Raw genomic sequence first — 144,179 nt, 5'->3', positions numbered from 1 at the left:
CACTCACACAAAGAAGTTTCCCTGTGCTCCGAGTGGTGATTAAATTAACTGCTATTCCAGCTGCCCGTCGCCACCAGCCTAATAGAATATTCATGGAGGCGGCCGACGGAATGGCCGATCTCCATTAACTTCATCATGCTCACTTAATTACAGGCTTGTTATTGTATTTACACCTAGTTAGAGCGTGCAGAGCCCCGATCTACTCGCGCCCGCCACTGCCAGAGTGTGCAGGAGTGTGTGACAACACCTAGTTAGGGCAGAGATAACCCCTGGTACACTCAGCGTGCACGTGCCCGTGTGCACGTGTCTGTGTGTACCAGCATGGAGACGGGCACGTTCACATTGCCACCTGAAATTACCTGAATCTGTTTTTATTTATTCGGTTTTGTGGGGGTTTTTTTGTTTTGTTTTTTCATCAGGATGTTTTATCTTTGCGTTTGTGAGTTTTGTGTACAGTCAGGTCGTATCTGTCAGACCGGTTTTATTGAAGAGTTCCACACCTGAATTATATCAGGGACCATATATGGAATTATTATTTGTTTGTTTGTTTGTTTTTAAATCAGTAGATGTGGTTTGATCTGTCTTTTCCTGTCGGCCAGTCAGTCAGATTTCAATGCCATCCAGAACTACATTGGTTGTGGGTCAAGTCCAATCCAGGAGAAATTGGACTTGGCATCTTCACACTGCTGAGAAGATAATGAGCACTATCCATTCTGACTGAAGAGTCACTTTGCCACAGACCAGATCTGAGTCAGGTTTAGGACCATGTGTGGATGTTGTCCTGACTGTGATACCAAAAAAAAATCTCCATCAATTACAAGGAAAGAAATCCATTTCAGGTCACTTTAACTGGAAATGTGAATGCAGCCTGTGATGACGTGACAGATTTCTGTCTCATGTTTTTGAGAGCTTAATGCCCGATGTGCCAGAGTCGGTAGGTGTTCTTTTTTTCTCGTGCCGTTTTTCATCTCTTTCACGCATTTAATTCGTCTCACATTCCGATTTGGTTTTTTTGTATCCGAGCCCAGAATGTTGGATCCTCTCCTTTGGCTCCTCCTGACCAACGCTCCTCTTTAAACGAGGCTATTTATTTGAACTACACTCCCCACTGGGCTCCGACTTGTGGCAGCGAGGTCTTCTCTCTCTCTCGCGCGCTCTCTCTCGCTCTGGCTCCCTCTCTCCCTCCCTCCTCTTAAATCATTCTTTTATCTGCTCACCACACAGTGATTGAGGTGGAACACAGAAAGGGGTGAGGAAAGGGGGGAGTCTTATTTTCTCTTACCTTTCAGAAATGATGACATGATTGCTGTCGGTTGATCATGCATCATCACCCCCTTCTATTCCTCAGATAAATAGACTAGTTTCTCTCGTCCATCCCTGCCCGCACAAACGCGGGGTTTATCTTGTAATAGTTGCCGCTGGCGTTCGAGCCAACCGCACGATCTTGTGTTTGTCACATGGATGCTTGTTAGTCGCCATGACTGTGGCCGTGTTTGTGCACTATTTAAGTGTTTAACTACCATCAGTCGTCCCTGTGTGTCTTCCTTTAGTGTCAACCCGCCTCACTGTTGATCTCCTGTGTATCTAACCTTTGTTCCCTTGGGCAATCACTGAGCTGGTATTTATCCAGCAGCCACTAATGCAGCAGGCAGGAAGGATCAGACAGGAGATACGGACGGTGTGGACGCGACCGCCATATGGACCAGTTGTGTATTTTGTTATGTTGTTATAAAAACTGTTCCTCTGCTCGGGCTTTTACATTTTATTGTTTTGCGACATCAAAATTATTTTTCTGTAAAAAATTTTTAAATTGTGCTTTTTAATTTCAAAGTGAAAACAAATTTCAATAACAAGTTTGAGTAATTGAAGAAAGAAATTGAAAAAGTATTAATTAAGACAACAGGGGTTTGGTAATAACATTTGTCGGATTATCGAGGACGAGCAGGAAAGCTGTCAAGTCTATGGCTGGTTCCAGTGCTTTCTGAATCGGACATGTGAAAATTTGTAATATGAAGTGGTCAAATTCTTTATTTTCTACACTTTAACATGGAGCTCGGCTATGCAGACGCAGACATGACTTGCTACATTGCGACTTCTTGTTCAGTTTTCTTCTGGAATCTTTGTGACACTCCTCTGTGGGGCAAAGGCAAAAAAACAAATGCTCACTCACTCTCATTCATCTTCAACCTCATATCTGGGATCACATCACGGGGGAAACCGCTCCAGCGGGGGACCCCAAACCTTTCCCGGGCCACATTAAGCACCTCTGTCTGGGGGATCCATAGGCTTTCCCAGGCCAGTGTGGCGACATAATGTCTCCACCTAGTCCTGGGTCTTCCCTGCAGTCACTTCCCAGATGGATGTGCCTGGAACACCACTCTAGGGAAGCACCCAGGGGGTATCCTTACCAGATGCCCGAACTCACTCAGCTGGCTCCTTTCAACATGAAGGAGCAGCAGCTCTACTCTGAGCTCACACCAGCCACCCTCCTAAGGAAGCCCATTTCGGACACTTGTACCTGCAGTCTAGTTCTTTTGGTCAAGACCCAACTGTCATGACCATAGGAACGAAGACTGACCAGTCGATCGAGAGCTTCGCCTTTTGGCTCAGCTCCCTTTTCGTCACAACAGTACGGTAGAGCGAATGCAACACTGCCCCTGCTGCACCGATTCTTCTGCCAGTCTCACGCTCCATTGTCCCTTCACTCGTGAACAAGACCCCAAGGTACTTGAACTCCTTCACTTGGGGTAAGAGCATATTCCCTACCTGGAGTAGACAATCCATTGGTTTCTTGCTGAGAACTATGGCCTCAGATTTAGAGGTGCTGATCCTCATCCCAGCCGCTTCACAATCGGCTGTAAACTGATCCACTGAGTGTTGGAGGTCACAGGCCGATGAAGCCAACACGACCGCATCATCTGCAAAAAGCAGTGATGAGACCCTGAGCCCACCAAACCGGAAACCCTCCTCCTCCTGACTAACCCTTGATATCCTGTCCGTGAATATCACAAACAGTACTGGTGACGAGGCGGAACCCTGGCGAAGGCCAACCTCCACCGGAAACGAGTCCGATTTACTGCAGAGCACCCCAAAAAAAAAACAACCAACCAACCAACCAAAAAAAAAAAAGCACATGCAACTGCTTAATGTAACCGCTGGGCTTTGCGCTTGAAGCATATCGCAGAAGATGGAATTTGGTGCAAATATTTGATGTTCATGAACATTACACAACTCTGCCAGATGAAGTTTTACCAGAAGCATCATTACTTGAAGCCTCACCAGTAAGCACATTGAGACTGCCAACATCTGCTGGTCAAATCACGTATAGCACACTTACTGGAGGACATACAACGCGCTTTTTGTCGACATCCAACAGAAAGTAATATTAATGAGATACATAGAAAAAAATGTATGTATTGCCGTCGACGGGTTCCATTTATTGTGGACAAGTTTTGCATGTAAACTGAGAATTTGATTATTTTAAATAAAGATCTGTGTTGACGTCCATCACACCCTTATTGGTTGTTTGCTTACCCACAGTCCTTTTCTATATTTAATGTGATGTAATGTGTGTAGCTGATGAGGATTTGCTGTTTTTTATCGGGATACAACAAAGTCGGTGGCTCTCAAACTGTTTCGACAGGGCTCCCCTTTTTGTTAAGAATATTTTTTAAATATATTTAAGTCAGACGGCAACAAACCGTGCCCCATTCATTTGCCTTGCTCCAACTCCCACCCACACACACCTCTGTGCCCTGACTTTGAATGATAATCTCTGAATGTTTTATGTGTCATGGCAAAACCGATCAGATGAAACTAAAAGACACTCCAGATGAAAAGGTGACTGAAAAGCATAAATGGTTGCTGATCATCCTTGGAATGATGTCACAGCAGTCATTAAGAAAGGTAACGAGTGTCTCGTAGCTCAGTCAGTCCTCATTAAAGCCCTGACTGTGTGTAAAGGACACTGAGGGAAGCCACCAAGACAACTCACACTGCATTCAGTGTGTTATCGTTAAGCATGGCTTGAGATTTATTGATTGTTGGACGTTTCCTTTTCTTCGTTAGTTATTCCGTAGAGTAACTCTGCGTCTCAATGGTGGAGCGCACCTGGTGGAGGCAGGTTGATGCTGTGGTGATGCTTCTCTGCAGCAGGCCCCCGGAGGCTTGTTGAAACATAAAATAAACGATGATCTTGGAGAAAATGCAACAAATCTTAGAAGATTTTCAAACAACACACTGGAGAGGGCGAAAAAAGCATCGAGGCAAATATTTCTTCACCATGAATGACGTCATCGCTTTGAGTGTGAAAGGTGCTGTTTCTGTTTTTCATTGTGGAGGTTCATTTTAATTTGACACAGGCGTGGACGAGGTCGCCTCCCAGACTGACTGCACGTGCTGTTTTGTGATCATTGGACACGAACACAACACTGAAGTTTTTGATGTCTGCGCTAGGCAAAGCTGAATCTCCGTATGAATCTCCCCTAGAATTAAATGACAGAGGCCTCTGGGCTTCGTTTCACAGTCACTTCTATCGTACATCTCACCACTTTTGTTTTTCTGTCAGTCGCTCTGATAAACTCGCTGTTGAACCCTCACAGTCAGGAAGGTGAATGCTTGAGTTGTGTGTGTGTGTGTGTGTGTGTGTGTGTGTGTGTGTGTGTGTGTGTGTGTGTGTGTGTGTGTGTGTGTGTGTGTGTGTGTGTGTGTGTGTGTGTGTGTGTGTGTGTGTGTGTGTGTGTTTGTTGGAAATCCTCACCTGTAAATTCCTCTTCTTATTTATCATTTGGCAGTCGAGCTGTATTTGCATCATGAAGGTGACATACCAGGTATGCAACCGAGCAAAATATCCCCAATGGAAGGGCCATGTACATTGGCTTTAGTCTTGTTCATATTTCTTTTTCTGCCTCTCATCCGGGTCCGGGTTTAGGTGGCAACAGACTAAACTCATCCCACACTTCCTTATCCTCAGCCAAGTCCTCAAACTCTTTGTCAGGGATCCTTTGCCATTCTCAAGCCATCTGGAAAGTATCCTGGGTCTTCACCAGGACCTCCTCCTAGTTGAACATGACTGAAAGACCTTCCTAGAGGGCATCCTCACCAGATGCCCGAACCAGCTCAGCTGGCTGCTTCCGATGTGTAGAAGCAGCAGCTCTACTCAGAGTCCCTCCTGCATCTTCGAGCTTCTCACCCTGTCCCGGAGTGAAAGGTCTGATAATCGGCAGAGGAATCTAATTTCTGCTGCTTTTATCTGTGAAGTTCTTCTTTCAGTCATTCCCCATAGATCACAACCATAGCTGGGGATCGGACCGTAAATCGACTGGTAAATGGAGAGCTGCCTTCTAGCAGCCGATGGTCCGGTCGAGCGTCTGACACCGACCCAAGGCGTCACACAACCATTCAATCAAACAACTGTAAAGACTCAATTTACCACATTCTGTTTTTCTCCTATATACTTTGGTGCACGCTGCTTCAATGCATCACTTTGATTAAAAAAAATGCACTGTGCTGATACTTTAGAGCACTACTAATGTGAAATACCAGCAGGTAATCCAAACAAGTAATGTGATGAAACTCTGCATCTCCTCCTGAGTGGAGATGGCCAGTCAGTGCACTTTTTTGTCACGTGAGACTTTTGAACCAATGAAAGTAAAAATACCATTGATGTCTATAAAATAATTTATATAAATAATTTGTGATGTTGAAAAGATTTCATAGTTATGAATATTTTGCTGTCTGTAGCGGATGTTGTGGGTCTGTGGCTTACAGTTTGTAATGTTTAAGAATAAATTTCCATCATTAGAATCATCACAAAGATAAAAACGAGATATCGGATTTTGCGGAATATAAGTTGCACTTCTTACAAAAATACCTCTTGAAGAGGAAAAACCTATCCAGAAGTCACACCGAAGTATACAAAGTCGCACATTTTTTCTGTATTATCAGCTCTTTAATTTGGGATTTTGGTGCACTGTTGTTTTGTACTTATTCTTTAATTACTAGTGTTTATTTTGTTTAGGCTGTTATTCATGGGGAAGTCCTTTATCAATAGGCATTATAACTATTATTGTTAATAACGATTGGGATTTTTCAGTATATAAGTTTTGCTGGGGTATAAGTCGCAGGACCTCACAAACTAGTAATTCTTTCTTTTATAATCAGTGGAGTGACTGCATATTTAATTTCATTAGTTTGTTGTGGATTTGTTTGAAAAATCCAGTTTTTGTTATTTAAGATAAAGTATAATTTACTTTGTATTTTTAAGAGGAGCACACCGGCTGTTTTGCATAGTTAAGGAATATTTTGTCGTAATTTGTCTGCAGGTAATTCTCTTTAAAAAAAACATAAATAAATTGTTAGAACATCGAATCATGTATTGAATCATGAGTTGAATGTATTGTTGCATCCTGATCAATGCCTCCCCCCATACACGCACACACAATTAAAATCGAAACTTCCAGGTTTAGCTGCTGTTGTTTCCAGAAAGACAACCGCAGTTTAGCATTTTAGTTTACTGCAGGAGAGTCCCCTGCTGGACTGGAGGATGAAGACCACTTAATGTTTAGGGCACATCTACACAGATTTCCAAGGCTGAACTGGAACCAGTTGGAGACTAGGGGTCTCCAATTGGTTCAGAATGCTGCAGCCAGATTTTTGACATGAAGCAGAAAGTACAACCACATTACAGCCATTTTGGCGTCTCTTCACTGGCTTCCTGTCGCAGTGAGATCAGATTTTAAGGTTCTGCTACTAACCTAAATTATTCATGGACTGACCTTATGTACCGGCCTGGGCTTTACGTTCTCAGGGTGCAGGACTACTTTGTATCCCTAAGGTGAATAAGAAGTCTGCGGGTCACAGAGCGTTCTCTTATCGTGCCCGTTCTGTGGAATGATCTCCCTGCGTCAATAAAACAGTCAGATTCTGTAGAGATTTTCAAGTCCAGACTTAAGACACACTTATTTTCCCTTTCATATGGCTAGCATACTGGTGCAGTTTTGTTTTACACTTTTTACTCTTTTAATTCATTTATTAGTAATTGGAGCGGGCTGCGGCCTCAACTTGACCTAAATTCTGGGTCTTTTAGTGAAGCTTAGGGCTAGTGGCCGGCGATCACCTTAGTATTTCTTCTGTTTTTCTTGTTGTTTAATGCTGACAAATTATACTGTATTTTTTGTCTTTCTGATGCCTGATTCTGTTTTTTCTCTCTGTTTAAGGTGCAGCTCCATCCAGAGATGGGAGTTATATTTGTGTTGGCGATCCTCCTGTCCTGTGCGCCAATAGCATTTCTTGTTTATTCATTCTGTGAATTGTTCTGTAATTTGTGTTTTGTATCATGGCCCAAGCAGAGGGTCACCCCTTTGAGTCTGGTCTGCTTGAGGTTTCTTCCTCAGAGGGAGTTTTTCCTTACCACTGTTGCTGTGGGGGTTGGTAAGGTTAGACCTTACCTGTGTGAAGCACCTTGAGCAACTTGTGATTTGGCGCTATATAAATGAAAATAAATTGAACATTGAAATTGAACTGAGGATTTTAACCGTATACATTAAGCTGTGAATCAGTAGTTTAACTGTGGTGTTTTCTTCCCCCCTTCAGATCGTGTCAAAAACTGGACCGCATTTAAGGAGGTTTATCAGCGGTTGAAGGAGGTGCCCGACAAAGCTCTGGCCCTCAGCGGCTACTCTGAGATCAACCTGGCCAAACTCTTCCAGACTTTCACCTCCCTCAAGTAAAACAACACACACACACCCACAAAGATCGGCAAGATCCAACCCAAACCTGGAGAGTCCAGTCAGGCCGCACACCTCCGCGTGTTCACCCACATCTCTGGTTCCTCTTCTGATCTCTGGCAGTAATTATTTAAGATGACTTCACCGGTACACTTTGACTTCACGACACCCCCACCCCCCCAAAATCACCCTGAGGTTTCCACCTTGAGATCGAGTCACACCCGACCTTCAGTTTCTTTAAGCAGACGTTCTGTTGATGCACTGACGGTGATGGAACCAGATCTGTTGCCTCCTGTGATTCCAACAGCTCTGAAGCTGGAGAAACGGTGCAGTAATGTCAAATTCCCAGAACATGAACTCAGATCTTCTCCAGCTTCTGACTTTTATGTCTCATTGTGGAACCTCAAAGTTGTTCTGGATCTGTCTGGTGCCATATTACAGGGAACACATTGTATCGCCAAGTACCAGTCTAAGATGTTAGCACCTGATTTGTGAGGAAGCAGGTGTTTGAAAGTTCCAGATGGGTCAGGGACTGATTACTGTGTGGAGCACTAAAGAATGAAGTACTCTTTGTTCAAATAAATAAATAAATACATTTTAATGGTCCCGGTCTGTGCCACTCCAACATCGCCATTTTTCCAACCTGTTGGAGTAGGAAAGCAGAACCTAATGTTGTAGCTGGGTGTAGTTCCTCAGAGTTTAAGTGATTTGTTACTGGAGATCTCATCCCTGCTGTGTATCATTTTTTGCAAGCACCTGAGCACCAGTTATGTGCACGCCTGTGTTTCCTGGAATACGGTGTCTTGTTTGTCATTGTTATGGTTTCCAGACCAGTACCATTTCTAGGGGTTAGCAGCGGGCACTTTTTTCTTTTTCCATCTGAGCACCGACATTTCTGCACCTGAAGCTCTGCCGACTGTTCAGTTGCGCTCAGGCGTAGAGCGGCTGTGCATGTCACTGATGGCTTGACCTTGTCACCAGGAGCAGAAATTGTACCTAAATGATGCTCCATTGTGCATCAGGAGGCTAACTGCGCCCAGAAGTGAGCTTAAAAATGATGCTATATTCCAAAGCCCGCTAATTAGCCAATGATAGTAACCGCGGCCGCTAGCACCACTGGACGCCTGCTGCGATCGGACACTTGTTCTGATTACCACCATTCATCCCGATTGTGCTCGCACTTTTCTGGAGAATGCAGGATGGAAGAGCAGAGTGCGGAGGACGCGGGAGTTATGGCGCGAGGGAGGCCACACTCGCTGCTCCCGCGCTCTTTTGTCTTCATATCGAACAGCTTATCTTCTCCTCCGCTGCCTCACTCAAACGAATGTTGTTTCATCTTCTTTTCATTTCCTCTGTGCCAATTTGTTTTAATCTCTGTAATTTTCTATACATCAGATTTGTGTAGTTCAAGAGAGTTTTGAAGTGAATTATTATTATGTTTATGTGTAGATTATGTCATGTTGGCGGTTTTAATGCTGTCTTTTTGATACTCTGTCAATAAAAAGTTGAATGTGGAAAATGTCCTTTTTTTTAGATGCAGGGTAACTGAAATAAATGAGTGAATAGAAGATATGTGGTCAGCACTCAGAATTCCCAGCATTCATGAATGCATGTGCACCCTGTGGGACTGTTAGCTTAACCATGTGGTACTACGCTAAGACTTTGCAGGCTTGTTTTACCACAATGTTTGATTTTATTCTTGTGATTCTTCACAGACACTGAAAACTGCCAATTGCGTGACTCTTTTCTACAGCTAATAACATATCAAAGCAGTTGCATTACAAATGCAAAGCGAGCCTTATCCCATGGTTGCTGTGGGACCTCATATCTTGACTAAGTGCTAACAGCATTAACTTGATATATGTGTAGATAATATTCAGGGTTTTATCACAGGAGCCCCCTCGAGCATGCACATAGGCAACAGTGGTCAGGAAAACTTCGTCTGGTGTTTTTTGAGGAAGAAACCTCAAGCAGACCAGACTCTGAGGGGTGACCAAACAATCCACAACAAAGAATTATCAAACATGCAAAACAAACTAAAGCTCAAAATAAAGTACAAAAATGCAGTTGTATGTTGTTCTAAAGAGTATTGGGTATGTGTGCATCTGGGCCTTCAGCAAAGGAATCCAGCAGGTGGCGCTATACTTGATGCCTCAGTTGTAGCGGCAGCACCTCAAACAGAGAGAAAGCGGGCAGCACTGCTCATATTAACAACTCCCGTCAGTGCAACTTTATGTTCGGCTTTCTTCAGGAATCCTTGGGATGCTCCTCCAGCAAACATCGGTAACAAATGCACAGTCACACATAATCCCAAAACCGCTGGTAGAGCGCGCACTGGCCGTGTGTCTCGAACCAATAGATTTTTGCCCCAGTATTTCATAATAACCAGTCCCTCCAGAAAGTGGCGATGCCAGGATTTCAACGAATAATTCGAGCGATATACATGCTCATATGTAGACAGATAAGATGGATGTAGAGAGATATAGAGAGATATATTGGTTGATTTCTTTGTTTAATTAATTGTTGTCCATTGGCTGAGGGGGATCCGTGGCCATAAAATGTCCCCTAAATTTTTCTTCATATCTTTAAACTAGATCATTAGACATATCAAAAACAGCTGGTTAGACGTTTGCTACCCTGGCAGCAAGGGAGAAAATTACGTAATCAGCCACGCCCACTTTTGGCTTCTGTAGCTGTATTATTCAGGGGTAGGGGAAACATAAATTGGAATATCTTGAGATTTACAAATCACATAACAACCAAATGTACCGCGGAATGTTTGTATTTGAGTCCTCTTATAATTGAGCATGTTTATTATGCAAATTTATAGGCAAATTAGGTCACCTGGGATCAAAAGGTCACAAGAAACTGGCACAATCTAAGTACCGGTAGTAATACAACGGGAAAAGTGTTGCTTTACTCCATATACTTGGAGAAGTTACCTCCTAACTGTTTATGTTTGATTTTAGAAAAATCGTGTTAAAAGCTTTTAGGCTCATTTGTGTTATATAACACAAAGTGAACAATAATCCAAACGTTGACACACCCAAGGTGTAATCCATAAATAGTTACATGATTTTATGCTTGTTTCTTCTGCATATTTTTTTAATTAATTCAAGAATGTAACCTGTTGCACTTGTTCATCTAAGTTGTCAGTTTAACAAGAGATGAACAGATTTAAGTTGTCAGTCTTACATCCGCTCATGAACATTAACCCTTTAACCCCTTGCACCTCTTTCCATGTTGCCAACAATCAAAAGCAGACATGTAGTAATGTTTAATAGATTTCTCCTGATTGATGATCATGTTTCATGAATGGCATTATGCTTGATATCGAGCAAGTGTAGACAAGAACGTGGTAAAGCTCAGCAATAGACCCGAGCTTTTCATCAAATTGTACCAGAGGGGTTTCGACATTGCTCAGGTTCATCAACCGGCTGGACACTTTGGCATTTCCAGAAGCCGAAAGTGGGCGTGGCTGATTACGTAATTTTCTCGTTTTCTGCCGGGGTAGCAAAAGTCTAACCAGCCATTTTTGATATGTCTAATGGTCTAGTTTAAAGATATGAAGAAAAATTTAGGGAACATTTTATGGCCACGGGATCCCCCTCAGCCAGTGGACTATTGTTGAAATTTGGAATAAATAGACATAGGCCACAACATGAGTCGGATCAGATTTTGTTTTTTCTTCCTCTCCTTCCCGTTATCCAATCCAGTCGTTTTAGTTTGTTGTGCACTCGTCCTCGTGCACGTGTTTCTTTGAGGACTATACAGTGTTTCCTGTGCTGCGGTTTATGTTCTTTCTCTAACAGTCGAGAAGCATTTTGACATTTTTCTCACTGTTCTCCTTTTGTGTTAATGCAGTCTTCCTTCTTTTTTTTTAACTTCATTTCCATAAACACTGCACGCCTCACAAATCACTTCACTGTGTCCTGCAAAAGCAACCTTAAGTGGGCTGAACACTTAAACTGTGATTTCCTTTGCAGTGGCGAGAACATGCTGCGTGACAGCAAAAGCAGATTTCCCACAACTTTACATATTTATTAAAGCGTATTAGCTCCTATTTGCCTTCATTTTAGCACATTTCCATCAACCTGTGCACATGCACTGTTCCCACTAGCGAGCTGCATGGTGGGTTTTGAAGTGAGGGCCCCTGTTTTGTTCTACGGGTTTTGGCGTAAACCCGGTCAAATTGAGTCTCTGCATTAATTCGACCCCGCTAAGCTAATAAGGTCGAACAAGTCTCTTTGTATTGTCATGCTAAGCTTTATTGCTTGTCATTTTGACCAGCGACGGACAAGGTAGGCTTTGATGAGGGAATTAGTCGTCTATTCTGTTCCTGTTATTCATAGCGCGGGGGAACATACAAGCACCAGAGAGGGTGTCAAAAGGAGAGCGGCTCCTATTGCAAAGTGTCTCCCTTGTTGGAGCTGAAAGGCCGGTTATGAGACGATAAACCGCTTAATACACTGAGCTAATTGGATGAGGGCAAGAGAGACGGGGAATTAAGGGGCGAGCCGAGAGGGGAGCGGAGCGCCACGGCCACGCTATTCAGGTCTTTCATTGGCCGGTCCATGCCTGGAGGGAGGAGGTGGCGGGGAGCATTCATCAAAGCAGCTTTTAGAGCTCCTCTCCCGGGGACTGAGTGACGACTGAGCCGACTGAGGTGCCGGTGATTGGGCCTATTCTCTCAGGCAGGAACGCTGTGGGAGAGTTGAGGGCCGGGAGAATCCAAATCACAGGCCAAATCAGTCCCGATGATGAAAATGGGCTTGACAGTGGGAAGACTTTTTTCTGGATGCGTTTGAACCCGTTATGACCCAGATCACAGACACGATTCACCAAATCAAGTCAGGTTTTCTGTCAGTTTCTATGAAAACCCATGATGATGATTGACATTTATTATAATGTAATAAAATATCAAGTGTTCAAGTGTTTTGATGAGAGATTTGGTTATGTTTGCAGTTAATTGTGTAGCTTTTAAATTGTAACTACATGTTAAAATCCAGTGGCCAATACAGTTTGTAACAAACCAAGAAATTATTTAGGCTGAACAACAGTCTGGACTGGAACAAAATACTATTAATATTTACAATTTATTGATAGTTGGTTTAGTTGGAATCATGTTAATCAAAACAGATGGCACCAGGGTGACATTTTCAAGTCTAAAAACTCAAAATAGTAAGTTTACGGTTAAAATGGCAAAACCAAAGTGAGAAATACTCACATTTAAACACCTGGACAAAAGGATATGTAGCATTTTAAACCTTGATGATTAACTCAACAGTAATTGTTACAATATGTGACTATTATTTTTTGTCAACCACATAAAGCATTCAGCGTATTTGTATAAAACCCACTTAAAGTGCATCCTAAAATACATTTAATCCAGTCTAACATTGGTAGAGAACAATTTACATCAGATTTTTAAATCTAGTTTCATTCTAAGAGCAAGTCAAACCCCAACACTTGCTTTAGTCCCTCTTCAAAGTGTTTTAAACCATTTTAGTCTTGATTTACAGTAGTTTAAAACGAGATAATCCCTAATTTAGACAGTTAAAAGCAACTATTTTGCCTTTTGCTTAATGAATTTTTAAAGCCAGATCAAATGATAATATGCAGTGGATTAAAACCAACTGACTTAATTGTTATTAAAGCATTTTAATCTTATTCAGTTCTTCATGTGGGACACAACCAATTCAAACAGTGTTCCCTCAGTTAAACCACTTTAGAAAATGTGTTCAGACAGGTTTAAAACCAGCGCAAAAATTATCGTCTGGTTTGAAATCCCTCAAAGCCTTTTAAACCATTTTACTGTTGCTTATTTCAAACCAAAGAATTTGTAATTTAGCTGCATTAAAACCAATTTATTACAGGTTACCATTGGTTTAGAGGTTTTTAAAACTAGCTCAAATAATACTGGGTTTTAAACCTTCTTAAGGATTTTAAAACATTTTAAGTTATTGCATTGTTGGTAATGAGATGGCTAGAACCAGATAAAACTGGATTACCTTGTAGTGAACTGGATTAAAACGGGTCAAGATTGGATTGTTTTTTCTTTTTAACCAGTTCCAAATCTAATATCTGTTTTGTAATTCACTGAAAGACTTAAATGTTTTTTTATTAGTCTAGGACAGTTTAAAACCATTTAAAACCAGATTATCTGTAATTTGTTTGTTTATAATCCTGTTTAAAACCTCATTATCTCACATTTATTTTTAACCCACTTTAAAAGCAGTTTCCAGTTTGTTTAGACATGTCTAAAAAGCTCATCTGAATTAAAACCAACTTAAGTGTGGAACAGTAAAAATAAAACATAAAATTATTTTTCTGTGTTGATCGATTCATTGATTCATTCTTTCAGCTCCAGTCACGCTGGGCTCTACGTGTCTTGAATGAAAGAGCACCAACAAGTGTGACTTTCTGAATCCATTCATTGCTGTGCCACAGCATTTCCATTTTCTCGCTTTTCTGCAGAGAAAGTTGAAGCCTTGTTGCTCGCAGCGGGTCTCCCGCCTCCCAGCATTCCCCACATATTAGGGACGAATTGGTTTGCCATTCATTAGTTATATTCACAATAAGATGAAAAGGCCGCCGGGCCATGCAGGAAGAAACATGGACGCTCCGCTGGGCTTCAGCCGAGAGAAAAACATTCAGCCGCACATCGCGGAAAATTGATTTTTATCTTCTTCTTTTTTTTTTCCCTTTTTTTTCTTTTTTTTTTTTTTGCTCCACAGAGCAGCTGCACGGGCGACTATCTTACAGTTGGCACATCTGTCTCCATGTTTCAGCACCAATGCTTTGTTGTTTGCAGCAAAGTGGGTGATTAACAGACTCAGAGACATAAAACAAGGCGGGCGAAGGAAGACGAAGGCAAAAAAAAAAAAAAAAGAGGGACAAAAATAATCCGAAGGGTAATTTCACGCGATTTGCTCGGGCACCATAGGTGGGTCAAACCCGGCAGAATGCCCATTGATGGCTGTAATGCTGTGGCCTTGTTTTGGGAAGGAGAGGGGTGGATTTGGGGGGATTTAACTGCACAAGGTGCGAGGAGAGAAAGACTTCTGATGAAGTGGTTTGTTACTTCATTAATGACAAAGGAGGCTTGCTTCCATCGACGCGGCATTACACACGTTAAGACCAATTTAGCGCCTTTAAAGGATGTTAAAGGAAGTTTGGTGGTGCCCCCCTCCCCGTGAATAAAGTGGACGAGCTAATTGAAAAGGCGTCGCCTTTGTGGTTAGTTTCACATGTTGGGGATTAAGCTCATGAATATATGGTCTGTATTTTGTCAACTGCACCAACGAGGACAGACACACGCACTGTGGGACCAGATCTGTTTTCACGCCTCTCTGCAGGCATTTCAAACAACGTGCTTTTCTCAGCACCTATTTATGAGCTGCTCAGTGAAACCGCCTCATTCAGAAGTTCAAATAAATTAAATCTTATCCAGGATGTAAGACAGAAAGCAGGACTTCTTGATAACACCTTTTATTAATAGTTCTATAATATTCTATTTCACATTATCTTCCTGGTTTCCATATGAGTACTAAAAGAATTTGAAATAATAATAATAAAAATAACTAATTTTACCAATGTGATTTATTCAAATTACCATATTTAAGCCAGGAAATGTACAGTCACTGCAAAAGAAACAAACAAAAAGTCCTTCACTCAGTTCCTTTTTGACATAAATAATCATCTAAAAGCCTAATAATTCATAAACACAGGTAAAATCCTACACATTCATTAAAACACTACATTGAGTGCAAATGTTCAAAACACGGTCTGCAGAAATGGACATGACCCTGTTTTGAAAATCCTCCTTTTTTTTTGTTTTTTTTGTTGTTTTTTTTTAAACATCATATGTACAGTTTTCTTTCACACAGTCAGGCCTTTAGAGACAAATCTCAATTGCGCTCACATGTTCTGTCGTCAGTCGGCGTTTCCACCACTGCCCGTCTGAAATGACGGGAAGCTAGCTGCTAAACCTGCAGCCTCGCGGGTTGTTTGTATTTTTGTTTTGTTTTTCCCCACGTAGAGAAGCAGCAACGATGCCGACTGTGGGACAGACAAGAGGTGGAGACAGGCTCATGTGGAAGGTCTACGGACAGTTTTCCTTTGGTTCTGGGTTCGGGGGGGGGACGTACTCCAACTCACCTTTAGATGCTGACCTGTTCAGTCTGCATTGCGTACGGATCCAGCAGAGTTCCGTTGAGCACTGGCAGCATCCATGTTTGAAAAGTAGTACTAATCTTTTTATAAAAATCTGTTTTGTTTTGTTTTTTTTACCTCCAATGATGAGTGTCGGTAGGTTGGATTGTTAGCTTGATTACACTAAATCCAACTTGTGCTGAGAAGGTTGATTCAAACTTTAAAAAATGTTCAAATGTGGGCGGAGCCAGCAAAAGCAGAGGTTTTTAACTGTAAGATTTGAAAGATTTGCTTAATGGAACAAATTGTCGAGATACTCAATGGAGAAGTTGAGCTTATTCTCAAATAGATTTAAGCAAATTTGATGGTGAAGGCACAAGACCAGGAGGTTTTGAAATACTTAAAAAAAAAAAAAAAATTTTAACTACAACCTGTTTACACAAATCTTAAAGCACGAAAATCTGACAGAATTTCAAAGTAAGGGTCTAAAATGGGTGTAGATACATTAAGAGGTGGATCAAAGTGGTTCATGTTCATTTTAACAATAAATTTTTAAAACATTGGGAAATAAACCGAAAAACACCTTGACAAAATTATTTGAAATCTGGAATTGATGAGATAACACTTTGGGCTCAATTCAGCGAATGAGACGGAGCCTAAAAAATTAACATTGATAGGATTTTTACTTATGAGTTGATTTTCACAAAACCAAGCAAAGTGTTTGAAGTTTTGGGCGAGTCTGATTTCTTTAACAGGCGCACTCTAAAACACGCGCACATTTCATTTACCTGCATCAGGGGTTTCTTTGTTTGTTTGTTTGTTTGTTTTTTCCAACATCTTCCGTTGGATTTTAGATTAGGATTTTGTTTTGGATGAAACTTATGTGTACAAATCCAGATGAGCAAGAATTTTATAAATATTTGTTCTAATTTGCTACCGAATGAGCGACTGGTTTCAAATCGGGCCGCTAACTGGCGGTGTCTATGCTAATGAACGGTTTTGATAAAATTGTTTGTTCGATCTTTTTCTGACTGCTGACTTTGACCTCGTATGTTGTTGTTGTTATTATTCTTAAGTTTTGTGGAATTAATCAGCAGGACCAAATGTTCATCCTGATTGTGGTGCCTTTCAAGAACACTCTCCTTAGTGGGCGCAGGCGGGCGTGCACGTGATGTCAAATGGCAATAATTATGCATCTACTTTGACATGCACGCTCTTGGATGTTCGCCGGTACTCTGCTGAATTTGGTCATGCTGTTTCATTGGGCAGACATGAGGTAATGGCGATGGCGGTGGAACGAGCGGGGTTTGGGGTCAGGATGTGCTACCTGCTCCGGCCTCCAGAGGTATGAACAAAGGGGTCACGGATGTTCATGGAATGGGGCGTGAGCCCAGGACAGGGGGAGGACTGTGGGGTGTCGAGTGTTCAGCACACCTCCTTCCCTGCGGCTCCGGTGGGTAGGATGTTCAGCTGGGTCAGCTGGGCCGAGTGTTCCTTGGCTTTAAGGCGCAGCGCGGCGATACTGGAGGCCCTGCGGTCCGCTGCAGCCGAGGAAGTGGAGGAAGAAGATGGGTCGGGAAGGACGGGGCCCGTGTGGGAGGGGTTCTCGACAGGAGGTGCAGGCTGACGGAGGAGCGCCGCGGCGGTGGAAGCACTGCTCAGTGGACCCATACTGGAGAAGAGCCTAAAAGATACGACGAGCGTGAAACATGCAGTCTGTTAACACTCCAACACTGTGGAAACGTGTTCAGAATCTAATCCTGGACTTTGTTCCTCATGTAACATCACTGTTAATTTATCACAGAGTGAAAAAGACAAATCCAGAATCCTCACTTTGTGATTGTAATAATCCGCTTTCTTTGTTGGTTTAAGATCAGATCAAGATAAACTGGTTTAAAATGTTTAAAACCACATAAATCATGTTTCCCCTATTTTAAACAAGATATCTGGTTTTGAACTCTAAACCAGATGGTAAAACTGTAAAATCTTTCTCTTTTAAACAAGTTTTTTAGCAATGACAAAAAAAGAAAAGTTTGAATATGGTTTTAACTGTCAAACAAGTTTTACACCAAATACAGATAATTTATAATAAACTTTAAACATGTTTCAAACTACGTATCATCTGCTAACGCCAAATGAAAACGTTTTATTTACATTTAAACGTATCAAATGTTCTGAAAACCATTTTGGTACAGTTGCTAGGTGATTATCTTTTGGATTTAGGACAATGTGAAAATTATGGAGTTATTTTCTGAAACAAGTTATTCAATTTATTTTTCAAAGTTCTTTTCATGGTTTGAGTGCAGTCTTAAAGTTCTTTGAAACCTTTCTGTCCTCTTTTGCATGCAGGCAGGTGTCAGCACACTGACGTATCAATTGCTTCTTTGGAACTGAACCGCATAGAGCTGAAAAAATTTTAAAATAATTTTTTTATATATATATATATTTGTGTATGTACAGACTTAGTCCTGTGCCTTTTAGCAATTCTGTGCCTCACTATACCACTGAAATCCAACTTGTTGTTTTACATTTATTTATTTGTGGCTTTGAAAAACATAGTCATCAGCAAAAGGTGAGACATGATGCATGGACTCTGGTTTTTAAAGAATCGATGTTTTCGTCCATCTTTGGACTGAAAAGTTGCATTTTATTGAGATTAGAGGATACAGTGAGACATAGAAAGTATTATGGGTGTCTTGGGGAGACATCGCTTTCCATCATTGGTGGAACATACATCCTGATTCTGATCAGGATCTAGTGGTGGATTCTGTATAATGGTTTTAAGTTCTTTAATATAACTTTTTTTTTTTTTTTTTTTTACACATTTCAATAAAGTTCTCAAAAACTGAATTCTGTTTATTTGTTGATGTCAGTTATGTGAACTGGGAAAAGGATCTGGATCTGGTACCCAGAAACATAGACAGTCCAAGTTGCCGTGACGTAAGACTCAGGGTACAAACATGACTTTTCTTTCTTCATTCCAAAGCTAAATTTCCGGCATTCCTCATCCTTGGATGCTGTGAGTGCTTTTCTTTTTACTCCATGTAAAATATCAAGATTCAAGTCCTGCAGTTGTAAGGATGATTTGGTTTAACCTACAAAACATGGATTTACCTGCCAAAAGTGGGTCCAATGAAAGCCGGGTGTCGAAACATGGCAGCTGTGCCCAGGAATGTGCCCAGGCCAAGGGAAGTGGCCAGTGGTGGGGCGGAGCCGTTGTGGGGTGATGGGGCCAGACCCGGAAAAGCTGCGGCTGCGGCAGCAGCTGCCGTCCAGGCGGACTCGAGGGCGGGGTGTGGGTGGGAGGGGAATGGCCCTCCCTCCAGGTAGTGGCTGAGAGGATGACCTGCTGCCAGAGGACCAGGAAACGGCAGACCTGACGGGTGGGCCTGCACCCCGGCCTTCTCACGCTTCCTCCACTTGGCCCTACGGTTTTGGAACCACACCTGGACACAACAGATACCACATGATCAATGGTAGCGGGTAACTAATCCTAAATGATGATGATGATAAACTTTTTTAAACTTCTAAGTTCTTGAGTTGGCCTCCAGCTGAAAGAGGAGACTGGAGGCAATGTCATCAGTCAGATTTCAACCCAATAATGTTCCGAACAGGTTCTTGGTTCAGTGAGGAGCTGATTAACTTCATCACTGAGGTAGAAGTTTTTTTCCCCATTTCATTTGAGTATGAGCCTTATGACATCATAAAGCTCTGTAGACACACTGCTAGGTGGAGGACTTTAAAGACATCAGCCGTTATTACTCATTTGGGGTCCTGCTGGTTGGATGCTCTGCTCCAAATTAAAAATAATCTGTCTTTGGGTGGATTTAAACAGCTTCAGCTGGGACAGTTTTTGATGTGTTTATAAAATGAGTTTTAAGAGATTCAGGCTGTTTGAACTTTAAATTGACTAATTGAGAAAACTGGTTATATTAAACTAATTTTGACTGGATTAATGTGCTAAATTGTTTTGAGACACTAAATTGGTGTCACACTGGATATTTGTGACTTTTGAACTGCTGTCGTGTAAACGGGTGAAAACTGCTTTAAACTGGATGTAAAGTTTGATTAGAAGGTGCTATAATTCTTTTAAACCAGATATTAGGTGTGTGGGAGTTTCTCTTTGGTTTAAACTGCTTTGAAATGACTGAAACAATGTGAACTGGTTTTATTCACAGACTGGTTTAAAGTGATTTTGAAGATACAAAATGGTGTTTTAATCTGTTTAAATCTGAATATTTCAAACTTAGAAATTCATCCATCATAAAAGTACCATTCCTGCCTTAATAACTATATTTTGATTGACTCAAAGCTGCCAAACATCCTGTAAGCCGTTGATGTTTGCAGCCAGCGGGATGTCTCACATAGACATAAACTGATGCTCGTAATCTTGGAGGCGTGGCTTTGGCCTGAGGAAGAGTCCATTTAAATTTTGAGATGGATGCAGATCAGCAGTCATTTTGTGATTGGAAAAATATGGAATGGGATCTGTGGATTTCCAAGTTTCCACCAGATGGGCGTCCTGCCGACTGATGGGACGGTCTCAGATGAAGTCACGGTCAACCGCTGGCTGAAATGGCCATCAAACGTCCACTGTAACATTACTGAAACATGGCTATTTGATATTATGTCACAGTCGACGATTGGCTGAAGTGTAACTATAAAAATGCACCTTGTCCAGCACCAGTCACTGTGGCTGCAGCTGGACGTCCATCTCATTATAAGGTTGGACATCTGCATCACACTTAAAAATGATATTTTAATCAAAGAATCCTGTGCTCAGGCTGCCCAAAATTTTACTTTGACTGAACTTGAAAAGACAAGTTGATCACTATAAATTAACATTTATAGTGATGAAAATTTTCAAGTTCATTCAACTTAAAATTTGAAATAATCTGGACACTTTTTTTTGTTTTAGATTCAAAATATCTTCACTGGCACTTCAATATAAAACAATATTGTTGGGTCTTGGTGGAGGAATGAACGTCCTCTAGTTTTTATGGAGTGGTCTTTAAATAAATAAAGCTTTTGTTTTAACTGAGAAATAATTGTCTGGGCTCCCTTAAATTTTTTAATTGAACTTTACAAAACAAGCTGGGTTTTTTTTTTTGTTTGTTTTTTTTAATCAAATCTTTTTTCTTAAGTGGAGTCAACTTAAAGTTTGAGGGCAGTCTGAGCGTCTCTTTTTATTTATTTTTTTTTTTTTATTGGTAGTTGAGATAGAAAATAACCCCTCCCAGGCTAGTTATATTTTGCTGAAACAGCGCCCCCACTGACACTTCAACACAAACAGGATTGTTAGACGTTGGCAGAGCTGTGATTTTTTTTTTTTTTTTCTTCTTTCTTTCTCGAGTAGCCTTTAAAAAAAGGTGTGTGTGTGTGTGTGTGTGTATATATATATATAATATATAGACTTTAGAAAATAATTGTTTGGGCTCCCTAAGTTACCTCAATTTATCTTTTCAAGTTCTACTAACTTAAAACATGAAGGCAGTCTGGACAGTAGATTCTTAATTTAAAGCATTTGTACAGTGTCCTTTGACCAATCTTAAGAAATTGCTTGGTAACACACAAATGAGCCAAATTAACTTAATGTTGATACTGCTTTGTTAATTTGGACAAACTTAATTAATTTACATTATCAATTGAAGATTTTTTCTTTTTTAAGGTTCTTTTTTTCCTCCCCTCTGGTGAGGGCTGGTGTGAGCGTCATTAGGTTAAAATAGCGCCCTCTCCTGTCTGGATGTCAGCTTGTCACGGCTGAGGGGTTCGGCTCGCACCACATGCTGCTGCACGGTGCAGGTTTGAAGTGTCCCCGGGTCTGGAGTCCAGTTTCCTGTCTCTCCTTCACTGTCCTTAAAATAATCACAGTAATAAAGACAGAAAAGCTGCAGCATGCATATATATATATATATATATATATATATATATATATATATATATATATATATATATATATATATATATATATATATATATATAAATAAATTGTGCAGGTGTAGTTCCGCTGTTGGCCAGCAGGTGTGAAGTGTGCGCTAAAGCGTCAGAGTGCTGTGGGACTAATTAGTCGGTGCAGCCTGCAGGCTTCAGGGCGGGAGCAGATAATTAACAAAAGAGCCACTGCTGAACGGGCTCCAATAACAATTAATGCGCTTTAAATTAAATTCTCAAGACTCCATCCAAGAGACTATTTAACTTTCCCACGCACGGAGTGGAAAATGTCAACATTTATTCCCAGAGGCCTGTTTAGCAAGGCACAGCCCCGCGGGAATTTATGAGTTTTTATCACCTCCTGATGGCGCCAGTTAAGTGATTTGTTCACTTAAAGAGACATCTGTTGTTCCGCCGTGTTTGGACGGTCTGTCCGGTTCGGGGCGCGCGCGGCGCGCACGCGGAGCGCAGCGCAGCAAACACCTTTAATGGTCCATCAAAAAAAAAAAAGCATCGGATCAATGCGGCTCTATTGCGATCACATAATGGGAAATCAAACAGCATTATAGGCCTCCTCCTCCTCACACCTCCTCCTCTTGTGCGCACTGTTTGCTCCTGCACTAAGCGAGCTTTTTAGGAAGCACCGGAGTCGCTTAATTGCCGTTAAAACGTCCTCCGCGTGCTCATAATGACGTTCAATAACAGGAAAGAGCCGTCATTTAACACATTTCTACCGCAATAAATTACTGCCGCAAATTGGCCCCTAATCGTCAATCAGTGACGCGCAGCAGCATCAGACCCGAGAAAATGGACCTGATTCTCACCTGGGACCGGTTTCTAGGGCCACAGGCTGGAATCAGAATATTGATTAAGTGCTGTTTCATTATAATAAAACTTTATGCTGCAGATGCTCGTTGTTCAGGGGCGGCTGCAGCTGAACCACAGGAAGTCTGCACCTCTTAACAATAAAAGATTTTTTGTTTTGTCAGATGGTCCTTGGCTCACAGTGATCCAACCCCCTTCCTTTAACTCTGCAGTACAGTTTTGCCTTTAACTCTTTAACCTTCTGACATCACAAAGATGGTGGGGGGGGGCTTTTTTTTCTACTGTCCTCTTCTGCTGGATTATGGCCAGTGGTATTATTGTTGTACGGCTGAGATGTGCACTTTATCAGTAATTCCCAGATAAACTAAACTATAAAATAGAGCCATATTACAGTTTCTACTTTGGTGGAGTGATCCCTATAATATTTTTGTAAAGTCTCATACTGGAACACCCCATACAGGATACCGCAGCCCATGACCTGCTTTAAGAATTAAAGAAAAAGTTGAAACCCAAGTTACATTTTGTAAAAACTAAAAACCCAAAAGTTTCTTTTCTTCCTTGTGAAAATGTCCTTACATTGTCTTTCTGTCTTCCTTTAGTTTTGATGGCCTCAGTCATCATGTTTGTTGTTCCAGTGTGAATTAGATACATTATTATTTTATTTATTTATTTATTTTTGCAGGCTGCTTGCTGTGTTTTTGTGTTTTCCATGGGGAGACCCATCCAGTCTGTCATTTGTGTGCTGTATTGGGAGGAACTACAAGTTGTTCAATTTTGACAATATGGAAATATTTTAATTTTTAATTTCAATCGTAGTGACTGAAAAACATTTCAGACTTTTCTAGTATTATTTTGGATGGGGGGGGGGGACAGACTACAGCACCAAGGGAGCTCTGGTTACACCCCTGGTTTCTGATGCCTGAACTCTTGCTTTACTGATTCAGTGCGTTTTTAAATAATTGCACTTTGCAGTCTGTGAACTTTAATGGTGCATTAACATGAGGCAGCTTGTGACCACAATTCTTTACTAGTTTATTTTATTTACATTCACCAAGAGTGTTATTTTGGTTATTAGCAAAAATATTAAAAAACATGTTATTCAAAAATTGGGAGACTATTTGAAAACTAATATTTAGTCCAAAAAAACCTGTAAACTAGAAAAATGGAAGACTGTAATATCCAGTTAATGTCAAAAATTTGATTTGTTTAAGCTGACATTTTTATGTATTTATTTTTCTTTTTTAAATGCATTTATTTTATTATTAGTGTAATTGTTTTTGAGTGCTTTCATATTGTAGGACACTTTCACCTACATATACATTCTAAATGTATAAAACTAATATATATATATATATATATATATTTATACATACATAGTTTTATATGTTTAGAAAACATAAAGCCTTTAGTGTGACTATTTTACAATTATACATCCATGTGAAATGAAACAAAAGGTCATTAAATGGCATTATGTTTGTAAAATATTGGTATTGTTCAGTCTTGAAGAACTTCGTTTTTATCAATTAACATCTTATTTTTATTGTATATAAGGGCAGAAAAGAGTGAAAAATGTGCATTAGAATCCATGACATCTTCGAATGTTTGTGATGAGCAAACTAAATAAAAATACCATCAAACACACAGAATAACTTAGTTCATTATCAGCAAATTGAATTAGCACATCAGCACTTATAAACTAAAAAGAACAAACATATTAAAATTATCATTTTTACAATATCGTTATCAGCATTTTAGCCAGTAAATTAATTTTATGTTATTAATAATGTCAAACAATAAATTATTACTTTTTAAATAAATGTAATTTAGCAGTGTGGATTGCAAAACAAACAAAGAAAAAGTTGAATTTGATCGGTAATCTGCACATTCTTTGAATCTGGCCAACAATATCAGCACCGATACCAACCTGGTATCACGCTGATTTTTTTTTTTTTTTTTTTGATTGACAGGCAGGGGGGTTCTTACTTGGACTCGGGCCTCGGTGAGATCCAGGCGCATTGCGAGTTCTTCTCTGAAAAGAATCAAAACATTCAGAGGTTACTGGAGCAGGGAAGAAAAAAAAATTAAATTGTTTTGTTTCCTGCCGTTTTTCACCGGACAAACAGCAGACAAACAAAATGTTTTTAATTTTTTTCCCCTCGTTGTAACCATATTCTATTTTCTCTGTCAGTGATGTGCACAAATGGCTGCAGTGATTGTTAGATTTTCCTCCAGGCAGACCTGTCACTGTGTAACAACATAATAGCTGCAATAATCAAACAACAAGCAGCCCGCCACGCGCACACCTGCAGGGAAATAAAATACAGAAATAAAAATCAAAATCTAGTCCATTGTCTTCCAGCCATATAAAAAAAAATGCAGTCAGAAAATGTACCCCACACACACACACACACACACACATAGCAAGCATAGACAGATATACACGCACAATAAATCCTGCAAAAAATGTCTATTTTTAACATGCATTTTTCATGCAAATTGATGCTAAATTGCCAACACATACTGCGCTATTCTTATCACTTATCTTTCTGCTTTATGCGCTGCAATTTTTTTAATTCGATATGATCTTTATACTGCGAACTTATCCATGTGTAAAATTTTAAGCCGTCCAATTTTAATGGGAAACACGGGTTTTGGTTGGTTATACTCCAGCCTGCGAGGTTTGTGCGCACGATTCTCCTATTTTAAAATAATATAGTAATGTGGATTAAATTCTGTATTTAGTATCTTTTTGTTTTCGATGTAAAGTTACATTTTATAGAGCAGTACAACTTTTCTAGGTGGATATAAATCATGAGGATAGGCTACATAATTTATACCTAATAATATTTGTTAAATTATATGTAAAATTAGCAAAGCGTCAAAATAAAAAATGTTACTAAATCTAATAGTTGATATTTCAACGAATTTAAATTTGACATTATTTTAAAAACATTTGCAGAGAGGTTTTGAAAATATTTTTTTTTTTCTATCGATGTGATTTGTTGGTAAAAGCTGGTTCCGACCTGGTGAAGACGTCCGGGTAGTGGGTCTTCTGGAAGGCCCGCTCCAGCTCCTCCAGCTGGTAGCTGGTGAACGTGGTTCGATACCTCCGCTGTTTGCGCTTCAGCATGCCCTCCTCCGAGTCGCTGCCCGCCGACAGACACACGCTGTCCTCTCCGTCCCCGGCCGTCACGCTCTCCTCGTCCTTCGGGGACAGAGCCACCGCCTCCCCGCAACTCTCCTCCTCCTTCCCTGCGCCCTCCTCGAACTTCAGCGGGCCGAGCTCCACCAAGAGGCCGCCGTCCTCGGAGCCCTGGTCGGGGCTGCGCTCGCCGTCCGCCCGGCTCAGGGACGCGTTCTCCCGGTACGACTTGCTTCGGCTGATGCTCACCTGCGGAGCCTGGCTGATCTTCAGGCTGTCGGCGGTCTGGTCCAGCAGGAGCCGGTCCCGGTCCAGTTTGTCCGCCTGGTTCTGGAGGTATTTCCCACCGGCTCCGTACAGCCGGCGGAGCTTCGGGGGCAGGTGCATGTCCGTGGCCAGGACCAGGGCGTCTTTGTTCGGGCCTGGAACAGACAAACGATCCGCCCGTTTACAGGTGCAAGGTTCGAGCCGGGAGGGCGCAGCGCAAACCGCTGCTCCACCCGGACACCGGCAAGAAACCGTACAACACGCCTGCAGGCCCATAAATGATTTCTTTACTGTCAGATGTGGGAAAATTACCGTTTTTATCTGGAATAATTAAAGATGTATACATTCTACACTGATGATAAACCAATTTAAATCAGATATTAAATCGTTAAACACTTTTTATTTATTTAAGTGGTTCAAATTATGTTGAATCTGGATTCACTTTCCTACAATTTGGATCTTACTCGGTTTTAACTTAATGGTTCGAACTGCCGTTTAAATTTCTAGACTTTTTTTTCAGATCTCTGGAACAGTTTTTTTGTTGTTTTTTTGTTTTTTTTGCACTTTTCTGACCAATCGATTAAGCTTTAATGTCCTAATATTAAGAGCCCTGTGTGTGTGTGTGTGTGTGTGTGTGTGTGTGTGTGTGTGTGTGTGTGTGTGTGTGTGTGTGTGTGTGTGTGTGTGTGTGTGTGTCGGTCTTACCGTCGGGGTTGTGGTCCGGATCTCCTCTGGCGGACAAACTTTGCGCTCCGATGATCCGGACCCGACAGGGGCTCCGGCGGCCCAGAATGCTGTCTATGCAGTAGGAGGAGAGCAGAGTCGGGGACTTGGAGCTCTTCCGGTCGGTCCGGTCGTGGATGTCTTCGTCAAAGTGTCCGCTCATGTCGACGCTTCGGTTCGTCTCGTTTGCGCACGAAGCAGCAGTGACGCCTGTCAGCCTCCCTCTCTCCTCCTCTTCCTCCTCCTCTCCTGTGCTCTCTTTTTCTTTTTCCTCTTCAGGTCTCTCCCCCCCCCCCCCCCCCCCCCCCCCCCGTCTCTTTCTCTCTGATTGGCTCGTGTCTGCTTTGATCTCTTTGATCTGTTTTCTATATATTTTATGATTAAAATTAATTTGAGGGAAAAGCAACAAAAACATGACATGGAGTGTTTATGTGGAGTGAACTCAAATAACTCCATGAGGTTATGGAGAGGATCACTTAAAATCATTTCATAATCAGTTGTGACATTTTTATTGTTTCCTCTTTGCCAGAGGTGGCTTCTTGATTTCAGAGGCCTCAGTCACAAAGGTACCAGTGGGCCCCCAACATAAGAACTACACGACACAGGGAGGCAGTCCCACTCCCTGTGGCCTTTGTGAGGTCATAAGGTAAAGGCCCCCCGCTTTACAGGCTGGTTCTGACGCAAAATGCTGTGACCGTAAATCCCATGAAGTTATAACATCACCTTCCTGTAAAAAAGATTGCAAAAACACTTAAAACACTGAATTATTTTGGTACCATGTTATAAGTTTCCTGAATTGTTGTTTAAATGATTGCATGTATGACATTTTGCTTTCAGGTTTTTTCCTCTTTACAATTTTTAAAATTCAGTTCTTGCATTTGGAGTGTGAGAAATTACTTTTATTTTCAGATTCTTGCCAAACTGTTCACCATCATGCAGAAATTTTCCAAGTAGCTAAAACAAAAGTCTGTAAAGTGAACAGTGCTGCAGTTATAAATTACTTTTAAAAAAGTATGATTTTTGTGTGTGTGTGTGTGTGTGTGTGTGTGTGTGTGTGTGTGTGTGTGTGTGTGTGTGTGTGTGTGTGTGTGTGTGTGTGTGTGTGTGTGTGTGTGTGTGTGTGTGTGTGTGTGCGCAGCAGGAAATGAGTTATCAGCTATGAAGCTACCAGCTGGTCCATATGTGATGTCATATCCAGTCAGACAGCCAGACATCTTTTTTCCTTTGAAGAAATGCTGCTGAAGTTCAGTTTTAGTTTTGGATCATTCTGAGAACATAGTGCAGACTTTGATTTTATTAAGAGGTTTAAACTTTATTTCTGCAGGAGCAGTTTGTTCGCTTGTTTAATTCATCAGTTCTCTGCACACTCAGTTTTACACGCTCATAAAATCTCCTGTAAATCAGTGAAAACTGCTTTTGGCATGAAGTGTGCTGTTTTATTTCTACTTTGTAATTTAAAATGCAATCTTGGTTTTCAACTAAAGTGAAAGACTGAGTGCCACTGCACTAACATTTATAAACCAGTAACTTATTATAATGCACATATTTAATAATAACAATGAACATCATTTGATGCTGTGTATATTTTCTATCGTATTGATTATTAGTGTTACTGATTGCATTTTTTCGTGTTAATTCTATTTTCAAACACTATAACATTGTTGTCTCACTTTATTGAAGTAATTATAATAATAATATAATAATAATATGGTATTCCATCGTTGAGATATTGCTGATAATAATAATCATGCAAAATATGAAACATTTCCATGCTAATGTGCTTTTGCTTCTTTTTATTTTTTATTTTTACACATGCATAATAATTATTTTGTCAGACTAACCAATAAAAACACTGTATTCAATCTGGATTCTTATAAGGATACAATCTGGTTCAGATTTTAGTTTTAGCTTCAGACAGAATCCTCTTATTACCAATAGTCAGATTTTAAATGGACCTTTCAGACGTTTCAAGTTGCAGTTTTTGCGCAATATTATCATTTTAATTTAAAATTAGCCCTTTTTTGTATGTGGTTTTCAAGCTGATGATGTCTAAATGATGGAGAGGCCTCGCACGGACTCCGGGTACTTGAGGCTCCTCAGAGGAGGTGTGGATGGAGGGATGGAATTGTAAATGAAAGTCTATTTAACCCGCTGTGATGGTGTGACCCCTCTCCTCGCCTCCGAGCCCATCACTGCTAAAAGGATCATTTTCAGAATTCAATCCAAAAAAAAACTTCACTCAGCTGCAGTTTGTCTCCCCCTCCCCACCCCCACCCCCTCCCGCGAGGCGAAAAATAACAATAAAATGTATGTGCAGAAAATTGCACAAGTTCTTCTTTTTATGACCTTTTGGTGATTGGAGCTGGAATAAGAGCACAGTTTAGTTAAAATCAACTGCCTGACCACAAATAAACGGCTCTGTGCGCGCGGGGGTTACACGCAAACGAGCACAATGTGGCGCGTGCGTGCGCGCGTTTAGCGGCTCTGTCGTTTTTTGGGCCGCAATTGAATTAATTTGGCGCACACACCTGTCAATGATCGTGCACCGGGTCATGCGCGTGCATTACGCGCCAACATTTTGGCTGCACGGTGGACGCGTTTGGCGCGCAGGCCAGGACACCTGTTTTATTAAATTAAAGGGCGTTTGGTCAAACTCCAGTCAAGTGAACCTAATCAAAGTCCATCCACACAGGTCAGTAAACTGGCGCCATCTGCTGGACGGAATAACATGCTGCTGTTAACATTTACAATTTGGCATCAAAATTAAAAAAAATGAAGACAAACGATGTCTTTCTGTGATGAGGGGCGTGGCCAGTGGGCGATACCGGTGGTAGACCTACTTATGGTCTCTTGAAATGTTCCTTTTTTAATACTGATTGTTGCCCTTTGACCTTGATGGGTAAACCTTAACCTTGATATTGAATTTTGGCCCTAATTGCTGAACCTTGGTCTTGATCCTGAACTTTGCTCCCAATTGCTGAATTTTGATCCTGATCACTCATCTTTGATCCATATTCCGGAAAGGAGACCCTGATTGCTGAAAACATATAACCTCTGTCCGTGACAGAGGTTATATGTTTTTGTTGCCGTTTGTTTGTCAACAGAATATTTCAAAGGACTTTTGACTGTGGTCCTGACTACAGGATCAAAAGCCAAAACATAAAGATCAATAATCAAAAGCAAGATCCACTGATTAGTATTTATTCATCTTTAATCTTGTTTATCCTGACCTTTGATCCATAACACATTTTTTTGTCCATAACTTTGCTCCTGTTTCCTGATCTTTGATATGCAACACTCACTTTTGATTGTAAACTTTGATCCTGTTAACTGGATTTAGATCCTGTTTACTGATCTTTGATTTTCATCACTCCTCAGCTTGGGACTCCGACGAGGGCGGTCGCATACACACCCCATCCCTGCCACTGCTCACGCCACCCCTTTCCCCTCCAGGAGCTGCGCGGTTTTTAGCTGCGGCAGTACCCCATTCCCCCCAAGCCAGCGGCAGCGCGACTCCAGTTGCAGCGGCCTTCACCCACTTTTCCTCAATTCAGATGACGGGCTGCCTCAAGTTTAGTGCACATAAACAATGTCAAATCTATATGTGTTGTCTTTAATTTTGATGTGTGCCATTATTACGGTAAACAAGTAATAATTGTGGATTAATTGCTTTATTCTGAGGTAATTGGAGTGTAAACATAATTGCCCTTATTTGGGATCAATAAAGTTGTCTGAAGTCTCCTCTTTGAACCTGCACTTTGATCCTGTGTGTTGAAATTAGGTCCTTGACAGAGGTTTTGCTTTCAACATCTGTTTGTTTTGGCAGCAGGATAGGAATCAAGATCATATCAAAAATTCAGAAAAGCAAAATACACTCCTGGAAAACCAACACTATGTTTCTTTATGTTTTGGTTGGATGAAGTCATTCGAGCTTCCTCAGCTTTGTAGACTTTGAAAGAGCCATGTTTAGGATTTTGTTGCTGCTTTGCCACCTCATGGATCTGCGTTGGTGGGTCCTGACTGGAAAATATCCAGATTAATATCCATCATTAGCTTCCAAATGTAGCCACTTGACTGCTGTAGCCAAGTGATAGTGGGTGTGTCCTCAACTTGGTTCAAACATGTATCCCCAAACAAAAAATAAAATTGTGGGTATATATATATATATATATATATATATAAATATTTTGAGATAAAGTTGTGGTTACCTTTTTCTCAATTTGAATAATTAGCGTGAACTTTAACTAACTATCTTATATCAGCTCATATTAGCTTCTTTTAATTTAAGATAATGTTGATCACCTTTTTTAACTTATGCAACTTTTTTAGTGTTGTCTGCCTTTATTTGACTTTCATTTGTCTGACTTTAGGCAGCTTATATGGCTTTTATTAAACCATTTAACTTTTGTTAGCTTCTTCTAACTTTAGCTAGCTTTGTTAATTTCAGTAATTTAAGATTAGTTTTTGTTAGCTTTGTTTAAATTAAGATAACTTTGGTCAGCTTACTTTGACTTTTTGTAATTTTCAGATTTAGCTATGTGACTAGCTTTCTATCAAATAATGTTTGATTAGCTTTCTCTTCAGAAAGCTTCTTTCTTTGATGTAAGCTAAAGTTTAAGTGCTTTATTTACACTATGGTAACTCTGGCTAATTTTATTTGTTTTGTTTTTTTCCCCCACCCTTTTAGCTTTGTCTATCTTGAACTTTAATTTGTATTTTCTGTCTTTTGCGTGCTGATATTACATCATCTTCGACATTAGCTAGCTTTGTTAGATCTCTGTAACTTAAGCTAGCTTTTGTTATCTTGTGTTACTTTTGTTACCTAACATTTGATTTGTTCCTAACTTTTTTAAACCCTTTTTTTGACATTAGGTAGCTTCTATTAGCTTTCTTTAACATAGACAGACTTCTGTTAGCTCTGAGTTTACGGTAGAAAATGCTCAATTTAGCAAACTAAAGTCAAAGAAACCTAATGGAAGCTGCTAAAATGTGCAAGCAGGCTAACAGAAGCTACCATGGCGGCAGCAGAAACTTTTTCAGCAAGGCAGCATAACTCATTGGTATTCACGCATTTGCTCCAGGGAATGTAATTGTCAAATTTAAAGCAAAATTGAAGATAGAGTAATAGTTATATAATCATTGTTTTCAGGATTAGACGCTGGGACAGGCTGAGCATGTGTATTAATCGTGTGACATGGTGGATTTACTCTGAATAACGATTCTCTTCATTATCACAGAGGATTGATCGATTCTGTTCTGTTCTCGCTGTTTCATTGGTGTTTTTAGGTTTGTGCACTGACATAATGGGCAACTTGCTCCTCGCGAGGCAGCGCGGGAAAAGGAGGGAGGGCTGAGAGTGCGCGTGAGGGGGGAGGGGGAAGCTTTTAAGTTGCATCAGCAAAGTTAATTAGCGGTTATTAACAGGCCGCATAATGAGAGCGAGCGGGAGTCAATTTAATGACTTTGTTAGCACCAGTTCAGAGCGACAGCCAATGATCAGAACAACAAAGGCGAGCGCGTGCGCAGCCATCAGCCGTAATTTGCGGCAGTAATGCGGTCTGATCAGAAACAAAAGGTTCTAATTTCGCTCAACCGACTCGATAATTTGTCCTTATGTAAGGAAAATAATTAACGACTTAATGCTTCAGCACAACGAGCTTTCTTTGGAGGGTTCAGGGCCTCGTTTTCTGGAAAAGGTCGTAAGGAAATCAATTTTCTGCTCTGTTTTTAGTGACGTCACCGATTTAAAAGATGGACTTAGTGTCTCTGCTCACTCGTGTCAAAACCTACTCCAAAACAAATAGGGACGCCTAAAGGGAACAAAGAATAAGTCAGTCATAATGTGAGCGAGATCATATAGCAGGTGTGGACCAGTGGAGGCCCACATGCTGGATACAGCCACAGCTTTACGCGCAGCCCTCAGGTACAGCGATTAAGAACTAAATCTATAAAATGGTTTGTTAGCTTCACGTCAGCAGCAGGCCCTTATTTGTCACAGGCACTGCATTTGGCGGCGTGACTTCCTGTCAGCCATCATACATGCGGTTCTATAATGTGTAGATTTTGTTGTATGCCTGCACAGTAAAATCACCAGTGTAAAACTAACTAAAGTGTTAAATTAACACTGCTGAGTTTACTGTGTGGTGTCTGGTCAGGTCAGTGACAGAAAAGGAGTTGGTTTTGGGGGATGGGGATTAAAGTAGACACACACGTGTGTCATTGGCATGATGCTTTCAATTTCAATTTTCAATTTATTTTCATTTATATAGCACCAAATCACAAGAGAGTTGCCTCAAGGCGCTTCACACAGGTAAGATGTGACGTGCCTTACCTGTGTGAACCTTACCAACCCCCAGAACAACAGTGGTAAGGAAAAACTCCCTCTGAGGAAGAAACCTCAAGCAGACCAGACTCAAGGGGGTGACCCTCTGCTTGGGCCATAATACCAACATAAATTACAGAACAATTCACAGACAAATATACAAGAGATGCTGTTGGTGCACAGGACAGGAGGGTCTCCAACACAAATACAACTCCCATCTCTGGATGGAGCTGCACCTTAAGAGAAAAAACAGAATCAGGCATCAGAAAGACAAAAACTACAGTATAATTTGTCAGCATTAAACAACAAGAAATACTAAGGTGATCGCTGGCCACTAGCCCTAAGCTTCACTAAAAGACCCAGAATTTAGGTAAAGTTGAGGCCGCAACATGCTCTGTTTACTAATAAAATGAATTAAAAGAGTAAAAAGCGTAAAACAAAACTATACCAGTATGCTAGCTATATGAAAGGGAAAATAAGTGCATCTTAAGTTTGGACTTGAAAGTCTCCACAGAATCTGATTGTTTTATTGACGCAGGGAGATCATTCCACAGAACAGGGGCACAATAAGAGAAAGCTCTGTGACCCGCAGACTTCTTATTCACCTTAGGGACACAAAGTAGTTCTGCACCCTGAGAACGTAAAGCCCGGGCTGGTACGTAAGGTTTAATTAGGTCAACTAGGTAGGGAGGTGCCAGTCCATGAATAATTTTATAGGTTAGTAGCAGAACCTTAAAATCTGATCTCACTGGGACAGGAAGCCAGTGAAGAGACGCTAAAATGGGTGTAATGTGGTTGTACTTTCTGCTTCATGTCAAAAATCTGGCTGCAGCATTTTGAACCAATTGGAGACCCCTAATGCTAGACTGCGGTAAACCAGAAAATAGAACATGACAGTAGTCCAATCTAGAAGAGATAAACACATGGATCAGGGTCTCAGGGTCTGATGATTGGTCACCCGTGTGAAATGCTGATCTGGTTTTAAGGATCCACATGAGTTTTAACACCTTTCAAGAAATTTAAAAGGCTTTTAAACCAGATATCAGCTGGTTTTAAACAGTTCAAAAGTTAAAACTGGTTTTGACTGATTAGAAAACACTATTACTATGTTTGTACTTTTGGCTGTTTTTAAGGAAAAGGCAGTTCTGAGACATTGTAATTGCCTCCGCCAACAAAGATGGAGATTTGCCAGGTTTGTTTGTCTGTTTGTGAACAGCCTGGAACCCACAATTTTTCATTCATCATTATGACATTTTTACAGAGGATTCCTATACAGGGATGGTGGCCAAGTGGTTAATGCGCTTGGTTTCAGTTCAGAAGGTTCCGGGTTCAAATCCCACCCCTGCCACATTTCTCCATGTAATGTGGAGTTGCGTCAGGAAGGGCATCCGGCGTAAAACTTGTGCCAATTCAACATGCAGATCCACCTTGGATTTGCTGTGGTGACCCCAAGTGCAAACAAGGGAGCAGCCGAAGGGACTTACTTTACAGAGGATTCCTATCCTGTTAGGCAAGAACTGATTGTTTTCAAGGTCAAAGTCAGGATAAATCTTGATAAATTGGAAAAATCCCTGTCCTTTAACATTGAACAAATTTTCAAAAAATCATAACTGTCAAAAAAGATAGAACTTCTTTCATATTTGAGAGCGTTATGTAGGATGGTATCCTTTATCGACGGACAACGTTTGATCCTGATCTGATCTGGATTGTGGATTTTGTGGACATTTGAATTTAATATTGAAAAGCCCATTTGGTGTGCATTTTGCATTTTATCTCAAACAAAAGTGCCTCAATCACTCTCACTTGTAACATTGAGGTGCAAACTGACACTCTCAATGAACAGACTAAGTTTGATCCACATCTGATCTGTATTGTGGATTTAGCTGATATTTGATTTTAACACTGAAAAGCCCATTTCATCTATAGTTTGTATTATAGTTTAGCTTTGAAAAGGCACTTCTACCAGGACTTTGACCTTGAATTTTTTTTCCAAGGTAAAAATTTGTGGAATTGGAAATTAGTGGTGGCAGAGGATTGCGCTCTATGAGTGCGGTACTCTAGTTGTTTTTATTTCATAAGCTGACAGCCCCCTGGTGGACTGTGCAGGTGCTGCAAGTTGCCAGTGAGAGGTCATTAAAAATAAATAAATCAAGTATTTATGTAGCACCGATTCACAACAAAGCTGCCTCAAGGTGCTTCACCTGGGTAAGGTGAAGTCTTTGATTGTCAATGTTGTAATAACGTATTACCCATATATATATATATATATAATTTTTTATAATTTATTTTTTCAAATCGATCATAATAAAACAAAACCATGTGATTTATGTTGTATGTTATTCTTCATTTATCAGACCAACTTTAATATAATATATACATGGAAATATGTCATGTCAGTCTCATGTATTGATCAAAATGGTAATTAAAAGTTTGTGTAGGTTGCAGAATATTTTCATTGGCTGGGATGATCAGAAAAACATAGATTAATTAATCAGTAATCAAAACTGCAAGGGCACTCTGACAGCATATACCTCTGCAGGTGTAATATTAGAGAGCTGGGATTCCGGCAGAGTGCAGTCATAAAGTGATGTGATGTCATAAAGCAAGTCCCTTAAAGATGAAAGGAAGCATTCCAGTTCAACTCTTTCCCAACCTAAGAACCACCTGAAATGTTGAAATGTGCCCATGACATTTCAGGACATCTTGCCTGCAAACAGGCAGGCGATCACATGACCTTCACCCCTCCTGGGACGGTTGGTGGGGGGTGGGAATTGTCCGTTTTAATGGCAGTGTTCCTCTTGTTCCTCTTCAGGCAGCTATCATGTTTACGAACCTGGCGCTGACACGTGCGTTTATATTTGATAATCAATTTTCTGCTGAAATCCATGAAATCAGGATTCGGTAACAGCATCTCTTCTTACCGTTCAGCCGCCTGTATCTTTTCCGGAGAATTCACAGACTTATTGTGGCAACTGCCTTGCAGAATTACCTGAGACGTGCGCACATTTACGCATGAATTCACCATTCCACAGATGGTTTGAGTCTGAGGAAAGTGTCAACGCCATTATCGATTGCGGGGGATCCTGAGCCGCACGCAGAGCCGCTCCTGGATTCGTGGCGGGTGGAGAGGTCACCCGCGTGAGAGCAGCTATTTCACAGCCCCCATTGTCCGTGCTGATTACTGCTTTGAGACACCCCTAAAAAGTGGTGGAGAGACCATCACCGCCACCGTAACTGTTGTCATAACTACCACCGCATCAGCATCCTCCTCATCCTCATCACCGGTTGACCACGCGAGCCCGGGGCGCCGTGTGTTTTCACAGCCGCGTTGCCCTTTTATTGATTGCGTGCCTTAATTTTAATTCGATTGCGCGAGTGTCAAAAATCCCGCAAGAATCATCCTAGTAATGAGATAATCAACGTAATATATGCAAATCAGTTATGTTACCAGCTTATCAAAAGCGGAGTGCCCCCCTTGAGTCTGAAGAAGTCCATTTATTCAGTTAGCGCTAATACATAGCGCAAAGGCTTCCATGCAAATGACAGTTGATTACACTAAATTAAGAACCTCGTTTCACTCTGACCTTGTCTGAGTTTTATGTAAATTATTTTTTTTTTCTTGCTTTAATGTGACAAAAATGCATTTTATACCTCAGCCTTTATAAACACAGCCGAGGTGCCTCCTTTTCTTCACCAGCAAGGTGCCAAAAAAGCTCATCAAGCAACTTTTATCGACCTCAGCAACAACTGCTTCCTGAACCGGAACTGAAAGAGAGAGTGTGGAACTCCGCTGTGGGCCAGCAGCTTTCTGCTAAAGGCTACTACAACCCCTGGCAAAAATTATGGAATCACCGGCCTCGGAGGATGTTCATTCAGTTGTTTAATTTTGTAGAAAAAAAGCAGATCACAGACATGACACAAAACTAAAGTCATTTCAAATGGCAACTTTCTGGCTTTAAGAAACACTGTAAGAAATCAAGAAAAAAAATTGTGGCAGTCAGTAACGGTTACTTTTTTAGACCAAGGAGAGGGAAAAAAAAAATATGGACTCACTCAATTCTGAGGAATAAATTATGGAATCACCCTGTAAATTTTCATCCCCAAAACAACACCTGCATCAAATCAGATCTGCTCATTAGTCTGCATCTAAAAAGGAGTGATCACACCTTGGAGAGCTGTTGCACCAAGTGGACTGACATGAATCATGGTTCCAACACGAGAGATGTCAATTGAAACAAAGGAGAGGATTATCAAACTCTTAAAAGGGGGTAAATCATCACGCAATGTTGCAAAAGATGTTGGTTGTTCACAGTCAGCTGTGTCTAAACTCTGGACCAAATACAAACAACATGAGAAGGTTGTTAAAGGCAAACATACTGGTAGACCAAGGAAGACATCAAAGGGTCAAGACAGAAAACTTAAGCAATATGTCTCTGTTTAGGTGTTAATGATGGCTTTCGTTTAGCTTTTCTGTATGTAAATCTAGAGGGGGGGTTGAAGGGGTTGTAAACGTCCCATCCCCTCCCAGCCAATGACGAAAGGTTTGAATCAAATGTTGTAAAGGTCTTGCATGGGCAAAAACTGAATGATGAATGCTGATGCATGCAGAATTAGAAGGATTTAAAGTGTTTAAAATAAAGTGTGTTATAAACAATAACTAGAGTCAGTTTTTAACTTCCCGGATTATCTTAGAATGCAGGGAAAAAAACTAAGATTTTAAAAATTTATTTGGTGGGGTGGGGGGGTTAGGGCTAGGTATAAACAATTTTTCGATACCAGTACCAATTTCAGTACCTTCACTTCGATGCAGGTTCCTGAACAATACTTTTTTCGATACCAATTTTATGAGATCAATTCTAACAAAAAGATAATTTCATTACACATAGTACAAATCTTGAGTTTTATTTTTCAGCTTTGGTAATTTTCCACTCCAAGCAGTTTTCTTACAATAAAAATAAAATAAGCAACAAATAATTTCCAATGCAAAAGAACCTTTGAAAAACCTCTGTAGTTTTTGTCAAAAGCATTTCCTTTCAGACATTTTGGCATAAATGTCTCTCCATAGTTCTGAGCTGAGCTCAGCCGGCTACTGCACGTCAGCGCAGAATGTCTCATTTTGGAAGGAAAAAAAAACGTTTGATTGCAGTTTATTGTTTGTATTACAGCGTTTGGAAAGAGGTGTCATTTGATTTAAACGGTGATTCACTTTGAAGTTATTAATTACGACTGGACTCCGTCTTTCTAACGTGACTCGCTCGGCAGAGAGCGGCTCAGCGTTTGGAGCTGTTTGAACGGAACGTTTCTTTCACGCAAGAAGACAGGAGTCCCAGTTAGTGACTTTAATCTGCACAAAAGTGATGACTGGCATATTTTAATGGCTCTGAGAGGGGTTAAGAAGCAGATTTTCCACTTCTGAAAGGCAGCGAGGCAAAGAACTGAAGCAGCAGGTTGGAACAGTGCTTCATTGCTTCAAGCTTCAAAATGATGCACGTATTAAGATGCAGTTGAAGCGCAGTCCAGTGGTGGAGATTCTGAATCAGGCTGCTCGTGCTCTGTAACGTCCACAGGTGGACTTGAATACTGAGAGGAGGATGACCGCTCTTCTTGCATGTGATTAACCTCTGGGTACTGAAAATTGGCACCGAAAGATGCATGTTTTAATACTTGATACTACCGAAGCATTTCGGTCAGTGCCACAAAAGAACCGAATTTCGGTACCCAGGCCTAGGGGCGGGGTCATTATACGTGCACACACCCCTTCACCTGAAGCTAGAGCCACCCCTGAAAGCACATTAAAATCTGCCCGGTACTTTTTCAGCTCTCAAAACAATCTGCACATGTTGAGTGTAAAAGAGCTGCTACTAGCCACGCCTCTTTTCTTTAGGGGGAGGAGTCATCTCTCAGTTTCTCCTCCACAGGCTGTGTGGGCGTGTCACACAAAGCGCAGCTCAACCCAGTGGGCGTGGCTTACAGAACAAGCAGGAATCAAGATCAAATCTGAACTCCTCTTAAAAATCTGTGCACCGCTTTTGTCAATGCAAATCTTTACCACCCCAGAACTGGTGGGGGCGCTATAGTTTATTAGGCATTCCAACCAATGCTAAATGTTGTTAGCCATAAAATTAGCTTGAAGACTGCAGTTATTTTGGACTTGAAGCTGGTTTTAGAACAAACTGAGCACTGACTTCAGAAAGCGAACACTTCTCCACACGTGGCTGTTTTCTGCTTTGGAAACTCACTTGTTGTGAAAGTCCTGAGATGAATGTTATTAACGTTAGCCTGGTAGTTGTGCCTTGACTGGTCATGCAAACGAACTTCAACACCTTCTTTAAATTCAATCTGTCAACGTCATGCACGACTGCTGCAAATCGCTGCGTGAACAGTAATGTTGGAGACGCGTGGGAAGTCCGTTTTAGCACAATAATGTGGAAGAAGGGGCGTGGCTAACAGCAGCTTATCTCCATTTAAAGCTGCAGTAATCGGTTGTCTCTTAAAGATGTGCCGAAGTTGTTTTGTTGATTGTTTTTGGCTACACACTTTAATATTGACCTGTATTCAATGTCTGAGAAGGTTCGCACAGTGTCGTCTTCACCTGAAGCTTCTTGTTGCTTCATTCTTCAGGTTTCCTGACAGCGGCGGAGTAACACACTGTGCAGGTAACCTGGAGACTTTCTCTGCTACTCGTCTCTTCTGTTTGCAGTCTGTCTCTCAAATTTCAGCACACGTTGACCCGGTGCAGCTCCCACGGCGACACAAAGTGTGCTGTTAGGACCTCCTTGCTGTGGGGGAGTGCTCCCTGAAGATAGACCAGGTCTGAGTCCACGTGCATGCTTGCACGATTATGTGTAGTCGTGTGTGCGCTGTAACATGTTGTCTTAGGGAGCAGACGGAGTGCAGCTGAGACTTCCTCTCCGTGGGGTGTGTGGGCCCCGTAGATAGGAACGGAATAAATCCAATATAGATTGCAGGGCTGCGCCGCCTCCCGCTGGGGACCCTCAGACTTGCAGGCCGGGATCGAAGTGCTTTTCTCCCCTTAAATTGGCCTGAGAGGCCGCAGATACACCCCCAATGCCGGGACAGCCTACGACCTAATGATGGTGCCGAGGACAGACACAAATACATGTGCACGCAGAAACTCACACACAATCATTCCCAGATTGATATAACTTTAGTCACACACTTGGAGCAGAAAACCAGATACAAACACGCCCTCATCATTCTGTGCTGTTGAACACCTTCTTTGTCCACAGACCATTCGCCTCAAGTTTCCCTCTTCATATCTCAGACCTCCCCTCAAAAGCTACCTACAGATTTAGAGGAGGCATCCTGGCACTCCAGAAGGAAGGAGGAATCACATAACCGGCTCCACGCTAAGTGTCTGGACCGGTGCGCGGTCCTGCCCCTCGGTTCCCCTGTGAGGAAAACACCACCAGTGCGCCGACGCCATTATGCCTACTGCCAAAAATCCAGCCACTGTCATTCTGCCTCTCACTAAGAAGCTAATTCTATTTGTGATGAGAGCATCATCGGCGGCTCCAGCGGGTGGCCAGTGCCCAATGGTGGTTTAAGCCCATTTCACTTTGTGAAGCCAGGGTGGGTTATGGATTCTGTCAGAGTGGCAGACACACAGAGTTGGATACAGCGAAGCTAGAGGGCGGAGTCACACCTGGCATGTGCTGCCATTACCAAAGTGGGCAAAAATTAATTAAATTATTCTAACTTAATTGATGATATTATAATTAAAAAGCGAACCAAAAGCAGGTAGGTACAGCGTTTACGGTCCATGTGAGCCCTCGGTACTTCAACACTCACACTGTATTGCATATCTGGGTACTTTTTGCCCTCTTTGGTAATGGCTGCCGTGTCCCCATGTAGGCAGAGCGGCGTTACGTTAGCTGTATAGTGAGTGCACACTCTGGCTTTGCGATATCCACCTCTATGGGCAGACATGACTGTTCCTCATACAAATGTCAACTTCATAGGCGGTAAAGAGTGACTGAACAGTCTTACACATAAACACGCCCTCTTCATGCTTCATAAAAACATTTAAAGAACAGACAAAAAGAACAAGAAGTGGTCAATTCTATGAATATATATGTACATATTTCCAGGTGTGGAAGTATATATGCCGCTAATTCCATGTGTCAGTGCAGCCACCAAACCTATGGAACTTCACCAGCGACCACCCAGGCAGACAAGTGGCCCACTGCCGCCGCCTGAAAGTCGCCCTCTGTCTGTCACAGCCAGCCAACATGTTTGCGTGTTCTTAGCTTTTTACAGTTGCTCCTCAACACTGAGACATGTTCCGAGAAGGGTGTCACATGAACAAAATGTCACCTTTGTTGTGATTGGGCGCTATAAAAATAAATTAAAATGAAAATGATGTACATAAAAAATAGTGATTACCGTATTTTCTTGAGTACGTCGCATTTGTCAAAAAATGCCTCTTGAACAGGAAAAAAACATAAGTCGCACCTTTTTCTGTGTTATGAGCTCTTTAATTTGGGATTTTTGCACATTGTTGTAGTGGGGGTTTTTATTGCTGGCTTTTATTCTTTTGTTATTGGAGTTTATTTTGTTTAGGGTTTTGATTCAAAATCAAATCAAATTTATTAATTTATATAGCGCCAATTCACGACAAAATTGTCTCAAGGCGCTTCACAACATAAAAAACAATTAAAAATTTAAAACACAATAAAAACAACCATAAAAGAAAAACAGCAGTAAAAGAATACAAGATTAAAAACACATCATAACACTAATGATAAAACAGGGAAAATAAATGAGTCTTTAAACGTGATTTAAAGGTCTCCACAGTGTCCGACTGCTGAATGTGTGCCGGCAGATCGTTCCACAGAGCTGGGGCACGATAGGAAAAAGCTCTGTGACCGGCAGACTTTTTATTCACCCTGGGAACACACAGAAGTCCTGCACCCTGAGAACGCAGGGCCTGAGCTGGTACATAGGGGCTTATCAAGTCAGCCAGATAGGGAGGTGCAAGTCCATGAACAATTTTATAAACTAAAATCAGTACTTTAAAATCCGATCTTGCAGAAACAGGAAGCCAGCGCAGGGATGCCAAGATTGGCGTAATGTGGTCAAACTTTCTGCTCCGTGTCAAAAGTCTGGCAGCAGCATTCTGAACCAATTGAAGACCCCTGATCCTGGACTGCGGTAAGCCAGAGAATAGAGCATTACAATAGTCCAATCTAGAAGAGACAAACGCATGAATCAAAGTCTCAGCATCAGCCATAGACAGAATAGGACGAATCCTCGCTATATTTCGCAAATGGAAGAAGGCAGTCCTTGTAATGTCTCTAATGTGGAGATCAAAGGACAACGCAGGATCAAAAATTACTCCAAGGTTCCTCACTTTATCCGTATGATGTATAACACACGGACCTAAGCTAAATGCTAGCTGATCAAATTGATGCCGATATCTCGCTGGACCAAAAACCATAACTTCAGTCTTATCAGAATTTAAAAGTAGGAAGTTACTAGACATCCAACTTCTTACTGATGCAAGACAATCTTCCAAGGATTTTATGTGAGTAAGATTACCAGCAGTTATTGGCATATACAATTAAGTGTCATCAGCATAGCAATGAAAGGGAATCCCAAAACGCCACAATATATTCCTGAGGGGTGCTACATAAAGAGAAAAAAGCAAGGGGCCCAAAACGGATCCCTGAGGAACCCCAAACTTCATGTCTCTATGATCGGAGGAGGTTCCATTACACAATATACAGTAGGAACGACTGGACAGGTACGACGTCAACCATGCAAGAGCAGTTCCAGTAATCCCAAAGTGATTCTCCAGCCTATTGAGTAGAATATGGTAATCCACAGTATCAAATGCAGCACTAAGATCCAGCAGCACCAGGACCGTAGTGATATCCGAGTCCATTGCTCGCAAAAGGTCATTCACTACTTTAGTAAGTGCTGTCTCTGTGGAGTGAAATTTTCTAAAAGCAGACTGCAGTGGCTCAAAAAGATTATTCACAGTGAGGTAGTCCACGAGCTGTCGCGAGACCACTTTTTCCAGGATTTTAGAACAAAATGACAGATTTGATATCGGCCTATAATTCTTCAATACACTAGGGTCGAGATTAGATTTTTTAAGTAATGGTTTGATCACTGCAGACTTAAAACACTTAGGAACAGATCCAGAAGTTAATGAGAGATTTATAATTTCCAGCACAGTTGGTCCAAGAATGGGCCACAGGTCCTTAAACAGTTTTGTTGGTATAGGATCAATTAAACAGGTTGTGCTTTTAGTAGACGTCATGAGCTTCGTCAGTGCGCCTAGTGAGATACCATCAAAATCTGTAAATCTGGATACCACCTCAGTGGGCGCATCCACCTCCACAGCAGTATGCAGTGGTTGGGCCAAAGCCTGCTGAGATATACTCAACCTAATATCCTCAATTTTCTTCTTGAAGTAATCCAAGAAGTCCTGTGCTGAGAAAGGACAGTGAATAACAGGTGGCTGTCCATGAATAAGAAGTGGTACAGTTTAAAAAAAAACCTTCGAATTATGCTTATTTTTATTAATCAAATCAGAATAATAGGCACGCTTTGTAGCCAGTAGTGCCTGCTTATAATCCAAGACAGCATCTCGCCATGCAAGATGGAACACCTCTAGACTAACTTAGAACTACGCCATTTCCGTTCAAAACCTCGAGCCTTCTACCTAAGGTCACACAGGTAACCATTAAACCAAGGTGAGTATGCCTTGGGAAGGCGTGGCCTTAAGAGAGGAGGCGCAACCTTGTCCAGTGTGGCCTTGAGCGCTGAGTTCAAGCCATCCGCAAGACTATCCACTGATTGAATATTCTCTAACCCCGAGGCCAAAATTTCAGGCAGTCTGGCTTTGAGTTCTATCATAATTGAAGGAGTAATGCGTCGCCGCAAAGAAAGACAAGGCTTTCGATCCACTAGGCGCGGCAACATAAATGCACACCTAACAAATGAGTGGTCAGAGATCACCGAGGCAAGAGGCAAAATGTCAATGTTTGTGACAGCAAGGCCACGTGTGAGTACCAGATCAAGGGTATTTCCACTAGTATGCGTTGAATCCTGAATGCATTGCTGGAATCCCAGCGCATCCACAAGTTCCATAAATGACTTGCAAAGGGGATCAGAGGGCTTATTTATGTGAATATTAAAATCACCAATAATCAAAATGTTGTCCACACTAGCTGACAGGCTAGAGATGAATGCACCAAATTCATCTAAAAATTCAGAATATGGGCCAGGAGGCCTATAACAGTGACAACATGGCATGACTGATTTCCATACTTCTGACCCTGACAATATGTAGCATCATGGGCAGAGCGGAGAGTCAGATGCTCAAACGAATTCTATTTATGCCCCCCGACAGTCAAGAAGGTAAACTTGGATTTATAGATAAAAGCAACACCCCCGCCTTGCTTCGCACAACGAGACATGTGACTGAATGTGTACCCTGGTGGGCAGGCCTCATTCAGAGGAAGAACAGCTGTGGGTTTGAGCCAGGTTTCACATAACCCAATCATGTCCAAATGATGATCCATAATTAGATCGTTAATCAACAGGGATTTTGAGGACAAAGATCTGATGTTAATAAGACCCAAACTGAAGACTTCTGTCGGTTTGACAGACTGACATCTTTGAATAGGCCTGCGTATCTTAAAATCCATTCCACGTTTTCCATCCAGCGCCCGGAGAGTGTCAGGAACCGCTGTCGTCACATCAGGACTACAATTCCCAGAAGCTGCAGCGCTCTGATGACGTGGGCTCCGAGCGCCGATGCGCTCAGCTGACCACATGACCGGCACAGACGACTCAGTTCGATGGAACACAAACTTTCTCCGGGAGCCTCTGTGGACACAGCGACGTCGGCGGAACAAGCCAAGCTCTCTGACAGCGAGAATGTCCCGAGGGACATTGTTGTTCAAGCTTCGTAGCTCAGCTACAGAGTAGCTTAGCATCACGCCAGCCGATGGAGTGAAATGCGGCGTCGTACAGCGCAAAACAGGCAATAAACAATCAAAGATAACTAAAAATGCACACTGAAGGACCAAAAACCACGTTAAGTACATATAAAAAAAAAAAAAATTACACTGAAGCCACTAAAAACCGAATTACACACGAGAAAACTGGAGAAAATCAGACGAGCGGCGAACACACAACGCCAGCAATACTCTTTTGATATTGATATATATTGATTCTTGGGCAATTTATGTATAAATAGTCATTATAATTACTATTGTTAATAACACACTTGTGAATTGTTTGGTATATAAGTTGCACCGGACCGGTGTATAAGTTGCAGGGCTCCCCAAACTAGCAAAAAAAACCAACTAAACAAAACACAACTTACACTATGGAAAATATGGTAATTGAATAATTGTTTAATCATTGCCGCTAAGATATACCATAAAATATGTATAATTATGATGTGGAAAAAAATGCATTTGTAGGATTATGACTAACTGGAAACTGTATTGATGCATAATTTTGTAGCACAAAATTGTAATAATAATACATTTTATTTATAATGCACTTTTCATCAATACGAATCTCAACATGCTACATGAAAAAATAAATAAAACCAAGGATAAACAAGACATTAAAAACTGAAAATACTGAGATAAAAACAGTCAGTAGAATGAGACCTGTGATGGGCCTGTCTAAACAGGTTTGACTTGAGCCTTTTTTAAAGCTTCAACAGTTTGTGGAGTCCTCAGATGGTCAGGGAGGGAGTTCCAGATATGAGGGGCAGCTGAACAGAAGGTCCTGTCTCCCATGGTGTGAAGTTTGGTGCGAGTGGGACGGAGGAGATTAGTGTTATATGAATGGAGGGGCAGGGGGCATCCAGGGGGCATGCGAGCGGATGCCGCCTGGAAGCCTCGCTGGAGAGGTGTTCCGGGCACATCCCATTGGGAGGAGGCCCCGGGGAAGACCCAGGACACGCTGGAGGGACTACATCTCTCGGCTGGCTTGGGAACGCCTTGGGGTTCCCCCGGAGGAGCTGGGGGAGGTGTGTGTGGATCGGGAGGTCTGGGCGGCTTTGGTTGAGCTGCTGCCCCCGCGACCCAACTCCGGATAAAGCGGAAGAAAATGGATGGATGGATGGATGAACGGAGGGAATGGGAGGATGTGTAGGGAGTGAGGTATGCAGGGGAAGCACTGCCATGGATGCATTGTACTACATGATGATGCTAGCTCATGTAATAGCCCATCCCCCATTTTGGACAGCATTTACTTTCTGAACACTCTTGAACTTCAAAATTAATTATTTGCTTGCAAACAAACAGACCACCTTTTTTGTTAGCTGTGGACTAAATATTCAAGCTAGCATGGCGGGCTGTTGTAGTGACTGGGCTAGACTAGCTTGTGTGGCCAATAAACACAGGAAAATGCAAGAATTACAAGAAAGAAATGTGTATATACAACCCCTTGCAAAAATTATGGAATCACCGGCCTCGGAGGATGTTCATTCAGTTGTTTAATTTTGTAGAAAAAAAGCAGATCACAGACATGACACAAAACTAAAGTCATTTCAAATGGCAACTTTCTGGCTTTAAGAAACACTATAAGAAATCAGGAAAAAAAATTGTGGCAGTCAGTAACGGTTACTTTTTTAGACCAAGCAGAGGAAAAAAATATGGAATCACTCAATTCTGAGGAAAAAATTATGGAATCACCCTGTAAATTTTCATCCCCAAACTAACACCTGCATCATATCAGATCTGCTCGTTAGTCTGCATCTAAAAAGGAGTGAACACACCTTGGAGAGCTGTTGCACCAAGTGGACTGACATGAATCATGGCTCCAACACGAGAGATGTCAATTGAAACAAAGGAGAGGATTATCAAACTCTTAAAAGAGAGTAAATCATCACGCAATGTTGCAAAAGATGTTGGTTGTTCACAGTCAGCTGTGTCTAAACTCTGGACCAAATACAAACAACATGGGAAGGTTGTTAAAGGCAAACATACTGGTAGACCAAGGAAGACAAAGCGTCAAGACAGAAAACTCAAAGCAATATGTCTCAAAAATCAAAAAATGTACAACAAAACAAATGAGTAACGAATGGGAGGAAACTGGAGTCAACGTCTGTGACCGAACTGTAAGAAACCGCCTAAAGGAAATGGGATTTACATACAGAAAAGCTAAACGAAAGGCATCATTAACACCTAAACAGAAAAAAACAAGGTTACAATGGGCTAATTGAAAAGCAATTGTGGACTGTGGATGACTGGATGAAAGTCATATTCAGTGATGAATCTCAAATCTGCATTGGGCAAGGTGATGATGCTGGAACTTTTGTTTGGTGCCTTTCCAATGAGATTTATAAAGATGACTGCCTGAAGAGAACATGTAAATTTCCACAGTCATTGATGATATGGGGCTGCATGTCAGGTAAAGGCACTGGGGAGATGGCTGTCATTACATCATCAATAAATGCACAAGTTTATGTTGATATTTTGACAATTGAAAGGATGTTTGGGGATGATGAAATCATTTTTCAAGATGATAATGCATCTTGCCATAGAGCAAAAACTGCAAAAACATTCCTTGCAAAAAGACACATAGGGTCAGTGTCAATGAGCTTCCTACGGCTTGTTGGTTGGGGCCAATCTCTCACCGCCGCAACCTTGGCCGGATCAGGGGCGACGGAGTTGGAGGAGATGATGAACCCCAGGAAGGACAAAGAGGTGCGGTGGAACTCACACTTCTCGCCCTTCACAAACAGCCGGTTCTCCAACAACTGCTGCAGGACCTGACGTACATACTGGACATGAGTCTCAGGGTCCGGGGAAGGATGAGTATGTCATCCAGATATACGAAGACGAATCAGTGCAGGAAGTCCCGCAAGACGTCGTTTACTAATGCTTGGAACGTCGCGGGGGCATTAGTGAGGCCGAAACGGCATGACCAGGTACTCAAAATGACCTAATGGGGTGTTGAATGCCGTCTTCCATTCGTCTCCCTTCCGGATCCGAACCAGGTGGTACGCATTCCTAAGGTCCAGTTTGGTGAAAATTTGGGCTCCATGCAGGGGTGTGAACACTGAATCCAACAGGGGTAAAGGGTATCGATTACGAACCGTTATGTCATTCAGCCCCCTGTAATCAATGCATGGACGGAGTCCGCCATCTTTCTTGCCCACAAAAAAGAAACCTGCACCCATTGGGGAGGTGGAATTCCGGATCAACCCGGCAGCTAATGAGTCCCGGATGTAGGTCTCCATTGATTCGCGCTCGGGACGTGAGAGATTGTACAGCCTGCTGGACGGGAACTCAACGCCCGGGACCAAATCAATGGCACAATCGTACGGACGGTGCAGGGGAAGGGTGAGCGCCAGATCTTTGCTGAAGACGTCAGCAAGATCGTGGTACTCAACCGGCACCGCCATCAGATTGGGAGGGACTTTAACCTCCTCCTTAGCGTTTACACCGGGAGGAACCGAGGATCCTAAACAATTCCGGTGGCAGGTTTCGCTCCACTGAGCCACAACCCCAGACGGCCAATCAATCCGGGGATTGTGTTTAATCATCCATGGGAAGCCCAAAATCACGCGGGAGGTAGAAGGAGTTACAAAAAACTCAATCTCCTCCCGGTGATTCCCAGACACTACCAGGGTTACAGGTAGTGTCTTGTGTGTGATAAAAGGGAGAAGAGTGCCATCTAGTGCTCGCACCTTCACTGGGGAAGAAAGCGCCACTAGAGGGAGCCCTACCTCCCTTGCCCATCTGCTATCCAGCAGATTCCCTTCTGACCCCGTGTCCACCAGTGTTGGGGCTTGAAGGGTTAAATCCCCGCTCAGGATTGTAACTGGGAGTCGTGTTGAAAAATGAGTATGACCCACGTGAATGTTTTGACCCCCTCTCAGCCCAGTCTCTAAGGGCGGGCGTTTGTGTTTTGACCATTTGGGGCAGTCTCTCTGCTGAATGTGGCCCTGCTCGTGTCCCTAGCATCGTCAGCAGGGGGAGCTGTAGCCACACGGAACGCTGTGGCTGTGGAGCGTGGGGAAGACGGCTCCCTTTCGGACCCGGGAGGAAGAGGGATGGCTTGTGCCTGACCGCGCCCTTCGCCTCGCTCCCGTCGGCATTCTTCTAACCGATTGTCCAACCGTATAACCAAATCGATAAGCTCAGCCAAATCCTGCGGTTCCTCCTTAGCCACCAGGTGCTCCTTCAGGACCGACGACAGTCCGTTTATGAAGGCGGCGCGTAGCGCAGTCATATTCCAGCCGGATCTCGCAGCCATGATGCGGAAGTCGACTGCATATGCGGCTGCACTCCGGCGCCCCTGTCTCATTGACAGCAGCACGGTAGACGCGGTTTGGCCTTTGTTAGGGTGATCAAAAACAGTTCTGAGCTCCCTCACAAACCCAGTATAAGAGGCAAGGAGCCGTGAACTTTGTTCCCAAATCGCTGTAGCCCAAGTGCGTGCCTCACCTCGAAGCAAATTAATCACGTAAGCCACCTTGCTGGCATCAGACGCGTACATCACGGGACGCTGTGCAAAGACGAGCGAACACTGCATAAGAAAGTCCGCGCACGTCTCCACACAACCTCCGTATGGCTCTGGGGGGCTTATGTATGCTTCAGGGGATGGTGGGGGGGGGGGGTCATTGAATGACCAGTGGAATGTCTGTATTCGGCAGGAGGAGGAGCTGCAGCAGCGCCTTGAGCGCACGCTTCCACATGTGCGGTGAGAGCCTCCATCCTGCGATTAAGGATGATGTGTTGCTCGGTCATCAGGTCCATCCGAGCGGTAAAGGCGGTGAGGATGTGCTGCAACTCACCAATCACACCTCCAGCCGACGCCTGTGCACCCTGCTCTTCCATTGGCTGTCCAACAGATGGTTGACGCCCCTCGGGATCCGTCACGGTGGCCGAGATATCCTGTTGGGGAAAGTGTAGTGACACAGACCCACAACAGGGGGCGCAAATCAATGGTCAATAGATGAGCCAAAAGGTAACAATTTAATGTTGTGAATGTGCACAACAAATATACAGACAATCTCAGAATCTGATAGCAGTCAATCCACAAAAGTGACGTGTGGGCAGGCTCGAGGATAGAAGACGTCTGTCCTGAGAAGAGCCGGAACCACACGATTTCCACGGACACAGAACCCGGTGAATACTCGTGCCGCCAAGTCCCGAATTCCCAGGTGATCACCGTCCCCGACTGTCGGATCTGGTACTGCTGGCGAGGAGCACAAACAGTGAGACGTGGGTGTGTGCACACCCAGTAACAAAAACAGTCAGAAGGTGGAAAGTCACCTCCACCTCTAATACACACTCGTGCAGCTCCTGTCAAACACTTATCTGGTTGGGGTGTGAAGCGAAGCCGTCGCGGATTACGCCAACCTCACTGATAAGGCACTCCACAGGAAAGCAGCTGCAAAATGAATTCAGACTAGGACACAGTTAGTTTCTGGCTGAGGATATTACCTTCACAGGTAGATGATATCTCGGCAACGAGGTGGAGATGTCCGGTCTTTATGGAGTGAGATTATGTAGAGTAGATGGGTGACAGCTGTCAAGAGATAATGAGTGACAGCTGTCACCCCCGGCTGTGTCCGTGGCGGCAGCGCCCTCTCGTGCCTGAAGCCCGCACTTCAGGCAGGGCGCCCTCTGGTGGTGGGCCAGCAGTACCTCCTCTTCAGGGGGCCCACACAACAGATCTGGTTTGATGCAGGTGTTAGTTTTGGGGATGAAAATTTACAGGGTGATTCCATAATTTTTTCCTCAGAATTGAGTGATTCCATATTTTTTTCCTCTGCTTGGTCTAAAAAAGTAACCATTACTGACTGCCACAATCTTTTTGTCTTGATTTCTTATAGTGTTTCTTAAAGCCAGAAAGTTGCCATTTGAAATGACTTTAGTTTTGTGTCATGTCTGTGATCTGCTTTTTTTCTACAAAATTAAACAACTGAATGAGCATCCTCTGAGGCCGGTGATTCCATAATTTTTACCAGGTGTTGTATACTATTACAACTGGGCTTATGACTGGTAACAATACCAACGTGCACTTTGTGAGGTTAAAAGTAAGAAAATAAATGTTAGCTTGTATAATAGCCCATCCCTCATTTTGGACTTTTTGTTTTCTGAAAACTCTTGAACTTCAGAATGAATCATTTGCTTGCAAACAAACAAACAAACAAGTTACCTTTTTAGGTAACTATGGACTAAATATTCAAGCTAACATGGCGACCTGTTGCTGTGACTGGGCTAGGCTAGCTTGTGTCACCAATTAACACATAAAAATGCAGGAACTAGAAGCATTCAGAGAGCGCAAACCTCCACTAAGGCCATGGGGTCATTGACACCATAACATCTACACGCCGTGGAATCATTAAACCTAAAAAAGTCTAACAATGATGTTTGCTCAGTAGTAAAAAAAAGTTTCATCTGCTGTGACTGGATAGCATGTATCCTTAGCGCTTGGCATCACAGTTTATTGCAACTTTCACCTTTCCCAGAAGCTACTGACATCTGAGCACTGATATTGATATTGCATGTGCTTATAGACAGAGACCAAATTCAATTTATTATTCAACTAAACTGCAAATATATGAATTTTTTAACATTTATGAAACACTTCTCTAAACAAGGCCATAGAGTCACTGACCCTAAAGAGATTCCCTCCTTGGCACAGTGATCTCTTTTTGTCTCTTTCTCTAAAATTGTATATAATAAGCATTAGATTATTAATATATAAACAAAAATAAATTTAAGAAATATTACAATTTGAAAACAAATGCACCCGAACGCGATGACAGCTGCAACTGCTTAATGCTAACTTTTAACATTGAAAATGCCATAGACATGATAACGCGTTATCATCGGGATCCGGATCGTGATCCGGATCACCACTAAAATTTAATCACTTGTTCCTCTTGTCATTTCCAACCACTCCACAAAATTTAATCAAAATCCATTCAAAACTTTTTGAGTTATCGTGCTGACAAACAGACAGACAAACAAACAAACAAACACGACCGAAAACATAACCTCCTTGGTGGAGGTAATTACATGAAATGAATGTATATCTACTATGAGCGACTGGAAACAATTACAGCATGGTCATGCTAGCTTGTATAATAGCTTGGCCACAATTTGGACACTCTTTACTTCCTGAACATTCTTGAACTTTTGATTAGTAGATATGGACTAAATTTTCAAACTAGCATGGTGATCTGTTGTAGTGACTAGGCTGCGCAAGCTTTTGTGGCCAATTAACACACAATGAAAACAATAGATGTGCACTTTCTTAGGCTAAAAGTTTAAAACAGTTGTACAACATGGTCGTGCCAGCTTGTAGAACAGCCCATCCACCATTATGTACATTCTTTACTTTCATCACCTGAAAGGTCAGCTGTAGCATTATTAGATTGGACAGAACTTTATTAATCCCTTTTGAATTCTCGCTCAGGGAAATTGAGGTTCCAGTAGCATTGTATAGCAGCACACGGGGTAAGAAGCACACAGAGTATCCAAAGTAAGAAACAATTTGCAAAATGTAAATATAAATACCATAAATACTGCTCGCTACTGGCTTACTGGTTAGTACTGCTCCTCTCCTTCCCATCCTCTGTCTTCCTGTTACTATGTCATTATGGCATGTTAATGCTAACGGTGAACTTTCCCGAGGTTTGAAGTGGATTACACCTCAGTAGAAAAATCTACGGATGGCTGTGGGTTTCATAGAAAACAATGAACACTCAACGTGCGTCGGCTGTGTTCCTAGCAATAAACACCATCTGTTTGAGGGGAGGTGATGGGTGGTTAAGTGTTGGGCTTGAGACCAGAGGATCCTCAGTTCAAATCCTATCCTGACCGGAAAATCACTAAGGGCCCCTGGGCAAGGTCCTGAATCCCCTAGTTGCTCCCGGTGTGTAGTGAGTACCTTGTATGGCAGCACCCTGACATTTGGGTGAATGTGAGGCATTATTGTAAAGCGCTCTGAGCGTCTGATGCAGATGGAAAAGCGCGATATACACTCAACAAAAATATAAACGCAACACTTTTGGTTTTGCTCCCATTTTGTATGAGATGAACTCAAAGATCTAAAACTTTTTCCACATACACATATCACCATTCCCTCAAATATTGTTCACAAACCAGTCTAAATCTGTGATAGTGAGCACTTCTCCTTTGCTGAGATAATCCATCCCACCTCACAGGTGTGCCATATCAAGATGCTGATCCACAACATTGACATCAGAAAACCGCTCACTCACACGACGCCACACATGCTATCTGCCATCTGCCCTGGACAGTGTGAACCGGGATTCATCCGTGAAGAGAACACCTCTCCAATGTGCCAAACACCAGCGAATGTGAGCATTTGCCCACTCAAGTCGGTTACGACGACGAACTGGAGTCAGGTCGAGACCCCGATGCGGACGACGAGCATGCAGATGAGCTTCCCTGAGACGGTTTCTGACAGTTTGTGCAGAAATTCTTTGGTTATGCAAACCGATTGTTTCAGCAGCTGTCCGAGTGGCTGGTCTCAGAGGATCTTGGAGGTGAACATGCTGGATGTGGAGGTCCTGGGCTGGTGTGGTTACACGTGGTCTGCGGTTGTGAGGCTGGTTGGATGTACTGCCAAATTCTCTGAAACGCCTTTGGAGACGGCTTATGGTAGAGAAATGAACATTCAATACACGAGCAACAGCTCTGGTTGACATTCCTGCTGTCAGCATGCCAATTGCACGCTCCCTCAAATCTTGCGACATCTGTGGCATTGTACTGTGTGATAAAACTGCACCTTTCAGAGTGGCCTTTTATTGTGGGCAGTCTAAGGCACACCTGTGCACTAATCATGGTGTCTAATCAGCATCTTGATATGGCACACCTGTGAGGTGGGATGGATTATCTCAGCAAAGGAGAAGTGCTCACTATCACAGATTTAGACTGGTTTGTGAACAATATTTGAGGGAAATGGTGATATTGTGTATGTGGAAAAAGTTTTAGATCTTTGAGTTCATCTCATACAAAATGGGAGCAAAACCAAAAGTGTTGCGTTTATAATTTTTGTTGAGTGTAAAAGCAGTCCATCTATCTGTCCTGTGTCACTTTGTATCGTCACCGTGTCTTCAGCCTCTGTTTTCCTTCCAGTGATCTGATTGTTTGTAACTATTTTTATGTCTGTTGTGTTTAATGTCTCGTCATCACATCTCTTTCATCTGGAGATGATTATTATTCATGCACTTCCGCCGTAAACTATATGCACACTGAATCCTTCAAATGCACAAACACAGGCCACACAACCAAATCCTTTTGACATCAATAATTGGTAAATCCTCTGATTAACTTGTAAGATTTGTCCTCAGAGTGCTCAAGTAATTGTGTTTGTGTGTGCTTTTTTTTTTTTTTTTTTTTTGTGCTCGCCCCCTCTCTTTAAAGCACATCTTTATAACCAAGCAATTCCAAAGCAATTTTCTCTGTGGGAGGAGAGTGTAATTTTCTATTCGGTGACACTGTGATGTGTAAGAAACTGGGAGCCGGTGCTAAAAGGCGTCTGTGGCGTGTGTCTCGGTGTGGGTGTGAACCGCTTTAATGGCCAACGCGGGGCGGGTGGCGGTGGGGCCGAGCGGGTGCATGTCAGGAAGGCCATCATTTAATGACTCCCAAATAGTGCCCTCCTTGTTAGAGCTATCGTCGTGGAAACACGAGGCTGTGAACCAAGAGAGCGCCGCACGCTGCAGCAGTCTTTTATCTTCATATTAAACCATTTGCATAACATTACGAGGACTCAGGAGATACTCAGAGAGCATTGACTATGTCCTTGCAAATCTAATCAGCGTTAAATGGAGCTGTCAGGTGTGCGTGCTACCAGATGCCTCGTGTCAGCAGTCATTTAACATTAAACTACAGCGGTACCAAACACGCTGGTAATTACGGGAATCCAAGCGGCTTCCTGTTGGACGTGACGTCCAAACGCATCAGTAACCGTCAAGTGAGTCACAAGATGCCACAAAGTACGCATGAGTCCTTCAGACGGGGCAAAGTCAGGTTTCAGCGTGTCTTTTTTTGACGTGTTGGACAAATAACGTAGACAGCAGCGGGCTGAGCATTCTTTGAAATGGGGGGGCGGATTTTTACGTCGCAATCCAGCGTGAATTTCAGTGTTGCAGCTGGTGTTGGTTGATTGGACTACTTGTGGAAAATCCTGAGACTAAATCCTTGTTTTTTTCCCACCATGTAAAGCAGGTAGTTCAGTAGGATAAGGAGTTGGGCTATCAATGCACAATGCCCAGCCACACTACTGTAAATGGGTATGTAACCTAAGACAGACTGGCATCCTGTCCAGCAGATGCCAAAGACTCACATCTGTCTCACATTGTGACATCAAGGGATAAGAACCGGTACTGATGAGCCTCAGGGCCTATATAGGATTTATTTTAGGGTCAACCCTAGATTGGTTTTATATCTCTCTAAGAGAAGTTTTTCAGTTGCTGCAGATATACTGTACATCCTCTTGCGCCCTTCTGTCCTGTGGTGTGCCCCAAGGTTCCGTTCTGGGATGTATTTTATTTGCATTGTACTTGCTCCCACTTGGACATATTTTGAGTTCCTTTAATGATGTATCATATCATTGTTATGCAGATGACATAAAGCTGTATATCTCCTTTTCTCCACAAAATGTTTCTAGGGTATCTGTTCTTCAAAACTGTATTGATGTTATAAAAAAACTGGATGGCTGCTATTTGTCACTTAATACAGCAAAAACCGAAGTCTGTACGCCTGAGGAGTTTGTTCCCTCAGTGATTAAGAACCTTGGCTTTCTATGCTCTTTTGTTCACTCAGCAGTCAGAAATTTGGGTGTTACATTTGACCAGGCTTTCAAATTTGACGCACACATTACCTGTCTTGTGCAATTCATCATGTTTCTTTTTTTACAGAACATTGCCCGCCTTAGAAACATTATGTCTCAAGCTGAGCTGGAACAGATTATTCATGCTTTCTTCAAGTCTTGATTACTGTAATTCGCTGGTCCCTGGCCTCAGTAAGTCTTCGCTGGACCGCCTACAAATGGTCCAGAATGCGGCTGCAAGGCTCCTTACAAGGTCTTCTAAGTGGTCTGACGTAACACCCATTCTGTCCTCTTTGCACTGGCTCCAAATTCAGTCCAGACTGCAATTTAAAGTATTGGTGATGACTTTTAGAGCTCTGCATGGTCAAATGCCACTTTACATCAATGAACTCTTGCACCCGCATGTGACAAGCAGGTCTCTGAGGTCCTTAGACCAGAACCTGTTGGCTGTACCAAGGTCAAGGCTGAAGACCAAAGGAGACTGTGCATTTAAGGTCGTGGCACCCAAACTGTGGAACGCACTGCGAACACACCTATGCTCCATGAACTCTGTTGCAACTTTTAAGGAGAAGCTCAAGACCTATTTGTACAGACTTGCTTTTAACTACTTTTATGTTATTGCTGTTTTTAGTTTCTGTATTTTTTTTCTGTGTTCTTAAATTCCTGTAAAGCACTTTGTGATTTGATCTTGAAAGGTGCTATACAAATAAACTTTACTTACTTATTTTGGCCTCAGTTGGCCAGTGTGTGCAGATGGTTTCATGTCTAAAAGAAGACTGGGACTAACATTGTTCACCGTGTTAGCGCAGCATACCGCGTTATTTCTCATGGAAGGAATAATCTTCATGTTCTGTGACACTTTCATGGAGATTGAGGTCTGGAAGTGGTTGTGGGTTACTTGAAGATAGGACTGCCAACTGCCTGAAATGAAAATAAGGAACACCTATGTGCTGGGTCGGCCAACCAGGGGACCTTTACCCAGCCTAGGCCAGCTGAAAAATTTTAACTTTATTTTCAATTTTCCACACTATTTGAGCTATTTGGGGCTGGGGTGTTTCGAGTCCTACCCATTCCATACCATTATCATAAGGAAATGCAATGGCTTCAAACATTTACCAGACACATCTATAATAACTTTATACACTAAAACACTCAAAGCTCAATTTGATCAGATTCATGTTTTTGAGTGATAGAAATACATACACAGAGAAAATATTTATTTTAATAAATGGAATAGTTTTGACCATGTTGAATGTTTGGTGCCCACAGTAAAGGTCAAACAATGAACACATCCATTGGATTCAACGGCATGTGACGTATGTTACCCTGTAATATGATAACTAAGCATGACACATGGTGCAAACTATTCCTTTTGCTTAACTAGTAGGTTGCATCACTTTTTTACCAAAATTGGTGCAACTTTAACTTTTGACCCCTGTACAAACTGAAATTGACCTTTGTCACTATCCTTGCTGTTTTTACCCCATAACTCCATAACATTCAGTCACAGATAGTCCAAACTATACCTTTTTGGAATTCTTATGATCAGACAAAAAATGTGGTATAAATGTGGAATTTTGACCCCTGTGTAATTTTTCAATTGACCCCTGCCTGGTTGGCTATTGGAAATTCAAGTGGACACCCTGCCTTTTCAATTCAATTCAATTCAATCAATTTTTTTTTTTATATAGCGCCAAATCACAACAAACAGTTGCCCCAAGGCGCTTTATATTGTAAGGCAAGGCCATACAATAATGTAAAACCCCAACGGTCAAAACGACCCCCTGTGAGCAAGCACTTGGCTACAGTGGGAAGGAAAAACTCCCTTTTAACAGGAAGAAACCTCCAGCAGAACCAGGCTCAGGGAGGGGCAGTCTTCTGCTGGGACTGGTTGGGGCTGAGGAGGAGAACCAGGAAAACATGCTGTGGAGGGGAGCAGAGATCGATCACTAATGATTAAATGCAGAGTGGTGCATACAGAGCAAAAAGAGAAAGAAACACTCAGTGCATCATGGGAACCCCCCAGCAGTCTAAGTCTATAGCAGCATAACTAAGGGATGGTTCAGGGTCACCTGATCCAGCCCTAACTATAAGCTTTAGCAAAAAGGAAAGTTTTAAGCCTAATCTTAAAAGTAGTCTGGCACAAACTGTTTTCAGAACAGTTTGTGCCAGATTTGGTGCTGCATCACCACTTGAAGGATTCCTCTATAAATAGTCTGTTTTCTGCTGCACTAACTGTCAGAACTAACTTTGATCGTGTCTTGAAAGAAAAAAAAGACCCAAATCATCATCATTTTCCACAGGTATGTTTGATGTAATTCAATTTTCCTTTTTTACTTAAATTTTCGCCCCTAATTTCAGTTTCTCATCTCGTGGCAGTTTAAAAAAGCAGCAAACATGTTTCACACAAAATGGTTTTGCATAACAACATTTGAATATATCAGGTGTGTTTCTCTAAATGCTATTAACTAGTCTGTGCAAATAGAGTATATACTTAACATCTGTTCAGTGTTATCAGTGATACACAACATAATCATCTTCTGGTATTTGCATATCATCATCATAATATGTTCGTCGTTAGCACATCGCTTGTCTTTGGTAAAAATGACACCACGGGTGCTGCCTTCCTCAATCAATACCTCCACGTCCGAGTCGGTATCATCCATGTTTGATGTTGCGACACTCCTCTTCTAAGCAAGCGACGCTGAGTGACAGCACTTCAACCAATGAGATTCGCAAATTAGCGTAAATGCTAATATAAATTGCCCTGTCATTCATTGATTATATACAGTCTGTGTTTGATTCTCACAGAAATGGTAAAATGGTAAATGGACTGCATTTATATAGCGCTTTCCATCTGAATCAGACGATCAAAGCGCTTTACAATTATGCCTCACATTCACCCCGATGTCAGGGTGCTGCCATACAAGGCGCTCACTACACACCGGGAGCAATAGGGGATTAAAGACCCTTGCCAAGGGCCCTTAGTGATTTCCAGTCAGGTGGGGATTTGAACCCATGATCTTCTGGACTCAAGCCCAACACCTTAGCCACTAGACCATCACCTCCCCTAAATAAAGGACAAAGTGCGTCCTGTATCAAACTGATACAGGACGCGTATTTTAGTTTCCAAATACAGGACGATTCTGTTTTTCAAGGGACAGTTGGCAACCCTACTCGAAGGATATTAAACAGAAAGACCCCAGGTGGGAAGTGAACCCACCACCTTGTTGCTGTGAGGCAACAGTGCTAACCACGAATCCACCGCACCACCGGCCGTAATTCAATTTATTTATAGTATAGTACAAAATCACAAAGTTGCCCCAGTCCGCTTCACACGGCTAAGGTCTCATCTTACCAAGACCCCGGAGAAAACCCACAGCTGACAGTGTTCAGGAAAAACTGAAGGTTAGACATGATGCACAATATATATTTTTAGATTCTGAATGACCAGATGAGTAATTTGATAGATATTTCAAGAGGATTTGAGTATTTCTTAATGTTGACATGTACTAAAAGTACCTGCCATGCCAAATGTGGCAACCCACAACCATTTTCAAGCATTAATTCTTGTTTTTCACTGTCAACATAACATTAACATTGTTCCTTTACGAAGAATAATATATTTTAAAGAAAATCAATTACTTCAACTTCCAGTTTCTTACAAGTGGACATTCATCTGTCCCTTGGCATTTGACGTGAATGTCAATCTGCTGTGTTGTTGTTTATGCCTGTTAGTCAACTACAGGTGGAAATTCATCCAGTCAACTTCTTCAGGTGTCCAGTGGAGATGATGCTCTGATGAATGTTGGCAAGGATGTACCTCAGGTCAGGACAGGTTTGTAAGGAGACACTGGTCTTGTGCTTCACCTTGGGTCCTGGATGCAACCTGGTCCATCCCCACGTCCCAAAAGCAGCCCGTGATCTACCTGCCACATCCAGGTGAAATGTGGGTGGTACGTTGGCATTTTCCATTTGTTGGAGTCGTCAGCACTGAGGCACCTGCCCGGAGAAACACACCAAATTGTTGTGACATTCCCTCATGATGCAATTGATACACTTCATCTGAGTCTCCCAACTGTCATTCCAACAGTACCCAAGGATGAATGAATGAATGAATGAAAACTGTTTATTTCGAACATTTGATACAACAACAATTACAAGATAGATCAGTAAAGACAACAACAAAAAAGTTCCTACTGTGTACCCAACATGTCCGAAAAGGGGTAGGGTGAAGCATCAGCTTATTTATCCCTACCCCTTCTTCCCCACAACCAGTAATACCCTTTGCCACATATACACATAGATTCCTACACACCTAAACCGATATCAATATATATATATATACATATACATACACACATCAACATACATACACATATATACACATATACATATATACACATATATATACACAAACATAAATATACACCTACACATACCTACTTACATACAAAATACTATATATTTACAAGCCGAAGCAAAAAACAAAAACACCCTAACCCTCATTACCCTTCCTCCTCCCTATACCCAGAAAAAAACATATTTTTGTACCGCTGTTTGAACTGGTTCATGCTTGGACATTGCTTGAGCCCCACTCCCAATGTGTTCCACATCCTCACCCCACAGACAGAAATACAGAAACCTTTTAATGTTGTTCGTGCCCACTGATGCTTTAAATTAAATTTCCCCCTCAGACTGTAATCCCCTGATCTGTTAAAAAACATATTTTTAATATTTGCTGGAAGTAAATTGTTTATTGCTTTATACACAATTTGTACTGTTTGAAAATGAACCAAGTCTGTGAATTTTAAGAATTTGGATTGTAAAAATAGTGGATTTGTATGATCTCTATAGCCAGTATTATGAATAATTCTTATAGCTCTTTTCTGCATTACTGATAGTGATTGTGTTGTACCTTTATAAGTATTACCCCATACCTCTGCACAGTACTGTAAATATGGTAAAACCAGTGAGCAGTAAAGAATGCGGAGTGAGTTGTGGTCCAGAATATGTTTTGCTTTGTTTAGAACTGAAATGCTTCTTGACAGTTTACTTTGTATATGTTTTATATGAGTCTTCCAGTTTATCTTATCATCTATTATCACCCCCAGAAACTTATTTTCATGTACCCTTTCAATATCTACCCCCTCGACTTGTAACTGAACCTGTATGTCTGTATTACAATAGCCAAATAACATGTATTTTGTTTTACTTAAGTTTAATGATAATTTGTTTCTGTCAAACCATATTTTCAATTTTCCCATTTCTATACTGATCCTCCTCAGTAACTCCTGCAAATCCCCCCCTGAACAAAAAATGCTTGTGTCATCTGCAAATAATACTAATTTTAATATTTTGGAAACATTGACAATATCATTTATATAAATTAGAAACAGTTTTGGACCCAATACTGACCCCTGTGGGACGCCACAAGCATTGTCCAAGCATGATGATGTATATTCCCCCAACTTCACAAAATGTTTCTGTACTTAAGTAGCTTCTCACCCAGTGCAACACCAACCCCCCCTAATCCCATACTGTTCAAGTTTATTGATTAATATGTCATGATTAATTGTATCAAAAGCCTTTTTAAGGTCTATAAATATTCCAACTGAATGTAATTTGTGGTCTATGGCGTTTGTAATCTCCTCAACTGATTCTATTAATGCAAGTGATGTTGAACTATGTGCTCTGAATCCATATTGACTATCAGTAAGTAATTTATGTTTATTTATGAATTTGTCTAATCTATTATTGAATAACTTTTCTAATAATTTGGAAAATTGTGGAAGCAAAGAAACAGGTCTATAATTTGTGAAGTGGTGTCTATCCCCAGTCTTATACAGCGGCACAACCTTAGCTATTTTCATTTAATTGGGAAATTTACCGGTTTGAAATGATAAGTTACAGATGTATGTTAATGGTTCTACAATCCATTCAATGACCTGTTTTACCACCACCATATCAATTTCATTTAAATCGGTAGATGTTTATATTTACAATTATTCACAATGTCTATAATTTCTTTTCCATCCACTGCTGTGAGGAACATTGAACAGGGATTTCTTTCTATGAGATTATTATCCCAATCCTCAGGTTGGGAATTGGGAATTTTTTCTGCCAAGCTTGGTCCAATATTTACAAAAAAATTATTAAAACTGTTGACTACCTCATCCTTATTTTCCTTCTTGACATTATTATCAATGAAATACTGAGGGTAACTCTGTTTTTTATTACCATTTTTGATAATGCTATTTAATATATCCCATATTCCTTTAATATTGTTTTTGTTATTATATAATATGTTACTATAATATTCCTTCCTACATACCCGTATAATATTAGTTAATCTATTTTTGTATCTCATATCTATTTCCTGCCTCTTTAGTCTTTAGTTTTATGAATTCTCTATACAGTGTATTTTTCTTATTACATGCATTTCGTAACCCTTTCGTCATCCATGGTCGAGCTTGGATTTTTTGTTTTCTGTAGTCTTGTTTAATTGGACAATTTTTATCATATAATGAGGTAAATATTTGTAAAAAAGTTTCATATGCACTATCAACATCACTTTCACTGTATACCTTTTCCCAGTTTTGCTCCTGTAAATCCTTCTTTAGTGTGTTCATGTTTTCCTCTGTCCGCACTCGCCTGTATTTTATTTTCTCCTCTGGCTGATTCCGCCGATGGTTTCTATTATAAACGATGAAAACTGGTAGATGATCACTAATGTCATTGATTAATAATCCACTCACAGTGTTATTCTCAATATCATTGCTGAATATATTATCAATTAAGGTGGCACTATGGGATGTAATTCTGCTTGGCCTGGTGATTTTTGGATATAAACTCATACTGTACATTATACTGATAAATTCATCTGTTATTTTATGCTTATTTGGATTGAGCAGATCAATATTTAAGTCACCACAAATGAACACAGTTTTTTGATTAGTTTTTGAGAACATTTTTCCCATACAGTCAGTGAATGTTTCAATACTAGATCCTGGTGCTCTATATATACAGCTGACTAATACATTTTTGCTTTTTTCTTCACATATTTCAATAGTTATATATTCTAATAAGTTATCAATCACAGTTGTCATATTGTCTACTATTTTATAATCCATGTTCTTATCCACATACACAGCCACTCCTCCTCCACTCTTATTCTTTCTGTTTACACAATTAAATTCATATCCATCCAGTTCAAAATCCATTCCTTTATCTTCATTGATCCATGTTTCTGATATAGCAATTATGTTAAATATTTTTTTAAACTGACTTAAATATTCTTTAATGTTGTTAAAGTTTGCATATAGACTTCTGCTGTTGAAATGGATTATTGATCATTTGTTATCCGTTTTAATGATCCGATTAAACTGTTCATCTGTATAATAGCAACAACTGTCATTGATATTTGAGAAGAAATTATTGTCCGGGTCTATATCGTGCTCCAAGTCCAGTACATTGTGGTCTGTGTATTAACTGTTCTCGTTCTACTTTTCCATGATCAGCAATCCTTGAGTATATCCTTCTTGTCTCCAGCTGTAGATGAATAGGTAGTAGATGAATAGGTTCCTCTGGGTCTGTGTCATGGTGTTGTGATGTGTTTGTGTCCTCTGGAGTTACCCACTAAGGTAATACCAAAGCCATCCAGTCATTGCCTTCGGTTAGTGTTCAAGTCTCACAATCACACAGGAAGAACCAGGACCCTAAAGACATGGACCTTCATTATCTTGCAAAGTATCAGCATTGATTTTGGACTCTTGACTCCTAAGATCTTCTCATAAATGGTTTGCATTTATATAGCGCTTTTCCATCTGCATCAGATGCTCAAAGTGCTTACAATAATGCCTCATATTCACCCCGATGTCAGGGTGCTGCCATACAAGGTGCTCACTACACACCGGGAGCAACTAGGGGATTAAGGACCTTTCCCAAGGGCCCTTACTGATTTTCTGGTCAGGCTGGGATTTGAACTGAAGATCCTCTGATTTCAAGCCGAACACTTTAACCACTAGATCATCACCTCCCTCTCATGCCCTCAACTGGCCTTTGAGACTGAAAGAAAAGCCTCTGTGTTTTATTACCCATAATTCTCTGCAGCGTTCTTGTCCCAACTCCCCTGAATGGTTGGGTGAATTGTGTGAAGAAGGTCGTGAGGACCAATCCTGAGATCTTTGTTGAGTCATTGTTCAAAGGTTACAGTCAAAATCTGTTTACAACAGTTTTTAATACTTTCAGAACTCATTTAATACTCCTCTAAAGAAATGGCAAACCAGATTAAACCAGATCTTAAATGATTATCACTAAAACAACTTAAGAGATTTTGCCCAGAAAACAGATTTTGAAGACGTCTAGTTTAGCTGTGACAAATTTTGATGTGCTTTTTATCCCCTGCAAGCCGAAGGCCCGGAGGGGGATTATGTTGTGGCAGTTTCCGTCTGTCCGTCCGTCCATCCTAAAAAGGGTATAACTCCTCTCACGTTTCACAGAATTTCGGGAAACTTGGTACAAATCCTTGTTATACGTTGGTAATACGAATGTTTTCATATTGTTCTTGTTGGTCCCATTTTTAACAAATTTAGACTCATGCTTTTGTGCCTGCATTCTGAAATCAACTCCTGTCACATTTTTAGTAGGAATTTCTTGTAACTTGGTACAAATCATTGTTATAAGATGGTAATATGCATACTGTAATATTGTACAAGTTTGGCACATTTTGGCAGAGTTATGGCCCTTGATTAAAAACCTAGACACGGCCAGTTTCATGAGTTGGTGCCTGCGTTCTGAAATGAACTTCTCTCACATTTTTAGGTGGAATTTTGGGACACTTGGTGCAATTCCTTGAAATGTTATCAGAATGTAACCAAAGCAGTATTTGCCAGCCGGGGATATTATACTCACAGAGAAGATACTCTTAAGGGGGCGCCAAAGATGATGGGAGGTCCTGAGGTTTTGTCTGCTCTGGGGTCAAAATTGACGTATTTACCTGATCACAACGAATTAAAACTTTCTTTGGCTAAGCCAAAAAGAAGAGGGGGAAAGCCAATTCATTAAAAAATGGGAATAAAGATCTTTATGTACAAGTTGGGAAAATTTATTTTGGGAACAACCGTTTTACGATTAAATAATAATAAAATATTCATAAAATTTTGTTGTTGTTGCTTGCAGTCCAGATAGCGAGTCTAATAACCGTGGGATGTTCAGTGATGTCATTACGGCACATACAGGTATGGATTGTCTCAGGTGAGCGTACCGTTACTGTCACAGCGCGGCGTTCAGCAGGCGCCTAATAACAAAACATTAACGGCCACTTATGCATGCATAGATATGACTGTCAGTAGGGAGCAACAGGCTCCCATCGCGCCAAAACACTTGGCACCATCCGGATGGACCCAAATACTCTAGAATTCTATCATCAGACTCGGGGATGAAATTAAAATCGCTCATTTTCTTTCCCGTACAAGGAGCAGATCAATTTCCGGAGACTGGGACGTGATATTTTCCTGCCATTGGGCTTTTTCGTCTGCGGCGGCGCCCTGACTGCCTGCCAGCGGGGGAGCCGGGCCTGACTGCACGCCTCGCTGGAGAACAGTTACTTCTTCGCCGCTGGCGAGTTTATTTGCGCCTCGCTATGAGAATTTGCCATCATTTAGCCTTCGCCAACACCTCCCGAAAAGAAAAGAAATAGACAACAGGGGAAGCGAGGCAAGAATAAGCAGGGCGGAAATTGATTCTTTTTGGAGCACAGGGGACATTAGGTACCCCTCGTTTGACCATCAATTTCAAAGAATGAGCTGAATAAATTTAAGTCATGTATCGCAGCCTCTTGGAGGCCTTGTGTTCCGTCGCAGTCACGTGATCGCTGCAGCGTTCAGAGACCAATGACAGCTAGCAGCGATCACGTCATTTGTAAAAATCAAATTAAAAAAGGGATGAAATGTTGCCGCACAAAAAGTGATCTTCTGCAAACGGGACAAAAAGCACCATCGCCACCACCAACGACGGGGGCGGAGCTTAGGTGATCACCTCATCTGTGTCAAGAACCAACATCCCATGACGATGCGAACAAGTAAAAGCTTCAGTGGCCGTGAACCGATAGACTTTTTGTCGATTGCTTCAGAGGAATAAATCTCAGCTCGAGTCTCCCATGTGTCTTCTAGCAAATTTGTGCCTGTGAGTCATGTCTTCTTCTTTAGAAAATCTTTGTGTTCCGCTCTCAACTCAAGCTCAGACTGGTGAAGCAACACACAAAAAGCCACTGAAGCTTGTGACTCCTTCAGCATTGTCATGGGTGTCTTGATGGCTTCCCTCACCCATCTCCTCACCCGTCTCCTTCACGCTCATGCAGTTTTTGAGGACAGCCTGCTTGAGACAGATTCATCATACTGTGTTATTTTTATTCCTTAGTGAGTGATTTAACTGAATTTTAAGCCTTGTAACACTTCAGACCAACTCCAGATATTTTATGCACTGACCTTTAAATAATGAGGGAATAAGTCACACCTGGACATGACTATGCTCAGCAGGCAATGAAAGAATTTCCAGTTACTTTGGTGCCTTTAAAAAGAAAAGGAAAAACACGGATAAATTCTGACAGTTTTCACCCAAATTAATGCCAACTTTCTGCAGTTGAGCTTGTCGCGATGATGAGTTTTCAAATCTAATATGCTGTGATTTAACAAGGAAGTTGCACATAAGGTCAGGGACATAAGTGGAAGCTGATTATTGTCTGTCAGCCCATATTATTTTCACCAAAATTTAACTTCTCAAGTGAATAAACAGATGAACTCTTGCTGCACATTTGAGTAACTTTTGTCACCATCTTGTGGTTCTTGTGAGCATTTCAGGGCTTCTGGTCCATTTCCCCTACTTGTGAAACCCAAATGTAGTGAGAAAAAGACTTTAGAAATGTCAGAAATGCATGATTTCTTTTTTTCACGCAGAATTTTAGGATTTTTGAATTTTAGATACAAAATTTGCCGGAAGGACTGAATTTCTCCTGATAAACACAACTTACAGTGTGACACAAAAGACGTTGTGGTTGTCCAAACATATATATGGTTTTGAACTGTATAAGAAATGATGGTAATCTTGTGAATTAGCAGTGTGACAACAGGCCCAGTCTCCCCTACACCACTTTTGTTGTTATTTCAGTGTTTCGCTCTAGGATCTGTGATGTCGTGACCTTTCTGTTGGTCCTTTACAGTCACTTGGTGCATTTTATGTTTAACACAACTTTTCCACGTCGGGTTGTTGACTTTGCCGCGACGCCGGCTGCTGTTTGCACGTTTTTGACCTCTGACCTGTCCTTGTCCCTCTGATAGACGCCCCTGGGTTACGTCACAGATACTGTCCAGGGTGAACTACACCTGCACTGTGTCAGACTTTAAAAACCAGCCCCTGTCCTTGTGCACGGCTCACACGGCTCACACACACACACAGTGAGAACGGACGGCACCATGACTGGACTCCAGGTGAGACACGAGACGCTCTTTAGTCACGTTTATTCTGCGGCCGACCTGAAGCGTTCTGGAAACCGTCGACCCGGAGGCATCCCGCGATTCTGTGACGTTTGGATCGTATGAAAGCGGTTTCCTGCGCACATACACACCATAATCTGCACATTTGTCTCAGAAACAGACTGAAGGGCGGTGTTTCTTCTGACCAATCAGAATGCAGCATGAAACAGCTGCCCAGATGTGCTTTGAACCTCTGAAGCTGCTTCACAGGGCAATATGTCACAAATAAATAATAATAATATGATCAAAAAAAAACACACACACACACACAAAAAAACAACTCTTTGTTCCAAATCTCATCACATTCTGAAAATGTTTTAACCCTGGTTTTAGTTGCTGGTTTGTGGACCTGTTTTAAAACTCTGGTTTCATGATAAAGGTCGAGTCACTCATGGTTTCAAGATATTAATATGTTACAGACTCATTTCTCTGACGTAACTTTCAGAGAAGAAACTTCAGTTTGAGAGAACTCAACTTTCTGCACGTCGGATCAGAGATCTCTACTCGAAGACGAATCATAAATTCCTACCAATAGAATTGTATTTCTCTACATGTAGAATTAAAGACTCGACCGATCTCTACTGTTAAAATCATACTTTTCTCTCAGTAAAATTGTAGTTTTCTGTAGATTGTGGAGTCTTTGCCCAGATCTTAATTGCTCTCAGTTGATTGTAGTTTTGAATACTCGAGTCTCTGCCAGCAGAAACTACTGAGCCTAACCTTCAGTTTAACTTTCTACCAGGCAAGTCGTAGCTTCTGCCGTTAGAATCTGAGTTTCTACCAGTAGAATTGTAGTTTCTACATACAAATTTAAAGATTCTACTAGTCTCCAATGTTAAAATCGTACTTTTCCTCTTGTTAGAATTGTAGCTCATATGAGTTTCTACCGATACTTACTGATAGAATCTGATAGTTGGATCAGCGATTCCGCCATTCTCCGTTGATTTTTATGTTATACTGGTAGACTAGAGTCTCTAACAATAAAAACTACTACTCCTAACCTCTAATTTAGGGTTCTACTGGGACATTTGTAGTTTCTATCAGTACCAAAAGCATCCAAGTTTGTGCAACTAAAATCTGAGTTTCTACCAAACTGTACCATTCTGTACACAGTAAATTTTGCTGAGTAAAATTTACTCTGCCAGGATAACATTTGGTCCCAGTCTAAATAGAGTAAAATACACTCTATTATAGAGGGAAATCAGCTCTACCGTCTTGTCAAATCAAGTGTTTTTTCTCCAGTAAGAGTTGATTTTACACTGTGATAGAGTATATTTAACTCTACTGGTGGTTGGCTCTCACTGCGGTATTGTATCACGTCCTGTTCCGGAGCACAGCGGTGTTTTGCTGTATCTGTTAGCTGTTTAATCTGCGCAGTTAGATTGATCTAGTTAAACTAGATACAATTTGTTTCCCAGTGTATCTTACGTGCCTTAACTAAGCACTCCCTCTGCTGAATCACCTCTAAATTATTTACACATTATTCAATTTGTGTGTTTTAGGAATCCGCTAGCTTAGCGCAGCTACTAGCTCTTAGCCGGTTAGCATGGCAGCTTCTCCTGTCTCTCCTGCACTTTTCTGCTCTGGGTGTGAAATGTTTAGTTATTCCTCGGCCTCCTTTAGCAGTAACGGTACTTGTAATAAGTGTAGCTTATTCGTAGCTTTGGAGGCCAGGCTGGGCGAATTGGAGACTTGGCTCTGCACCGTGGAAAATTCTACAGCTAGCCAGGCCCCTGTAGTCGGTGCGGACCAAGGTAGCTTAGCCGCCGTTAGTTTCCCTCTGGCAGATCTGACACCCGGTTACACCAATCGGAGGTCACTAAAATTAACATTGAATCGGTGTGTAACTTTGCAAAAACAATGTCGGACTCTGTAGTTTTCTCTGGGCCCCTCCCCAATCGGACCGGGAGTGACATGTTTAGCCGCATGTTCTCCTTGAATTGCTGGCTGTCTGAGTGGTGTCCAAAAATGAGGTGGGCTTCATAGATAATTGGCAAAAGCTTCTGGGGAAAACCTGGTCTTGGTTAGGAGAGACGGCATCCATCCACTTTGGATGGAGCAGCTCTCATTTCTAGAAATCTGGCCAATTTTCTTAAATCCTCCAAACCGTGACTATCCAGGGTTGGGACCAGGAAGCAGAGTTGTAGTCTTACACACCGCTCTGCAGCTACTTCTCTCCACCCTGCCATCCCTCATTACCCCATCCCCGTAGGGACGGGTGTCCTGCTCCCAGACCACCAACAACCAGCAAAAATCTATTTACGCAATAAAAATTCAAAAAGAAAAAATAATATAGCACCTCAACTGCACCACAGACTAAAACAGTTAAATGTGGTCTATTAACATTAGGTCTCTCTCTTCTAAGTCCCTGTTAGTAAATGATATAATACTTGATCAACATATTGATTTATTCTGCCTTACAGAAACCGGTTACAGCAGGATGAATATGTTAGTTTAAATGAGTCAACACCCCCGAGTCACACTAACTGCCAGAATGCTCGTAGCACGGGCCGAGGCGGAGGTATAGCAGCAATCTTCCATTCCAGCTTATTAATTAATCAAAAACCCAGACAGAGCTTTAATTCATTTGAAAGCTTGACTCTTAGTCTTGTCCATACCAAATGGAAGTCCCAAAAACCAGTTTTATTTGTTGTTATCTATCGTCCACCTGGTCGTTACTGTGAGTTTCTCTGTGAATTTTCAGACCTTTTTGTTTGACTTAGTGCTTAGCTCAGATAAGATAATTATAGTGGGCGATTTTAACATCCACACAGATGCTGAGAATGACAGCCTCAACACTGCATTTAATCTATTATTAGCGACTCAATTGGCTTTGCTCAAAATGTAAATGAGTCCACCACCACTTTAATCATATCTAGATCTTGTTCTGACTTATGGTATGGAAATGGAAGACTTAACAGTATTCCCTGAAAACTCCCTTCTGTCTGATCATTTCTTAATAACATTACATTTACTCTGATGGACTACCCAGCAGTGGGGAATAAGTTTCATTACACTAGAAGTCTTTCAGAAAGCGCTGTAACTAGGTTTAAGGATATGATTCCTTCTTTATGTTCTCTAATGCCATATACCAACACAGTGCAGAGTAGCTACCTAAACTCTGTAAGTGAGATAGAGTATCTCGTCAATAGTGTTACATCCTCATTGAAGACAACTTTGGATGCTGTAGCTCCTCTGAAAAGAGAGCTTTAAATCAGAAGTGCTTGACTCCGTGGTATAACTCACAAACTCGCAGCTAACCCGTAAGTTGGAGAGGAAATGGCGTCTCACTAATTTAGAAGATCTTCACTTAGCCTGGAAAAAGAGTCTGTTGCTCTATAAAAAAGCCCTCCGTAAAGCTAGGACATCTTACTACTCATCACTAATTGAATTGAGCCGAGTATTCCTTTAACTTTAACTAGTAATGACTTCATGACTTTCTTTGCTAATAAAATTTTAACTATTAGAGAAAAAATTACTCATAACCATCCCAAAGACATATCGCTATCTTTTGGTTAGACTCTTTCTCTCAGATTGTTCTGTCTGCGTTATTTCCATTAGTTACTTCATCCAAGCCATCAACATGTCTACTAGACCCCATTCCTACCAGGCTGCTCAAGGAAGCCCTACCATTATTTATTTAATTATTTATTGATCTTAAATATGATCAATCTATCTTTATTAGTTGGCTATGTACCACAGGCTTTTAAGGTGGCAGTAATTAAACCATTACTTAAAAAGCCATCACTTGGTCCAGCTATCTTAGCTAATTATAGGCCAATCTCTAACCTTCCTTTTCTCTCAAAAATTCTTGAAAGGGTAGTTGTAAACAGGTAACTGATCATCTGCAGAGGAATGGTCTATTTGAAGAGTTTCAGTCAGGTTTTAGAATTCATCATAGTACAGAAACAGCATTAGTGAAGGTTACAAATGATCTTCTTATGGCCTCAGACAGTGGACTCATCTCTGTGCTTGTCCTGTTAGACCTCAGTGCTGCTTTGATACTGTTGACCATAAAATTTTATTACAGAGATTAGAGCATGCCATAGGTATTAAAGGCACTGCGCTGCGGTGGTTTTGAATCATATTTATCTAATAGATTACATTTGTTCATGTAAATGGGGAATCTTCTTCACAGACTAAAGGTATTATGGAGTTCCACAAGGTTCTGTGCTAGGACCAATTTATTCACTTTATACATGCTTCCCTTAGGCAGTATTATTAGACGGCATTGCTTAAATTTTCATTATTACGCAGATGATACCCAGCTTTATCTATCCATGAAGCCAGAGGACACACACCAATTAGCTAATTGCAGGATTGTCTTACAGACATAAAGACATGGATGACCTCTAATTTGCTGCTTTTAAACTCAGATAAAACTGATGTTGTTGTACTTGGCCCCACAAATCTTAGAAACATGGTGTCTAACCAGATCCTTACTCTGGATGGCATTACCCTGACCTCTAGTAATACTGTGAGAATACTTGGAGTCATTTTTGATCAGGATATGTCATTCAATGCGCATATTAAACAAATATGTAGGACTGCTTTTTTGCATTTACGCAATATCTCTAAAATTAGAAAGGTCTTGTCTCAGAGTGATGCTGAAAAACTAATTCATGCATTTATTTCCTCTAGGCTGGACTATTGTAATTCATTATTATCAGGTTGTCCTAAAGTTCCCTGAAAAGCCTTCAGTTAATTCAAATGCTGCAGCTAGAGTACTAACGGGGACTAGAAGGAGAGAGCATATCTCACCCATATTGGCCTCTCTTCATTGGCTTCCTCTTAATTCTAGAATAGAATTTAAAATTCTTCTTCTTACTTATAAGGTTTTGAATATCAGGTCCCATCTTATCTTAGGGACCTCATAGTACCATATCACCCCATAGAGTGCTTCGCTCTCAGACTGCAGGCTTACTTGTAGTTCCTAGGGTTTGTAAGAGTAGAATGGGAGGCAGAGCCTTCAGCTTTCAGGCTCCTCTCCTGTGGAACCAGCTCCCAATTCAGATCAGGGAGACAGACACCCTCTCTACTTTTAAGATTAGGCTTAAAACGTTCCTTTTTGCTAAAGCTTATAGTTAGGGCTGGATCAGGTGACCCTGAAACCATCCCTTAGTTATGCTGCTATAGACTTAGACTGCTGGGGGGTTCCCATGATGCACTGAGTGTTTCTTTCTCTTTTTGCTCTGTATGCACCACTCTGCATTTAATCATTAGTGATTGATCTCTGCTCCCCTCCACAGCATGTCTTTTTCCTGGTTCTCTCCCTCAGCCCCAACCAGTCCTAGCGGAGGACTGCCCCTCCCTGGGCCTGGTTCTGCTGGAGGTTTCTTCCTGTTGAAGGGGGGTTTTTCCTTTCCACTGTCGCCAGGTGCTTGCTCACAGGGGGTCGTTTTGACCGTTGGGGTTTTTACGTAGTTATTGTATGGCCTTGCCTTACAATATAAAGCACCTTGGGGCAACTGTTTGTTGTGATTTGGCGCTATATAAATAAAATTGATTGATTGATTGATTGATATTTGGACAGGGACCAAATGTTATCTGCAAAATGTACTGTCTAGTAGTAGTATGTGCTGGTAGAATTGTACTTTTTACATGTAAAATCAAAGATCCTACCATTCTCCACTGTTAAAGTACAGCTGAATTGTAGTTTCTGATAGTAGACTGCAGTAGAAAGTAAATAGATTAGAGTCTGTACCAGTAGAAACTACAGTAAAACTCATCTAGACCATCACTGTATAAACCGGATATTCACGCTCATTGGACAAAAATAAAAGTCCCAGTGCTTTTGTATTGTTTTCCATGTAATGAACACTGTATATAACGGATTTTGTATAATAGATTTTCACACACATCAGAAAAAATGTCCCGCCCCGTTGTAATTTACTTCAATTAAAAACCCCTAACATGTACCGGACAGACCAGTCTGGACGTGCCCAGTAACAGAGGAACGAAATGAGGTTCAGCACTGACACTTGCCAATTCAAGGAAAGTGGGTACTGTGGAAATTGCGACGGATGAAAAAGGAGCGACAATTTCCCATTTCGACAACGCAACGGCATGTCATTTTATTAGTCTCTCTTTCGCACAATTCACAGACTTTTATAACAGCTCGGCCCCGCCCATTAACCTCACAGGAGTCCTGACAGGAAAACCACCATGGGGGGTTGAGACAGCTTGTCATGTGCATAGCAGGAATAAACATTGCCCACGCAGGGGCAGAGACAGGAAACATCAGTATCTGAGACAATTTGTCATATGCATAGCAGGAAAAAAAAATGACCCACTCAGGGGCTGAGACAGGAAACATCAATATGCACACTTCGGCATGTTGACACATGCAGAACAGAGGACACACTCTAACCACAAGTAGCAACACTTTGATATGTGCTTCGCATGTCTGGGCGTGTCTGGGCGTGTTACCATATACCAAACAGGGAACAGACTCGGTATGGTGAATTATGTCCAACACAGTGCACACCACTCCATTGGTGTGCAGCTGACCAGGGGTTGGTGGTGTCGAGAATTAAATCTCCCGGGATCCACAGTGGTTGGCTGTAAACCAACTGCACCAATGAGGACTGGAGTTCATCTATGGGGGTCATACTCAGCATGTTTTCAGACAAAGTTTTGACCTGGTCATTAATTGAGGCAGGTCCCAATTCAAGGTCAGGCATTGAATCAAGGAAATACGCAAAACAAATAAGCGAAGTGCACATCTTGGGCCAGGTGGTGCATTATGGGTGTGCTAAATTTTTCAGCTACCAACCCACATACTATGACAGCGGAAAGCAGCGAGGAGTGCTGTGATTTGGATCATTTCAACCACTGGAAAGTTGACTAAAGCGTTTTGGTAAGCTCCGCAGATTGCCTGTTACAACCAGGACTACGTATGGCAGTGGACAGAAATGGAAAGCAGAGCTGGCTGCGCTTGCGTGTGCTGCATCATTACAGAAACAACCGTTGGTGCCAACAAAGGAGTAAGAGAGCACTGCTGTCGAAAATGACCAGTCCTTGTTGATAGTTGGAGACAAACAAATTTCTGACCCCTTGAAGGCAACTGACGGATGGTTAGACAAAGTCCAGAGTCTGAAACTGTGGATATTGCAGAATATTTGCTAAGCAGGGATGAGAAATCGCTACTCCGCCGGCTTTGTAATGACTACAATGAAGGTGGGTCTCACATATAACCTCTTTGGTGTCATGTTTGTTTTGATAAGTTGACAGACATACAATGATATGTGCATGCATGCAGTTTGTTTATAGAACATGTCAATTTTACAATATTACACGCCACCTCATTCATGGCGCGACATTACAGTCATAAGTCGATGCACGAAAACGGCGTCATCAGCCACATTATAATTCGGCACAGTTTCAGGATATTGACAAAATAAATGTGTGCAAGAAACTTACAGTTTTAGTCCGTCTTTTATGTCCGTCTGGATCTTTCTTTTCTGTGGGGAAATTGTGTAGAATGAACGGAGGTTTACAACCACATTTCTTCTTCTTTCCGTCTTTGTGTGGACTCGGCGGAGCTTTGCAATCGGGTGTTTTCAGCCAACTTTCAAGCCTATAAATTCTGTTCCGAGGCATTTGAAAACAGCACAATGCACCCCTGTCATTATTGTATGCGTCGCTTAAGGCTTAAAGTCTTTGAAACAATCCCTGTAAAAGCCTTAACTTTACAGTCCGCTAATTGCTACTGTATACGAAATTCAAGTGGTAGCGGCGTGAGTTTGGTAGTTGGAATTTTTGCCCCTGTGTTGACCCACACACGTGCAGATGCATTGCGCACTTCACTTAGAGGTGCTGCGGATTCCCTGTAATCGTTTGGCACCGTCCTGGCTGTAACTAATCCGTTATACACATATAACGGATTTGTACGTTTTATACATATAACAGAATGTTTGATTAGAACAGACAAAAGTATCGGGTCCACCTGAATCCATTATATGCAAGTTTGCTGTACTAACCTAACCTTTGATCGAAGTTTAATCAATCAATTAATTAATCAAACTTTATTTATAGAACATCTTTCAGTACATGAAAATGTAGGACGAAGTGCTTTACATATTTTACAACAAACAAGTAGGAGACTTCTAGGAGTTTCTACCAGTAGTATTTGAGTTTCTACTACCAGTTTGTACCATTCTCTACTGGTATAATCATAGTTTCTACAGGTAGTATCCAGGTTTCTACCAATTTGTACCATTCTCTGCTGGTAGAATCATAGTTTCTACAGGTAGTATCCAGGTTTCTACCGATTTGTACCATTCTCTGCTGGTAGAATCATAGTTTCTACAGGTAGTATCCAGGTTTCTACCGATTTGTACCATTCTCTGCTGGTAGAATCATAGTTTCTACAGGTATTATGAATGAATGAATGAATGAAGGAATGAATGAATGAATGAATGAAAACTGTTTATTTCGAACATTTGATACAACAACAATTACAAGATAGATCAGTAAAGACAACAACAAAAAAGTTCCTACTGTGTACCCAACATGTCCGAAAAGGGGTAGGGTGAAGCATCAGCTTATTTATCCCTACCCCTTCTTCCCCACAACCAGTAATACCCTTTGCCACATATACACATAGATTCCTACACACCTAAACCGATATCAATATATATATATATATATATATATATATACATATACATACACATACACATATATATATACATACACACATCAACATACATACACATATACATACACATATATACACATATACATATAGACACATATATATACACAACATAATAATACCCTACACATACCTACTTACATACAAAATACTATATATTACAAGCCGAAGCAAAAAACAAAAACACCCTAACCCTCATTACCCTTCCTCCTCCCTATACCCAGAAAAACCATATTTTTGTACCGCTGTTTGAACTGGGTCATGCTTGGCAATTGCTTGTGGCCCCACTCCCAATCTGTTCCACATCCTCACCCCACAGACAGAAATACAGAAACCTTTTAATGTTGTTCGTGCCCACTGATGCTTTAAATTAAATTTCCCCCTCAGACTGTAATCCCCTGATCTGTTAAAAAACATATTTTTAATATTTGCTGGAAGTAAATTGTTTATGGCTTTATACACAATTTGTACTGTTTGAAAATGAACCAAGTCTGTGAATTTTAAGAATTTGGATTGTAAAAATAGTGGATTTGTATGATCTCTATAGCCAGTATTATGAATAATTCTTATAGCTCTTTTCTGCATTACTGATAGTGATTGTGTTGTACCTTTATAAGTATTACCCCATACCTCTGCACAGTACTGTAAATATGGTAAAACCAGTGAGCAGTAAAGAATGCGGAGTGAGTTGTGGTCCAGAATATGTTTCGCTTTGTTTAGAACTGAAATGCTTCTTGACAGTTTACTTTGTATATGTTTTATATGAGTCTTCCAGTTTATCTTATCATCTATTATCACCCCCAGAAACTTATTTCATGTACCCTTTCAATATCTACCCCCTCGACTTGTAACTGAACCTGTATGTCTGTATTACAATAGCCAAATAACATGTATTTTGTTTTACTTAAGTTTAATGATAATTTGTTTCTGTCAAACCAATTTTCAATTATCCACGTTTCTACCAATCTGTACCATTCTCTGCTGATAGAATCATAGTTTCTACAGGTAGTTTCCAGGTTTCTACCAATCTGTAGCATTCTCTACTGATATAATCATAGTTTCTGCAGATAGTTTCCAGGTTTCTACCAATTTGTATCATTCTCTGCTCATAGAATCATAGTTTCTAGGGGTAGTATCCAGGTTTCTACCAATTTGTACCATTCTCTGCTGGTAGAATCATAGTTTCTACAGGTAGTATCCAGGTTTCTACCGATTTGTCCCATTCTCTGCTGGTAGAATCATAGTTTCTACAGGTAGTATCCAGGTCTCTACCAATCTGTCCCATTTTCTACTGATAGAATCATAGTTTCTACAGGTATTATCCACATTTCTACCAATCTGTACCATTCTCTGCTGATAGAATCATAGTTTCTACAGGTAGTTTCCTGGTTTCTACCAATCTGTACCATTCTCTACTGATATAATCATAGTTTCTACAGGTAGTATCCAGGTTCTACCAATTTGTACCATTCTCTGCTCGTAGAATCATAGTTTCTAGGGATAGTATCCAGGTTTCTACCAATTTGTACCATTCTCTGCTGGTAGAATCATAGTTTCTACAGATAGTTTCCAGGTTTCTACCAATCTGTACCATTCTCTGCTGGTAGAATCATAGTTTCTATGGGTAGTATCCAGGTTTCTACCAATTTGTACCATTCCCTACAGATAGAATCATAGTTTCTATGGGTAGTATTCAGGTTTCTACAGATTTGTACCATTCTCTGCTGGTAGAATTGTACTTTCTACAAGTAGAGATGTAGTTCTCCTTGTAGATTGGGGTCTCGACAAGTAATAGTGTCTGAAGTTTCTGCCTGTACAATCGTAGTTTCTACCACTGTACTGGAGTCTTGATAAATAGAAACATTTAAACCCTAACTTCTGATTGGAGTTTGTACCAGTAGATTCATCATATCTCCCAGTAGGTCCCAGCCTCTACGAGGGTAGGCTGAAAAGTTCTAAGGCTGACTATGATGCAGTTGTCGAATTGAACAAATTCAGGGTTATTTTTCTACATAGTCTCCCTGTAACTCCACACACTTCTTCCAGCTGTGCTTGAGTGCTTCGATTCCCTTGGCATAGAAGCTTTCATCTTGAGAGTCAAAATAGTCCTCAACGGCAGCCATCACCTCATCATTGCTCCGATAGTGCTTCCCAGCCAAGTTTGTTTTCAGGTTTGGAAACAGATGAAAGTCCGAGGGTGCCACTTCAGGGGAGTATGGTGGGTGATCTACCAGTTCGAATCCACACTCATGGATAGTGGCCATGGCCACTGTTGAATTGTGAGCTGGGGCATTGTCTTGATGGAACAATACCCCTTTCTTCAGCTTTCCTGGTCGCTTCTTTTTGATAGCCTCGCGTAACTGTCTCAGTAGGTTAGAATAGTACTGTCCATTTATGGTTTGTCCCTTTTCAAGATAGTCCACAAACACAATGCCCTTGGCATCCCAGAAAACTGAAACCATGACCTTCCCCGCAGACAAAATGACCTTGGCCTTCTTTGGAGGTGGTGACCTTGGGTGTTTCCACTGCATTGATTGTTTTTTTGTCTCTGGTTCAAAGTGGTGAACCCAACACACATCCTGGGTAAGAAAATGTTCCATGTAATTGGCTGGATCCTCTTCAAATTGCGCCAAGTTTGCCTTCGACATGAACTAGCCTGGTGCGTTTCTGATCAGGCATCAGAAGACGTGGCACCCACCGAGCTGACACCTTTGACATTCCAAGTTCTTCATGCAGAATGTGTTCAGTTCTCTCATAGGATATTCCCACAGCATCTGCTAGTTGATTAATCATCGATCGTCTGTCGTCCATCACCATTTCATGAACAAGGTCAATGTTTTTCTGGGTTGTGGCTGTTGCAGGCCGCCCAGACCTTGGGTTGTCTTCAAGGCTCTCTCTGCCCCTATTAAATTCAGCTGCCCACTTCTGCACTGTAGATATGGAGGGAGCTTCATCCCCTAACGTAGCAACCATATCCACATGAATGTCCTTGGGCTTTAACCCCTTCTTATGCAGGTACTTAATCACACCGCGATGCCAGATTTTGTCCATTTTTGCCGTTTCCCTCTACCACGAACTTTAAAACTTGGCTATGAACCACAAACTACCTCACAACCTGGAAGAAAAAAACACAGTTAGTCATCAGAAGAGCTGAACTTAATGCATGTCAAGTTTTATTGAAATGGCATTTCTCCTTCTTGGTGCCTTAGAACTTTTCAGCCTACCCTCATAATTTTACTAATATCTAAACCCAGCCTCCAGTCTGACTTTCTGCTTGTAGAAATGGTGATTTGGAAGAATCACAAAACCGAAAATCAGCGAATCCTCACCTTTGAAACTGTGCAACCATTTAAACTTTTTTTTTTTTTTTTGCAGGTAATTTGACTAATGATTAGAGAATGACACACTGGAGCTCTCAAAGTCTATAAAGTCCGTGCATTATAGACGCCACGTGCACGGCAGGAGCACGACCGTGCACACAGGGTCACTGTCATGTCTGTAAGACTGTTTGCTGCTGACTAACAATGACTCAGCACAATTCCTGACACGCGGGCTGGTGATCAGAGGACAGTGGTGACCGCCACATTGTGTAATTAGTGTGTAATTGATGATAACGGCTGGACCGCCGGGGAGAACTTTGGTTTAACTGCAGTTTGTTTGATCACAGATCTAATGTGAATCACCGTGACAACAGTTACCAAAAAGATGAGCCTTAATGACAAGCCTTCAACTTTAATTATAACCAGCGTGAACACATTTATCCTGCATTACAATGAAGCCACATGATGTTTGCATGTGTCCTTGGTTTGTTTGTTTTTTTAAATATTTCATTTTAAGTTGCTGATAAGTCGAGCGTTAAATGTCTTTTGCAGTACATGAGCGGCTTTGGGAATGAATTCTCTTCTGAAGACCCTCGCTGTCCGGGATCTTTACCTGAGGGACAGGTAGACACAAAATCCCTGTCACGTATTACCTCCACCCACCAGCTGAGGGCGCCCTTTCAGTACAAGATGATATTTTGAGAAGTGAAAATAAACCATAAAATTCACTTTGTTTCTCTGCAGAACAGTCCTCAGGTGTGTCCGTATGGACTCTATGCTGAGCAGCTGTCTGGCTCCGCCTTCACCTGCCCACGACCAGCCAATAAGAGGAGGTGTCTGTGCCTTTATGACATCGTAATCAGTGCACCACCAATCAGAGCTTGGACACTTGAACTCATGGTTTATTTTCTTTTTGCAGCTGGTTTTACCGCATCCTGCCATCTGTCAAACATAAGCCGTTTACCGTGCTGCCGTGTGGGAATCTAACGGAAAGCTGGAATGAAATGGAACCCGACCCCAACCAGGTATGTCAAACTTTAAAATTAAGAATCTGTGAATTTGTGTTTCTCTACACTTATTTCATCAAAATGAAACCTGTTATTTTTTCTACTTAGCCGTTAAGCTAATTTATTTTACAGTTGCGTTGGCTGCCATTTACCATCCCCAAATCTTCAGCCGAAAAAGTCGACTTCGTGGCTGTAAGTCTGATTCTTTTCTTGTTACTTAGTGCTGTTGGAGCTCAGGATGTTAATTTGTTTGCTGGATGGGGGCTAAACATAGCAGCTAACTGTACTGGTAGCTTAAACAGCTATCCTTTGCTAACAAATGTATGTCCACCGGAGGCCGCGGCCATTTTGAGGTGCCGCCACGCTGGATCTTTGGTGATGTTTCAGGCGCTTAAACCTCATGATGCTTCATTCTGTCGACTATGAACATGGTATATGATACTGTTAATGTCACCCGGTCGTTATTGTAATACTGTCCCTTACAAAGTACAAAGTCAAACTATTTCTCAATTTAAATTTATTCAAAGTCACAGTGAAAAACAGGCCTGGATTCTGAAGAACTTCTCTCTTGCAGGAGATACATCTGTTCAGAACCCCGAACAAAAGACTGAAACAGTTTTTATAAAACATAACATGGGTGTGACCAAGGTGGACCTTATTTCATAAAATCCTTCCCTTATTTGTCACCGTGGGCATTAAAAGGAGGTCCAGCCCCCTGCCCATAACCCGCACGATAACAGGACATATTATAATATATATTGTAAGTTCAACATGCACATTTAGGCAAATAAACTAAAAATATATAACCATTTAAGTAAAGTAATTATGTAATACCAAAACAAATAGCAAAGAATACAAAATAATAAAATGATATATAAACACATGAATATATCTAACAATACCCAGATTTAATTTGTCAGTTTTTGGTCTCAGCTGAGATAAAAAAAAAAGAAGCTATTTTGTGATCACATAACAATGAGGAACTAACCAAACATGACCTAGAACCGAACCTAAACCTGTACCTTAAAAATGGCAAAATTACATTTGTTGTAAACACACAAAAACTAAAGTATCCACAAGGACTTGAACCTGAGATTGTAGCGTTATCTTGGAGGCGTGGCCAATGGAACTCTTTGAACTGACGTATTGTTCCATCATCTTTGAAAACTGTTTACCTTTCATTAGCAGTGGTAAAGCATCGTGAGATTTGGATTTAAAATCCTGAAAACTTCATGGAGCTTTTACCTAAACAAGGCGCTAATGATGCAAAGACGCTAAGTGCCGCCTCTGAAGAACTTATGCTATCTAGTTCTGTTTCTTTGTCACTAGCAGGGATAGTCAAAAGGAAAACAATAATTTTCACAAAACTTTGGTAGTAGGTTGGGACTAACCCCAAATTTAAACAAATTTTAGCTTGGGCCTGAAATATACCATAATATTTTGGGGCGATTCCTGAGACTGATTCAATACATTTTAAAATTTCACCGTCGTGGTGAAGAGAGAGCTGAGTAGGGGGGCAAAGCTCTCAATTTACCGCTCGATCTACATTCTGATCCTCACCTATGGTCATGAGATTTGGCTCATGACCGAAAGAATGAGATTGCGAGTACAAGCGGCCGAGATGAGTTTCCTCCGCAGGGTGGCTGGGCGCTCCCTTAGAGACAGGGTGAGGAGCTCTGTCATTCGGGAGGAGCTCGGAGTCGAGCCGCTGCTCCTCCACATCAAAAGGAGTCAGTTGAGGTGGCTCAGGCATCTTTTCCAGATGCCCCCTGGACGCCTTGCTGGAGAGGTGTTCCGGGCACGTCCCATTGGGAGGAGGCCCCAGGGAAGACCCAGGACACGCTGGAGGGACTACATCTCTCGGCTGGCTTGGGAACGCGTTGGGGTTCCCCCGGAGGAGCTGGGGGAGGTGTGTGTGGATCGGGAGGTCTGGGCGGCTTTGCTTGAGCTGCTGCCCCGCGACCCGACTTCAGATAAAGCGGAAGAAAATGGATGGATGGATGGATGGATGGATCTCTTCAGAGGATCCTTGGGGATCACTGGACTTTGTCTTAAATGATCCAGTAACTTTAGATGAGGATGGCATAGTGAGGAAGCATCAGGAATGACATTGTGGCCATTGTGTGCATTTCTGCATGAATGATCCAGTGTTCTACCCAAGCAGATAGCTAGGTTGTCCCACCTCTTGAACCAAGCCATCTATCTGCCTCAGCCAGATGAAATACAGGCTTCCTTTTGACCTTAGTCAAGAGGAGGCCTTAGCTTCAGTACCTTAGCGTCAGTAATGAAGCACTTGCCTGCTAGACCATACCCAAAGAAATGTGGCACATGGCCATCATGTTCTATCTGATGTTCCCTCACAATACAAGTAGTATGCCTCACCCATGTCTCCCTAAGTAATAGTTTGTTGGACACAAAGCCATTCCAGAGAAACCCAAGGATTCCTTGGAGATAAAACCAATAAACCAATAACACATTCTGTCACTGGTTAGCATCCAAGTCTGTTGGGACGTTGTGTAAAATGTAAATAAAAATAGAATACAATGATTTGCAAATCCTCTTCAACCTATATTCAGTTGAATACACCACAAAGACAAGATATTTAATGTTCAAACTGATAAACTTTATTGTTTTGTGCAAATATTTGCTCATTTTGAAATGGATGCCTGCAACATGTTTCAAAAAAGCTGGGACAGTGGTATGTTTACCACTGTGTTACATCACCTTTCCTTCTAACAACACTCAATAAGTGTTTGTGAACTGAGGACACTAATTGTTGAAGCTTTGTAGGTGGAACTATTTCCCATTCTTGCTTAATGTACGACTTTAGTTGTTCAACAGCCCGCTTTTCGTGACTTTTTTTTTTAGTATTTCTTTTATAATCTTCTCCTTAGATAGTGAAATGATTAACTCTAATGTGGAACACAAACTTTTACGTTTTGAGGCAGATCTGCAAAAAGGGGCGTAACCAGACAGTGTTAAAATCCCACTTTTGGCATTGACAGATTGGTCGTTTCAGGAGTTGGCACTCTGAGTGTCCCCGTAGTTTGATGTTCTTAGGCTGGAATTTTGTTCATTTCAGGGTTTGAACACAGTCTGCGGTGCTGGAGACGCCAAAACTCGCAACGGCATTGGAATCCATGTGTACACCTGTAACACCTCCATGGTGGACAGGTGAGTGTGTCAGATCACATTTCTACAGGAAAACTCTTTGATCATCGTTTCTGAATGCATTATTTTTCATCCAGCTGCTTCAACAACTCAGACGGAGACTTTCTGATCGGTGAGAAAGCCAGTCGCTGATGTTTTTACGCTAGCATCAGTACCTCCATTTTGAGTCCTCGTTCATATTTTCATCTTTCTGTCCCGTCAGTTCCCCAGCAGGGTGCGCTCTTGGTTACCACTGAGTTTGGAAAGATGGCGGTGGAACCCAATGAGATCTGCGTCGTCCAGGTGGGTTTCAGAATTTTAACATGCTCAGTGTCTCCTCCTACTGCACAAATGTGAGTGCTATAATTACCAGAGTCTCCACTTAGCTAACATGCTAGTGGATTAACATTAGCTGTAATTTTTTTTTTTTTTGTGAATCAAGTGAGTTAACAATTAGCTGGTTAGCACTTAGCTAACTGAGGATGTCCCACAGGTTTGTAGCAGTAAGTGAGTTGAAAGTAGTATTCAAAAGTATTTAAATTTAAAGTATTAGAAGTTCCAGTATTTAAAAAACCCACTTTGGATCCAAGTTTCTAGAAAACCGTAAACAAACCTATGGATTTGTTTGCTTGTTGGAAGTAGTGAGGCATCATGGGAATGAGAGTCCAATTGTCTTAATTTGTAGTTTATCTGCCTTTTAAAAGTGATTTTAACTAGCCAAGTAATCTGACATTTGACACCACTGATCTTGACCTTCACCTCACTGATTGACCTCTGGCTGACCTTGTCAGCGCAACTCTGGAATTCACCTCAGTGTGTGCAACATTCAGTCCAAATCTGGGTAAAAAAAAAAAAAAAATCAAATTTCTTGACCTTGACTTTGGCCAAAACAAATTCTTTAAGGTCAATTTTGGCATCATTTATTGATGTGTCAAATTTGGTCAAAATCTGCCAAAACACTTGGCAGGAGTAGGCCAACAGACAGACAGGCAGGCATGACCCAGGCCTCAAAGACTGACCTTTGGCAATTCCAATTTTTTCTGCCACATTGCCACCAGATTTGGTGGGTACTGGAGTGAAAAATTAAATGTTTGACCTTTGACCCCAACGACTGCAATCTCTGCCCAAATCTCCGCCCATTCGCTCCCCTCGGGACGCGAACTCACAAGCTCTGGCATGGGAGTCGGACTCTCTAACCAGAAGGCTAAAACCCAGGGCTCTGGCCTTGTGACCAGAGAATCCTTTTGAGCTGTTGGGAGTGAGATTTACTAACTACATCTGCACAGCGACACCTGCTGGCCTCCGTTACACCAAAACAAATCCCTTAAGGTCAATGTTGGGTTCAAGCTTCATCCACATACCAAGTTTGGTGGAAATTATCAAAAGGACCTCGGATGAGTAGAACAACAAACAGACAGTTAGACATGACTTTGGTCCTTGTGATTGATTTTTGGCAAATTTGAGCTTGCTGGGCGATTCCGGAACCCATGTCTAAATGTTTGTCAAATCTGGTGCAAATCAGAGAGGAAGAACTAAAAATTTCAACTTTGATCCCAAAGATCTTGATTCTAGTTGTTGACCTTTGTTAAATTTGATCTTCTCTGAGCAGTTCCAAAACCCACCTCCACATGTGTGCTATGTTTGATGGATATCAGAGTGAAAAAGGGGGGGGGGGAAGACCTTTTATCCCAAAGACCTTTAGTTCTGCTTAAACAAACTCTTTAAGGGCAAGTCCATGCTGGACCTTCATCCACTTATCACATTTGGTGGAAATCAGAGGACCTGGGAGGAGCATGATTCAGTGTTGTAATGGACTCAAGAACAAATAGTTTGTGTTCAGATGACGCTCACGTTAATGCTAAAATGTCAAACAGTTCCACCACCAGAATTTGACCCTGTTGTCCAAAACATGAACCCCTGAGACATCATGGCTCAATCACCTTTATCTCTATGTATGTTGACCAGCAAGGGATGCGCTTCAGCGTGGATGTCTTTGGAGAAAGCCGGGGTTACATCCTGGAGGTGTACGGAGCCCATTTTGAACTGCCTGACCTCGGGCCCATCGGTGAGTATGTCCGATGGTCATCAGGGTTGCAACTGTTTCGTCATCTCCTCAAAATCTGCGCACCTACCTGTTTTGTAGTTTCTTGTAACAGCCAGTTGATTTCAGCTTAATACTGAAATTGGACTGTTTGGACCACGTGAATGATCAAACAATGAGAGAAAAGCAAAAAACAGGTTTATTAGTGAGCTCTTTGGCACAATCTGTTTATAGCAATTGCAGACAATCAATTTGACCTTAGGGGTATTCAACTCGTTCCAGAAGTGATTAACATCACTTTGAGCAGGTGGATTCAGTTAATCAGTGAAGTCACCTGGTGGAGTGGGTGGTTGCAAAGAAAACCTGCACCCTCTCGGCCTTTTCTGGAACGAGTTGAATACCCCCATTCTGTAGGTTAAACGTGACCCAGGACACACAGACATAATTAATGAGTCTAACATTTTGCTTGTGTGGGTCGTAGGGGCCAACGGTCTGGCTAATCCAAGGGATTTCCTGGTTCCAGTTGCTTGGTATGAGGACCGTAAAGTGGCCACAGGTTACACAATTATCAACAAGTATCAGGGGAAACTCTTCGCCTGCCAACAGGTAGCTTTGTGACACGTTAGTTTGTGCGACACTACACAACTTTTACATCACATCATCTTTTTTACCCAGGCATCACCTCCTCCAGGTTTCCAGGTGTTCTCAGGCTCGATCAGGATCTTCTTGGTGTGTCCGCGAGCTAAATGAATGCCAAAAGTTCGCACATTCCCCAGCAACATTAAATAATTCTGCTATGTCCTGAAACGATGAAGTTTCTTTCTTAATAGCAGCGAAACCTTCAGTGTTGATTCCAATGCAGGTCTACATCTACTTCTGGGATGTATGTATAAATTCAAGGGTTATATATAATCCCTTGAACCTCTTTGAATTTGGACATGTCCAAAATACCTCCAGAGGGACGTATCTATACATCCTAATCAGATACCCAAACCATCTCAACTGGCTCCACAAATCCTGGATGCCAGAACTTCCAACTCCCTCTCTAAGTTTAGCGTCCAATGACCCCACAGAGGAAACTCATGCCAGCCACTTGTACAATTGCATTCTTTAGGTCACTATCCAAATTTCATGACTGTAGGTGCAGCTTGGGACATAAATCCACAGGAACAACACTGCCCACTACATTGCCCACTACATTGCTCACTGACTCTGCTCCAGTGTCACCAACAGAGCACAAAACTAGCTCCCGTGCTGCTGTGGACAACCCCCTGTCGATCTCTTGCTCTTTGTATGCAAGAAGATTCACATTCTAACCACTTCATAGACGACTGGAGGTCCCCTTGCGGCCACGTTCTCAGAAATCAAAGATCTGCTTGTAGGACTTGCTGTCTGAAATCATCATGGCAATCCCTCAGTGACGAGGAAGATTGTCTCTTGATCGATTCCCAGTTGGGATGATGCATGCGGAGAAACTCTTCATTCAGGGTTGATTTAGAGATGCGTGTGTGTGGGTTTGTTTAAAGTGAGAATCTTGTTCACATGGTCCTTGACAGCTCCTTATCCTGGTCCAATGGCTGGGAAATCCCAGGCGATTGGGGTCTGAGGACCTGCTGCAGCCTCCACCTTCACAGCCATTTGGTTACAAGCCGTCACCTCCTTCACTTGATCCGCAGATGAGAACTTGTTTCACCAGCGCCTCATTAGCTGTCTTGTATTTAGGGTTCCTGTTGAGCCTTCATGGTTACTGTACCAGCTACTCGGCACACAAGGTCCCCACCATATTTCACCACAACAGGCAATTCCCTACTTGAGGTGTCATGATGTGAACAAGGGATAGCGTTTGACACCCCACTGTCTGAAACAGGGTTTGGATAACTAGTCTTAATTGTCGACTATGACTAGATGACAATTTGGGCAATTACAAAGAACAGGCCTCTGGACCCAGAGACCGTGGGTGAACTTCCTGAACATAGACGGCGTTCCCTTGCAGAGCTTGTTTTGTCCACGATGAAACAACCTCTGCAAGGGAACGCCAATGTTGGCCTGACTTGATTCCCAAGTGGGAATCAAGTCAGGCCAACGTCCACCAGCCGCCAGCGTCTTTTATCTAGTAGTAGCACAAACGTTCTTTCTGTAGTGAGAAGTCGACGGCTCATGGTCCCGTCTCGTTGACGAGTGAGTTTCATGTCATCTGAACCCTGATCCAGACTTTAGACACCTTCAAGCACACGTGCCTGAAGGAGGCCTCTTTGGGTTTGTCCTTGCTTCACTAACCACTGTTGAACCGCGTCAGTGCCACAGAAGTCGGCGTGACGCGTGTGATCCATTAGCGGCTGATTGAAACGCCGTCCCCGATGATTTAATATGGAAGCATTAGCTGTTATCCTTTCAGCAGGTTTCCACCTCAACTCCCTCATGAGTCTTAATCACTCATAATTAGTTAAAGCGTTCTGGAGTTACAGACGGCGTACCTGCAATGCTTTGTAGGAAAAACCTTTTCCCAAGTTAAGCATTAATTTCACAGTATTTCACTCAAACAATGATCCTCCCCCTCCTGAAATCTCCTGTTGGGCACATAATTGGATCGACACATAATGTGTGACAGGAGGGTTTTTTTTTCTTTCTTTTTTTTTTTTAAATCGGAGACAGGGAGGAGGCGGGAGGCTGAGGTTGGAGGGTTGTAACCGTGGAAACCATTACAGACCACATTGTTATTATTCATTGTAGGAAGAAAGATACTCGTTTTGTAGCAAAACAAACACTTTGTCCTTTTTTTTCTTCGAGTATCAGACTCTTCTTCTTCTTTTGTCCCAAAACTGGTGGCTGCACTTGGCACTCGTTTCCTGGTGTCCATCATTTCCAGAGGAGGCGTGGCACTGATGTTTGCCTGAAACTGCAGATGAAAATGAGTTTTTATCTGTATCTGGTGCAGTAAATGCGTTGTGCACTGTCCCTGTTAAATAAAGAGGAGATAAGGAGGTTCAGGCCTCGTGTCAGGAAAAGATGGTGCTGCAGACATCTCGTCCTGCTGTTTTGTTCCCCTGCAGTGCGCTGAAATTGCTCAAATTAACTTATTGTTTGCTTGAGTGGGCCAGTATTTTATATTGTTTTTTTGAGCATGTGTGCGCGAAAGTGCTCGATGTGCTCAGTCCACTATTGAGGATTTACTGCAACTGGAGGACTTGGTGCAACTGGCAACTGAGTATATACAGTATTTGTAGCCAAATACAATAACCTCTCTCTCTTTTTCTCTCTCTCTCTCACGCACGCACACACACACACACACACACACACACACACACACACACACACCCCTTCTTGTCTGGGCACCAAAGTGAGGTCCGGCAAAATATAAATAAACTGATAACTGCATTTTGTCTCAAGATGTCTCTGTAAGTCAAGTTGTCACCTCAGATTTTGAAGAATCACTTTGAGATGAGCATTTTTACAGCCTCTGGAAGTCTTTTCATTAAAAATCTTGTGAGGACTGGCCTCACTTTCCAAAATGGTCCTCATTAAACAGATCCTCTATCCTTACAAAGATAGCACTACAACACATACACAATAGCACCTGTTGGATGACAATGATTTATATATATATATATCGTATCGTATCATATATATGTACGAGGTCTATTAGAAAAGTATCTGACCTTATTATTTTTTTCAAAAACCATATGGATTTGAATCACGTCTGATTACATCAGACATGCTTGAACCCTCGTGGGCATGCGAGAGTTTCTTCACGCCTGTCGGTTACGTCATTCGCCTGTGGGCAATCTTTGAGTGAGGAGTCACCCACCCTTTCGTCGTTTTTTCATTGTTTAGGAATGGCTCAGAGACTGCTGCTTTGTTTGATAAAAATTTTTTCAAAACTGTAAGGCACAACTGAGTGGACACCATTCGATAAATTCAGCTGGTTTTCGGTAAAAATTTTAACGGCTGATGAGAGATTTTGGTCTGGTAGTGTCGCTTTAAGGACGGCCCACGGTGCCTGACGGCGATCTGTGCTTCGAGGCGGCAGCGTCTCGCCGTTTCAAGTTGAAAACTTCCACATTTCAGGCTCTGTTGACCCAGTAAGTCATCAGAGAACAGAGAACTTTCAGAAGAAGTCGGCATGAGGAGTTTATTCGGACATTCCATTGTTAACGGACATTTTGTAATGAAAGAACGTGCGGGCAGAGTCGCATGTCGGGCCGGATCCGACCGCGGGGGGTCGCGACAGGAAAAACACCTCCGTTGGAAATCTTAACGGGCAAGTTGGAACATGCCCAAGCTGTTAATTTCTCAGTTACTCACTTGTTGAAAGCCATCAAAAGCCGCCTGAATTTTACAAATGGTTTTCAACACGGAGGTGTTTTTCCTGTCGCGGCGCACACAGATTCGGAAACGACTCGGCGAATTTGCGCGCACGTCTTTCATTACAAAATGTCCTTAAACAGTGGAATGTCCGCATAAAGTCCTCATGCCGGCCTCTTCTGAATCTTCTCTGTTCTCTCACGACGTCCTGGGTGAATTAAGCCTTAAATTAGGATGTTTTCAGGTCGAAACAGGCTGACGACGGTGCCTGGAAGCACTGCGCGACGTCCTGCTCCGTGGGAAGTCCTTACAGCGACAGAAACACCCCATAATCTCTCATCAGCCGTTAAAGTTTTCAACGAAAACCAGCTTAATTTCTCGTGTCCACTCGGATATTCCTCACAGGTCCAGAAAAATTTTTGATAAATCAACACGCGCCGTCTCGAGCAGCGTGTGAAACAAAGGAATTCAGCCGAGAGGGCGGGACCACATCTCACTCAAGGCCTGCCCACAGGGAAATGACGTCACCGACACGCGTGAAAAAACTCACGCATGTGCACGAGGGTTCAAGCATGATTGGTGTAATCGCACGTCATTCAAATTCATATAGTTAAAAAAAATAAAAGGGTCGGTTTATTATCTAATAGACCTCGTATATATATACGAGGGCTGTCAATAAAGTAACGGTCCTTTTTATTTTTTTCAAAAACTATATGGATTTCATTCATATGTTTTTACGTCAGACATGCTTGAACCCTCGTGCGCATGCGTGAGTTTTTCCACGCCTGTCGGTGACGTCATTCGCCTGTGAGCACTCCTTGTGGGAGGAGTCGTCCAGCCCCTCGTTGGAATTCCTTTGTCTGAGAAGTTGCTGAGAGACTGGCGCGTTGTTTGATCAAAATTTTTTCTAAACCTGTGAGACACATCGAAGTGGACACGGTTCGAAAAATTAAGTTGGTTTTCAGTGAAAATTTTAACGGCTGATGAGAGATTTTGAGGTGATACTGTCGCTTTAAGGACTTTTCACGGTGCGAGACGTCGCGCAGCGCTCTCAGGCGGCGTCATCAGCCTGTTTCAAGCTGAAAACCTCCACATTTCAGGCTCTATTGATCCAGGACGTCGTGAGAGAACAGAGAAGTTTCAGAAGAAGTCGGTTTCAGCATTTTATCCGGATATTCCACTGTTAAAGGAGATTTTTTTAATGAAAGACGTGCGGACGGGTCCGCGCATCGGGACGCAGCCGCCGCGACGCTCCGCCACAGGAAAAACACCTCTGTTGAAAGCCTTAAGGACAAGTTGGAACATGTCCTGCCTGTTAAACAATTTCTCATATACTCACTCCACTGAAAGCCATCAAAAGCCGCCTGGATTTTACAAATGGTTATCAACACGGAGGTGTTTTTCCTGTGCCGCCGCACCGCACCGGCTGCGTCCCGACGTGCGGATCCATCCGTACGTCTTTCATTAAAAAAATCTCCTTTAACAGTGGAATATCCGGATAAAATGCTGAAACCGACTTCTTCTGAAACTTCTCTGTTCTCTCACGACGTCCTGGATCAATAGCGCCTGAAATGTGGAGGTTTTCAGCTTGAACAGGCTGATGACGCCGCCTGAGAGCGCTGCACGACGTCTCGCACCGTGAAAAGTCCTTAAAGCGACAGAATCACCTCAAAATCTCTCATCAGCCGTTAAAATTTTCACTGAAAACCAGCTTAATTTTTCGAACCGTGTCCACTTCGATGTGTCTCACAGGTTTAGAAAAAATTTTGATCAAACAACGCGCCAGTCTCTCAGCAACTTCTCAGACAAAGGAATTCCGACGAGGGGCTGGACGACTCCTCCCACAAGGAGTGCTCACAGGCGAATGACGTCACCGACAGGCGTGGAAAAACTCACGCATGCGCACGAGGGTTCAAGCATGTCTGACGTAAAAACATATGAATGAAATCCATATAGTTTTTGAAAAAAATAAAAAGGACCGTTACTTTATTGACAGCCCTCGTATATATATATATATATATATGTATATATATATATATATATATATACATATATATATATATATATATATATATATATATATATATATACACACAGATCTTACAGATCCAAACAGATCTTGGTGTAGAACAGTGTTAAAACTGTTCATTGACCGTTCAGAGTGATATTATAACTCTGTTAGTCTCTATATGAGTGTGGCTGATGTATTGGAACCATTGAAATGCTTTAAAACTCACCGTTTGGTGAAGTTGTTCAGCTGCATTCTGTTAAATACTCCAGCGTGCTTCAGCTGTAATCTTTTCTTGAAATTATGTGATATCCTACTTTGATATCTAACATTATCAATCGCTAACTAGATATTGTAGCGTAGTTAGTCCACAGTCGACTTCTTGTTCATCCAGCAAACCATTTCAAATCAAAACTTTGAACTGCGCTTTAAGATTCCAAAGAGTGATTCACGCTGATCTTTGCTTCAAGTGATGTAGCTATAAGTCGAGCTGAGAACACAAAGGCTGTGGTGGTCATCAATGTACCAATAATTTCTCGGGATGTCAGTTCGCATTTAAGTACACATTTTTGCCTGCAGGGGGCGTCATCAGAATACAAGTGGCAGTGGCTGTGATTAGAGAGACGGTGTGCAAAGCATCTTATCGCTTCCAATGACTGAGTGAAACAGAAAAAGACCTCATTCAAAAGAAAAGATGAAATCTGGGCTGTGGTTTGCCAGAAAGCACAAAGGAAATGCTAACAACCTCCAGCTGGTTAAAAATGATGATTCGGGCCAAATGATTATGCTGAGTTTTTGATTTATGATTAATTTCAGGTCATGTCGTAGAGATTAGTTTGGCTTTGAGATTAAATAGTGTAGCGGTTTTTGGGAAAAAAAATTAAATGTTTTTACTTTTTTAAATGTTATTTTAATGTAACAATAAGAATCTAGAAAAGGTTATGCAGTTGGGGGGGTTATTTGTTGTGTATATTTGGACTCTGGATCAGCACTGATGTCTCTGGCAGTTAAGAAGCTGAAACAGACCGTTTTAAGAACTTTCTGAGGTTCTATAGAGTAAATTAATGACAGAAATAACAAATCTATCTTCAGGAAAACAGTCATTAGCAGCAGCTTTAATAATCGTTATGTAAAATGCGATTATTTTTGTGTGTGTGTGCACGTTTGAAAAGCTTTGATTGTGAGCGTGAACACTTGCCGCATTGTGCAGAAGAGTGTGTGCGTGCACGCGTGCATGCGTGTGAGGTCACTGGGGAGGCAGTTGGAGTTGTAATGAACTATATTGATTTTCGAGCTGCCGTTGAATGTCTTTTTCGCAGCGACATTATCAGAACAGAAACTATATAAAATTGCTGTGGTTTTAACAATCAGGAGAAAGAAATATCTGTGCAGCCGCCGTTATTGTTCTCTCATAACTGTGCCGCCGTGAGTGTCCAAACGCTCAAAGTTTGCCAAAGTTTGATTGTGAAGCCGATTACGGCGTAATACCTGCAGCCGCCTGACAAAGAATAAAAGAAACACTTTTCATTATCGTCATTTTTTCCCTTCTTCTTCTCTTTATGTCTCTCCCTGGAATTTTTAAGATCACAAAGATGTTATTCATCGCTGCCTCTACCTGTGTGAAGTCAATTTGAAGTCTTTTGTGTCTCTGGGTAGGACAGACTTGTCTAATTTGTTGAGTTGTAAAACAGGACTTCTCGCCCTTCAACGTGGTCGCCTGGCACGGAAACTACACGCCGTACAAGTACAACCTCAGCGACTTCATGGTGATCAACAGCGTGGCCTTCGACCATGCCGTGAGTCGCATGCCAACACACACAAGTGCACATGTATTTAATGTTGTGAATCAGACATAAAATCTCAAATGTGAAAATTACGAGGCAACAGTCACCAGGTGCGTTTTTTTTTTTTTTTTCTTCTGATGGTGCACGATGCATTGTCCATTGCATCTCTGCCTGGTTTTTGGACTCATGTACTCTTGGATTTGGTATCAACAAAACTTTCTCTTCGGCATTACATCACCAGTATGCACTGACCTCCTATTGAAACACGCCAAAATACATCATAGTGGGGTCAAAGGTCAAAACAGGTACTTCCAGTCATTTCCAGCAAACATGTTCAAGTTGACTGTAAAAAATGTCCGTAAAAATTACAGTGAAAAACTGTGAAATGGCAACAGGAATAAACCGTAAAGCAAGAAGAAGCTTATTGTTGTAGAATAAACATTGAATTACCATAAATTTAAAAACTGTCAATTGATTTAACATGTGAAATATATGGTGAAAAGCTGAAATGGTGACAGCATTGGACAGTCATTTTAAAAATAGCACATTACTGTATTATTCACGGAATATCACCCAAGTCATCCAGAGGCATACATTTTTAACTTATGGTTCAAATTTTAACCTACTCATTTTGGACAAGTTATTTAAAATTACTGTCATGTCTGAAGTTTTATAAAGTGAAAATATCAGATATATGTTTTTGTTTTAAAGTAATGTGCTAATTTTTAAGAACCAATCAGTGTTTAGCAGAGGCACTTTTAGCCAGAATGCTTTGCGGTCTGTGTTTGTTACAAAACCTCAGAATTAGTGCATTATTCAACATTAAAAGATATAATGTTATATTTTAACTTTGTACAAATGACAGAATTGACATTAATGGAGTTATTCTATCAGTATTTTCACAAAACCATAAGTTAGTATGACTTTATTTTTCAAGACCTCCGCCTGAAAAGAGCATTATGATTAGTAGAGAGCTGATTTTGTGGGTACTCTCAGGATGTGGCTGTCCAGCTTCCTACAGGGGGCAGTATGGTCAAACATGGAAATACTGGCTCATTCTTTAGGTCTTTTGTCGCTTTTGATGCTTTCAAAAGTGATCGTGTTAAAAGTCAATTTCAGCTTCTTAGTAATTGCAAATGTACCAGAAAAAACACTGGAATTTATCGATTATCTGTAACTTCCGATACATTTCTGTGCTGTTGTTTTTAGCAGGAATAAACCATAAAATAGGGTAATAAATGATGTGGAATGGATAGAAATTCACCTTATAAAAAGTTTATACTGTGAATTGAACAGTCATACCGTCAAGGCATAAATAATTGTGCTGTTATTTTAACAGAAATTGACAATAGGACAATAAATGCTGTGGAATGGATAGTATTTCACTTAAAAAGCAACAGGGTTACAGTGTGAATTGTACAGCTATACCATGAGCCTATATACAATTTCACCGTTATTTTAACAGTAACTCATCTTTATTGAAACATTTTCAAACTTTTGTTTTTACAAGTGTTAATATACCTTACCGTGAAGCCATATACAATATCACTGTATTTTTTACAGTGAAAAAATGGCAACCACAGCTGCCAGTTTTTCACCGTAAACTTGGCAAGATTTTTTTTTACAGTGTAAAAACTCAAGAGTCTGAGTGTTTTAAGATCAAAATCGGATTGGAAAGCTCAGGATTTACTGAGATCTGAGTACTGCAAGAATTTTGTTTGTGTATCATAACGCCACAGTAAAAATATTCCATAACAGCTGACAGAAACATGCAAATATAAAGAATATTGAACAAGAACAAGTTGAACATAGAGCCAGTGCATCCTTAGATACGGAAGAAAGACACAAAGACAGTCCACACCGTGAAAATACAGATATATATTTTAATCAGTATGCATGTTGTATAATAAATACATCATTTGCTTGGAAACAGTTTAACAATCTCATGTTGCATTCAGTAAAAACCAGAGTTTCTAATCTCTGACTAGGAAAAATTAAAAAGTAAACTCCACCAAAACTTAGATTTATGGTTTGTCAACAATGACTTTCATAATTTCATGATTCTCTCAATGATGTTGATCAGTTATGGAAGATAAGTTGTCATTTAATAGAAGAAACATTGTGCTGTTATCTAATACACAGTCGCCAAAACATGAGTCATAACACACCTTTTGCACCTTTTTTACATTTCAGTTTCTTTAGTTATAAGTGAACTATGTGACTTTGACAAACATTTGTTGTTTGTAGAAAAGCAACAAAACAAACCTGGAGGCAGCTGTCGGTTTTTTTTTTTGTTTTGTTTTTTTTTTGGGCGGGGGGGGGGGGGGGGGGGGGGGGAGTCCACATTTACTAATTTTGTCCATCAAACTGTCACAAAATGATGTCATTTCAAGTTGTGACATCCCTCTCACAAAGTATGGTGATTTATTCTAAGTTTGGGATATTTGCACTGTTTTGCAGTTTATAATATTTGAAATGATGCACATTTGAAAGATTTTATATAAATGCGACCCGGACAAGCAACAGAAAATAAATGAATACAATCATGCAAAATGATGTTTTCTAACAAACTGTTTCATTTTCAATTTCAAATTTAAGTAACTTGAAATGAAGTGGAGCATGGTTCTAAAAATAAAACTTTAAATTATGAAATGAGTCGTTGACCAGGTTTCATGTTGGCTGCAACAAGACAAACATAATTTTGTCATTTCACACTTTTGAACATAAATGACTGTTGTGGCCTCACTTTGATGGAAATTGAATGCTTTTAAATATAGCTCACCCATTACAAGCACAAAAAAACACCAGATTACAAAAATGCCTTCAAACATAAGAAGAACCCAAACTTTAAAGATGTTTTCAACTGCATGCTAACCAGTCAAGCTAGCTGACTTGGCGAACCGTTTTGTCAACTGGTCTATGCTAACTAATTTGCTTTAATTCCTGTTTTGGTCTCATTATGATAGAAATGGAATGCTCTTAAATGTAGCTCATCCATAACAAGCACAAAAATAACACCAGACTACACAAACTCCTTCAAATATAAGAATAATTCAAACTTTTAAAGATTTATTGAATGCAGTATTTTCAAGTCAGCTACATGCTAACCAGTCAAGCTGACTGACTTAGTGAACCATTTTATCAATTGGTTTATGCTAACTAACTGGCTTGTTACCTAGATAATTAGCCAAATCTATTTGAAAATGTATAATTTATATTTATATAATTATTATCTCAAAGTATATTGGTGTTTAAGGGACAGTTAGATCAGCGTAAATATGGCTAGCTAGCGAATATTTGTTTGCTGCCTCCTTTTCAGCCAGTCACATCAACAATCAGTAGCATGAGGAGAACTTGTGATTGGGTGTCTGTGCCTGTCAACTTTTAACAAATTTGAACAGTGCAAAAGTTCCAGTGGGAGTTTAATTAGTAAATTACAGTTGTAAAGACGAAGTATCACTGCTGTAACTCAAACCTGACGCATATCACATCATGTGCTTCTGATATACCTGCAGGATCCTTCCATCTTTACTGTACTGACCGCCAAATCCACACGTCCAGGCGTGGCCATTGCCGACTTTGTCATCTTCCCACCACGATGGGGCGTGGCTGACCACACCTTCCGTCCACCTTATTATCACCGTAAGATAGTGCACACCTGGTGTCACATTTTTCTAAGAGTGTTGTGATATGGATTATTTTATCCAGTTTGGTGATCATAATCAGAGGTGGGAGCCAAAATGTTGGAAATGAATATGATTTTAAAAATACATTTTTATTGCACAAATTCACATCTGGGACAACCCTGATGAAGTTTGACTTCACTGTGTTTGTAGAATGAATGAGTCCATGAGCCTGAAGCTGATTTTGACCTAATCAGTACCAGCCTTGATGTTCTATGGCTGACACAAAATGTATGGTGGCCATTCTGGAGTGGTAGCTATAGCCAGGTAGAGGTCAACATTGAAAATTGCTCCATTCACATTGGAAAGTATACCACAGTATTTGTCTGACCGTGAAGATTCCAAAAAGGTATAGTTTGGACTATCTATGACTAAATGTTATGGAGTTATGGGGTAAAAACAGCAAAAATTGTGATAAAGGTCAACTTAAGTTTGTACAGGGGTCAAAAGTTAAGTTTCAATTTCAATGTATTTTCCTTTATATAGTGCCAAATCACAACAGAGTTGCCTCAAGGCGCTTCACACAGGTAAGGTCTAACCTTACCAAGCCCCAGAGCAACAGTGGTTAGGAAAAACTCCCTCTGAGGAAGAAACCTCAAGCAGACCAGACTCAAAGGGGTGACCCTCTGCTTGGGCCATGCTACAAACATAAATTACAGAAACAATTCACAGAACAATTCATGGATGAATATACAAGAATTGCTGTTGGTGCACAGGACAGGAGGGGTCGCCAACACAAATAGAAGTCCCACGTTTCTCCAATTTTGGTAAAAACGTAAGTCAGTTATTGTTTAATAGTACTAATAAATGAAATAATTTTGGCCGTGTTAAATGTTTGGTCTCCAGGGTGAAGGTCAAGCAAGTTTAAAGTCCATTGGATTCTATAACGTGATGTTACCCCGTAATGTAAAAATTAACCATGACAGCTGGTCAATTCAACTTCAATTTATTTCTTTAATATAGCGTCAAATCACAACAAAGCTGCCTCAAGGCACTTCACCCGAGTATGGTCCAACCTTACCAACCCCTACAGCAAGCACGCAGGCAACAGTGGTAAGGAAAAACTCCCTCTGATGTTGAAGAAGAAACCTCAAGCAGACCAGACGCAGAGAGGTGACCGACTGCTTAGGCCATTCTAACAGTTACAAGATTTTTACAAAGTTTTTACAAAGCTGAAGAAACAGAAAACCAAAGTAACATCAAAAACAAACTGCATAACTGAGATGGTAGAGAAGCTTGAATCTTCGACTGGACTGGGTTGCTTGACATGAGGACGTTTCGCTTCAAATCGCAGAAGCTTCCTCAGCTAAAATTCTTGCTCTGGTAGTCTGACTTCTGTCTTGACTCTTGTAGAGAAGAATAAAACAGAAGCCAACAAAAGCTGGAGTTTTTAACCTAACCAGACCCCTCCTACCGAGAAGCCGACTGCTACAGGCTAGTGACTACACAATAGCTCTAATTAGCACTTATTGAGCTGTAGTTAGCACCCTCCTAATGACAGGGCGGCTGTCCCTCCTAATGATGGGATGGAAGTCTCTCCTGATGGCTCCCTTGACAACTCTCCTGATGAGGTGAATGACTCATTACCATGAACAAAAGACTGAAGCTGCTTTGACCTGAGTACCCCATTGTAAACAGGGGACCTGTCATTAGGAGGGTGCTAACTAGAGCTCAATAGGTGCCAATTAGAGCTATTGTTTAGTCACTAGCCTGTAGCAGTCGGCCTCTCGGTAGGAGGGGTCTGGTTAGGTTAAAAACTCCAGCTTTTGTTGGCTTCCGTTTTATTCTTCTCTACAAGAGTCAAGACGGAAGTCAGAGTACCAGAGCAAGAATTTTAGCTGAGGAAGCTTCTGCGATTTGAAGCGAAACGTCCTCACATCAAGCAACCCAGTCCAGTCGAAGATTCAAGCTTCTCTACTATGGAAACCACCTGGACAACTGAGAGCCTACACAGAAACATAACTGAGATGGTGACAACTAGTACTTTTTAAAATCCTGTTAGCTCAATTAATAATTTGCACAGGTTTTGGAGGAACTTTCATTTTTGAACCTTGTACAGTGAAACTGACCTTTGTCACCATTTTTACCTCTGTTATGTTTTTGCCCGTTTTTTTGTGAACAGCCTGGAACCCACAATTTTTCATGTCATTATGAAATTTTTAGAGGATTCATATCCTGATAGGCAAGAACTGTTTCAATTTTCAAGGTCAAAGTCAGGAAAAATATTGGAAAAATCCTTCTCCTTTAACATTGAACAAATTTTCAAAAATCCATAACTTTTTAATTCTTTCATATTTGAGAGCGTTATGTAGGATGGTATCCTTTATCGACCGAACAGTCACCCTGAGAATCGGTCTGCGCTGCCTTTGCAGCACATGCGTCATTTGGGACCACAACAGCACATCTAAGACTGACTCTCTACACCCAATGCGATCAAAGGGAATAATGTGATTATTAACTATCAGATGACAAAGTAAAACCTCCAGGGCCCGATTAACCATAGGGGCATGGTGGGCAGTTGCCCACGGGCCTCCACAAATAGGGGGCCCCCACAAAAATTATTACTATGACAAACCGTCGAATCGGTGTCGTCGACTGTGTCGATGACATTACCAATTCGCAATATTACATCTTACAAGTTACACCAAATGTAACAGTTTCACCGTAATAGCTTCTGGTCTTATTCAAGTATAATCTCAACCGGCAGACTCAACTGAAATTGAGGAGGCTACAAAGAAGCTATTGCAGGTATATCCTGGTGATTTGGAGACCTGCCTATCCATGGAACTTATCCAGTTTGCAGAATTTATCAAATTATTCATTGACAATGCTGCCTTAGAGAGCAGTGTCGAAAGAGCTCCTCTTTTATAAATTATGGGAAAAAGATGTTCACTGCACTTTCCCAAATGTGGACGTATTACTGAGAATATATCTGGTTCTAATGATCAGTAATTGCAGTGGTGAACGTTCTTTCAGTAAAGTGAAATTAATTAAGAACAGGCTGCGAACATCCCTTGGACAAGAGAAATTAAACCACATAACCATCATGAACATAGAATATGATGTCTTGAGATAGACTTTGAACACATTGTGGCTGATTTTTCTAAACGTAAAGCTAGAAGAGTTTTGATTTAGGTTTTGTAAGTGATGTGTGTTTGTATATAATAAAATGTTTTTAAGCAAAATTTCATTTTCGAGTTCTGTTACTAATGTGTTATGTTAGGTCGCGCGTACTGTAGGGGCCTCCACACCTCACTTTGCCCCTGGGCCTCCACAACTGTAAATCGGGCACTGAAAAACTCTTAAGTCATTCTAAATAACGTTCTGAAATAACCTAGGCACTGTGCTCTGATCGGTGCCCCATCATTTTATTATGAAAGAATGCTGAATTTATGTGGAAATGATTGTTCCACAAAAGCTTCGGATATCTGTCACTAAGATCGATGATTTTGTTGATCGATGATTGACGCAGTGCAGTTTGAAGCACAAACGAGGTGATAATCTGTCAACAGCTGGTGACACTCAGAAACAACTCTGCTGAGCTCCGAAATGACATGCGCAATGAAGACAGGGCAGACCGATTTTTAGGGGGGACTGTTCAGTCTGCGACATTGGATCTGATTCAAATTACAGATTTTGTGGCCATTTAAATTTAACATTGAAAACCCAATTATATCTTAATCAAACCTGCTTCAATCACTCTATTTGAAATTGGGGTGCAGACTGGCACTATCACCTGACAAAGTTTCATCAGATTGGGAATTTTGTGGACATTTGAATTTAATACTGAAAATCCCATTTGATGTACATTTTGCATTATATTTCAATCAAAAGTGCCTCAGTTACTCTCATTTTTCTGTTCTGGATTTACCTACACCACCAAAATTGGATGGAATTTTATGCCTGTTTTTCTTCCAGTTATCAAAACTGAGTGCCAAAAGCAATGACAAATTGTGCACAGCAGAGATAACCAACATTCTGTGAAAAAATATCTGAAAAAGAATTCTGAAACCAAAAATGTTGAGAAAAATAAAAAACCTGACAACACAATTTTTATTTTTTTTTTTTACTCAAGTGCATGAACTAAACACATCTAATTTAGCTTATGAAAAACCACTTCTGACAGGATTCTGACCTTGAAAATTGTTTCGGAGGTCAAAATTTGTGGAATTGTAAACTAGTGTTAGTGGGAGGTTTGCGTTGTATGAGCGCGGTGCTCTCGTTTAGTTTTGCCACCATGCATTGTTTTTGCCACGGAACACTGAGGCTGGACTGTCGTAACGCTGGTGGCCAAGTGGTTTGTGTGCTGGGTTTCAGTGCAGAAGGTTCCCATTTCAAACCCCCATTCTCACATTTCTCCAGGTCATCTGGATTGCGTGAGGAAGAGCATCTGGCATAAAACTTCTGCCAAATCGTATGCAGATATACCCCAACCCGAGGAAGAAGACTTAAGCATTTAGGTCCCCTCATGTGGTACCAAACCACTGCTGGCCCACAGACTACACGAGCTGCAGGATCAGCCAATATTTCTTAGACATTTCAGCTCCGTTGGAGTAACATATTTTAACTCTGCTCACATTCAATACCTATATTAGAAGTCCCAAACACCAACATCAAATTCAAGTCTGTAATCTTAGTCAGCTCCAACCACAGGTTTAATGGTTTTGGTTCCTGTTTAAAGCAAAACTTATTATCCAGGTTTTGCAGAAACATCATGAAAGCTTATCCTCTTTAAATCTGATCACTTATTCCCAGTGTGAGAGTTAAATGTCCATTACATCCGTTTATATTGAACTTATTCAGTTTTGCTGCACCCAAGAGTGCCGGAGGGACACCTCGATGAGGACACCTAGTGGCGGAAACAGTCCTCTGCATGCACCTGCAGCACTGTTACAGCTCCCCCTACTGCTCCCTCTAGGTAACTGCATGAGTGAGTTCATGGGTCTGATCAAAGGCCACTACGAGGCCAAAGAGGAGGGCTTCCAGCCCGGAGGGGGCAGCCTCCACAGCATGATGACCCCACACGGCCCCGACGCTGACTGCTTCGAGAAGAACAGCGCCGCCCTGCTCAAACCCGAGAGGGTTGCAGAGGGAACCATGGTGATAAAGGAGCAGACCTTTAAGACTCAGCTGCCCGGTCAGTCACATATGTGTGTGAGACGTGGTTTTTGTTCTTTCAGGCGTTCATGTTCGAGTCGTCCTTCAGCATGGCGGTGACTAAGTGGGGCCTGGACACATGCCAGAAGCTCGACAGGAACTACTTCCGGTGCTGGGAACCAATACGAAGCCACTTTGACCCAAACTGGAAGCGTACTGAGGCGTGAACACAACGACCAAACACACTCGCCACCACTTCTGAGAAGAAACATGTAAAGTGCTGATTTCATGACACCTTATGAAAACATGTTCCAGGCAGACAGGTCTTTTGTGTCGATTCTGAAAACAGTAAAAATCTAGTTTATGCCACAATAAACAAGTTGTTTGACAAACTTTCTGTTCACACACATGAACTGTGTTTAATATACATTTATTGGGTCAACAATAATAATTAATAATTACACTGACATTACGACGCGGGGAACAACCCAACAGTCTGGCGGAACCTCAGAACGGCAACTCAAACCTGCGTTCTCTCTTTTCCCGCCTTAATCTCCTCTTCTTGTTTGTCCTGGAAAACAAAGAAAAGAGCAAATTTTACAGGATGAAAGAAAACAGAACCATGTCACCAGCGAATAAACACACATAATTCAGAAATAATAAACATTTTAAACTAACAGTAAACAATTTTAATAGCTGATAAATCAGTTTTTTGTTTTTTTTAAACATACAGGTTCTCTAACTTGAGATTCTTAAATGTGAATATTTTCTCGTTTCTTCAAATTCAAGTTTATTTGCCATTTGCAGTATTAAAACCACATTGGAAAAAGGGTGCAAGGAGCTCAAAAGTGCACTAGCAAGACATACACAAACAAAAAGACATAAAAGAACATAAAAACACCATAAAAACGACAAAGCCACAAAATAATTTAAGATACATTTAAACTAATCAAACAGTGTTGATCATTGCCACGGCTTGTGGGAAGAAACTTTTTGTATAACGTGATGTCCCACATTTAATAGACCGATAATGCCGACCCGAGGGTAGAAGCTCAACAGATCCCTGGCGGGATGCAAGAGATCTTTAGTATAGTCAAAGCCAGGACTGAAGCCTTTTTTTGTAAATGTCCTCCAGGACAGATAGTTCCACACCAATAGTCCTACTGGCTGAACTAACCACTCTATTCAAAGCGTTCCTTTCTTTAGCAGTGGTATTCCAAACCATGCAGTTATAGCGTTTGTAAGACGACTTTCAGTGCAGCTGTGATAAAAATGTAATATTCTTGTTCAGAGTGAATTCTTTCAGCTTACGCAGAAAAAAAAAAAAGCCGTTGTCGAGACTAACAATTCCGTTGGTGTTATAATTCCAGCTCAAGTCATCAAATAAAAACACTCCCAGAAATTTACAGTTTTCAACTTTCACCTCAGCGCCATTTAATATGATGGGAGCATAAGATCTATTTTTACTGAGTCAACAACCAACTCAAGTTTTTGCAGTATTTAAAACTTCAAATTGTTTCATCACTCCAGGAAACCACCTTTTGCACTTCAGATCTATACAAAGTTGTCATGAGAAGAGATCAATCCAATAATAGTCGTGTCATCTGCATACTTAATTATCAAATTATTAGGAAAGGATGCAACACAGTCATAAGTGTACAAAGTGTACAACAATGGGCTTAAATACAACCTTGTGGCAAGCCAATATTTACAATAGGTTCATGAGAGACACAGCCATTGATCTTGACTCTTTGTTGGTCTTCCAGTTAAAAAACTAAAAATCCATTTGCAAACGGCATCACTCAAACCCAAAAATCTCAGTTTCTGGATGAGCCTTGCAGGGACAAGAGAATAAAAAGCAGAGCTATAGTCAATAAAAAGCATTCTAGCCTGGGATTTTTCCTTGTCCAGGTGTTTGTACACTGAGTTCAAGGCAAAATGAAATAGCATCCTCCACACTTCTGTTGTCTATATGCTAACTGAGTGGATCAACAGACACAGGGATCTGAATCAGTAATATAATAGTAAGATATCAGTAAACTGAATATCTTTTGTTTGTGGACATTTTGAGGGCATCATCTTGTGTTTTGGGAAACACCAAATAAGCACACTGAGTTTGGGGTTCAAAGGTCAAGGTCAACAGGGCAGACTTTATAAAAATCTTGACTGCACAAGTTCTTCAGTCATCAAACTGTCCCCAAACGTGATGTGGTGCAGTGACGCCCAGAAGAGGATGGAATTTGGGGTCAAAAGTAAAATCACTGCACCACACATTGTAAAACACTTGTGCAGAGATGAGTCACTTGTTAATGTTAAATTTCAAATTTCACAAAACTAACAATTTCTAACGACATTAAGCATTTTAATGTCTGTTTATTATAGTAAGATGTTGCAAAATCACAGCTCATTTTAACAAGAGAACATATTTATCTGGGGGGAAATTCCAAAAGAAAGTTTATTTTCCTTCTTGTGCTGTCTGCATTAAGAAGGGCATGTCTGTTCTTTTGAAATTTTCCCCTTCAGGTGAACTATTTAATTTTTTCTACACGTACGAACTTTATTATATTGTCAATGTCATATTATGAATCCCCCATTTCAAGGCTAATAAATAACATTATAGTGGTGCCAAAGAATACTCTTTTTATGACTTAAATGTTACAACTCTGAAAGGACACGCAGCATTAAGCTTATCTGCCCAGGGCACCACAGTTTAGTGCTGACTCTGCACTGAGTGTAGTTATGCACTCTAATGAGGACTTTTCTATTCAACCTCTGAACACTTCAACATGTCCCAAAGGTCACACACAGGAGCAGGCTACATTTTGTGTTTGAGATGATGTGACTGTTGAGTCACAAGATCAGGTCTTTTTTTTTTTAAATCTGATTATTAGTTGGCTAATATTTAGTTGGATAATTAGTCAGCCAGGCTGACAAAGAGTCAGAGCTCTATTGAGCTGAGTATTCCTTTAACTTTAACTAGTAATGACTTCATGACTTTCTTTGCTAATAAAATTATTAACTATAGAGGAAAAAATTACTCATAACCATCCCAAAGACATATCGTTATCTTTGGCGCTTTCAGTGATGCCGGTATTTGGTTAGACTCTTTCTCTCCGATTGTGTCTGAGTTATTTTCATAGTTACTTCCTCAAACCATCAGCATGTCTATTAGACCCCATCCTACCAGGCTGCTCAAGAAGCCCTACCATTATTTAATGCTTCAATCTTAAATATGATCAATCTATCTTTATTAGTTGGCTATGTACCACAGGCTTTTAAGGTGGCAGTAATTAAACCATTACTTAAAAAGCCATCACTTGACCCAGCTATCTTAGCTAATTATAGGCCAATCTCCAACCTTCCTTTTCTCTCAAAAATTCTTGAAAGGGTAGTTGTAAAACAGCTAACTGATCATCTGCAGAGGAATGGTCTATTTGAAGAGTTTCAGTCAGGTTTTAGAATTCATCATAGTACAGAAACAGCATTAGTGAAGGTTACAAATGATCTTCTTATGGCCTCAGACAGTGGACTCATCTCTGTGCTTGTTCTGTTAGACCTCAGTGCTGATTTGATACTGTTGACCATAAAATTTTATTACAGAGATCAGAGCATGCCATAGGTATTAAAGGCACTGCGCTGTGGTGGTTTGAATCATATTTATCTAATAGATTACAATTTGTTCATGTAAATGGGGAGTCTTCTTCACAGACTAAGGTTAATTATGGAGTTCCACAAGGTTCTGTGCTAGGACCAATTTTATTCACTTTATACATGCTTCCCTTAGGCAGTATTATTAGACAGTATTGCTTAAATTTTCATTGTTACACAGATGATACCCAGCTTTATCTATCCATGAAGCCAGAGGACACACACCAATTAGTTAAACTGCAGGATTGTCTTACAGACATAAAGACATGGATGACCTCTAATTTCCTGCTTTTAAATTCAGATAAAACTGAAGTTATTGTACTTGACCCCACAAATCTTAGAAACATGGTGTCTAACCAGATCCTTACTCTGGATGGCATTACCCTGACCTCTAGTAATACTGTGAGAAATCTTGAAGTCATTTTTGATCAGGATATGTCCTTCAATGCGCATATTAAGCAAATATGTAGGACAGCTTTTTTTGCTTTGCGCAATATCTCTAAAATTAGAAGGTCTTGTCTCAGAGTGATGCTGAAAAACTAATTCATGCATTTATTCCTCTAGGCTGGGACTATTGTAATTCATTATTATCAGGTTGTCCTAAAAGGTCCCTGAAAAGCCTTCAGTTAATTCAAAATGCTGCAGCTAGAGTACTGATGGGGACTAGAAGGAGAGAGCATATTTCACCCATATTGGCCTCTCTTCATTGGCTTCCTGTTAATTCTAGTATAGAATTTAAAATTCTTCTTCTTACTTATAAGGTTTTGAATAATCAGGTCCCATCTTATCTTAGGGACCTCATAGTACCATATCACCCCAATAGAGCGCTTCGCTCTCAGACTACAGGCTTACTTGTAGTTCCTAGGGTTTTTAAGAGTAGAATGGAGGCAGAGCCTTCAGCTTTCAGGCTCCTCTCCTGTGGAACCAGCTCCCAATTCAGATCAGGGAGACAGACACCCTCTCTACTTTAAGATTAGGCTTAAACTTTCCTTTTGCTAAAGCTTATAGTTAGGGCTGGATCAGGTGACCTGAACCATCCCTAAGTTATGCTACTATAGACTTAGACTGCTGGGGGGTTCCCATGATGCACTGAGTGTTTCTTTCTCTTTTTGCTCTGTATGCACCACTCTGCATTTAATTATTAGTGACTGATCTCTGCTCTCTTCCATAGCATGTTCTTTTTCCTGATCTCTCCCCTCAGCCCCAACCAGTCCCAGCAGAAGACTGCCCCTCCCTGAGCCTAGTTATGCTGGAGGTTTCTTCCTGTTAAAAGGGAGTTTTCCTTCCCACTGTCGCCAAGTGCTTGCTCACAGGGGGTCGTTTTTACCGTTGGGGTTTTCTGTAATTATTGTATGGCTTTGCCTTACAATATAAAGCGCCTTGGGGCAACTGTTTGTTGTGATTGGCGCTATATAAATAAAATTGATTTTTTTTTTTTTTTTTTATTTAGAGACAGAATATAATAGTTATAAACTGATCATTGTGAAATGTGTGTTTGTTACCCGGCTCGTCTTAAACAGGTAGTAACAAATGAAGAGCGGGGCCACCCCAAACACCATCCCCAGCAGGGACGTCTTTCCAGTGACTCTGGGCGTGTGGAAGAGGGTTCGCCCGCCCATACACCCAGCGGGTCACTGCTGGATCATCCTGCAAACAACACACCCACAGTCAACAAACACCTCAAACTGGTAAAACATAAGAAACAAAACAAAACATGAAACATGACAAGTCAAAAAAAAAAAAAGTCACATTATAGTGACTGGACAAACAAAGGTGACATGACGTCACTCTTCAAACCAAAAGGTACAATAAATAAACAAAAAATTACCCTGAAAATTTCTGACATGATGTGTTCACGTGCGGGACATTATGTTATGAAGACAGTGACGTCATTTACTTCATCCAGCTTCCGCTGCTGCACACTGAACTTTGAACACTTATGTCAAGATCTTTTACAGAACACCACCACAATTAAAGAACTTAATAATAAAACAGCAATTAAAACAAATTCCATTTTAGACTAATTTAGGTGAAACAGTAACTTTGAAATGCATCTTTTTTTATTAGCACTCGTTTACAATTATACCTGTCTTATTTTCCAGTTTCCAAGTCTAGCTTTTTGTTCTGTATATTTGTTAATTTTCTCAATAACGTTTGAAGTAAAACGTTACACAAGATGAAAATAAATGAGCCAAATGGATTCAAAGACGCTTTGGTAATGAATGTCTCTTTTGCGTCCTTCTGTCGTCTCTTTTTGAGGTCGGACAAGATGAAGCTAACGAGTTACCCTGAAGCTACTTACGATGCCATGGTTTCTGTACGGATTATTCAACTGCATCTGATACTGTCTCTTAAGATTGGCTCGCATCGCTGTTCTCGCCTCCTCGGCGCGTCGATACTCGGGAGAAAGATTAAAATATTCATTTGGATCCAACGTTTTTGGCCGAGTAGCCAAAGGTGCCTCCTTATAGTCCGCCATGATTCCTGTCGGACAGCGACTCCTTCTCCGTGCTCGCTGAATGCTGCCATCTAGTGTACCGGAGTGTTCAATTTTCATCATGATCACTAAAGCTGAGCTCATACTGTGCGAGGTTTTGGCCTTTTTAAGCCGATTTTTTCACTCGTGCGAGAATTTTTTTGGATTGCGCCGAGTTTCATCTTAATCGCGCGCCCTGCATCGTGTAGTATACATGGAGTAACAAGATGCGTTTTACATCTCAGAAAGGACTCATAGTCGATCACTGATGTAAGTCCACCTTCTTCGTCTTTTGGCTGTTCCCGTTAGGGGTCGCCACAGCAGATCAATCATTTCCATCTCACCCTGTCCTCTGTATCTTCCTCTGTCACACCAACCACCTGCATGTCCTCCCTCAGCACATCCTGAACCTCCTCTTTGGTCTCCCCTTCTCCTCCTGCTGGTGGCTCCATCCTCAGCATCCTTCTCCCTATATACCCCTGGGTCCCTCCCTCTGCACATGTCCAAACCATCTCAATCTCGCCTCTCTGACTTTGTCTCCAAACCGTCCCACCTGAGCTGTCCCTCTCATATGTTCATTCCTAATCTTGTCCATTCTCGCCACTCCCAAAAAGAATCTCATCATCTTCAGCTCTGCCACCTCCAGCTCTGCCTCCTGTCTTTTTGTTAGTGCTACCATCTCTAAGCTGTACAACATAGCTGGTCTCACTACTGTCTTGTAAACTTTCCCCTTCATTCTTGCTGATATTCTTCGGTCACAAATCACTCCTGCCACCTTTCTCCACCCACTCCACCCTGCCTGCACTCTCTTCTTCACCTCTTTACTACACTCTCCATTACTTTGAACAGTTGACCCCAAATATTTAAACTCATCTACTTTCACCACTTCTGCTCCTTGTAACTGCACTATTCCACTGGGCTCCCTCCCATTCACACACATGTACTCAGTCTTGCTCCTACTAACTTTCATTCCCCTTCTCTCCAGAGCATATCTCCACCTCTCCAGATTAGACTCAACTTGCTCTCTACTCTCACTACAGATCACAATGTCATCTGTAAACATCATAGTCCACAGGGACTCCTGTCTGATCTCATTTGTCAACCTGTCCATCACCATTGTGAACAAGAAAGGACTCAGAGCAGATCCTTGGTGTAATCCCACCTCCACCTTGAATGAATCTGTCTTTCCTACTGTGCATCTCACCACTGTCACACTATTCTTGTACATGTCCTGCACTACCCTAACATACTTCTCTGCCACTCCAGACTTCCTCATACAATACCACAACTCTTCTCTTGGCACACTATCATAAGCTTTTTCTAAGTCCACAAACACACAATGTAACTCTTTCTGGCCTTCTCTGTAATTCTCCAACAGTATTCTCAGAGCAAACATTGCATCTGTAGTGCTCTTTCTCGGCATGAAACCATATTGCTGCTCACAGATCTTCAACTGTTTTCTAAGCCTAGCTTCTACTACTCTTTCCCATAACTTCATGCTGTGGCTGATCAACTTTATGCCTCTGTAGTTACAGCAGCTCTGCACATCACCCTTGTTCTTGAAAATAGGAACCAGCACACTTCGTCTCCACTCATCAGGCATCCTCTCACTTTCCAAGATTTTATTAAACAATCTGGTTAGAATAAATGTTGTCATTGCAGGGAATACTAACTCTCCTGTCGCTACTTAAGTGGTGTTTTACTCTTTTAGTGCAACTATTTAAAAAAAAATCCACTATTTCTGTATTATTCATGACTTTTGTTATCCATCCACTTTTGTTCATGATATAGTACCAATACACACACACACACACATATATATATATGAAAAAGTTTGCTGATGATTCCACAAAACTTGTATAAACTTTGATTAAAGAATGATAATTTTTAGTATTGAGTATTTGTCCCGGTGAGATATGAGTAAGTGAGAATAGAAGGGAAGAAAGTATCAAAGTAATAAAATAAAGAAAGAAAATAAATCAAACAGCTGATCATGGCAGGAGAGATCAGTCTTACATTATCCGAAGAACAAAATAAGTAAATGAGAGAATGACTCAGTTATTACTTGAAATGTTGACGTTCTGCATAAATTAGGAAGTGGCAAGATGGCTGCCAGTTTGCTTCAGTGGATTGTATGGAGTGTGTGTGGGCCAATGAGCTATCCAGTAATATATACACATCATGTCATTCCTACTGTTGTCATGGCCCAACAACCGGCCCGGCTGTCACACTGTAATGGTATATATCCTGCACCACCCTCACATGCTTCCTCAAAATATGATATGTTGTTTTTCAGCTGCTCCGATTTTACTAAGGGTCACCACAGCTGACCTACATTGGGATTTGGCACCAGATGCTCTTCCTGACACAACTCCTGTTTTATTTGGAAAAACAGCTCCTGGTCTCCCATCCAAGTACTAACCAGGTCTCACTCTGCTTCTAAAATTTTGTAGGATCAGGCTTACACAGAGCACACACACACACACACACACACACACACACACACACATATATATATATATGTATGTGTGTGTGTGTAATAGTTATAAATATATAAGGTATCACTGAGAGTTTAATTTGTTCTGGAATGCTGTTCCAACATTAATTTACTATTTTGAAACTAGACTTAAGATTGTTTATGTTCTTGACTGCTTTCAGTCTGTGATGGTTGTTAATTTGTGTTTCAATTTTGTCTTTTATATATCTCCTATTTGATGAATTCTTTTTAAACTGTGGTTTATAGTGAGAAACAATTGGCATGTTTAGTTAGAAAGTGACGGACGCACGTAAATAGTTATTCTCGCGGAATCTCGCGTTGAAGGTGATCTCGGACGCCGGTATCCATAGCAACCTGACGCTTCCTGTGTCGGCGTTAAAGATGAGCTCCGGACCCGAAACGTGTCTCCCTGAAGCTGTTGCCGACAGTGACGAAGACTTTCAGTTTGAGGACGTTTCTCACCACGAAGATGTGACTTTGGCGGAGGAGGAGGAGGACTTAGAGGCGACGGTATATAGAATCCGGAACCGGACCGAGTCCAGCGTCGCTCCTCGCGCCTCCTCGCGCACAGACCAGTTTTTGCGTGCTTTCCTCGTGCAGATGGGAATGACGCGAACCCTGGACTGTTTCCAGACCGAGTGGAGCGAGATGACGCACAGAGGGCTGGTGGACGCGCAGCGCGTGGGCGCCGTGCCGTGCGCGTACGTAGAGTGCCAGCGCGTGGAGAACGCGCTGTGGCGCGCGCGCAGGGAGCTGGAGGAGTACCGGGAGGTGTCCCGCGGAGCAGCCCGGATCCTGGACAGGGTCCGGAGGTCCAGAAACTTCCACCGACGGCAGCACGAGCGCGTGGTCCAGGAGAGGAGCCGGCTGATCCGCCAAATAGAAAAGGTCAAAGGTCAGTGCGCCGCCCACGAGACGGCCAGTGTCACTGTGGGAGGCTCAGTGTGATCACGTGATCTGGCCCATGAAGCTTCAACACTGTCAGACTTCTGTGTCACTGTTTTAGTTAAAGTGTGTTCCGGAAATAAAGTTTCACAAAATCAGAAAAAGTTGAGCAAATAAAGAAATACTGAAATGTTTAGTTTCTCCTTGGTGGTTCCTACACATTAGCAAATACGGAAAAGAGTCACATCAGACGTGTTCCCGGTAGGTGCTGGACTCCCCCCAGCCGGGCTGTCTCTCGTCATTCATGATGTTCATGGACGGGTCTTCAAGGTGCAGTCAGGGACCAGAGAGTGTCCAGGTTGGTGACCTCAGAGTTACATCATATTTGTATTGAAGGCTGATACAAAATCATGCACCTGACTCCCTTAAGCACACTAAATTTGACCTTGAACCTCAGGGTCAAGGTAAAAAAAAATTGAACTTTTTGGGTATATTTGACCTTCTCGGCACCAAATTTCTTTGGATCTTGTGGCTGCATCTGAGGTCCTGTGGATGATGTGCCATTCTGTTGTGGTGAAGAAAGAGCTGAACTAGAAGATGAGGCACTGGATTTACCAGTCAGTTTACCCGCTTGTCCTCACCTATCACCATGAACTTTGGGTAGTGACCAAAAGAACAAGGTCATGGATACAAATGGCCAAAATTAGGTTTCTCCATTGGGTATCTGGATTTACACTCATGGACAGGATGAGAAGGTCAACTTATCCAGGAGGGACTTGGAGTCGAGCTGCTGCTTCTTCACATCAAAAATGATCCAGCAGGGTTGATTTTGGCATTTGGCGAGGATGCCCCGGTCCTCTCCTTTGGGAGGTCTTCCAGGCACATCGATCTGGGAAAAGACTCTGGGGAAGACATTGGAGGATTATGTTTGCCAGCTGGCTTGGGAACTGTGCGGGATTCCCCAGGAAGATTTGGAGGACTTGTCCAAGGATAGGGAATTGTAGCACAAGCTGCTTGATTGAGTGCCACTGCAACCCAGACCCTCTGCTGCAGAAAAGGAATGAGTTGTGTTTGTAAAATACTTCTGCTACAAACTGATCTTTTCTTAAAGTAAACTTTATAATATTGAGAAAAATGGAAATATTTCTACATTTTAATTTAAGTTATGAAGAAAAGGATTTTAATCCCAGTAATTTAAGTCAAAAGCAACCCTTGAGTAAAATTACACAGCAATCCAGATTCCAGTTTGTTAAAACACACGTGTTTTTGTCCACGTGATTCTCATAACGACAGGAAAAGGAAAGGGGCGTGGCTTGAACAAGGAAGTCTGCAGGAAACCAGAGAAATGAGTGAAGGTAAAACATGACAGTAAAGAAAGGTTTTGGAGTCACTGACCGAGTTTAACACTTTGTTAGATTAGTGATCTGTTAAATTTCTCAGTGATGTCGTTATGTGGGGAGTGAGCGAAGTTCATTTATGTGTCCACTAAGTGCTTGGAGACATAAACGCACTTTTATAATCTGATGCTTCTGTTTGTGTCTTTGGTTTTAAATTTACTGTGGCTGATATGGCATAAATAAGAAATCCAAATCAGGTATCATGTAATATGATTTACTCCCTGAAAATGCGTTAAATCTTTAGCCGTATCATATTTTTATTTTATTGTGATTGACACCTGTAACATTGTTCAGTATTGTCACTAGAGGGCACTATTCCACAAGCTATTCACTGGGCGAATAACGCCGTTTAGTTTTCAGTAACGGGAAATCTAACTAATTACTGTTTCTATCGTTACAACGCCGTTATTGTTACGGATAATAAAATTTGGCGAGTTACTATAACTAAACTCATTGAAGCCGCTTTCAGATGCAAAGGTTTTTTTTCCTCTCTCCTTTTTCTTTGGCGAGGGGGAGAGATGGGATGAACAACCGCGTAATTGATGCTGATTGGCTAAGGAAGAGTAAAATGTCATGGGAAGCCAATCACAGGCAGTGGTGGGCGGGACAAATACACAGAATTTACGTTTTAAAACTGGAATAAACGACATTATGTTCCTCTCACTGAGACAAAAGGCAAGAATGAACATGTGAACAGGAAGTAGAGAAGCTTGAATCTTCGACTGGACTGGGTTGCTTGACGTCTCTCACGTCTCTCTCATGTCAAGCAACCCAGTCCAGTCGAAGATTCAAGCTTCTCTACTGTGGAAACCACCTGGACAACTGAGAGCCTACACAGAAACAATGTGAACAGGAATAACTTAATTTTAGATTAATTTGATAGGTTGTGGCCTGTTGAGATGTAATAAATGTCAATGTCGGATGCTGAGGCATTCCCAGGCCAGTGTGGAGATATAATGTCTCCACCTAGTCCTGGGTCTTCCCTGGGGTCTCCTCCCAGATGAACGTGCCTGGAACACCTCCCTATAGGGAGGTGACCAGGAGGCATCCTTACCAGATGACCGAACCACCTCAGCTGGCTCCTTTCAACATGAAGGAGCAGCGGCTCTACTCCGAGCTCCCCACGGATGACTGAGCTTCTCACCCTATCTCTAAAGGAGACACCAGCCACCCTCCTGAGGAAGCCCATTTCAGCCGATTGTACCTGTGATCTCGTTCTTTCGGTCATGATCCAACCCTCATGACCATAGGTGAGAGTAGGAATGAAAACTGACCAGTAGATCGAGAGCTTCCGCATTTTGGCTCAGCTCCCTTTTCGCCACAACAGTACGGTAGAGTGAATGCAACACCGCCCCTGCTGGTCCGATTCTCCGGCCAATCTCATGCTCCATTGTCCCTTCACTCGTGAACAAGACCCCGAGGTCCTTGAACTCCACTTGGGGCAAGACTACATTCCCTACCCGTGTAGGCAATTCATTGGTTTTCCTGCTGAGAACCATGGCCTCAGATTAGAGGTGCTGATCCTCATCCTCCAGCCGCTTAACACTCGGCTGCAAACCGATCCAATGAGTGTTGGGAGGTCACAGGCTGTTGAAGCCAACAGGACCACATCATCTGCAAAAAGCAGTGATGAGACCCTGAGCCCACCAAACTAGAACCCTCCTCCTCCCCCAACTACACCTCGATATCCTGTCCATGAATATCACAAACAGGATTGGGGACAAGGCGCAGCCTGGTGGAGGCAACCCCCACCGGAACAAGTCCGACTTACTACTGAGCACACCAAACACAACTCTCGCTTTGCGAGTACAGAGACTGGATGCACCTGAGAAGGGACCCCCTCACTCCATACACCCACAGCACTCCCACAGTATCTCCCGGGTACCTGATCATACGCCTTCTCAAAGTCCACAGCAGAAGTTCACCACAGGTGCTACACCTCCTCTAGATAACCCTCATCAAACTGGAGAGAACGTGTCATCATCATAAACGCGTGTGAACTCCCTGAATCGCGGCATCCACATTTCAGTTTTTTTTCATTTCAATTTATTTCATTTATATAAGCGCCAAATCACAACAAGGTCGAACATTACCAACCCCCAGAGCAAGAAACAGGCTACAGTGGTAAGGAAAAACTCCCTCTGATGAAGAAACCTCAAGCAGACCAGACTCAAAGGGGTGACCCTCTGCTTGGGCCATGTTACAGACACAATTTACAAAACGAATATACAGGAAATGTTGCCGTGCACAGGACAGGAGGGTTTCAGGAACAGATACCACACCCATCTCTGCATGGAGCCCGCATCTCAGACAAAGAGAAAAAAAACCGAATCAGGCATCAGAAAGACAACAACTACAGTATAATTTGTCAGCTTTAAGCAACAAGAAAAACAAAAAAAATATGAAGGTGATCACCGGCTACTAGTCCTCAGGTTTACTAAAAGACCCGGAATTTAGGTAAAGTTGAGGCCGCTAGCTAGCCATTTTTTTACATGGTGGAACTCTGCTGGCGTCGCTGTTGCATTCTGGGAAGCTCAGGGGGAATCGTTAAATATTGAATATCTAGAATAATATATTAAATTTGATGGGCATCTTGTCTCACATTGTCCCACAACAACATTAAAATAGTGTTGATGGGGACAGTGTATTCTGTTATTTTTTTCTGTTGTGTCCATTTAATTCCTTAAAACATTTAATATTCAGTTTTAATTATCAATAATCTAACAGGCATTTGAATTTTAAGTTGGGAGGGGGGGGTGGAATCCAACTTCATTGATATATTCATTGTACATTACTTAAAAGCCATCACTTGACCCAGCTATCTTAGCTAATTACCTTCCTTTTCTCTCAAAAATTCTTGAAAGGGGTAGTTGTAAAACAGCTAACCGATCATCTGCAGAGGAATGGTCTATTTGAAGAGTTTGCAGTCAGTTTAGAATTCATCATAGTACAGAAACAGCATTAGTGAAGGTTACAAATGATCTTCTTATGGCCTCAGACAGTGGACTCATCTCGTGCTTGTCCTGTTAGACCGCAGTGCTGCTTTTGATACTGTTGACCATAAATTTTATTACAGAGATTAGAGCATGCCATAGGTATTAAAGGCACTGCGCTGCGGTGGTTTGAATCATATTTATCTAATAGATTACAATTTGTTCATGTAAATGGGGAATCTTCTTCACAGACTAAGGTGAATTATGGAGTTCCACAAGGTTCTGTGCTAGGACCAAATTTATCACTTTATACATGCTTCCCTTAGGCAGTATTATTAGACAGCATTGCTTAAATTTTCATTGTTACGCAGATGATAACCCAGCTTTATCTATCCATGAAGCCAGAGGACACACACCAATTAGCTAAACTGCAGGATTGTCTACAGAAATAAAGACATGGATGACCTCTAATTTCCTGCTTTTAAACTCAGATAAAACTGAAGTTATTGTACTTGGCCCCACAAATCTTAGAAACATGGTGTCTAACCAGATCCTTACGCTGGATGGCATTACCCTGACCTCTAGTAATACTGTGAGAAATCTTGAGTCATTTTGATCAGGATATGTCCTTCAATGCGCATATTAAGCAAATATGTAGGGACTGCTTTTTGCAATTTGCGCAATATCTCTAAAATTAGAAAGGTCTTGTCTCAGAGTGATGCTGAAAAACTAATTCATGCATTTATTTCCTCTAGGCTGGACTATTGTAATTCACTATTATCAGGTTGTCCTAAAAGTTCCCTGAAAAGCCTTCAGTTAATTCAAAATGCTGCAGCTGGAGTACTAACGGGGACTAGAAGGAGAGAGCATATTTCACCCATATTGGCCTCTCTTCATTGGCTTTCTGTTAATTCTAGAATAGAATTTAAAATTCTTCTTCTTACTTATAAGGTTTTGAATAATCAGGTCCAATCTTATCTTCGCTCTCAGACTGCAGGCTTACTTGTAGTTCCTAGGGTTTTTAAGAGTAGAATGGGAGGCAGAGCCTTCAGCTTTCAGGCTCCTTTCCTGTGGAACCAGCTCCCAATTCAGATCAGGGAGACAGACACCCTCTCTGCTTTTAAGATTAGGCTTAAAACTTTCCTTTTTGCTAAAGCTTATAGTTAGGGCTGGATCAGGTTACCCTGAACCATCCCTTAGTTATGCTGCTATAGACTTAGACTGCTGGGGGGTTCCCATGATGCACTGAGTGTTTCTTTCTCTTTTTGCTCTGTATGCACCACTCTGCATTTAATCATTAGTGATTGATCTCTGCTCCCCTCCACAGCATGTCTTTTTCCTGGTTCTCTCCCTCAGCCCCAACCAGTCCCAGCAGAAGACTGCCCCTCCCTGAGCCTGGTTCTGCTGGAGGTTTCTTTCTGTTAAAAGGGAGTTTTTCCCTTCCCACTGTTGCCAAGTGCTTGCTCACAGGGGGTCGTTTTGACCGTTGGGGTTTTTCTGTAATTATTGTATGGCTTTGCCTTACAATATAAAGCGCCTTGGGGGCAACTGTTTGTTGTGATTTGGCACTATATAAATAAAATTGATTTGATTTGATATTTGAACATTAGCAAATGTACGTTTGTCCCACAGCAACATTAAAATAGTGTAGATTAGTGTACAATGTTTTAGTAATTTATTCTGTTACGTTGTCCATTAATTCACTGCACATACGAGGTCTGTTAGAAAAGTATCCGACATTTTTATTTTTTGCAAAAACCATATGGATTTGAATCATGTGTGATTGCATCAGCCAAGCTTGAACCTTCGTGAGCATGCATTAGTTTTTTTCATGCCTGTCGGTTGCGTCATTCACATGTGAGCAGGCTTTGTGTGAGCAGTGGTCACCCCTCTCGTCGGATTTTTATTGCGAATAAATGTCTGAACGATTTGGAGCTTTGCTGCATCAAATTGTTCCAGAAACTGTGAGAGACCTCCAGGTGGACACCATTCGGAAAATTCAGATGGCTTTCAGGGATGATTTTATGGGGATTACACAGATTAAGGAGTGCTCCAGCCGGTTTAAAGGACCGCCTACAGCGTCTGAGAGCGCGGCGCACTCCGAGCGCCGATCGACAGGCTGACACCACCCCGCTGAAACAACCAGATCATTTCCAACGTGAAGGCTTTGTTGATCCGGGACGTCGTCTGACTTCCACAAAAATGGCAGAAGACGTGGACATCAAGACTTTTTCAGCACATTCCACTGTTACAGGAGTTTTTTTCATGGAAAGAGAAACGGAGGGATGCGCCACCGTGCCGCTCATGGTGCGGGACAAAAGCACCTCCGTGTTGGTCTCACAGGACAGCTTTTAGATGGCTTTCAGACGGCTTTCGGTGGCTTTTCAGTCATGTGACAATCAAGAAATTGTGCATGAGCTGGACATGCCAGGACATGTCCTGTGAGGCTTCATCACGGCGTTGCTTTGCACCATGCGGCTCCACCGCGACGCGCGGAATTTCCTCCGCAGATCTGTCTCAATGTGCGGAAAAAGTGCAGATGTCCACGTCTGCTGCAATTCCTGTGGAAGTCAGACGACGTCCCGGATCAACACAGCATCCAGTGTGGAAATGAACGGCACATTTCACTGTTACAGGAGTTTTTGTCATGGAAAGAGGAGCGGAGGAATTCCGTGCGTCGTGGTGGAGCCACATGGCGCAAAGCAACTCCGTGATGAAGCCTCCCAGGACATGTTCTGGCATGTCCAGCTCATGCACAATTTCTCGGATAGTCACACGACTGAAAAGCCACCGAAAGCCGTCTAAAAGCCATCTGAAAGCCGTCCTGTGAGACCAACACGGAGGTGCTTTTGTCCCCGCGCCATGAGCGGCACGGTGGCGCATCCCTCCGCTTCTCTTTCCATGAAAAAAACTCCTGTAACAGTGGAATGTGTCGAAAAAGTCTTGATGTCAACGTCTTCTGCCATTTTTGTGGAAGTCAGAAGACGTCCCGGATCAACAAAGCCTTCAGGTTGGAAATGATCTGGTTGTTTCAGCGGGGTGTCAGCCTGTCGATTGGCGCTCAGAGTGCGCTGCACTCTCAGACACTGTGGGCAGTCTTTAAACCGGCTGGAGCACTCCTTAATCTGTGTAATCCCCATAAAATCGTCTCTGAAAGCCATCTGAATTTTCCGAATGGTGTCCACCTGGAGGTCTCTCACAGTTTCTGGAAAAAATTTGATGCAGCAAAGCTCCAAATCGTTCAGACATTTATTCGCAATAAAAATCAGACGAGAGGGGTGGACCACTGCTCACACAAAGCCTGCTCACAGGTGAATGACGCAACCGACAGGCATGGAAAAAACTCACGCATGCGCACGAAGGTTCAAGCTTGGCTGATGCAATCACACGTGATTCAAATCCATATGGTTTTTGCAAAAAATAAAAAGGTCCGATACTTTTCTAACAGACCTCGTATTTAATATTCAGTTTTATTACTAACAGTATAAATAATTTAACATACAGTTGAATTTAAAGTTAATTGGGGGGGGGGGGGGGGGTGCAAATTCATTGACATATTTGAACATTTCTTTAAAAAGTAACATGCTGTAACTTGTAACTATAACTACTTACTTCTTTTAAAGTAAGGTACCCAACACTGATAACAAGCAGATAAAATAAAGAAACATACTCAAGTGACCCAGTCAAGTAACTGTATTATAAATCAAATTCACATTTACATTGTTGCAAAGGACATCAAACCTTATGATGTCTTCAAAGGCATTTGGGTGATTGTATGTCATCACACATGCTAAATGCTCCGGTTCCTTTTATAGTGACAAAGCCTGGTTTTTAGTGTGTCATGTTCTTTGCTGAAGTGTCTTTGAGCCTAGGTCATCACTGTCACTTAACAATTTAGGGCAGTCTGAATTCTAACTTTCTTTTGTGACATCATAAAGAAAAGTTTACACATAAACTATATCTTTCCATAAAGATGGTTCTTTGTTGGAACAAAGCCTTTGATGAGCTTTGCAGTGATGCACGGCTGAAAGTCGACACACTGCGGCAAAGTTTCAGATCTCAGTCATGTTCCTGTTGATGTTTTATGACACTAAGGCAGTGGCGCATTTCTTCATGCTTGACCTCTAAACATCCAGAAGGGAGAACACTCATTACAGGCTGAACTTTAAGTCAGTGTCTAATCAGTGATGCAGGATGGTGATCTCGCTGCTCTTGCTTCAGACCAGACTGAGATGCTGAGGGAGATCTTTAATCTGCTCACGTCCAGGCGTGGCTCCAGCGCACGGGACCAAATGATTGATTATGATCAACGCCTACAGGAACTCTGCAGTTTTCAATCAAACATTTCTGATTATAAAATTTGACGTGTGACCACACGTTCCAGCCGGTCACACCGATCCTCATGTGAAGGTCGTGCACCTTCAGACCTCACAGGTTTGGAGGAGACTTTCTGGAAGCTTTGAGCATTTTAACTACGCAAACTATATTTTATGCTCTTTTGCCATGTTTGTGTTAAACAACTTTCAGCTCCCTACTGAGCGTCTATAAAAGTGATGCACAGGCTACACAAAGCTTTTGTTAGCTAACACAGATCAGGAGCAGCGGATATGTGGAGTAAGTGACTGATGAGGAGATAACAGGAATGAAAAGGAGAAAACGACATCTGTCAGCAGTCTGTTATCTTTCAAAATGTAATCATTGTCACTTTTAGAAGTTAGTTTGTGCTGTGGCAGAAGCTGGACGTCAGCCTTTGTGGACGTTGTCTGCACCCTTTTACTTTTGAGTTCTGTGGCTGCAGTTCAAAGGCCGGTGCTGATTACAATTCTTTCCAGTGCTGCCCTCTCAGCTCGTTTTTTGGTGCTGATGGCCCAGTCCGATTGATGGCCACACATGACCTCTGTGTCATACTGAGCAGAGACGAGGCTGCTTCAGACTTCATTAAACCTGCTTTGCATCCTGCGTCGACTCCCCCACCTGCTTCTTTCTGTTTTAGTCTCTTTACTGTGTTCCTGTTTTGTGATGAGCCCATTAGTGTGCGTTAATTAAGATAGTGGCGACATGACCAGTCGAAGAAAATCAGTCACTTGACTCGTGGTGCCATCTTGGGTTCAAAATAGCGTTCGCTGTTAATCTGCATGGAAATCCAGCTATTTTATTTATTTATTTGTTGAAAATGACGGGTTGTTGTGCATTTGGAGGCACAAATAGACACAACAAGGGCTTCAAAAGTACAGATTCCCTTCAGATCTGAAGAGAAGAAACATTTGTGAAAATAAAGTCTGTTGTGTGGGATGGAAGCCGACATCCGTGTCAAAGTTTTGAGAGGTAAATTTATTGTTCAGTCCCATGTACAGTAAAACTCACCTAAACCATCATCGTATAAACTAGATATTCACAGTCAGCAGACAAAAAAGTCCCAAAGATTTTGTATTGTTTTCCATGTAGTAAACATCGTATATAATGGATTTTGTACAACAGATTTTTCACTCACATCAGATAAAATGTCCCATTCGATTGAAATGTATTTCCATTAAAAACCCCGAGCAGTCTGGACGTGCACAGTAACAGAGGTGCAAATTAAAGTTCAGCTCTGACACTCGCCGATGTAAGGAAAGTGGGACCGGAGTAATTTCTGTGATTAAAAGTCCAACCATTTACTTTTTTAACACCGTGTTCAGACTTTGACCCGTAGCCTGATGTGCAGCTGTTAAATCTGACACAAACGGCTGTGATTTGACACTTTCATGCTTTTAATCCTTAGTCTGCCATCATATTTTAATAGTTTTTACAGTGCGCAAGCTGATTACAAATAGAGCCCGACCGATATGGATTTTTTGAGGCCAATGCCGATCAATCAATCAATCAACTTTTTTCTTGTATAGCGCCAAATCACAACAAACAGTTGCCCCAAGGCGCTCCACATTGCAAGGCAAGGCCATACAATAATTATGAAACACAGTCTACGTCTAAAGCAACATAACCAAGGGATGGTCCAGGGTCACCCGATCCAGCCCTAACTATAAGCCTTAGCGAAAAGGAAAGTTTAAGCCTAATCTTAAAAGTAGAGAGGGTATCTGTCTCCCTGATCTGAATTGGGAGCTGGTTCCACAGGAGAGGAGCCTGAAAGCTGAAGGCTCTGCCTCCCATTCTACTCTTACAAACCCTAGGAACTACAAGTAAGCCTGCAGTCTGAGAGCGAAGCGCTCTAATGGGGTAATATGGTACTACGAGGTCCCTAAGATAAGATGGGACCTGATTATTCAAAACCTTATAAGTAAGAAGAAGAATTTTAAATTCTATTCTAGCGTTAACAGGAAGCCAATGAAGGGAGGCCAACACGGGTGAGATATGCTCTCTCCTGCTAGTCCCCGTCAGTACTCTAGCTGCAGCATTCTGACCAACTGAAGGCTTTTTAGGGAACTTTTAGGACAACCTGATAATAATGAATTACAATAGTCCAGCCTAGAGGAAATAAATGCATGAATTAGTTTTTCAGCATCACTCTGAGACAAGACCTTTCTGATTTTAGAGATATTGCGTAAATGCAAAAAGGCAGTCCTACATATTGTTTAATATGCGCTTTGAATGACATATCCTGATCAAAAATAACTCCAAGATTTCTCACAGTATTACTAGAGATCAGGGAAATGCCATCCAGAGTAACGATCTGGTTAGACACCATGCTTCTAAGATTTGTGGGGCCAAGTACAATAACTTCAGTTTTATCTGAGTTTAAAAGCAGGAAATTAGAGGTCATCCATGTCTTTATGTCTGTAAGACAATCCTGCAGTTTAGCTAATTGGTGCGTATCCTCTGGCTTCATGGATAGATAAAGCTGGGTATCATCTGCGTAACAATGAAAATTTAAGCAATACCGTCTAATAATACTGCCCAAGGGAAGCATGTATAAAGTGAATAAAATTGGTCCTAGCACAGAACCTTGTGGAACTCCATAATTAACTTTAGTCTGTGAAGAAGATTCCCCATTTACATGAACAAACTGTAATCTATTAGACAAATATGATTCAAACCACCGCAGCGCAATGCCTTTAATACCTATGACATGCTCTAATCTCTGTAATAAAATTTTATGGTCAACAGTATCAAAAGCAGCACTGAGGTCCAACAGAACAAGCATAGAGATAAGTCCACTGTCCGAAGCCATAAGAAGATCATTTGTAACCTTCACTAATGCTGTTTCTGTACTATGATAAATTCTAAAACCTGACTGAAACTCTTCAAATAGACCATTCCTCTGCAGGTGATCAGTTAGCTGTTTTACAACTACCCTCTCAAGAATCTTTGAGAGAAAAGGAAGGTTGGAGATTGGCCTATAATTAGCTAAGATAGCTGGGTCAAGTGATGGCTTTTTAAGTAATGGTTTAATTACTGCCACCTTAAAGGCCTGTGGTACATAACCAACTAACAAAGATAGATTGATCATATTTAAGATTGAAGCATTAAATAATGGTAGGACTTCCTTGAGCAGCCTGGCAGGAATGGGGTCTAATAAGCATGTTGATGGTTTGGATGAAGTAACGAATGAAAATAACTCAGACAGAACAATCGGAGAGAAAGAGTCTAACCAAATACCGGCATCACTGAAAGCAGCCAAAGATAACGATACATCTTTGGGATGGTTATGAGTAATTTTTTCTCTAATAGTCAAAATTTTGTTAGCAAAGAAAGTCATGAAGTCATTACTAGTTAAAGTTAATGGAATACTCAGCTCAATAGAGCTCTGACTCTTTGTCAGCCTGGCTACAGTGCTGAAAAGAAACCTGGGGTTGTTCTTATTTTCTTCAATTAGTGATGAGTAGAAAGATGTCCTAGCTTCACGAAGGGCTTCTTATAGAGCAACAAACTCTTTTTCCAGGCTAAGTGAAGATCTTCTATTTAGTGAGACGCCATTTCCTCTCCAACTTACGGGTTATCAGCTTTAAGCTACGAGTTTGTGAGTTATACCACGGAGTCAGACACTTCTGATTTAAAGCTCTCTTTTTCAGAGGAGCTACAGCATCCAAAGTTGTCTTCAATGAGGATGTAAAACTATTGACAAGATACTCTAACTCCCTTACAGAGTTTAGGTAGCTACTCTGCTCTGTGTTGGTATATGACATTAGAGAACATAAAGAAGGAATCATATCCTTAAACCTAGTTACAGCGCTTTCTGAAAGACTTCTAGTGTAATGAAACTTATTCCCCACTGCAGGGTAGTCCATCAGGGTAAATGTAAATGTTATTAAAAAATGATCAGACAAAAGGGAGTTTTCAGGGAATACTGTTAAGTCTTCTATTTCCATACCATAAGTCAGAACAAGATCTAAAATATGATTAAAGTGGTGGGTGACTCATTTACTTTTTGAGCAAAGCCGATAGAGTCTAATAATAGATTAAATGCAGTGTTAAGGCTGTCATTCTCAGCATCTGTGTGGATGTTAAAATCGCCCACTATAATTATCTTATCTGAGCTAAGCACTCAGTCAGACAAAAGGTCTGAAAATTCACAGAGAAACTCACAGTAACGACCAGGTGGACGATAGATAATAACAAATAAAACTGGTTTTTGGGACTTCCAATTTGGATGGACAAGACTAAGAGACAAGCTTTCAAATGAATTAAAGCTCTGTCTAGGTTTTTGATTAATTAATAAGCTGGAATGGAAGATTGCTGCTAATCCTCCGCCCCGGCCCGTGCTACGAGCATTCTGACAGTTAGTGTGACTCGGGGGTGTTGACTCATTTAAACTAACATATTCATCCTGCTGTAACCAAGTTTCTGTTAGGCAGAATAAATCAATACGTTGATCAATTATTATATCATTTACCAACAGGGACTTAGAAGAAAGAGACCTAATGTTTAATAGACCACATTTAACTGTTTTAGTCTGTGGTGCAATTGAAGGTGCTATATTATTTTTTCTTTTTGAATTTTATGCTTAAATAGATTTTTGCTAGTTATTGGTGGTCTGGGAGCAGGCACCGTCTCTACGGGGATGGGGTAATAGGGGGATGGCAGGGGGAGAGAAGCTGCAGAGAGGTGTATAAGACCACAGCTCTGCCTCCTGGTCCCAACGCTAGACAGTCACAGTTTGGAGGATCCCAAAAAATTGGCCAGATTTCTAGAAATGAGAGCCTGCTCCCTCTAAAGTGGGATGGATGCCGTCTCTCCTAACAAGACCAGGTTTTCCCCAGAAGCTTTGCCAATTATCAATGAAGCCCACCTCATTTTTTGGACACCACTCAGACAGCCAGCAATTCAAGGAGAACATGCGGCTAACATGTCACTCCCGGTCTGATTGGGGAGGGGCCCAGAGAAAACAACAGAGTCCGACATTGTTTTTGCAAAGTTACACACCGATTCAATGTTAATTTTAGTGACCTCCGATTGGCGTAACCGAGTGTCATTACTGCCGACGTGAATTACAATCTTACCAAATTTACGCTTAGCCTTAGCCAGCAATTTCAAATGTCCTTCGATGTCGCCTGCTCTGGCCCCCGGAAGACAATTGACAATGGTTGCTGGTGTCGCTAACTTCACATTTCTCAAAACAGAGTCGCCAATAACCAGAGTTTGATCCTCGGCGAGTGTATCGTCGAGTGGGGAAAAACGGTTAGAGATGTGAACGGGTTGACGGTGTACACGGGGCTTCTGTTTAGGGCTACGCTTCCTCCTCACAGTCACCCAGTCAGCCTGCCTTCCCGACTGCACGGGGTCTGCCAGGGGGGAACTAACGGCGGCTAAGCTACCTTGGTCCGCACCGACTACAGGGGCCTGGCTAGCTGTAGAATTTTCCACGGTGCGGAGCCGAGCCTCCAATTCGCCCAGCCTGGCCTCCAAAGCTACGAATAAGCTGCACTTATTACAAGTACCGTTACTGCTAAAAGAGGCCGAGGAATAACTAAACATTTCACACCCAGAGCAGAAAAGTACGGGAGAGACAGGAGAAGCCGCCATGCTAAAACGGCTAAGAGCTAGTAGCTACGCTAAGCTAGCGGATTCCCAAACAGGGAATCCGACACTAGACAGGCTGTGGAGCAGCACAGGTAACGCACGACAACAGTGCTAAAATAAAATAAAAATCCACTAGACAGGCTGTGGAGCAGCACAGGTAACGCACAACAACAGTGCTAAAAAATAAAATAAAATAAAAATAAAAATCCACAGGACAGGCTGTGGAGCAGCACAGGCAACGCACGACAACAGTGCTAAAACAAAATAAAAATCCACTAGACAGGCTGTGGAGCAGCACAGGTAACGCACGACAACAGTGCTAAAACAAAATAAAAATCCACTGGACAGGCTGTGGAGCAGCACAGGTAACGCACGACAACAGTGCTAAATCAAAATCCACTGGACAGGCTGTGGAGCAGCACAGGTAACGCACGACAACAGTGCTAAAACAAATAAAAATCCACTAGACAGGCTGTGGAGCAGCACAGGTAACGCACAACAGTGATAAAAAATAAAATAAAATAAAATAAAAATCCACTGGACAGGCTGTGGAGCAGCACAGGCAACGCACGACAACAGTGCTAAAACAAAATAAAAATCCACTAGACAGGCTGTGGAGCAGCACAGGTAACGCACGACAACAGCGCTAAATAAAATCCACTGGACAGGCTGTGGAGCAGCACAGGTAACGCACGACAACAGCGCCAAAAAAAAAATAAAATCAAATCAAATCCACTGGACAGGCTGTGGAGCAGCACAGGTAACGCACGACAACAGTGCTAAAAAATAAAATAAAATCCACTGGACAGGCTGTGGAGCAGCACAGGTAACGCACGACAACAGTGCTAAAAAAATAAATAAATAAATAAATAAAAAAATATAAAAAAATAATAATAAAATAAAAATCCACTGGACAGGCTGTGGAGCAGCACAGGTAACACACGACAACAGTGGTAAAAAATAAAATAAAAATCCACTAGACAGGCTGTGGAGCAGCACAGGTAACACACGACAACAGTGGTAAAAAATAAAATAAAAATCCACTGGACAGGCTGCGGAACAGCACAGGTAACGCACGACAACAGTGCTAAAAAATAAAATAAAAATCCACTGAACAGGCTGTGGAGCAGCACAGGTAACGCACGACAACAGTGCTAAAAATAAAATAAAAATCCACTGAACAGGCTGTGGAGCAGCACAGGTAACGCACGACAACAGTGCTAAAAATAAAATAAAAATCCACTGGACAGGCTGTGGAACAGCACAGGCAACGCACGACAACAGCGCTAAAATAAAATAAAAATCCACTGAACAGGCTGTGGAGCAGCACAGGTAACACACGACAACAGTGCTAAAAATAAAATAAAAATCCACTGAACAGGCTGTGGAGCAGCACAGGTAACACACGACAACAGTGCTAAAAATAAAATAAAAATCCACTGAACAGGCTGTGGAGCAGCACAGGTAACGCACGACAACAGTGCTAAAAAATAAAATAAAAATCCACTGAACAGGCTGTGGAGCAGCACAGGTAACGCACGACAACAGTGCTAAAAAATAAAATAAAATCCACTGAACAGGCTGTGGAGCAGCACAGGTAACGCACGACAACAGTGCTAAAAAATAAAATAAAAATCCACTGGACAGGCTGTGGAGCAGCACAGGTAACGCACGACAACAGTGCTAAAATAAAATAAAAATCCACTAGGCAAGCTGTGGAGCAGCACGACAACAGTGCTAAAAATAAAACAAAAATAAAAACGAAAGCGTTAGCAAGCTAGTTAGCCTGCCAACGCTGATGAAGGCCAGCTGATAAAAGTGCTCCGTCGCGATGCTTCGACCGTTAGAGGTCTTCCTTAGGCGTTGGAGCACGGTGAAAAAGTAAAAAAAAGTAAAAAAGTCTTGAAAAAGACTGTTAATTCAAAGAACTCAAACAGCTCAGTTCAAACAGCTAACAGATACAGCAGAACACCGCTGTGCTCCGGAACAGGAAGTCAACTGATGAAACTCCATCCACACCAATGCAGTCAGAGCCAGAGTCATCCGATCCGAGTCAGCCGATAATGATATTTGAATGAAAAAATGCCAATAATTGGTAAATCAGATGATTTGCCGATAGCCGATAAATCAGCCGATATTATTATTATTATTATTATTTTTTTTTTTTTAAATGAATAAAATGTTCTTTTTTGGACACTTAACAAAAAAGGTATGCACTAAAAGCTGAAGCTTCGTCTTCATATTGATTAACGTTATAACAGAGAAGAATTTTCAAGTTCAAAAAATGCAATTGGAGCAGTTAGGGGGCTATTCAAACGGGCCAACTAGTAAGATATCACTCCTGAAAACGAGCTTTGGTTTATCACGTGAGGTAAATCTGCCCTATGATTGGATTTTGGAAAACCATGTGACGGAGAACCAGTTCCGATTGGACACTCACATTGCGCACATCATCACGCATTTTCTATGAGGAGTACCAAGATGGCTGGCGGTGGATCGAAAGTCTGCGGAGTTAACTTTTCAGCAAAAAAAAAAAGTAAGTTTCTATCTCGTTGTGTGGGCCGCTGAAGAGGAGGTACTGCTGGCCCACCACCACCAGAGGGCGCCCTGCTTGGCGTGCGGGCTCCAAGCACGAGAGGGCGCCAGACCCAGAAGAAGTGACAGCTGTCACTCATCCTCTGCACCAGCTGTCACTCGTTCATCATCACCACCATAAAAGCCGGACTGCAACTCCACCTCCCCGCCGAGAAATCGACTACCATTACCAAGGTAATTTCTCTGTGAACTTAAGACTGTGTATCTGTCTAAACTCTTCTTTGCAGCCGTTTTCCTGTCGGTGAGACTCATCTGTGGGGGTGGCGTTTGAGGTGTTCAGCGACGGCTTCGCAGCACCTCCCACCCAGATAAGTGCTCAAACAGGAGCTGCACGAGTGTGTGCTTGGAGGTGGAGGCGCTTCCTCCCTCATTAACTGTGGATTTACTGAGTGTGCGGATTCACACTCACTCATCATATTTCTGCTTTCTGCCAGCAGTACCAGGGTCGACAGCCGAAGACAGAGGCCACCTGGGGACTCGGGACTTGGCGGCTCAGGTGTTCTTCAGACCGTTGGTGGTGGAAGCCGTGTGGGACGCAGCTTCTCTCTCGTCAGGGGTCTTCTATCTTCGAGCCTGCCCACACGTCACCTGGTGTTAAATTGACTGCAGATTACAGTACGTTTCGTTGTGTATTATCGCAACATTAAATTGTTACCGTTTTTGGCTTATTCATTGTCCGTTCATTTGCGCCCCCTGTTGTGGGGGCAACACTCATATCATTAAAAAGTTATTTACAATTTAGTAAAGCTTGGTCCCAGCCATCGTATACGACGGTGTCGGCCCCAGAGGGTTAATGGCGAATGGCAGTAATTACCAGAACCCTTCCGGACGACCAGTGAATCTGAATGTTTCAACCTCTTAGCAGTAAACAAAAGTTTTTCATGCTGGAAATAAGGTCTACACAATGTAGGCTTAAGAAAAAGTGTGACCGACGCAATGAAGCACATTTGACACATTACTACATAAACTGAGTTAATCAAACTGAGTTGAACTGAAACGGGAGAAATGTGGGGTGAATGTAATCGCAAAGTTATTGCTAACAACATCCTTATAAACTTACTTGTATGCTTTTGTCAGCCGATCAGTGCAGTGTGATGGCCAACTACGGAGGCCGGTGATGAACACGTTTAAGCAGGGGTGTAAGCAGCTCTCAGTTGAATGGAATCAGAGCTCCATCTACTGGACAAATGGTGCAAGGACATTTTACATTGCTGACACAAACATTATTTCAGTAACTGTTCTGTTTATGAGAAATTATCAGCGTTCTATTGGCAAAATTTCAGCCGATAGTGAGTACTTTGAAAAGGGCTTATATCGGTCGGGCTCTAATTACAAACGGATCAGAAAAGTCTGCACATTTACAGCACAAAGTCGGTAAAAGAGGAAAATGTTTAGCTTACCTTTGATTTGGAGGTGAGTTGATGGTCAAATTATTTCATAATAAAATATAATCTAGTGACAGAACTTTAAAACTGTCACGCACATCATTGCATGACACAGTGTTAAAGAGCTGCAGAAACATAAATCAGGCTTCAAATTAATTAAGTCATCATAAATTGTAAATTTGATATCTTAACTTTTTATATTTATTTTGATAGCACCTGTACCTGGATGTGTTGCTGTATGTTGTTAAATGATTTTAAAAAATGTTGAAAACATTAAAGGTTCATTCAGTATTTCAGCACAGTTGGAACTAAAATGGCGCCGTGTTCTGAGGCGACGCCACTCTCTCTATCAAGGCACTCTAGTGCATGTGAAAGCTGACTAAGTTCTGCTCGATCCTGAACTTGTACATCTGATCTGACAGCTGGCCTCCTCATCCTGAGATAAACCACAGATTCTGGTCTCTGAATTCATTTCTCTGCACTTTCCATTGCTAATCTATAGCTATGAAGTTGATTCCTGCATCTGAAAATATTCCCTTCTTAATAAATCTTTTTCTGGGCTTGCAGCTTTGTCAGATGGACAGCAGGTCCCACTCAGCAATATTTTCTGCTTCAATGCACTGAATAAAGCACAGATTTGCCCGTAGCTGTGACTCAGCAGGCGTTCATTTCAATCAACCAGAGCGATACTTTGGGGGGGGGTACAAAATCATTTTTTATTCAGAAGCTGCTCATTTTAGCACTCTCATCATCTCAGTATCTTCAAATGAATCACTTTGTAACTCAGTCATTAAGTTCCTGCACTGGTCTGCTGTCCATCTTCAGAGACAAGGACATTGTGTGGAACCTACCAAGAAATCACGTCTCCCAACAAGAAGTCCGCTGACTGAAGGTCTGTGAAGCCCCATTCTCCTCACGCATCTGGACCTGGGTCACGAACTGAGGCTCTTCTTGTCGGGACACATGAAGTCTCCACAGGTGTGTAAAATGTGCTAAATAATCATACAGATGTGCTGTGGTGACGCCAGAGAGCAACTCCAAAATACAAAATGTGAAGACAACAGAAGGATCACATAATAATGGTGACAAGAAAACCTGAAAGCTAAAATCATTTCCCTTTGTGCAGATCCATGTTAATCTAGCCGGCTGTAGCCCCGTTAAAGCCGTTACAACCCGCCGTACTTGCACGTGCGTGCAGTCTACTTGCAAAAACGTGGGCTAAATTTGGAGATCCGTACGTCGTAAGTACTGCCTCAGTACGAATTTAGGAGCACGCAGACACACGCAGACACGCCGTAGAGGTTTTAGTGCATGCAGAACTTTCACTGCGGTCAGGCTGCGGATTCACCAGCAGTACAGATGACGCACGTACTGCCTCAGTACTGATTCAAAGCGGCACATTTTCATTCAATTACTACTGAATTAACCAAATCCGTACGTAGGCAGTACGGATTACGGCACTCACCACATACTATGGAGGCCGACTGACTTGCATGCACAACGCAGCTTCTCACTTGAACTTGGACTTTATTTCCAAACGTCAGCAACACACGCTCCACAGCTTCAGTCTGTTAGCTGTAACTTTTCGAGGCAAGTAAACACTCGTACAACTGACCGCTGCAGGCTGGACATGCTCATGCATCGCCGACGGCGAAAAACACCTGCCGCTCCGGTCCCGCTGATAATAAAAAAAAAAAAGCAACCCCACACACACACACACACACACACCCACTGCTTTATTGTCAACTCTCTTTATCGTTACACTCCTAGAGACGTGCGTTGAACGTACTCCCTCCCTCCTCTTGCTACTGCCTCCGTACGTTTCACAAAAACGTAGTGGCCGTGGCATCCGCAGAAAACGTACGGCGAAAAAAGCGCACGGTGGGTTGTGACTGGGGCTTTATCGAAGCTTACAAAATAATTGGTTCTTTTCTGTTTGATAACCCACATTAATTCATACTTTTGTCCACATTTATTTTATATGTGTTTGTTAATTCCGTTATTGTAGGTTTAACCACGCTATTATACTGTATACACTAATTACCGTTTTTGTTTATCTTGTTAGCTTGCTAGGTACGGTTGGCTTATTAACAGCCAATTTAGCTCTTCTAACTAGAACTAGCTTATTTTCGTTATTTACAATTTTATTTTACATGGTGTAGATTTTTAATGATGCATCAGTTTATGTGTTCTTTTTAAAGATATCAACATATAGTACCTTAGTTCTTAGGTTTCCATTTGATAGCATATAGATTATGCTTTTATTTTCTTATAGTATGCTAGCAGAGTTACTTTAGATAGATAACAATACACATGTCGTCATAGCTTCTGTTTCTACAATAAAATACCATGACCATGACCAAATCTTCTCCTGTATTAATATTTAGGTTTTAATACCTGCTCCTGTATATTATGTAATACCATATTTATTTTATATGTTGTTTATTGCCCTTAATATTTAAATATAGTTATATATATGATGTCTTATCTTTCTTATGTCTTATTATTTATTATTATTATTATTATATATATATATATATATATATATATATATATATATATATATATATATATATATATATATATATTTTTTTTTTTTTTTTCTTGAGCTGCTTGGGTGGGTAGGGAGAGTTCCCATGGGATAAAAAAGCTTTTCAACCTACCATTCCTGCTTCTCAAGACCAGGCATCTAAGTGGCCCTACTCTACTCTTTTCTACTCTCCTATTTTACTCTTCCTTTTTAGATATTTAGATATACCTTAGTATACTAGCATAATTCCACCTTAGAATTGGAATATAATATATAAGATATACCTTACTGAATTTTCATCTATCTGGGTAGTGGCTGTGCTAGTTAGCTAGCCTAGCATTGTCACTACACTGGATCTATGTGGTAGCTTGGCTCAAGAGCGTGTAACTGGTCCTAAAATTTAGCGATGTCGAAACTGAAGCGGTTTCAAAAATCTTCTGGAGTCCACGTGAAAAAGAAGTCTTAAGCTGTTGATAAAAAAACAACTCTTCCAAAACATTCCTTCCTTCTGCTTCATTTGGTGTTGAAACCTAAAAAAGAATAATGAATAAACTAGAATTGTTATGTCTGAATTCACAAGCAATACCTCAAATGCTAAATTTTTACTATTTTTAATTATTCAATGTCAGCTCTACTTCTTAACCTGCTTAACAAGGGGTTTAACTCCAGTAGCCTGAACGTGATGGGTAACTATAATAAGCAATAAGTTCACAACATTTAGAACATGGTCGTTTTGGGCTTGTTTACGCTGTGACATGAAGTGGCTGACACTGGTAGACATCCTCAAAAATCTCTGTGAAAGGCCTGAGAAGGCTTGCTCCAGGAGTCCAAATGACCTGTCTTCAACACAGAGCCAGTCTTGTACTGGCGGACCTCGAGGATTGGTGACAATTCACTTACTTACTATAGGGCATACTCCAACTTTCGCTGTTGGAGGATGGGCGTATTGGTAATGCATTACACGGAGCAGCAGCATAGCTTGACTGAGCTGATCATCTCCTCAACGTTTGAGATGTCGTGATGAAGCCTACATAAACTTGATGTAACTCTGTAATTGCGTCATTTGCTCCTGATGCATCGTCGAGACAGGTTCGACATTGTTCTTCTTGCCCAAAGGATCCAGAGGAGGTTGGTGGATCTCATCAAGCCTCCAAAGTTGGCAAGCAGAGGTAAACAGAGCAGTAACTGCATACTAGCCGAGGTGACATAGTGGTAGTGGGGCTCAACTCTTGCTGGCGTTTTAACATGAACATTGAAGATTTTAAGCATGTTGAAAATTTTTTCCCTTACAACAGCGAATATCAACATTGCGCAACTGACATTCTGACTTAGCTCCTGTCTGAACTTAGTTTGGCGGACCTCTGCGCTAGTCATTGTTAATCAACTTTTCGCTTTCTGTCTGCAAACGCCGGGCTAATTAGAGTGTGAATGCACCCTTATAGTCCAGGATGGAAAAGGTTCAAGAGAACAAAGAGATTACCCATGATTAACACTGAACGCTCATGCCTTAAATTTAGATCCATCCAGCCTCAGAATCAAGCGGTTATACCAGCGTGGTGACCCAGTCAGATCCTGTACACTGTTATCAGTACTCTTAAAAAAAAAACAACACAAAATTATCTGCTAGTAACCTTGAATTACCGACACATGGACATCCCTCGGTTAACATCACCACAACATTGAATAATAAGTCACATTATGCTCATTATTAATTAAATTAGCGTGTTGCCCATGGGGATCCACTGGGTCCAGATTGGGTAGTGTTTATAAAATAGGTAACTGATATTTTCAAGGTGGTAATAAATTAAGCAAAGCTTGTACAATGAGTTGGAATGGCGTGTGACTCCAGAATGTTTTTAGAACCTTAGACCTCAACAGCTGTTAGAGGAAGAACTCAATGTTTTTATTTCCTGTTAATTATGTAATTAGTTTACTGTCTTAATGTATTTATAAATTGTTTAGGTTCTTATTATCATATACACTATTATTATTTTATTTCTGCTTCTATTTTGTCATTTGATTTTTAAATGGACACAATGGAAATAAGTGTTTTACTTCTTGTGTCATCCATGTATTTTACACGTATCTACAATTAGATTATGTACTTACATTGAACTTACTGAATAAAATAATGCACACAAAGATGATTTACCGCTTGCTGCTGGAATGGCATGTTAGTCCAGAATGTTACTAGCAACGTTAGCCAATATCCGTAGTTTCTCTAAAACATTAGTCCTGTCAACGATCTGTTTTGGCAGTCTTCATCCTTGACCCAAAATACATAAACATACCAAATGACAAGTGCCAGTTGTCCCCAGTCACACACACACAGCTTGTTTTTTTTCTGCATTCTGTTGCAAGCAGGTGCTTTTAAATTTTACACATGCACAAATAGAGATGGTGGCATAAGACATAAAAAACAATACTGTTTTCACTCATGGTAATAACAACATGACGCTTAACTGAACCGACTAAACAAATTGAACTATAAAGACACAATAAATTAAGAACACTAACAATCCTGTTCAACTAACATGAACCACAATAACAACATTTAAAACTGCAAACCCCGAATTCCCATGGTGCATTGCAGCGCAATGTCCATTGTTTACTGGTTAGCTAAAATGGGGTAGTTTCTCCAAAAATATTAGTCCTGTCAACTTTCCATTTTCACAGCATTCATTCTTGTCCCAAAATACATAAGCACACCAATGCCTCTTCCCAGTTTCTGCATGATCAAAGCCATACACATGCATGTATGCACGCACAGGACACCTGGCTATTATAATATCGAGTTGAGAAAAATCTACACTCAACAAAAATATAAACGCAACACTTTTGGTTTTGCTCCCATTTTGTATGAGATGAACTCAAAGATCTAAAACTTTTTCCACATACACAAATCACCATTTCCCTCAAATATTGTTCACAAACCAGTCTAAATCTGTGATAGCAGCTATTAAAAATAGTTGAGTGTGAGGACGCATCACAGATTTTGTCAGATTCAAAGAATCAGTGATATTTGAAAACTCTTTCGCCAATGGCTTCTTATAGCAACATTAATATCCCCAACAATTAAAAATCTCACAAAACTCAGCATAAAACAGTTGGGAAAATACACAAATTAAATTAAGTCCTGATCAACAACAGCAAGACTGACGAGGTCCAGTTGCTGTAAACTTTTAGAAATAAAATCTTTATTAAAAGTAGGTGTGTGTGATTAAATCAGGGAGGATTGCTTCAACAGAAAGAGGACAGAACGAGAGGAAAAGTCAATAACACTCTTTAAAAAGTGAGACCAAACCTCCTCCCGACTGTTACCAACAAATGAAGGAACTTGGAGTCAGGAAGAGAAGTTCAGCCAGCAGTGTCACCTCACAACCGCCTTTAAAAGAACGAGCTTTAAAAGTGTATCTTAATTATTTTCCTTCAAATAAGACCGTTACAGTTTTAAAAGCAACTGTGTGCAGGATTTAGGTGGTTTACAGTTCTGTTTCCCAACCTGTAGTCCCAGCCCTGGCTCAAGGGGCAACATAGTTCAGGGCATGTATGTTCAGTGCATCTCAAAAGTCCTCTCAAGAGCTCCTAACTTAGCCTAAAATGTCCTGGCAAGGCACTCCCAGCCTAAGAGAGACTCAAGGGGTGGTCTGAGAGCAACTCTGAGCAAGGAATTGACAGAAACTCCTATCTTAGTGAGGAGACGGGGTTGACCCCGTCACGGGGTATGATGTGGTTCTGTAAGAGCTGTGATTGGTCGTCATGGAAAGGAAGGGGAAATTAAAAAATAAAGCATTCTGCGCTCCTACGTATGAATGAACAGTAAAATCAACCGATCATGTATCTGCATTAAGAAATGCGTAATTGTGAAATAATTGAATGTCATGATGATCATAATCAGCAAAATTAAATGGAGCGATCACCGGCTGGTCGCTAACTTGTAAATTCTGTGCTGCAATACATTATGGGAGTTCTGGGTTTTGGGGTTTCAGGGCTTCATGTTAGTTTAAAAATGTTGTAGTGTAGTTGCTTTATTGTGTTTTTGTGGTTCAATTGGTTTAGTGAGTTAATGTCACCATGTTGTCACCATAAGTGAAAAGTGTATCGTGTTTGATGCTGTCCCCTGTGTTGTTTTATCTGAAAAATAAGCGTGCCTCCTAGTGGCAGAGTGCCAAAAAGACCAAACCTCTTGCTTGTCTTTCATTATTTCACACAGCTCACCACAAAATGAATTGTTACACAGCTTGAAGATGTTGGAACATATTTCATTCACACGTCGATGTCTACATATCTAAAGTGTGCGTGAGTTTATTCATAAGTTCAATGTAAATTATTATATAATTGTAAATACGTTAAAATTACATGCATGACACAAGAAAGTGAAAACACTTATTTCCATTGTTGTCCATTTAAAAATCAAATGACAAAATAGAAGTAATAGTAAAATAAAATATCAATAATACTGATAATAATAACTAAAATAACAATAATATTAATGTTGTGTATATGATAACAGAACCTAATAATTTATAAATACATTAGGACAATCAATTAACATAAAATATTACATCGATCAAGACGGGTGTGTGTTACTGACTCACTGTCACCGTAACTACGGAGAATATCTCTGCTTCCTCTTTGTCTTTTCCACTAGTTTGTCTGTTTAAGACACTCTTAGGCTTCTTAAAGTCTCCTATTACCTCTTACCAGTTTGGCACCTTAGGAGCTCTCTTAAGGCCTCAGGTGCTTGTGGACAACTTTCATCTTACACCCAGGCAAAATTCTAAGAAATGTCTAAGAATTTGAGAAATCTAAGATTTTTCTTAGAATACATCACTAGGAGCTATTTTAGCCTTAGGATGCTTCATGCATACAGGCCCTGGTGTCTGCTGAATCTTGTCAAAATTAGGAGTGCACGTTACATAAAGTAATAATAGCACACTTATTGGACCATCAGAATGAATTAAAGTACGAGTAATTGTTATTAGTTTTATTTGGATGAACAAAAGAGAAAAAAAGAGAGAAACGTACACGTGTTAAACTTAATTTTTGCCAAAAATTTTTTTTTTTTTTCAATTAATCACTTTATTATTTTGATATGTGTGTGTGTGTGGGGGGGGGGGGGGGGGGGGGGCTGAAAGCCTTCCTTATATATAAGGAAAAGTGTACATTCCCCCAAATTAAAGATCTTGTTGTAACTTAAGATGCAGCAGAAGGCTGCTGATCTTTCGGTGCATCCTCATCTATGCACAACCCCAGTCTGTGACCCATCTGTGGTTCACTGATAGTAGGTAAAATTGCTCCCCCTGGTGGTCTGATTATGTAGATTGAGTCTTCATTAAAATCAATAGTCTGACAGCAGGTCATAATAACCGGCTGTCTGCATGTTGAAGATCATCAGGAAGGAGGAGATCCACATTTGAGCACTGATGTTCTTCTTCTCCATCTCCTCGTCATTACGGCTGATCGAAGATCTGAGTGACAGGAGCTGAGGCAGGTGTAACAGAGGCCAGCGGTGTCGCTGTGCATATGTACTTAGTAACCCTCATCCTCAACAGCTCAAAGGATTCTCTGGTCACAAGGCAGGAGCCCTGGGTTTTAGACTTCTGGTTAGATAGTCTGACTTCCATGCTGAGGATCGTGAGTTCGCATCCCGAGGGGAGCGAATGGGCGGAGTCATAAAAACCAGCCAGCCGGACACCCTCCATTTGATCTGAATCAGCGTGGCAGCAGATGAAGACAAGGAGACAAATTTGGAAATTTTCTTGAAGGTGTGATCGGAGGTCAGTGGAAACAGACGATGGATGAGCTCCTTACAGGTGAGCACTCAACATCACCACGGCCAATCAGAGCTGGGCCAAGATCTGTCCTCGTCCGGTGTCAGCTTGAGGCCGTTGGTGCCCGTGTTCATCTTCACACAACATAGCATGAAGCGGAGAGTCTAGACTCCCCTGGACAGGATGCGTGTTCAACCCTGGTTACCTCCCCAACCAAGGCTGGTTCCTGTTTCCAGCTGGGTGGACTGAGACGGTGCAGAGGAAGTGCTTTGTTCAAGGACACAGACGGGTACCAAGGCTACATATTAGGAGCACGACTCCTCACCGCTGAGCAGAACCTAAATCCAGTAAAGATAAAAATGATCAACCGTCCATCGTCCTGTGAGCTGTCTGGGATAAAATAAGATGTGTGTATGTGGGCCGCTGAAGAGGATGGGTACTACTGGCCCACCACCAGATGGGCGCCCTGCCTGAAGTGCGGGCTTCAGGCACGAGAGGGCGTCGGAGCAACCGGGAATGACAGCTGTCACTCATCATCACCACATCACCATAAAAGCCAGGCAGCAACTCCACCTCGCTGCTGAGATATCATCTACTAAACTAGGTAATATTCTCTGCTGTGTCTCTAAACGTTGACTTACGTGTGATCTGTTTGCAGCCGTTGTCCTGTGGTGCCCCTGTCAGCTATGTTGGCGGTCAGTGAGAGTGCCGACGTCTTCACCTCCTCACCTCCAACCAGATAAGTGGTAACAGGAGCTGCTGTCGTGTTCCTATTCGGAGGTGGAGGTGCTCCCTCCCGGAGGAACTGTTTTCTGTGTTTGAGGATTTTCTGGGTGTGTATCCACACACCCAACTGTCTCTGCTTTCTGCCAGCAGTACCAGGTCTGACAGCTGGAGACGGTGGCCACTGGAGATTTCAGGACTTGTCGGCTCCGGTGTTCTTCAGATCCGTTGGCGGGGGAAGCCGTGTGGACCCGGCTCTTCTCTGGACGGACGTCTTATATCCTCGAGCCTGCCCAACACATCACTTTTCGTATAATTGATTATCATTCTCAAACTGCATTTGTCTGTATTCCGTTGTGCACAGTTTGCAACATTAAATTATGTTTTGGCTTATCCATTGTCCGTTCATTTACGCCCCCTGTTGTGGGTCCGTGTCACTACACTTTCCCAACAATGTGGAACATATTAGCGATTAATGAAGCAAGTTTTATTCATGCATTCTCATAAAATAAGCAGGAGATGATGTTCTGTTGTGAGGTCAATTGTTTGTGTTGTCGGTGTTTAGCTAATCATTAAATGCTAAGCCACAAAGGCAAAGTGCACGTTAATGTGACCTTACGAACAATTATAAAATGCATAATATCTTCATGAATTAGCTCAGTGTGCTTGTTGTCAAGATACCAACATGACTAGCCAAGCTATCAGGGTTTGCAATGCAATGTAGCAAATACCGTATTTTGTTATTTCCCATAAAACAGCGTATTTGTTGGGGAAGTGTAATGACACGGACCCACAACAGGGGGCGCAAATGAACGGTCAATGGGTAGTCAAATAAATACAAGTTATTGTGGCAAATGTGCACAACAGGTCGAATACTATTTTTAGACAGTCATTACAAAAGTCAACAGGTGACGTGTGGGCAGGTTCGAGGGTAGGAGACGCCTATCCAGAGAAGAGGTATCGGTTGCGAACCGGGATCTCGTTCAGCCCTCTGTAATCAATGCATGGACAGAGTCCGCCGGTCCTTCTTGCCCACAAAAAAGAAACCTGCACCCATCGGGGAGGTGGAGTTCCGGATCAACCCAGCAGCTAATGAGTCCCGGATGTAGGTCTCCATTGATTCTTGCTCGGGGCGTGAGAGGTTGTACATCCTCATTGAAGACAACTTTGGATGCTGTAGCTCCTCTGAAAAAGAGAGCTTTAAATCAGAAGTGCCTGACTCCGTGGTATAACTCACAAACTCGTAGCTTAAAGCAGATAACCCGTAAGTTGGAGAGGAAATGGCGTCTCACTAATTTAGAAGATCTCACTTAGCCTGGAAAAAGAGTCTGTTGCTCTATTAAAAAAAAGCCCTCCGTAAAGCTAGGACAATCTTTCTACTCATCACTAATTGAAGAAAATAAGAACAACCCCAGGTTTCTTTTCAGCACTGTAGCCAGGCTGACAAAGAGTCAGAGCTCTATTGAGCTGAGGATTCCCTTAACTTTAACTAGTAATGACTTCATGACTTTCTTTGCTAACAAATTTTAACTATTAGAGAAAAAATTACTCATAACCATCCCAAAGATGTATCGTATCTTTGGCTGCTTTCAGTGATGCCGGTATTTGGTTAGACTCTTTCTCTCCGATTGTTCTGTCTGAGTTATTTTCATTAGTTACTTCATCCAAACCATCAACATGTTTATTAGACCCCATTCCTACCAGGCTGCTCAAGGAAGCCCTACCATTATTAATGCTTCGATCTTAATATGATCAATCTATCTTTGTTAGTTGGCTATGTACCACAGGCTTTTAAGGTGGCAGTAATTAAACCATTACTTAAAAAGCCATCACTTGACCCAGCTATCTTAGCTAATTATACGCCAATCTCCAACCTTCCTTTTCTCATCAAAAATTCTTGAAAGGGTAGTTGTAAAATAGCTAACTGATCATCTGCAGAGGAATGGTCTATTTGAAGAGTTTCAGTCAGGTTTAGAATTCATCATAGTACAGAACAGCATTAGTGAAGGTTACAAATGATCTTCTTATGGCCTCGGACAGTGGACTCATCTCTGTGCTTGTTCTGTTAGACCTCAGTGCTGCTTTTGATACTGTTGACCATAAAATGTTATTACAGAGATTAGAACATGCCATAGGTATTAAAGGCACTGCGCTGCGGTGGTTTGAATCATATTTGTCTAATAGATTACAATTTGTTCATGTAAATGGGGAATCTTCTTCACAGACTAAAGTTAATTATGGAGTTCCACAAGGTTCTGTGCAAGGACCAATTTTATTCACTTTATACATGCTTCCCTTAGGCAGTATTATTAGACGGTATTGTTTAAATTTTCATTGTTACGCAGATGATACCCAGCTTTATCTATCCATGAAGCCAGAGGACACACACCAATTAGCTAAACTGCAGGATTGTCTTACAGACATAAAGACATGGATGACCTCTAATTTCCTGCTTTTACAACTCAGATAAAACTGAAGTTATTGTACTTGGCCCCACAAATCTTAGAACATGGTGTCTAATCAGATCCTTACTCTGGATGGCATTACCCTGACCTCTAGTAATACTGTGAGAAATCTTGGAGTCATTTTTGATCAGGATATTGTCATTCAAAGCGCATATTAATCAAATATGTAGGACTGCTTTTTGCATTTGCGCAATATCTCTAAAATTAGAAAGGTCTTGTCTCAGAGTGATGCTGAAAAACTAATTCATGCATTTATTTCCTCTAGGCTGGACTATTGTAATTCATTATTATCAGGTTGTCCTAAAAGTTCCCTAAAAAGCCTTCAGTTAATTCAAAATGCTGCAGCTAGAGTACTAACGGGGACTAAAAGGAGAGAGCATATCTCACCCATATTGGCCTCTCTTCATTGGCTTCCTGTTAACTCTAGAATAGAATTTAAAATTCTTCTTCTTACTTATAAGGTTTTGAATAATCAGGTCCCATCTTATCTTAGGGACCTCGTAGTACCATATCACCCCAATAGAGCGCTTCGCTGTCAGACTGCAGGCTTACTTGTAGTTCCTAGGGTTTGTAAGAGTAGAATGGGAGGCAGAGCCTTCAGCTTTCAGGCTCCTCTCCTGTTGAACCAGCTCCCAATTCAGATCAGGGAGACAGACACCCGCTCTACTTTTAAGATTAGGCTTAAAACTTTCCTTTTTGCTAAAGCTTATAGTTAGGGCTGGATCAGGTGACCCTGAACCATCCCTTAGTTATGCTGCTATAGACGTAGACTGCTGGGGGGTTCCCACGATGCACTGTTTCTTTCTCTTTTGCTCTGTATGCACCACTCTGCATTTAGTCATTAGTGATCGATCTCTGCTCCCCTCCACAGCATGTCTTTTTCCTGGTTCTCTCCCTCAGCCCCAACCAGTCCCAGCAGAAGACTGCCCCTCCCTGAGCCTGGTTCTGCTGGAGGTTTCTTCCTGTTAAAAGGGAGTTTTTCCTTCCCACTGTAGCCAAGTGCTTGCTCACAGGGGGTCGTTTTGACCGTTGGGATTTTACATAATTATTGTATGGCCTTGCCTTACAATATAAGGCGCCTTGGGGCAACTGTTTGTTGTGATTTGGCGCTATATAAAAAAAAAATTGATTGATTGATTGATTTACTGGACGGATACTCAGCACCCGGGATTAAATCAATGGCACAATCGTACGGTCGATGCGGGGGTAGAGTGAGTGCCAGATCTTTGCTGAAAACGTCAGCAAGATCATGGTACTCAACAGGCACCGTCTTGAGATTGGGGGGGACTCGAACCTCCTCTTTAGCAGTCACACCGGGTGGAACCGAGGATCGTAAACACTCCCGGTGGCAGGTTTCGCTCCATTGAGCCACAACCCCAGATGGCCAATCGATCCGGGGATTGTGCTTACTAATCCATGGATAGCCCAAAATTACTCTGGAGGTAGAAGGTGTCACAAAAAACACAATCTCCTCCCTGTGATTCCCAGACACAATCAGTGTTAAGGGCTGTGTCTGGTGTGTGATTAATGGAAGAAGGGTGCCATCTAGTGCCCGTGCCCTCACTGGTGAAGGAAGAGCCACTAGAGGGAGCCTACTTCTGTAGCCCATCTGCTATCAAGCAGATTCCCTTCCGACCCCGTGTCAATCAGTGCTGGGGCTTGAAGGGTTAAATCCCCACAGAGGATCACAACTGGGATTCGTGCGGATTTTTGTGCAGTACCCACGTGTGTGTTATGGCCCACCCTTAGCCCAGTTTCTAAGGGTGAGCGTTGGTGTTTGACCGCTTGGGGCATTGTTTCTGCAGATGCTCATTAGAGCCGCAGAAAAAGCACTCTCCGCGGGCCAGCCTCCTCTGTCTGTTTTCTAATTTTATTTTGGCCCTGCTCGTGTCCATAGCTTCGTCAGCAGGGGGAGCTGTTGTCACACGGAGCATTCGGGCTCTGGAGCATGGGGAAGGCGGGGCTGCTTCGGAACGGGAAGGGAGAGGGGCGGCGCGTGCCCGGCCACGTCCTTCGTCTCGCTCCCGTCGACGTTCTTCCAATTGGTTGTCTAACCGTATAACCAGATCTATAAGCCCATCTAAATCCCGCGGCTCATCCTTAGCCACCAGATGCTCCTTCAGGACTGACGACAGTCCGTTTACGAAGGCGGCGCGGAGTGCAGCGGTATTCCAGCCGGACCTCGCAGCCACTATGCGGAAGTCGACCGCATACTCAGCTGCACTCCGACGCCTCTGTCTCATTGACAGCAGCGTCATAGAAGCAGTCTCGCCTCTGTTTGGGTGATCAAAGACTGTTCTGAACTCCCTCACAAACCCAGTATAAGAGGTAAGGAGCCGTGAATTCTGCTCCCAGAGCGCCGTAGTCCAGGCGCGTGCCTCGCCTCGAAGCAAATTAATTACATAAGCCACCCTGCTGGC

General features: G+C 41.6%; 4 protein-coding genes across 4 annotated transcripts in view; 2 read left to right on the top strand and 2 right to left on the bottom strand.

Moving 5' to 3' along the window:
• Positions 1-9,247, top strand: part of pola1 (polymerase (DNA directed), alpha 1) — a 159,659-nt gene extending 150,412 nt beyond the window's left edge. Inside the window, 1 exon segment of the mRNA XM_034181311.1 lies at positions 7,594-9,247. Coding sequence (XP_034037202.1) covers positions 7,594-7,730 — 137 coding nt within the window. The 3' untranslated portion in view covers positions 7,731-9,247.
• Positions 9,248-17,100: 7,853 nt separating this feature from the next.
• Positions 17,101-27,068, bottom strand: arxa (aristaless related homeobox a). Its single transcript, XM_034194741.1, has 5 exons — positions 26,752-27,068; positions 25,661-26,201; positions 24,621-24,666; positions 18,996-19,327; positions 17,101-17,565 (listed from the first exon to the last, which is right to left on the bottom strand). The coding sequence occupies exons 1-5, from the start codon at positions 26,930-26,932 to the stop codon at positions 17,307-17,309; spliced, it is 1,359 nt and encodes a 452-aa protein (XP_034050632.1). The 5' UTR covers positions 26,933-27,068; the 3' UTR covers positions 17,101-17,306.
• Positions 27,069-67,307: 40,239 nt separating this feature from the next.
• Positions 67,308-102,825, top strand: hgd (homogentisate 1,2-dioxygenase). The gene is made up of 14 exons (XM_034194529.1): positions 67,308-67,401; positions 79,978-80,049; positions 80,170-80,258; positions 80,345-80,450; positions 80,565-80,624; positions 83,515-83,606; positions 83,681-83,715; positions 83,806-83,885; positions 85,548-85,647; positions 86,105-86,229; positions 93,625-93,729; positions 97,233-97,359; positions 102,319-102,500; positions 102,581-102,825. Exons 1-14 carry the CDS (start codon positions 67,387-67,389, stop codon positions 102,722-102,724), a joined length of 1,332 nt encoding a protein of 443 aa, XP_034050420.1. The 5' UTR covers positions 67,308-67,386; the 3' UTR covers positions 102,725-102,825.
• Positions 102,826-102,894: 69 nt separating this feature from the next.
• Positions 102,895-108,682, bottom strand: ndufb4 (NADH:ubiquinone oxidoreductase subunit B4). The gene is given in 4 exon segments (XM_034194635.1): positions 102,895-103,068; positions 107,648-107,746; positions 107,748-107,792; positions 108,448-108,682. Coding segments are annotated over 4 exon segments (372 nt in total). The 5' UTR covers positions 108,625-108,682; the 3' UTR covers positions 102,895-103,017.
• Between the last annotated feature and the right edge of the window lie 35,497 nt (positions 108,683-144,179).

Source organism: Thalassophryne amazonica, chromosome 1 (genome assembly GCF_902500255.1).
Source record: "Thalassophryne amazonica chromosome 1, fThaAma1.1, whole genome shotgun sequence".
Classification (NCBI taxonomy): Eukaryota; Metazoa; Chordata; class Actinopteri; order Batrachoidiformes; family Batrachoididae; genus Thalassophryne; species Thalassophryne amazonica.
The sequence above is the reverse complement of the archived record's forward strand: the minus strand, read 5'-3'. Positions and strand labels throughout refer to the sequence as shown.

Coding starts and splice junctions, on each gene's coding strand:
- arxa (XM_034194741.1), bottom strand. CDS start 26,932: ATGAGCGGACACTTTGACGAAGACATCCACGACCGGACCGACCGGAAG. Junction 19,328..24,620: donor TCACCGAGGCCCGAGTCCAA/GTAAGAACCCCC, acceptor TGTTGTGTCCAG/GTGTGGTTCCAAAACCGTAG. Junction 17,566..18,995: donor ATTGGACCCACTTTTGGCAG/GTAAATCCATGT, acceptor CGTATCTTTTAG/GCTCTTCTCCAGTATGGGTC.
- hgd (XM_034194529.1), top strand. Junction 83,886..85,547: donor ATGAGATCTGCGTCGTCCAG/GTGGGTTTCAGA, acceptor TATGTTGACCAG/CAAGGGATGCGCTTCAGCGT. Junction 102,501..102,580: donor GGGTTGCAGAGGGAACCATG/GTGATAAAGGAG, acceptor TTGTTCTTTCAG/GCGTTCATGTTCGAGTCGTC.